Source organism: Brassica napus, chromosome C9 (assembly GCF_020379485.1).
Source record: "Brassica napus cultivar Da-Ae chromosome C9, Da-Ae, whole genome shotgun sequence".
Classification (NCBI taxonomy): Eukaryota; Viridiplantae; Streptophyta; class Magnoliopsida; order Brassicales; family Brassicaceae; genus Brassica; species Brassica napus.
This window is the reverse complement of record NC_063452.1, coordinates 6,291,362-6,422,197: the sequence shown is the minus strand read 5'-3', so window position 1 is coordinate 6,422,197 and position 130,836 is coordinate 6,291,362. Positions and strand designations below refer to the sequence as shown.

General features: G+C 38.5%; 22 protein-coding genes and 2 pseudogenes across 26 annotated transcripts; 12 read left to right on the top strand and 12 right to left on the bottom strand.

Annotated features, from left to right (window-relative positions):
* Positions 1-2,571: 2,571 nt before the first annotated feature.
* Positions 2,572-4,097, bottom strand: LOC106413984 (zinc finger protein AZF1-like). Its single transcript, XM_048767861.1, has one exon. It carries the CDS (start codon positions 3,613-3,615, stop codon positions 2,920-2,922), a length of 696 nt encoding a protein of 231 aa, XP_048623818.1. The 5' UTR covers positions 3,616-4,097; the 3' UTR covers positions 2,572-2,919.
* Positions 4,098-5,415: 1,318 nt separating this feature from the next.
* On the top strand, positions 5,416-7,424 carry LOC106416103 (mitochondrial outer membrane protein porin 2-like). The gene is made up of 6 exons (XM_013856936.3): positions 5,416-5,660; positions 5,807-5,874; positions 6,239-6,349; positions 6,428-6,514; positions 6,608-6,816; positions 6,897-7,424. The coding sequence occupies exons 1-6, from the start codon at positions 5,612-5,614 to the stop codon at positions 7,201-7,203; spliced, it is 831 nt and encodes a 276-aa protein (XP_013712390.1). The 5' UTR covers positions 5,416-5,611; the 3' UTR covers positions 7,204-7,424.
* Positions 7,425-10,241: 2,817 nt separating this feature from the next.
* On the top strand, positions 10,242-12,151 carry LOC111209376 (meiosis-specific protein ASY2-like). Its single transcript, XM_022709233.2, has 3 exons — positions 10,242-10,904; positions 11,016-11,156; positions 11,237-12,151. Exons 1-3 carry the CDS (start codon positions 10,242-10,244, stop codon positions 12,149-12,151), a joined length of 1,719 nt encoding a protein of 572 aa, XP_022564954.2.
* A 2,149-nt stretch (positions 12,152-14,300) lies between these two features.
* LOC106413279 lies at positions 14,301-16,742 on the bottom strand. The gene is made up of 3 exons (XM_048767610.1): positions 15,931-16,742; positions 14,508-15,357; positions 14,301-14,426 (listed from the first exon to the last, which is right to left on the bottom strand). Exons 1-3 carry the CDS (start codon positions 16,740-16,742, stop codon positions 14,301-14,303), a joined length of 1,788 nt encoding a protein of 595 aa, XP_048623567.1.
* Positions 16,743-17,320: 578 nt separating this feature from the next.
* On the bottom strand, positions 17,321-18,863 carry LOC106413277. The gene is made up of 2 exons (XM_013854078.1): positions 18,043-18,863; positions 17,321-17,948 (listed from the first exon to the last, which is right to left on the bottom strand). Exons 1-2 carry the CDS (start codon positions 18,861-18,863, stop codon positions 17,321-17,323), a joined length of 1,449 nt encoding a protein of 482 aa, XP_013709532.1.
* A 704-nt stretch (positions 18,864-19,567) lies between these two features.
* On the top strand, positions 19,568-21,328 carry LOC106413276 (annotated as a pseudogene).
* A 215-nt stretch (positions 21,329-21,543) lies between these two features.
* LOC106413275 lies at positions 21,544-24,962 on the bottom strand (annotated as a pseudogene).
* Positions 24,963-26,652: 1,690 nt separating this feature from the next.
* Positions 26,653-27,952, top strand: LOC106415663 (ADP-ribosylation factor-like protein 8b). 2 transcript variants are annotated; one of them, XM_013856420.3, is made up of 4 exons: positions 26,653-27,016; positions 27,131-27,212; positions 27,293-27,609; positions 27,702-27,952. In XM_013856420.3, exons 1-4 carry the CDS (start codon positions 26,979-26,981, stop codon positions 27,817-27,819), a joined length of 555 nt encoding a protein of 184 aa, XP_013711874.1. In that variant the 5' UTR covers positions 26,653-26,978; the 3' UTR covers positions 27,820-27,952. The 2 variants fall into 2 exon arrangements, with proteins under 2 accessions (XP_013711874.1, XP_048623817.1); XM_048767860.1 differs by lacking the exon at positions 26,653-27,016 and having other exon boundaries at positions 27,149-27,219.
* Positions 27,953-28,011: 59 nt separating this feature from the next.
* On the bottom strand, positions 28,012-29,811 carry LOC106415662 (telomere repeat-binding factor 2-like). Its single transcript, XM_013856419.3, has 5 exons — positions 29,283-29,811; positions 29,032-29,198; positions 28,854-28,938; positions 28,708-28,791; positions 28,012-28,625 (listed from the first exon to the last, which is right to left on the bottom strand). The coding sequence occupies exons 1-5, from the start codon at positions 29,430-29,432 to the stop codon at positions 28,272-28,274; spliced, it is 840 nt and encodes a 279-aa protein (XP_013711873.1). The 5' UTR covers positions 29,433-29,811; the 3' UTR covers positions 28,012-28,271.
* Positions 29,812-29,912: 101 nt separating this feature from the next.
* Positions 29,913-31,134, top strand: LOC106415664 (NADH dehydrogenase [ubiquinone] iron-sulfur protein 4, mitochondrial). Its single transcript, XM_013856421.3, has 5 exons — positions 29,913-30,170; positions 30,237-30,325; positions 30,435-30,564; positions 30,643-30,672; positions 30,871-31,134. Exons 1-5 carry the CDS (start codon positions 30,015-30,017, stop codon positions 30,925-30,927), a joined length of 462 nt encoding a protein of 153 aa, XP_013711875.1. The 5' UTR covers positions 29,913-30,014; the 3' UTR covers positions 30,928-31,134.
* A 588-nt stretch (positions 31,135-31,722) lies between these two features.
* On the bottom strand, positions 31,723-32,975 carry LOC106413751. Its single transcript, XM_013854495.3, has 3 exons — positions 32,534-32,975; positions 32,251-32,426; positions 31,723-31,971 (listed from the first exon to the last, which is right to left on the bottom strand). The coding sequence occupies exons 1-3, from the start codon at positions 32,784-32,786 to the stop codon at positions 31,852-31,854; spliced, it is 549 nt and encodes a 182-aa protein (XP_013709949.1). The 5' UTR covers positions 32,787-32,975; the 3' UTR covers positions 31,723-31,851.
* Positions 32,976-37,503: 4,528 nt separating this feature from the next.
* LOC106412186 (U-box domain-containing protein 31) lies at positions 37,504-39,388 on the top strand. Of its 2 annotated transcripts, XM_048767857.1 has the most exons (2): positions 37,528-39,046; positions 39,152-39,388. In XM_048767857.1, exons 1-2 carry the CDS (start codon positions 37,741-37,743, stop codon positions 39,238-39,240), a joined length of 1,395 nt encoding a protein of 464 aa, XP_048623814.1. In that variant the 5' UTR covers positions 37,528-37,740; the 3' UTR covers positions 39,241-39,388. The 2 variants fall into 2 exon arrangements, with proteins under 2 accessions (XP_048623815.1, XP_048623814.1); XM_048767858.1 differs by lacking the exon at positions 39,152-39,388 and having other exon boundaries at positions 37,504-39,087.
* Positions 39,389-42,184: 2,796 nt separating this feature from the next.
* Positions 42,185-45,741, bottom strand: LOC106413274 (glutathione S-transferase T3-like). The gene is made up of 2 exons (XM_048767859.1): positions 42,798-45,741; positions 42,185-42,717 (listed from the first exon to the last, which is right to left on the bottom strand). Exon 1 carries the CDS (start codon positions 44,152-44,154, stop codon positions 43,249-43,251), a length of 906 nt encoding a protein of 301 aa, XP_048623816.1. The 5' UTR covers positions 44,155-45,741; the 3' UTR covers positions 42,185-42,717; positions 42,798-43,248.
* A 1,972-nt stretch (positions 45,742-47,713) lies between these two features.
* Positions 47,714-48,619, top strand: LOC106413273. The gene is made up of 2 exons (XM_048767609.1): positions 47,714-48,384; positions 48,565-48,619. The coding sequence occupies exons 1-2, from the start codon at positions 47,714-47,716 to the stop codon at positions 48,617-48,619; spliced, it is 726 nt and encodes a 241-aa protein (XP_048623566.1).
* Positions 48,620-53,211: 4,592 nt separating this feature from the next.
* On the top strand, positions 53,212-54,905 carry LOC106411654 (thioredoxin-like protein AAED1, chloroplastic). Its single transcript, XM_013852454.3, has 7 exons — positions 53,212-53,577; positions 53,673-53,719; positions 53,802-53,916; positions 54,168-54,212; positions 54,308-54,367; positions 54,453-54,548; positions 54,653-54,905. The coding sequence occupies exons 1-7, from the start codon at positions 53,266-53,268 to the stop codon at positions 54,776-54,778; spliced, it is 801 nt and encodes a 266-aa protein (XP_013707908.1). The 5' UTR covers positions 53,212-53,265; the 3' UTR covers positions 54,779-54,905.
* Positions 54,906-61,864: 6,959 nt separating this feature from the next.
* Positions 61,865-63,318, top strand: LOC106412287 (receptor-like protein 57). The gene has a single exon (XM_013853203.3). It carries the CDS (start codon positions 62,191-62,193, stop codon positions 63,022-63,024), a length of 834 nt encoding a protein of 277 aa, XP_013708657.1. The 5' UTR covers positions 61,865-62,190; the 3' UTR covers positions 63,025-63,318.
* Positions 63,319-63,680: 362 nt separating this feature from the next.
* On the top strand, positions 63,681-65,596 carry LOC106416112 (probable pectin methylesterase CGR3). Of its 2 annotated transcripts, none has more exons than XM_013856945.3 (7): positions 63,681-63,901; positions 64,226-64,370; positions 64,455-64,494; positions 64,596-64,634; positions 64,716-65,090; positions 65,163-65,218; positions 65,287-65,596. In XM_013856945.3, the coding sequence occupies exons 2-7, from the start codon at positions 64,248-64,250 to the stop codon at positions 65,437-65,439; spliced, it is 786 nt and encodes a 261-aa protein (XP_013712399.1). In that variant the 5' UTR covers positions 63,681-63,901; positions 64,226-64,247; the 3' UTR covers positions 65,440-65,596. The 2 variants fall into 2 exon arrangements, with proteins under 2 accessions (XP_013712399.1, XP_048623813.1); XM_048767856.1 differs by having other exon boundaries at positions 63,814-63,884; positions 64,223-64,370.
* A 4,183-nt stretch (positions 65,597-69,779) lies between these two features.
* Positions 69,780-72,277, top strand: LOC106414306 (1-aminocyclopropane-1-carboxylate synthase 5-like). The gene is made up of 3 exons (XM_013854986.3): positions 69,780-70,433; positions 70,520-70,680; positions 70,783-72,277. Exons 1-3 carry the CDS (start codon positions 70,155-70,157, stop codon positions 71,753-71,755), a joined length of 1,413 nt encoding a protein of 470 aa, XP_013710440.1. The 5' UTR covers positions 69,780-70,154; the 3' UTR covers positions 71,756-72,277.
* Positions 72,278-87,300: 15,023 nt separating this feature from the next.
* LOC106413853 (transcription factor RAX3-like) lies at positions 87,301-89,202 on the bottom strand. The gene is made up of 3 exons (XM_013854592.3): positions 88,752-89,202; positions 88,425-88,554; positions 87,301-88,335 (listed from the first exon to the last, which is right to left on the bottom strand). The coding sequence occupies exons 1-3, from the start codon at positions 88,885-88,887 to the stop codon at positions 87,513-87,515; spliced, it is 1,089 nt and encodes a 362-aa protein (XP_013710046.1). The 5' UTR covers positions 88,888-89,202; the 3' UTR covers positions 87,301-87,512.
* A 2,680-nt stretch (positions 89,203-91,882) lies between these two features.
* Positions 91,883-92,902, top strand: LOC106413272 (cyclin-dependent kinase 11A-like). The gene has a single exon (XM_013854075.2). The coding sequence runs from the start codon at positions 91,883-91,885 to the stop codon at positions 92,900-92,902; it is 1,020 nt and encodes a 339-aa protein (XP_013709529.2).
* Positions 92,903-103,528: 10,626 nt separating this feature from the next.
* LOC106413271 (protein CROWDED NUCLEI 4) lies at positions 103,529-108,015 on the bottom strand. Its single transcript, XM_048767855.1, has 9 exons — positions 107,631-108,015; positions 107,049-107,258; positions 106,706-106,959; positions 106,358-106,628; positions 106,183-106,266; positions 104,408-106,089; positions 104,100-104,328; positions 103,844-104,004; positions 103,529-103,755 (listed from the first exon to the last, which is right to left on the bottom strand). Exons 1-8 carry the CDS (start codon positions 107,835-107,837, stop codon positions 103,915-103,917), a joined length of 3,027 nt encoding a protein of 1,008 aa, XP_048623812.1. The 5' UTR covers positions 107,838-108,015; the 3' UTR covers positions 103,529-103,755; positions 103,844-103,914.
* Positions 108,016-109,015: 1,000 nt separating this feature from the next.
* Positions 109,016-110,764, bottom strand: LOC106415290 (cysteine desulfurase, mitochondrial). The gene has a single exon (XM_013855947.3). The coding sequence runs from the start codon at positions 110,654-110,656 to the stop codon at positions 109,286-109,288; it is 1,371 nt and encodes a 456-aa protein (XP_013711401.1). The 5' UTR covers positions 110,657-110,764; the 3' UTR covers positions 109,016-109,285.
* Positions 110,765-111,475: 711 nt separating this feature from the next.
* LOC106414996 (LRR receptor-like serine/threonine-protein kinase HSL2) lies at positions 111,476-114,934 on the bottom strand. Its single transcript, XM_013855586.3, has 2 exons — positions 112,139-114,934; positions 111,476-112,056 (listed from the first exon to the last, which is right to left on the bottom strand). Exons 1-2 carry the CDS (start codon positions 114,723-114,725, stop codon positions 111,677-111,679), a joined length of 2,967 nt encoding a protein of 988 aa, XP_013711040.1. The 5' UTR covers positions 114,726-114,934; the 3' UTR covers positions 111,476-111,676.
* Positions 114,935-125,110: 10,176 nt separating this feature from the next.
* Positions 125,111-127,157, bottom strand: LOC106415790 (auxin-responsive protein IAA9). 2 transcript variants are annotated; one of them, XM_013856575.3, is made up of 6 exons: positions 126,936-127,157; positions 126,121-126,610; positions 125,801-126,027; positions 125,571-125,712; positions 125,436-125,497; positions 125,111-125,338 (listed from the first exon to the last, which is right to left on the bottom strand). In XM_013856575.3, exons 2-6 carry the CDS (start codon positions 126,579-126,581, stop codon positions 125,295-125,297), a joined length of 936 nt encoding a protein of 311 aa, XP_013712029.1. In that variant the 5' UTR covers positions 126,582-126,610; positions 126,936-127,157; the 3' UTR covers positions 125,111-125,294. The 2 variants fall into 2 exon arrangements, with proteins under 2 accessions (XP_013712029.1, XP_013712030.1); XM_013856576.3 differs by having other exon boundaries at positions 125,111-125,332.
* Positions 127,158-130,836: the final 3,679 nt, after the last annotated feature.

Below are 130,836 nucleotides of genomic sequence, written 5' to 3'. Positions count from 1 at the left end.
GTTAATATCGTTTAATCCTGATCTATGTCTTGTAGTATAACACGAATTAATAAGTAAACCAAGATAGCATAGTTATGAGAAAGCACATGGGAGAGGCAGATTCTCAAAGACAAACAAGATCGCATGCATGCATATTTGCTGATTCACCTCCGTGTGTGGGTAACATGTTCGAATCATTACGGTCAAAGCTCTTGTAATTATCAATTTTACTACCCTATAACAACTTTGCTTTATTTTATTTCTCCTCATGATTAAGCATATATTAAACTTTTCGCACAATATTACTCTCAATCATCTGATCGAGTCACATGTTAGGATCGAACGAAATATGTATGCATATCTCCTTTTCAATTGTGGGCTATTCACGCAGGCTGCATTCACGTAAAGTCCCAATAAACAATCATACGGGCCTCTTAAGCAGGACTATTTCAACCTTAAATGGGTTTATAATTGAATACTCAGGTGGGTGGAAGACCCTTTTCGTGAACAATATGACGACCCACAAAGTTTGCTAATTTACCATCTTGTACAAGTAATTTTTTTTTGACCCGGGATACTCGGCAAACTGAGGTTATGAATGGGGTTTGCGGGGCGGGACGGAATTGATACAGTACAAGTGCGATTTTCAAAATGTCACCAATCAGCAATTACAAAACTAAAAAGGCGGTTTTGTTTAAATACCGCACTCAGCAAAAAAATCTTTTTGTTTGTTCTATCACGTAAAATAACGCACTTGTTTTATAGCATCTTCGATTTTGGTGTGGTTGAAGTGCGTTTTTAACTGTAGCACTTACGTACTATCATCATTCAATTAATAATATTCACCTGTTACATGAAAACCTTACGTACTAATTGAAGTATTTTAATATATATTTGTTACAAAAATAATTGGCCAACCAAAATTTTAAAATAATATTTCATGTTTTCATGAAAAATGTCATTTGAAGATTTTTCAATTTGTCTGCGGTTTTGTAAGTTTTATAATATATATACATTTGTGTAACTATTTTAATATATATTAAAATATATTAAAAATATATACATTTTTCATTTACACATCTGTTTAGCTATTTTAATATATATATATGCTACAAAAATAATTGGTTATCCAAACACATTAGAAATAATAGTACCTAGTTATATTTCTAAAATTCTAAAATTTTATCCTAAACCCAAAACTATACCCCAAAAACCTGAATCTGAAAAAAAAAAAATACATGTAATACCAGAAATACACCATACACTCAAATATACCTACTATATATTATGAGTTTTGCGTATTTTGGGTATCCGGTCGGATCGGGTCTTGGGTCTACCCAAACTTGAACCGAGATTCACGGATCCAAAAAAATTATATCCAATAGGTAGTTTAGTCTAGGTCCAGACCCGGATCCAAACTTGTATTTTTGGGTTGGTTCTGGTTCGAGTAAAATGCCAAAGCCTACTAAAATTTAGAATATAGATTATAAACACAGATGAAAATAATTTTTTAATATATATATCAAAATTTGTTTGAGATGAATTTTGTTATTTAAAATTTTCTAAATAATAAATAAAATTTAATATACATAACACTACATAAACAATTTTAATTTTAATTATATTAAATATATTGATATATATCTATTTTACATTATTTAAATTTTTCTTAACTGTTTAATTCCGCACTTTAGATTTTCACCAATCAACACAATTCTGCACCGCTAATTTTATCAAAACCGCACTTATCCCGCAAAACGCACGAACCGCAGTTGAACCGTCCCGCACCCAAATTCCGCCCCGCTTATTTTACCAAATCCGCGGTCACCATTCGGACCCTGAGACTCAACGGAATAATCTCCGAAGACCTGTCTACCAGCCAGTGGCAGAGGCAGCATTTTGTTTTACTAGGGTCAGTCTAACAATAACTAAATTTTACAAGGGTCAAATAGATTAAATGTTCAAGATTTTATTATATTTTAAATGAAAAATACTAGGAATTTTTTTTTAGAATTATCCATGTGGGTCATGTGACCCCCCTGGTTACAAAGTACCTCCGCCACTGCTACCGGCGCCAGACATATTTGGTTGCTCCCGAAGAGAGTTAGATACTCATGTCATCGTTTTGTGTCACATATGGGTAATCTTGGTCACAGATATGGGTAATCTTGTATAGTTCTGCTGAATATAGTTTTTCGTCTATTGAATTTTTAATATACATATATATTGTTTATTATTTATAATTTGGATTTGAAAAACTTAATTATTAGAACTCAAATACACTAATGTTGGTTAGGTCTGTTATAAAACATATTTTCGGGTTTATCTGTGGACTGAATTTTGGTTATTGTTACCAAACTAGTGAGGATTTTACATGTTCGATAAAACCAAAATCAAGTCACAGACTGTTCCACATCTTGAATTTATAAGTGATATAGAAACATTGCAAATATTTGACCCAAAAAAAAAAACATTGCAAATCTTATTAAAAAATATGAAATTGTGACAGGTATTTATTGTGAAAACAGATCACTTGGAGCTGTGAGTAACAGAATTTAAATGGCTTTCCTTTGCTTGCGGAATCAAATGAAGTATAGTTTACGAAAAATAAATAAATAAAAATTCAGTATTACAGAACAGTCCACTAAATAAATAACGTGTACGATCCAATCATCCATCTCTCTATTATTTTCTAAAGAAAAATATTGAAGTATCCCAATTGTTTCCTCTATCTATAAACAAATCCAACAAGGAATAAATATTTCTCTTTAAAAATAATAATAATGCAACTGAAAGTCTGCAATTGTGCAAGTCCACTCCAATCATTTTCATTACAGAGTCAGTCAAGCTGAAGCAGCTGGTAAGAAACGGCCGGCCCTTAAGTCTTGCGTCCACTATCCCCATTCTTGAAAGTTGACTTTTTCTCAACCGGAGTCAACGTTAAGAAATCACCACCGTGACTTGATCAGCCGGTAAATTTAAGTCAAATCCACGGTGGCCGCCTATAGCGCTTTGTTCCGAAGATCTTTCATCGTCTACATCGCTGACGTCACTACCACCGATGACTTCAACGCTGTTGCTGCTACTGCCGTTACCGTTATTGCCACCGTCATAGTGACATCGTTTGTGTCCACCTAAGGCTTGACCAGACGAAAACGACTTGAAACATATAGAACATGTATGAGTCTTTCCGCTCTGACTTACACCGTTACCGTTAATAACAATGGAACCGCCGTTACTGTTACCGTGAGTCTTATTAGACGGCTCTTGGGCACTGGGACCGTTATTAGTGTTTACCGGTTTCCGGTGACTGGTCTTGTGTCCACCTAAGGCTTGGTAAGAGGAAAAAGACTTTCCACAGACCGTGCACTTGTAACCACGGTGATCCGACGACGGGAGAGACGGCGGAGGAGGAGATTTTACGGTGGAGCCACGAGCAAGCATGAGGAGACAAAGAGCTAGATACTCTTCTTCGGAAGGAGTCTTTTCTTGATTGTGATCAAAACGTTGACGTTTGGTACGTTTTCTTTTAGCCCACTGCTCCAGATTCTCCGGCTCCATTTCTTCGCGATACCGGAGAAAAGGCCGAGCGGCGGCGGTGGCGGAAGTAGGAGAGTTGAGAGTCTCAAGAGCCATATATATATGGTTATGAGTTATGAGATGTGACTTGAGATATCTAAAGGAGAAGAGGAAAGAGTGAAGTGTGTGATGTCTTGTGAGCACGTCTTGTGTTTGTGTCTTGTGTATGTTTCCAGAGCTGGTTTGATTTATATATATTTTTGTTAGAAATCTTTAGAATTTGGGGATTGAGAGTGGGAACGTGGGCTATGAGTGATCAAGTGGTGCTGCTCTTGCTTTCTTCAATCCATTAAATTCCTTTATTTTATCTTCTAGTATAATATAATTGTTCATTTTGGAATATTAATGCCAAGTCCATGCATTGTTTTTAGTTAGAAATCGCCAAACTTATTGGGAAATTTCTTAGAATAGTATTGTAGTAAAAGATTACTATTCAGCAATGTATGTATAATGACCCTTTAGAGTGACCAGACTAGTTGTCATATACTCATAACCAATAACCATCGATCCTTTAAATCGTATAATGTAAAAATATAATCAGAAATGAAATTAGGAAGACAATAGTATTTTTTTTTTGAAAAAGGGCTTTAGGAAGACAATTGTTCTTTATATGGTGTGCCATATCTTCGGAGTTGTATTTTTAGAAAAAAAAATAAAAGATGAAGCTTTTGCCACTCGGAGTATAATCTCTTTTTTACGTTTTGTGAAATGTGGTGGCATTTGCCGTTGCTTATCTGGTATGTTCTCTGATTAGTTAAAGACGTCTAGATTCTTCTGGAGGCCAACGTGGCGTAATAGTAATGGTTGGATTTTTTGGCTGGATAGTTAAAGTCGGTAACGCGACTTTAGGCTCAGACTACACGACGATGACAGTTCTTTGCACCAACATCAACACTATCTATGTTTTGTTGATCCTAAACTTCTATTGGTTACAACTTTCTTATAGCTTTTTTTCTTATATATATATTTTTTTACGAATAATACTAACACACTCATCTTAACATTTTACCAAAAAAAAAAAAATACTAACACGCTCGATATTCTCAAGAGGTGCATCATGCTTCACGCATGTATATTAGGGATTAACTTATATGAGTTATTATCGAGTGTGTGTGAAATTTGTCCACTAGGCAGTATAAATTGGGCTTCGTTGACGATAATAAAAAGAAAATGGAGTACTGGCTCTTAGTCTTCGTCTTGTTGCATTATAAAGTAGGGTCATCGTTGCTAATAAGAGCTTTGTCTACTTAGTCAACTCAACTGCCAAAACCACTTCAACCAATCTAAAAGCTGTCGTTTTTTTGAAGAGTATTGAGGAATTTTCTATGCGTTTATTCTGGAATGTAAATAAAATAGTCTTTTGGATACTCGTATAGATAACAATTATAAAAAGAGAAGTTAAGTTAGTGATCAATCGGTAAGACCTGCCTGAAACAACAAACCCCATCAGCAATGACAAGGCAGAAAGAAGTATAACTTTCATTAATTGACTATAAAATACACACGAAGCAATCAGAATCAGAGTGGCGCAGCGGAAGCGTGGTGGGCCCATAACCCACAGGTCCCAGGATCGAAACCTGGCTCTGATATTATATTTTATTATACGTAAAATAAGTTGGTGGGCCGAGTGATCTTGGGGCTAAAGCGCAACAGGTGTTGTTACTTTGATGGGGACTTATGATAATCACATCGGTATTACAAGAAGCCCTTAGTTTCATTATCATAGTTAAAAGCCCAATAGACACTAGGCCGAAGTTTGCTAAACAAATGAAAATAACATAAAAGGAAATAAATTGTCATCGAACCCAAGGGTCGCGACGTGAAAACACAAGCGATTAAAATCCCACAAGGCGTTCTTCTTTTTCCCTTCGCAACGTGAAAGGTTGTGAGTGGGTTGTCACAAAAGAAAGCCACAGGCTGTTATTTTTACAGTAAAGAATATTAGTTTATTTATTTCGTGAAAGTCGTATTGCCCTCTCTCTCTCTCTCTCTATCTTCACCGCTTCTCCTCCAAATCTCTTCGCCGATCTCTCTTTGCATCTCCGATCAAACCATGAGCAAAGGTCCAGGTCTATTCGCTGATATCGGCAAGAAAGCCAAAGGTAACCTCATCTTGTGAATCCTCCTCTATCAATCTCGTCTCATCGCGCGAATATGATGCCTGCCTGTTCATTGAGTCATAGCGCTGGTGTTTCGGAATTGATTTAACCTGCGTTTAAGCTGATTCCGTTGTTGATTTTGTGTTTAGATCTGTTGACGAGAGACTACAACACCGATCAGAAATTCAGCATCTCCACATACACTGCCTCCGGCGTGGTACGTATCGTATCGTATACTATTCTCAGATTCTCGTTCGTTTTTCGATTTCGATGCATGGTTGTGTATATCGATTGCATTGATCTCCATTTTGCCGTTGTTCCGATCGATCTTATCCGCTTGTGAAAACCAATTTCATTAGTTCTGGATTAGATTTTGTTTGTATACAAATGTTATATACCCTGAAGGATTCTACTGTGTGATTCCATTGTACAGTATTATCCTCTTAGATGTGAGTTAATTGAGCTAATAGCATTTTTGTTGCTTTGACATTTCTGATTTTTGGAAACTTATCTACCAGCTTAACTCCTCCATGAATGGATTAGCCTTTATGTTCTTTAATTGTCTCTGCGTTGTTGTTTAGTCCCTTACGTCGACTGCTCTGAAGAAAGGAGGAGTGCATGCTGCTGACGTTACCTCCCAATACAAGTACAAGAATGCCGTCTTCGATTTCAAAATCGACACTGATTCTACTGTAAGTGTGTCATCTTAAACCAAACTCATCCGTTAGCAACGTGTTTTTTCACTCCTAATTTGGTTTTTGCTGTGGCAGATTTTGACAACAGTCACATTCACCGAGATTCTCCCATCGACCAAAGCCATTGCCTCCTTCAAAGTCCCTGACAACAGCTCTGGCAAGGTTAAAAAGTCATTAACCTTTTTTTTTTTTTTGTATGGTAGTTGTTAGTGGTTTTGAGCTTAACTTGATTCATCTTTTGAATTCCGTTAACAGCTCGAGGTTCAATACTTCCACGACCACGCAACTGTTACCGCTGCTGCAGCTTTGAAGCAGAACCCGTTGATCGACATAACAGCCACTCTAGGCACACCAGTCATCTCATTTGGTGCTGAAGCTGGATACGACACATCCTCCAAAACTTTCACCAAGTACAACGCCGGAATCAGTGTGACCAAACCAGATGCATGTGCTTCCATAATACTGTAAGAAAAAACTCAAAATCTCAGATAAAACTTGATCACTAGCTTTGTCCTGTGTGTGGTTATGATCTGAACTTCTACAGGGGAGACAAAGGAGACTCGATCAAAGCATCTTACCTTCATCACCTTGACGAATCTAAGAGAAGCGCAGCAGTTGGTGAGGTTTACAGGAAGTTCTCTACTAATGAAAACACGATAACGGTTGGTGGGTTATACGCGATTGATCACACGACTACAGTGAAAGCTAAGCTCAACAACAATGGCAAACTCGGTGCTCTGCTTCAGCACGAGGTTGTTCCCAAATCACTAGTGACTGTTTCCAGTGAGATCGACACTAAGGCGTTAGACAAGCATCCAAGGTTTGGTCTTTCTCTTGTTCTCAAACCTTGAAGAAGTCTCCGAACCTTTTGTCGTATTCTCTCTCATTTGTTGGAATTCTACGGCAGAGGACCCCCGAGAGTTTTCGTTTTACTATTTGAAATAAATAGGTCCGCAGTGAAAATTGACGGATAATTCTTTTTTTTTTGGGATATGTTTGGTTTTGTTATTTTTCACTAAGCAATTCTTGGTACATTTCTTTTTTTACTGAAGCAGATGTCATTATCTCATCATCCTCACATATCATTATATCAAATTTGAAATCATTTTTTTCTGAAATTGAATCTACAATTCTACTGTTGACAAAAAGAAAAAGAATATACAAGTCTACTTTCTTTTTTTTTCTTGGGTTTCATTTGTCTGCATCTACAATAGTATAAAAATAGAAGATCCATTTATATATTTAATGTAACGCATAAATCCATACTTAATTATACTCGTTTGTTTGATATCAATTGATAGCGCCTATTATCCCTTAACCAATAAAACATAAACTCGCCAAACACACATTTGGACAATCTCTAAATATTGGATTAGGTGAATAATCCGACAAAGCCAATTATGTCGTAACGTGCCAGTCACGCTCCAAAGGGCATGCGTCGTTAACACTCGCGCTCACCATGGTTTCTGTTTCATCGGAAAACGGTAATAAAGAAAATGTGAGTTTAACAGAAACGTCTTATTTATGGTCGGAGAAAACGTTCAGTCGGTTACAAGAGAAATGAAGAGAATGTGACAGAGAGGAAGCCGGTGGCTCGATGAGCTACCGGAAAAGTACAGCTAACGGTGAGATGAAGCAAAGGTGAAAACCCTAATCTAGCCGCCAAGTGTTAGTCAAATGATTTCGGATCCTTCTCTCGTTGTCTCCCCTTTCTCTTATATAGTCGTCCTGATGTTTCGTCCTTGACCTAATTTACGCCATCTTGGTGGGCCTCCTCTGCTGGGCCGAAAAGCCCGTAGGCGTCCGAGCAGTCGCTGAGCCAAATATACTTCAGTCGACGATGATCGACTAAAAGTACTCAAGAGTCAAGCCGAGAGACCTGACTCTTGAGCCGACCGATCGAGCCGTCGCTCTACCTAGTCCGGGCCAGGCCTTTCTATTCCTCGGGCCTTGTGGGATGGTCAAATCCATCCTCTACAGTAAGTCCCCCCCAGTCCATTAGTGAGCGAAGTGTTTCCTGGCTCGTGATGGATTCTAAGGTTTGAAGGTTTGAGGGAATAGAAGGCTTGTCGGAAGGTTGGAGCGGTTGGTCGATGAGTCGCACAGCGTCGTTCTCTCGGAGGCGAGCGTTAGAGGCTTTATCGCTCCTTTTGGTCGTTATGTCGCAGGGAAGATTCTGGAATATTTCCGCTTGAAGCCGGTTAGTCGCGGATATTCAGGTCCCGACTGACATGTCTAGATTAACCGTTGGTTTATTCTGATTTTAAGATGACTGACGTCTGATTTAGACGAGAGACTGAACCGTCGCGAGGGCCCGCTGGACATTTGGGAGAGTTACGAGGCCCGAACGGGCCCGTTTGAATTTAATGATGACGCCTCGAATTTTCCCCCTTCTCTTCCTTTCATAACATGTTGAGAAGCGGAATCGTCGCGAGGGTCCGCTGAGTTTTTAGGGTGGATTTCGAGGCCCGTTTAGGCCCATATAGACCTAATGATAGCGCCTCGAGTTCCCCCCCCCCTCTTTTCCTTATAAATACGCAGATCCCCTCTCATTTCTTCAAGTTTACTCCGCGATCAAAGGTACTTTCTCTCTCCTTCTTTTATCTCTCTAAGTGTTATAGCCTTTATTCGACGCGTTCTTCGCCGCCTTGTTCTACCATGTCGTCAGCTCAGAGGTTATCGAGGCAGCAAAAGGGGAAATCAGTTGCGGCGGCATCGGCTCCGGCAAGGAGTCCTGACGGAGGTTGTATCGGGGATCTCGAAACGACCCATCATGAGGCGATGATGGACACGGTTAATTTGTCTCGCTCCCAGAGGCTTTTGGTCGCAGATGCTACGCGGCTTGCGAGAGAAGGGAGTGAGAACGTCGCCGTGAGGGATGCGACGGAGTGTGCGAGAGACGGACAGAGCGGGGCGGTGCCCGTTGACTCGGTTACTTTGGGATTTCGCCCAATGGAAGGCGATCCTCCTGAAGACGACGATTCTGAAGCTGAATTGTTCCCGACGACCTTCTATCCCGATGGAATTTTCGAGGAGCTTCCACAACTCCATCCTGACTCACTACGCTCTGCTTTCGTGGCTGGTCAAGATTGGGATGGTGTGGACGAGACTAAGTCGACCCTGGGGAGCGTGAAGAAGGTTCTTCGGGCCAAGAACGCTACAGGCGTAACCTTCCTTATCCCTACGAAGGAGCAGAGGCCTTGGTCTCCTCCAATCGGATATCAGACGGTGTACGAGTCCTACTTCCAGGACGACACTCGCTGTTGGTTCCCTATCCCGCGACTGATCACTGCGTACGCTAAGCGGCGATATCTCGCGATTAGTCAGTTATTGAACGGCTTGCTGCGACTAGCCGTCACTCTATCAGTTCTAGCGGAGTAGATTGACATGCCGATGAGCGTCAGGTCGTTCGAGGAGATGACCTCGATAACCGACATGAAGGACGGAACCTACTCGGTGAAGATGTGACCAAACTGCAATGTGTGCGCCGGTCATCCAAACAAAACGCAGAATTGGCAGCGTTCTTATTTCTTCCTCAAGTTTGATGACTCAGCTTTCGAGGAGCCTCCTCGAGAGGACTATCGGGTTCTATGGAACCGTTCTTGTAGTAGAATATCTTGTCGCGAGCTACGTCTGACTTTGTCGATCTTAACGAAACTTTCTTTTTGTTGTGCTCGCAGTTGTCCATCCTACATCTTCAGTCTATCCCGAGGATTTCCTGAAGAGCGTTTGAGCCGTCGCTTTGCTTTGAATCTACCATTGGTCCGAGATTACAGTCGAGAGGATTTGCGAGCTTAAGGACCAGATCGCTCGAAGTGCGTCATCTCGCCGTTTCTGGTTATTCTTTCGATCGCAAAGTTTATTTGTCGCGTCCTGACCTTTCTGCCTTATGTTTTCAGGAGAGTGGAGCTCTGATCTTCCGACTGTTCTTCCTATTCGCACCAAGCGACTAGACATCTTCCCGAAGGACATCCAGAAGCAAGTTTCTGAAACAAAGAGGATGGGAACTCTTCCTGATTTGAGCGCGATATTAGCCGCCCAGCTGGGACTGACCAGCGGGGAAGGACCCTCGACGGCGGTTCCTCGCACTGGTGAGGTTCCCCCTTCTGGTGCTAGAAACGCGGGGAAGGGTAAAAAAAGGAAGAGGGGCGGCTCGAGAGTCGAGGGGAGCGCCGAGGAGGCGAGCGACGTTCCTCCTTCTGACGAGCCCCAGAAGAAGAAGAAGAAGAAGAAGAAGAAGAAGAGGACAAAGAAGCCCGTTGACGAGCAGTCGGAGAATCCCGAAGAACCGACTGAGATTGAGGGGGGTGATGTTCAAGAAGAAGAACTTCAACCCGAAGAGGAGGCTTCTGAGGCTGAAATCTCGGGAGAACGGAACGATGAGGAGGAAGTTGGTGAAGGGGAGGAAGCTGAAACTTCTCTTAATGCCGCATGTCCGGACGGTTCTGAAGAAGACAGCGGAGAGTCGCCGCTTTTGATCAGGAGGCGTAACGATGAGGTTGGCGACGAGGAGCGATCTCCTATTCTGGCGTCTTCTCGCGAGGGAACTCTGGTTCCCATTGGAGAAGGGGCCGCTTAGATCGGTACTTCTTCTCGCGGCTCCGCCATCTTAAGGAGGGTGCCCGGAGTCAACTTTCCAGACAAGGTTTTGTTTCACTACGAGGGACCGGCCCCTCTAGTGTACGTTCCCGAGAAGTGCGGAGAGTTCCTTCGCCAACTAAGGGGGAGGGTGAAACATTTGCCCGCTGTGAAGGACCTCATCTTCGGGAGTGAATATGAGGAAGCTGCGAGGGCCAAGCTGCTGGTAAACGGCTCGGTCTCTTCTCTTTTTTTTGTTTCGTTCCTTAACTTTTTCTTACAATTTTCATCTCCTCGTCTGTTAAGGGGGATAGCGCGACGAACGTCGTGATTGATAAGCACGACACTGCCGTGAAGGGAGCTTTGGGCAAACTCGAGCTGGCTAAGAAGGAGCACGCGGAGAGAGAGGAAGCTTCTGCTCGCCAGCTGAATGCATCGAGGGCTGACGTCGAGAGGCTTAACGGGATGGTTATTCGCATTATTGCTCGAAGAGACGAGCTCAAAGCCGAGTTGGAGGCATCCCGAAAAGTCGTCCGTGAGCTTGAGCGGAAGAACGCCGAGCTTGAGAGCGAGATGGTTTCGCTCGCTGCGTCTCATGAAAGAGAGATGAGGCGCCTTAGAGATTCCAGAATCCTGGAAGTGACGAGGGAAAGAGGAAGAGTTGAGGCCGAGTTGGCCGCAAAAGCTAATCGTCGCTTCGCTAAGATTCGTTCCCGAGAAGAGCGACGAGGTCCCTACGAGGAGGCCCGGTTGCTTCATAGCCAAGCCTTCGGAACCAGGAAATGCCTTGAGGCCTTAAAGAGGGCTGGGAGCGATATCTCGCAAGCCACTATCGAGATATTCGCCGAGCAAGAAAAGAAATACGAGCAGGAAGCCGAGAAGCTCAAGGTGGGCGAGATACCCGAGGGAGATCTCACACTTTCTCCTCTTGTATTAGACTCTCAGTTTGTGGATGCTCGAATCTTGGCGAGTCTCGATCCGTACGGGTCCAACGCCGGCTTGATCGATCCGGAGACTGCAGCGAGTCTTCACGTTCCGCCTACTCATCCGACTGAAGAGCGACGTGAAGACCCGACGCCTCTTCTTGAAGGTCCTTTGGCTGATCCAGAGATCGTCCCGAGATCAGACGAAGTGCATGTTTCTCCGGCTGCTCGTGAGTCGAGCGTCAGGGCTTCGGAGCTCTCCGCCCTCAACGATCGTGAAAGCGACTGGGAGGACTAGCTTCTCTTGTATGTTGTTTCTTTTTAGTCCCGGAGGACTTGTGTTGTTGCTTTTTTAGACTTTTGCCTTTTGAGGTTTCTACATTGTTGTTTTTCTTCTGTTATTTCCAACTCTTCGAATCGTATTAACTGTTTATCTTTTATTGTACTTGTCTATCAAATGCATGAGTTCTCGAGATTCGAAGTGACTGTTTGTTTAGTATAAACGTTATTCGAGATACCAAATCGTTGTAGTGTTAAGCTCGTCTTGACTTTGTCTCGGTCGATCTCTTTGCCTCGCGATCGTTCGTCATTTGAGTTTCGTTGTTAATTATGAGTTCTCGACGTTGACGGTTCCAAATCGATCCTAACGTAATTTTCAAGCGTTCGGTGGACCAGACCTTACTTAGTAAATTACAGGGTGAGTTGGAGTCATTGTCTCGGCCGTGTTGGTTTAAATCGCAACACGGTCGACTCCCGTGAATACGTGTCAGATCAGGACATATCCAACGTGGGATGCGAGTACCGATACGCTTGTTTGAGAAGCTGGGGCGTGCTCGTGTAGGCATCGGTTAAGTGATCGCCTGCTTCGGAGATCGATTCCTCGGGGAGGAGGTTTTTTTTTTTCGGCTGGACCCCGTTTTCTTTTGGGCTGCCTACGTATCCCTTTGTGGGAATCAAGCCATTCGTAGTTCTTAGATTGTGAGTAAAAGTGGCATTTGAGGCGCATTTACTCGGTTTTTTTTTGTTGAGCGAGAAAACGTGACCGTTGATCGTTCTTTCGCCGTTTTTTTTTTTTTTAAAGTGAGTAAAAGTGGCCTTAGGGGCGCATTTACTCGGTAAGGCGTTCGTCTTGACTATGGATGGAAGAGGCGGAGATTTTTGGAGTTCCAAGCTCTCGGTACTGCTTCGCCTGTTGAAGTCTCGAGGCGGTATACTCCTAGTTTGATGACTTCGACTATCTTGTATGGTCCTTCCCAGTTGGCTCCAAGCTTGCCGGCTTTCCACTCCTTAGTATTTTCGAAGACCTTTCTTAAGTCAAGATTACCCATTTCGAGGGGGCGCGATTTGACGTTTTTGTTGTAGTAGCTCTCGATTTGATGTTGGTAATTCTGGATACGGAGTAGTGCTTGGTCGCGCTTTTCCTCGATGTCGTCAAGCAGCATGTCGCGGTTGAGTTCGACGTTTTGTGGCATTCGCGATCAGCGCAAACTCGTCACATTCACTTCTGCGGGAGCCATTGCCTCAACGCCGTAGGCCATCGAGAAGGGTGTAGCCTTCGTCGCTCCGCGAGGAGCTGTTCTGTGGGACAACAGGACACCGTCTAGTTCATCTGCCCAGCAACCTTTCTTTAAGTCGAGTCGTTTCTTCAGACCGTCGATGATGGTCTTGTTCGTCGACTCGGCTTGGCCGTTACTTTGTGGGTTTCTCTGGGTCGACATGTTGACTCGAATTCGCCATCTGTCGCAAAATACCTTGAAATGATGCGAGATGAATTGTGAACCATTGTCTGTAATGATCTCGTATGGGAGCCCATGTCGGTAGATTATGTTCTTCCAGACGAAGTTTTGCACCTCCTTGTCGGTGATGCTGGCATAGGCTTAGGCTTCAATCCACTTGGTGAAGTAATCTGTAAGGACCAGGATGAACTTCTTTTGGCGAGATGCCGGCATCGGACCGATGATGTCCATTCCCCATCGCATGAATGGGTATGGAGCAGTTAGGGTATGAAGGAACTCCGTTGGGCTGTGTATGGTGGAAGCGTGACGCTGGCATTTGTCGCACTTGCGCACGTATGTCTCGCAGTCGGCGTTCATGGTTGGCCAGTAGAATCCGTGATTCTTTACTTTTAATGCGAGAGCTCGTCCCCCCGAGTGATTGCCTGCTGCTCCTTCATGTGTTTCGGCCATGACTAGTCTCGTTTCTTCGCCGGAGATAAATTTGAGTAGCACCTTCGTCGCGGTCCATCGGTGTAGTTTCCCATCCAAGACGACGTAGTGTGCGCTACATCGCTTCAGTCGCCGTGCGTCCCATTTCTCGGTGGGCAATAAACCTTCAGCGAGGTAATCGATGAGTTCTTTGCGCCAATCTGTTGGCTGATCATCTTGCGAAGGAGGTTCAGCTTCGTCGATGTCCATCGCTTCGCTAATCGCTGCTGCAATCGCAGTCTGCTACGCCTTCGTGTCGATGCTCGGTTTCTCGATTTTATGGATTGGGATTGTCCTCTTGACTTGATCGTGTAGCTTGCTTCCTAGAGCAGCGAGGGCGTCGGCACAGACATTTTCTCCGCGAGGAACCTTCGTGAGTTCGAAGAACTCGAAGTCTCGCGTGAGGTCTTGGACGAGTTTGAGGTAGGCATCCATCCTTTCGTTGCGAACGTCGTAATCGCCGAGGTACTGGCTTACGACAAGTTGAGAGTCGCAATAAGCGCTGATTCTTTTGGCTTTCACTGCCTTGGCGAGACGGAGCCCTGCGATGAGGGATTCGTACTCAGCTTCGTTGTTTGACGCAGCAAAACCAAAACTGAATGACTGCCGGATGAGTTCTCCTGTTGGTGATTGCAGTTGCACTCCTGCTCCCGACCCTTTACTCGTGGATGAACCGTCGACGTGAAGGATCCAGTTTACACTTGGTAGGATGAGGTCTTGCTCCAGCTCTGGTGTTAACTCGATCAAGAAGTCGGCAAGGACCTGTGACTTTGCTGCTGTGCGATTTTTGTACACGATGTCATGTTCGCTCAGCTCCATCGCCCATTTAGTCAACCGCCCTGACTGGTTAGTATTCTGCAGAACCGTTCGGAGTGGTTGGTTGGACAGTACTTCAATCGTGTGCGATTGAAAGTAGGGTCGCAGTTTCCTGGCCGAGGTGACGACAGCTAAGGCCATCTTTTTGAGTGTTGGGTATCCCGTCTCCGGCTCGGTCATTCTTTTACTTGTGTAAAAGATTGGTTTATGTTCTCCCCGATCTTCTCGAATGAGCACGCTGCTGACGGCGGAGGATGTGACGGCTATGTAGAGAGACAATGTGTCGCCGGCTTCTGGCTTCGATAGTACTGGAGGGGTTGTGAGGTAATGCTTGAGTTGATTGAACGCCTCCTCGCACTTTTCGTCCCAGACGAACCTCTTATTGCCCCTTAGTAGCTCGTAGAAGGGAAGACACTTATCGGTTGATCGCGAGATGAACCTGTTGAGAGCTGCTATGCGTCCGGTTAGTCGTTGTACTTCGCGGCTGTTTTTTTAGCTTGGAAGGTCGAGGATCGCCGAGATCTGCTTGGGGTTAGCCTCGATTCCTCGTTGAGTGACAATGTAGCCGAGGAATTCTCCCAAAGTGACACCGAAGGTACACTTGGCCGGGTTGAGCTTCATCCCGTAGTCGTTCAAGATCTTGAAGCAGTCGCATAAGTTGTTTAGGTGATCGTCGGCCTTGAGTGATTTGACAAACATATCGTCGATGTACACTTCCATGGTGTTGCCAAGCTGATCAGCGAACATTCGGTTGACGATTCGCTGATAAGTCGCGCCGGCGTTCTTTAGCCCGAAGGGCATCACCTTGTAGTAGTAGGTCCCTCTATCGGTGATGAATGTTGTCTTCTCGCGATCGTTGGGATGCATCAAGATCTGGTTGTATCCCGAGAAAGCGTCCATGAAGGTTAGGAGTTCGTTACCAGCAGTTGATTCGACGAGACGATCGATATGAGGGAGTGGGTAACTGTCCTTTGGGCACGCCTTGTTGAGGTCCGTGAAGTCGACGCATATGCGCCATTTGTCGTTTTTCTTTTTGACGACAACCGGGTTAGCCAACCATACGGGGTATCGGACTTCGGTAATGAAACCCGCGTCGAGGAGCCTGTCGACTTCTTCGTTTACGGCTTTAGATCGTTCTGGACCGAGTTTTCGTCGCTTCTGTCGGATGGGTTTGAACGTCGGGTCGACGTGCAGTTCATGGGAGGTAACTGCGGGGTCGATCCCCTTCATGTCGGAAGTTTTCCAGGCGAACGTCGAGGCGTTGTCTTTGATGAAAGAGATGATCCTTGAACATATGACGTCGGATAGGTAGACGCCAAGTCGGATGATTTTCGTCGGGTCGGACTCATCGATTGTGACTTCGCGAACTTCCTCCATTTGGGGGTATATCTTGTGGAGTGGTTTACTGACGGAGTTGACAAGGGAAGCCTGTTGCTTCATCTTTACAGTTGCGATCAGTAGTTCTCTCGCAGCTTGTTGATCTCCCCGAATCGTCTGTGTTTTGCCGTCTTTTCTGGGAAACATGACGCATTGATGATAAGTCGAAGGAACGGCTTTCATGGAATGCAGCCATGGTGTTCCGAGTATGGCATTATAAGGTGCTTTGGCACGGATGACGGAGAACTTGACGGTGCGGGTTATACCACCTGCGTATACTGGAAGACGAATTGTCCCGATCATTTGCTCCGAGGCTCCGTTGAAGCCGGTGAGCGTGTGAGAGGAAAGCTTCATATCCCTTAAATCAACTCCCATTTTGTCGAGTGTGTCGCGAAAGATGAGGTCGACTGAGCTGCCGGTATCAATAAGGACTTTTGCGACTAGGCATTCACCGATGTCAAGGTCGACGAGGAGAGGATCGTTATGTGGCATGTGGACGCCCTTGGTGTCTAGTGCCAAAAAAGTGATCTGGTGATCATTTTCGACTGGAGAAGGCCACTTTTTAGAGGTGGTTGCTTGACTTTTGTAATCTTTGACAGCTCAAACCGAGTCACCGCAAGGTGGTGATCCGCCCATTATGACGCTAATGTGCGGGGCTTGGGTAGCTCGCAATGATTCGAGTTGCTTCCTCAGATCGTCTGTTGTGTTCTCGAATTTAGGAATTTTTGCAGGCTGTTTCTTTTTTGATTCGAGACGTCGTCGCAGATCGGATCCTTTCAAACGGTTTAGTTGGATTCGCAGGTCGTCGGCCTTCGAATTGAGCTGGTCACGAAGGTCGCCAATTTGACCGACTCTCCGGGCGTTGCACTTTGAGATGGTCGCACGGAGGTCGGCGGTTCCTGTGCTTTCGTTCGTGGTGCTCATTTGCTTCAATAGAATGTGCATGTCTTTATCTGTTGTCGAAGGAGCGAGGGGCTGCTTATCCTTGCTGTCCAATTTATCGCGCAGATCTGGTTGCACTGTCAGGACGTCATCATCAGAGGAGTCACAAGGGCGAGAGAGTATGACTTCTACTCGTCGCCGGCGACGCAGGTGTTCGTCTTCTGACGAATCATTGGCGGGGCCGACGTTGTTGACAGGAGTGCGCTCAGGGCTTGCTCTTTCCTCGCTCGGGCCGTGTTCTTTTGAGACTTATGTGCCTTCTTCTCCTTGTTCTTACTCCAGCTTTTGGTGTTTTTCGGTGTCGTAGGAGACGTGGGCATTTGGATTGTCCCATTAGTGATCCCGTCGAAAAACTGCCCGATGAGGACCTTGCATTCCTTCGTATCATGGGAATCCCTTTTGTGGTAGAGGCACCATTTTTTTGGCTCCTCGGAGTTTGAACTCGCTGGTTCGGATGAGCTTGACTGCTTTGGAGCGGAGTCTCGATCCCAGTGGTTCCAGCCTTTCTCTCGCGTGATGGCTGCTGATTTTGGAGATTCCTCATCACCGACCGAGCTAAAGTAGCCTCGCTTCTGAGTGGTGTTTCCACCGGAGGAGTGCTGGCGGGGCTCGGGTTGGGTGTTGTTTGTTCGGGCGGGTCGTAGTTTCACTGCTGCTTCTTTTACGAATTTTGCTCTTGTGTCTTCTTCCATGCGGATAAAGTTGCGAGCGAGCGATGGCGTCGGAGATGGATTTTGTCGGGTATCGGTAGAGATCCTGACGGAATGTGGAGTCGACGTGCAAAGTGTTCATCAAAGATTCGACGGCGATATGGTCAGGAATATCAATCTTTGAGACAATAGCTTTGAACTTCTCCATGAAGTCGCGGAGGCTTTGGCCGCTGACGTGAGTGAGGTTCCACAAATCTGACACGGTCGCTTCCTTGTTGGTGAACATGATATAATTCTTAAGGGAAGCCGTTGAGAGGTCGTGGAAACAGTCGACGGAGTTTTCTCTAAGGCCGGTGAACCAAGTAAGGGCCGGTCCTTCTAGGGTTTCGACGAAGAGTTTGCAGAAGCCGGCGTCTTTGTCTTCGTCGGTCAGGTTTACGCATCGCATCGCTATGCTGAAAGACGTGACGTGAGTAGAAAGGTCAGAGAGACCTTTGAATGTTGGATGACGGAGTTTCTCCATCTTCTGGAGCCGCACGCCGGTAACCTTTTGCGTGAAGGGGGTACGAAGAGATTCCGCGAGTACATGCTCGATTTGGGGCGCGGATGTCGTCACCTGGTGGATCTTCAAATTGATGTCGAGGACCGACTGTTTCAACGCGGCTAGTTCGCTTGCGGTGTGCACGTTGATGTCGTTACCGGCGCTTTGGTTATTGTTGTCCCACGTAGGTGCTACGTTGGTGGTTCGTTCTGTGGCGAACAGGTGTCGACGATATTGCGCCGTTGAAGCTTTGGCGTTTGCAGCGATAGGAGCAAAGATTTTTGATATCGCCGTGATTTGGTCAACTGCTGCCTTCTGCGCCGCTTCTTGTAGGGCGAGGCGTGCCAGGATGGTTTCCATAGACGCAGGAGGGGGGAGTGGAGTTACTGGTGTAGGCGTAGGTGTTACCTCTGGAGTCGGCGTCACCTCGAGAGCTTCGCGCTCCTCGCCTGACGAAGAACTGTCGTTGCTAACGACCATAGTTATGACGTTACTTTGCTAGTGGCCCCACGGTGGGCGCCAACTGTTTGATCGGAAAACGATAATAAAGAAGATGTGGGTTTAACAGAGACGTCTTATTTATGGTCGGAGAAAACGTTCAGTCGGTTACAAGAGAAATGAAGAGAATGCGACAGAGAGGAAGCCGGTGGCTCGATGAGCTACCGGAAAAGTACAGCTAACGGCGAGATGAAGCAAAGGTGAAAACCCTAATCTAGCCGCCAAGTGTTAGTCAAATGATTTCGGATCCTTCTCTCGTTGTCTCCCCTTTCCCTTATATAGTCGTCCTGATGTTTCGTCCTTGACCTAATTTACGCCATCTTGGTGGGCTTCCTCTGATGGGCCGAAAAGCCCGTAGGCGTCCGAACAGCCGCTGAGCCGAATATACTTCAGTCGAGATGATCGACTAAAAGTACTCAAGAGTCAAGCCGAGAGACCTGACTCTTGAGCCGACCGATCGAGCCGTCGCTCTACCTAGTCCGGACCAGGCCTTTCTATTCTTCGGGCCTTGTGGGATGGTCAAATCCATCCTCTACAGATTCCACGAGCCATTAAACAAAACATCGATTTATATAGTTTATACGCTGGAGAGAAACATGCTTCAGAGTCACCACCATTGAGCATGTTCAGTTAAATCTTTGAATTCTCGAACTTTCATTGCTTCTCGAGAGTGTTTGCTTTACTTTTTTGAGATATGGATATTGCGGCGGTGACGAGGTGTGTGAGAAGGTGCTATGTTTCGCCTGCGTTCGGAGATTCTGAATCGCTCCGGTCATCTGAGGGGCAGAATCTGAGAATAACGTTGCATGATTCCCGGAGCTCGGAGCACGTCGTTAGTGGAGGTTTGAAGTTTGGCGGGCATAGTCAACGGCGAATAAGCTCCTTCCGTCCGATCATGGCGACAGATGAGTCGAGTTCATCACGGTCCTCTGATTATGCCGGTAATAATCATAAAGTTCAGATATGTTTCATCTGTTATTTGGTTTGACTTAACCGCAGAACGTTACAAAAGTCTTAGCATCGATGAACATATCACTAATATGGGACTAATATTAGATTACCTTATAACTAGGTGAAACGCAGCAAATCGATGGAACGCAAAAGAACATCGTCTGGCATGCTTGTCCCATCACTAAACCCGACAGACAAGAACTGATTAAGCAAAAGGGTTTTGTCATCTGGATTACTGGCTTAAGTGGTTCAGGTTTGCTCGCTTCTTAAGTGTGACTGATCTCTCTCTTAAGTGTAGCTTGACATTATAAAGAAAAACAAGGACATTTCTGACGGAATTTGTAGGATTTTGGAAAAGCTTCGGTGTTTCCCTACAAATTTTCGACGTATTTTTTTTTCCTTGAAAGATAAATATGAAGAAACGTATTTGTCGGAAATTCGTAGGAAAAGCCATTTTCGACGACTTTCCGATGGATAGAAATTGTTTTATTTTCTTATAGTGTGAGGTGTCTTCTTGAATTCTTTACATTTTTGTTGTCAGGGAAAAGTAGTCTGGCGTGTGCTCTTAGCCGAGCTTTGTACAATCTTGGAAAGCTCTCATATATCCTTGATGGTGACAATGTTCGACATGGTTTAAACAGCGATCTTAGTTTCAAAGCAGAAGATCGAGCTGAAAACGTTAGAAGAGTTGGTGAAGTTGCTAAGTTGTTTGCAGACGCCATGAATAATATGTATTGCTAGTCTCATATCTCCTTACCGGAAGGAACGAGCTGCTTGTCGTGCATTGTTACCAGAAGGAGATTTTATTGAGGTTTTGCAATAATTCATAGCGCAGAGTCAACAGCATGGACACTTAACCCTATATGTTTAACGTCTTCCTTTATTTTGGTTCTTTTGTTAGGTATTCATGGATGTGCCACTCCATGTTTGTGAAGCTAGAGACCCAAAGGGCTTATACAAGCGTGCACGCGCTGGCGAAATCGAAGGTAGCATCTGCATCTTTTTCAACTTAACCTAGCTTGTTTGATCTTCTAAATTGAGCTATACCTTCATGAAAATCATTTCTCCTTCAGGTTTCACAGGAATAGACGATCCATATGAACCACCTTTGAATTGCGAGGTTTGTATACATATATGTACTCTAGTCATGATCATATACTATTTATTCTTGTTCTCCTGAATCATTGGCCTACTAAGTTTTGCAGATTGTGATACAAAACAACAAAGACAAGGGTTTTTCTTCTTCTTCTTCTTCTTCATCTTTACCTGAAATGGCAGATATTGTTGTCTCCTACCTAGACCAAAATGGATACCTCAAGCCGTCATAGAAACACTCCTCAAAGTCACATAATGATTGATATTTATTTACATATCTTGTAATCTGCTCAAAAGTATTCTCTCATGTCATGTATAATCAATCATCAACCTGTATTTTAATTGTTTGAATGCGATGGTAAAATCATTATTTTAACATGTCTCAACCGTTGGAATGTGACCAATAAGTATCACGTTACCAATTTGATCCAAAAAAAGAAAGAATCACGTTAACAATAAGGTAGATCATGCATGCCATTTACTGTCTCTAGCAATTCTACTTGCAACATACTTTAACCATTAATAAAACCACTCGAGAGTTTCCACTAATTAATTAATCAGTGCCATTGGTTCTCCACCTTTCTTCTCTTGCGTTAATTGTTTTTAGATTCAACTAGACAAAATTAAACTTCTCTCGTCTTCAATGGAAACAAATGAAAAAACGTATGACAAATACTTGTTGAGTCACACTTATTACATGCAAATTTGATACATTTTGTGTCCTACTTACAATTCTTTAAATACTATTAAAAAAAAATTAGTAAATACAAAACAGAATCAATGCATATACACACTCACCAATCACCACTCTATATATTCACTTGTCGTGTTTCTCCAGAAGAAGTTGGATAAATCGAAAACCAAGCAAAACTCTTTCCCTTCTCTTGGAAAGCTTTAGCGAGGAAGAGCAACACCATAACCTTCATGACAAGAGAGAGAGCAAGCATCGATGCCCAAAGCCGATACATGGAAGCCCTAAGGGGTTTACACTGGTTAGAGACGATGCTCGATAACGTGTCTTTCACGTAAAGGCATTGTGTTAGGTTTTGAAGAGAAGGCAATATGTCTAGCATCCCTTGAGCTGAGTCGCTGTAAGCATAGACTCTTAGGTAAGCTGCTTCCGGGATGAACTTCCCAGTAATTCTGCAGGTTTCCGGTGGAACTTTGTCGTGGCATGTGAATCTCGAAAGAACCTAAGAACACAAAGGATATTTTGTTCACTTGTGTCTTACAAAGATAAATCTAACCAAACAGTCTCACATCGGAAGTTGAAATGAATACCAAGTAATATATAAACAAATATGGTTCAATCAATTTATCGTCAATTGGTTTGGTTTTATGTTGTAATCCTATATCTAACTAAATATGATATTAGAGTCCGATAATATATCGATCTGACCCAAAACCTGATCTATTATCAGATACTTCTAAATAAATGAATTTAAAGGACTTACCTTTGGGAACTCGCCTATTGGAATGGCTCCATTGGAACATACAAGAATATCACCCTTTTCAGGAACAAATTAAAACAAGAAAGAAAAACATAAATAATATATTTTTTTTTCAAAACTTAACAAGAAAAATGTTTAGTCGAACTTGATTGCTTACATAACGAATCCAGGATGCCAATGAAGCAAGATAGGAGCTGAGATAGTAAAAAAAAAAAAAAAAAAAATCATTATAACCCTAAATCATTGGGCACATAAAAGATGATCAAGTTGTCATAACTTTTAGTGAGTCGACTTAAATGATCTTACCAAAGGCCAGAAGCAGAACAAACAAGTTAGTTGATGCAATCATAAGATGAGTTACATACCTGAGAAACAAAAGAGCAGAACAATGTTGGACTTTGAAACGGAGAAGATCAAAAACAAAAACGAGAAGGAGCTATAACGTTACGATATGTTGATGGCGAGATCAATGGTGGGACTGTTAGTGTGAACAAAGCTTTGAATAAGCAGAGATCCTTTTCTGAGTCGATGGCTAGTGACATTAAGCAGCTGAGTCGTTTTCTGATCGTACGGACGCAACAAGTACTGTATTCTCGTTAGCGATGTTATCACTGTACGTATGTTTCTATCAACATCTTCTCCTGCTTTGTCTGTTGTCTCTTTCATCCCCTCTGTTCTGTTCTTCGAGCTCTGGTTCGCTGCTATAACTATCCCTGACGCTGCCCTATTTACATTTTTTCTTCATTTATTATTGATATTGTAAACTAAAAGCACATCCAACGTTTAGTAAAGTAAACATGCATGTGCATAAAAAGCTTACATGGAGAGAAACATAAAGAGGAGGAGAAGTAAAAAGAGAGGAAGATAGTAACGGTCCAGATATGGGCATCGCGTGGAAGAAACGCGTCTTCTTTTGTCGGAGAAAGCTAGGTATAGTCCGAAACAGACGCCGGCAATAAGCAACACTCCGGCGACGGAGTAACCGTGTATTCCGGTAAATGCCGTAGCCTGATATAAATTATATTAACATTATGTTAATATTAGTTAATTATGCTATTATAAACTATGATAAACATTGGTTTATTAACATAAATTCATGTTGCTTTTAATTATAGAGCGCTTTTAATTATAGAGCGACAAAAAAAATTATTAACATGTTAATTCTCGTGTCGACCTAAATGTTAGTCACAAAATGGGAAGAGAGACTCACTGCCCATGCAGTAATGTTTGTCTCTAACGTCGAAACTTCCGTTGTAATACGTAAAGCTGTTAAGAGGATCACGTCTCTTAAACCTCTCATGATCTCCACCGTTTGATAAACTGGAAACTGCTAAAATCGGAGAAATCAAGGCCGTTAAAAGGAGCTGAGACAGAACTCCGATGTTTCTTGGTTTTGTCATGGTGGAGAAGTTGATGATCGAAAATCATGTTACTTATATTTTTATTTATTATTGTTATGTTTTTCTTGTTCGTGTGTTTTGGCTTACTTAGTAAGGTAAGGATAGCTTGTGGCTAGATTGTTCTTAAAAGTTTTGTTTCTTTTTGTTTGTTAAATTGAAGAAAGGAGAGTGATTATAGAGTAACGTATCTGGGGGCATTTTCTGTGGGTTTTTTATTTGACTCTTTCTTTTTTTCTATTGTTTTCTCTTTTGCTAAAAAGGTAAAAAGATCAAACTATACATGATACTAAAGTATGTAGGTAAGTAATATATATAACCAGACTCCTGGTTTGCGACCTGGTGTATATGAGCTCGGCCCAAAATGTGTAGTACAAAGATTCCACATCCATCTCATATGAAAGTGTTTTTGAGATTCTCATTCACATAACACTTGTTTTTGGTCGTTTTACTAATTTGAATCTTGGATAATGTATAGAAAATATCACATTGGTGTTGTCGTGTGTTTGTAGACTACTACAGACTCTTAGCAAGACATTTGTTTCAGTGGATGATGAACCAGGTCGAGACAGTTCTCTCACAAAAATACAGTTTGAATTTGAGAATTTTCCTGACTACATAATAGTTTCAGTGGTTTACTTGGGGTTTTAATAGTTTACAATTTGTAAATAAAATTCAGAAACCCAATCAGAATCCATCTAGGCCCTCTAGACGTGACGTATTCTTCTTGTATACCCATGTTCAAAAACTCTAGGCGCCCGGCTAATCGCTAATTGGTTCTTATCCGCCATGATTTTATCCTATTCGTACCAAAAAATGGTCACACTGTTAGTAGGCCCAATAAATTGCTTAACTGGCCCATTTACTGATTGGTCGGCCTATTATTTGGTTAATCGGTCCAACTCAAAAAAATTGTAAACTATGAAGTACTTCACTAAGTCTCAACCACGAAGGAAACTATATATAGATCACAATTTCACATCTTTTCCCTTCACTAACCGATGTGAGACTTTTGTACAGCTTCATTAAATAATCGAAAATAAATAAAATACAGGGTTGATTGGCGTCAGTACAAGGGTCCCGACCACTTAGAAATGTCGAATTATTTGTTCAATTACGCATATATTAATATATATACACATATAAATATAATAAAAGTACAAAATCTATGTCTCAATTAATCTCCGTTTAATCCCTGATTTTTTGGTAAATCGCTAGGCTCGGGTTGTCGTTTGACTAGCGCACTGTAGTTCCGAACATGGATTACTGTTAGACCCTCTTCTAAAACTCGGTCGAGTTGGCGAGTCAACGTCCAGAAAATAGCTGAATGGTTGAGTACCGTGGCGAATTAGTGTAATTCGGCCAAAAAAATCAGAGTTCCTAAAAAGTCTTACAATTTCAGTCATTTTAACCCATAAAACGACTAATCTACGTAAGATTCATGAAGTTTACTTGAAAACAACAAGAAAAAACAAAGAAATCAATCTAAAACTCGTAAAAATTGGAAGAACCGTCGAGTTTTTGTTGCAGAAACTAATGAAGATCTAATGAAGAAGATGCTAAGGTAAATGAAAAATTTACCTCTCATTTAACTTATTTAAAAAAAATACAAAAATACCATCACTCTTATTCGAATTAGGTAGATAAAACATACCTTTAGTGCTACACCAAGTGAGCTTCGAGGGAATTGTTACCAATACGCCATATATAACCGAAAATAAATCGCCGATTAATCCTTGCAAAATCTTCGATTTTCTCATTTGGTGCTAGGTCCACGTACGAGGAACGCCTTGCGAGTTTACGAACAGGGCTATTAGACCTATAAAGGCAGGATTATCGCAGGTTTTCTAAAGGGTTTTTAGAGAAAAAGTATTGCGTGAACCCCATAAAAACATAAGAATCGGTCACAGAAAGCACAAAATAAGGATCGACTTTTGTCTGTTTCTTGCACTGTTCGCAGGTCCCACCGACACGTGGCGGTGCGCGATTGGTGTGCTTTTTAATTTTTTTTTTTAATCAGATAAAAAAAGAAAAAAGTTTAAGAAATCCTTAATGGGTTTCCGGGATAATCACGGTTAGGCCTGGGCATTTTGGGTATCGGTTCGGTTTGGTTCGGGTATTTCGGGTTTCGGGTAGTTCGGGTAGGGGCTAGAGGATCCATTTAGTACTTGACCTATTTTCGGTCTGGTTCGGTTCGGATAGTTTCGGGTTCGGTTCGGTTCGGATAGTAAATGTAGGAACCGGAAAATATCCGGAAAAAGTTTGGTTCTCATTTGGATCCGGTTAGGGTTCGGATAGTTCGGGTAGTTCGGATAATTTGGATAAAATATTGGTTATTTAAGGTAAAATATCAAATAATTAAGATGATTTAGATAAAAAAATTGGATATTAATGATTACTTTGGATATTTCGGATAAAACTATCCGGATAGTTTTAGATACTTTCAGGTAGTTTGGAGACTTTATAATAATTTAGTTATCCTCAACTATTTTCAAATACTTTTAATAGAATTTTAAATTAAAAATATATATTTAGTGATGTTATATGTATATATAATTAATATTTTTATATATTCGGATACCCGTTCGGTTCTCGGTTCGATTCCGGTTCGGTTCGGTTATTTCAGATATAAAAATATAGGAACCGTTCGAGTATTTGAGGATATTGGTCCAGTTCCGGTTTCGGGTATTTCGGTTTGGTTCCGGTTTGGTTCTTCGGTTCCGGTTATTTTGCTCAGGCCTAATCACGGTAACCCACATAACAAAACCCATCTAAATTACGAGCTGAAACGGCGCTTGGATCGTGATTAATACGCGCCGCCTTAGCGTGACCTGCACATTCTTAACGATCCAAAATTATTCTTTCCCGAACTTCTCTCTGTCCCATCGAATCTTTATTCTCATTGGCTAATAAACAGCTCCATGAATTTCGCTCAGCTGCTCCCTAAATCACATCTGGACCGTTAATCTGACAGACCTACACAGATTTAACGGTTCAGATTTCGTGACTTAATTTTAATTCGCCGGCTACTCGTTGCTGCTGTGTGTCGATTTTGACAGAAACAACCAAAATCTAGAAGAGAGAGAGAGAGAGAGAGAGAGAGAGAAGCTTCCATAGAGAGATCCGTGGAGGAGAATTTCTAGCAGACCACCGATCTGTTGTCTTTGTCGGAAACTTTCGAGTTGTCTGAATCATAAAAAAAAATGGGTTTGTGGGATGCTTTTCTCAATTGGCTTCGCAGGTTAGTAGTTCCTATTCGAATTCCTAAGGTTTACAATTGGGTTGGATCTAAATGGTTGATTAGTTAGATGAAAGACAAAACTGAATAGAGTTTGTTTGTTGAACGATGTTGCAGCCTCTTCTTCAAGCACGAGATGGAGCTTTCATTGATTGGTCTTCAAAACGCAGGAAAGACCTCACTTGTTAACGTTGTCGCTGTAATAAGTCCGTACCCTTTCCTTTCTATATATAGTTTTGTCTTTCACCTCCCTATTGATATGCTCTTTCCTCTGTTCAGACCGGTGGATACAGTGAAGACATGATTCCTACGGTTGGTTTCAACATGAGGAAAGTGACAAAAGGGAGCGTCACCATCAAACTTTGGGATCTCGGTGGTCAACCTCGGTTCCGCAGCATGTGGGAACGCTACTGCCGTTCTGTTTCCGCCATTGTCTATGTAGTTGATGCTGCTGATCCTGACAACCTTAGCGTCTCGAAAAGCGAGCTCCATGATTTGTTGAGCAAGACGTCTCTTAATGGTATCCCTCTTCTTGTCCTTGGTAACAAAATCGACAAGCCTGGAGCTCTGTCTAAAGATGACTTAACCGAGGAGATGTAAGTCTTTTTTTAAAACCTGAAAACGCAACTTGGCCTTTATAGCTTCTAGATTCTGATATGATGTTTTTTCTCTTCATTGTTTTGCATAGGGAGCTCAAGTCGCTTACGGATAGAGAAGTCTGTTGCTTCATGATATCTTGCAAGAACTCTACCAACATTGACCAAGTCATTGATTGGCTTGTTAAGCACTCCAAGTCAGCTAGCTAAACAGAACCCTTTGATCTTTTCTCAGTCTTCCTGTGGAAAAAAAAAAAACACAAGATTTGTCTTTGTTTTGCTGTTCTCTGTATATTAGATTTTGATTGCTTTTCTTCCTCTTATTCAGAGCCGTATTTTATCAGTTTTATGAGTTAATTACATAATGTGAAAGAATTAAAACAGAAAATACGCAGATCAATCTACAAACAGAAAAATAAAGACTCAGTTTTTTACAGAATCTCAAGAGTTATGAACATATATACATATGATCAAACTGCGGATTTACTACTGACCAAAAAGAGAGAGTACACATAGGTATTGAAAGCTTTTGAGTTCTCTGCAGGTGATGAGATAATCACATGATTTAAACTTTTGAAATAAGAAACCATTAATGGTTTGACTATATATATATAAGGGCTTGCTCTGCTAAAGAGCTTTCCCGTAATGGTTGCTTTTATGTTTTACCAAGTATGATTACTGATCCTGAACTTCAAAGCTTTCACGGCTGCCTTTGCATATATTTGAGCAGCTTCAGCTTCGGCTTCTGCTTTGTCTGCTTCTTTCGCTGCTTCTTCAGCCTCTGTGATTGCAAACTCTGCCTCTGCAACTGCCCTGGCAGCGGTTTCTGCAGCTTCTTGCGCTGTCATGCCTTTTATCATGAATAACTCTCCGTCTGCTCTGGACTTGGTGAGAATGTTGGCGCCGTTCTCCTTGGGTCTTGGTGAGTTGTTGTTTCCTTCTAAACAGAGTTGAGGAGACTTGTGTCTTGCTCCTGCGCTAGTGAAATTAGTAGAGAACCTGTACTTGTGCTTTATCTGAAAGTGAGAGAACAAGAGCAAGTTAGCACTTGAAAATGCTGAGAGAGTGTAATGAAAGTGTTTGTATTCATGTGTTTACCTTGACTAATGGTCCATTTGATGATAGATGCTTTAATCTTACAGCCACGTGTCTTTTCATATTCGGCGGAGTCTTGAAATTCTCCTGAAATTTTACAGTAATGATGCCAGCAAACACTAAAAGAAAACATTAGATTCACAATATACCTCTACATAGATAAAGATGGATGTCCTGTCAGAACCGCGTGGCTCCTTCAGGTTGGTAATTGCCTCCAAGATGATCTTGTCCAAACTACAAGAACAAACAAATAGCTCAAGATCTAATGTTTATCAACTTTGAACAAAGCAGTAAAAATATTTTATGTGGGGATCATGAAGCAAAAACCTTGTAATTGATTTCTTTGAAGCATGAGTTCGTGGCGATGTCAGAGCTCTAGTGTTGTTATCATCATCATGTTTAGGAGGAGGAGGAGGGAGAGCCCTTTTAAGAGCGAGTTTAGCCTTCTTCCGTGAACCCCACAACGCAGTCACACTTATGTTTCTCCACTTGTCCTGTTACACGCTATTGAAATATCAAAGAGACTAATCCGCCAATCACAAAACTCAAAACAAAAGCAGAGAACTCTTTAGTAGTACCTTGAGATCGACATTAGAGCGAGACTTGAGAACTGAGCTGAAGTGAGGATCGGAGAGAATAGTACGCCACTTGCCAGTGCCATGCTTAAGAACACCAGCTTTAAGGGCTGCTTCTTCCTCCGGTGTCCACTTCTGCTTTGGCGCACCCATTTGAACAACTTGTCAAGAAACTTTGAAAAGTTTTAAACTTTTTTTTTTTTTTTTTTTTTTCTGCAAAGAGATGAAAACACCATCAAATAAACAACATCTAAGCCATTGTTCTTATCTACAAAGATGCAAGCTTTTCAAAAAAATTTAAAAAAAAACATTCCTCATCGAGTGTATCAAATCAACGAGTGGATTCTAGCGATTTCTACACCAAAAAAAGAGAGGATCAAATCCAAAATAAAATGCGAATTGAGGAAGAAGAAGCATGCCAGACAGATCAAACGGAAGCAAAGGAGAGTTTTTGTTTGGAGAAGAAAGGTTATTCTTCGAGGAGAAGATGTGTCATATGGATCAAATGTGATTTCGCTTAATAAACGACCGAAAATTTAGATAGGTGGGTTGGGGGGGGGGGGTTAGTTTAGATATCAGAAAATCAAACTGGGAGTATTAGAGAGTTTTATATAATACTGAGGACTGAAATGAAAATTCCCCTTCCCCTTCACCGTTTTTCATTAAAAAAAAAAAAAAAGAGAAAATCGCAAAGCTCTTGGGGGAGTTTCTAGATTTCTCCATTTGTGTGACACGATGGCGCTTCGTGCAACTCAATCGACTGCTCGTATGGCGGCGACGCTGCGTCGCGTAGCTAGGCCTTTCTCAACGGACGCGGTGGTGGAGTCGGATTACAAGCGTGGGGAGATCGGTAAGGTCTCGGGAATCCCAGAGGAGCATCTTTCCCGCAAGGTAAAAAGCATTCCGAATTTATTTTTTTGTTGGAGAAATTGAGATAGATCGGGTGATCTTTGGCAGGTGATAATATACTCACCAGCTCGAACTGCGACCCAGCAAGGATCTGGCAAACTTGGCAAATGGAAGATCGACTTCGTCTCCACCTTAAAGTCTCTTCCTTCCTTCAATCTCTTTTAGTTTTGTTTTGTAGTTAACTTTAAAAAAAAAAGAATATTCTGTTAATGTTATGCCCTCTTTTGTTAATGATATGTTTGTTAGGTGGGAGAATCCGTTGATGGGATGGACCTCTACAGGTGACCCTTATGCCAACGTTGGTGACTCCGCTCTTTCTTTTGATTCTGAGGATGCTGCCAAGTCCTTTGCTGACCGTCATGGCTGGGATTATACTGTATGTTTCTTTCCTTCTTTCTTATAACTAGTTACCCTCTCACCTTTTTTTCCATATTTTTATGAGTTCTCATGCCAGGTCAAGAAGCCCAAAACGCCACTGCTGAAGGTTAGTGTATCTATCTCTTTTTTTTTTTAGCTAATTCCACTGGATGTTGATTTGTTTTTTTTTTTTTTTAACTCATCATCATCATAATATGAAGATACATGTTACTTTCTCTCTCTCTCTCTCTCTCTGTTTCATTCTTCAGTTTGAAGTTTTCACCTAACCTTATGATGGTTGTTCTCATCTAACCATAAACTGCAGCCTAAGTCTTACTCGGACAACTTCAAGTGGAAAGGCAATCCTCAGCCTGAGAAGTGATCTTCTTCTTCCTTCATTTCTGGAGAGAAACCTCTTTTGATAAATAAATAAATAAAAGCTCTCGTGGTTTACTTCTTATTTTAGCATCTCTGAGCTTTTTCTCTGAACTTTATTATCCATGGTTGGATTCGTTTTGTATGTTTTTCTTACCATAACAATAATATGATATGAAATGATGGTGATAAAATAATAAACGCTCTTCTGATATTTCATCAAGCTTTCTGGTCATTTACTAGTCTACTTCTCAATAATTATCATGAGGATGATAAACACTCTTATCATGATGTTTCATCAAACTGTGATGTATATGTAAACAGGGCACAACAATATTTTGGATTAAAAAATAATAAAGATAAAGAGATGGGATCGAGAACACACCATCCTTCGAGCATACCGGCTTAGGTGGGTTATTAAAGAAACTGAAAATGATTGAGCCGTTAATTACGTTACGTCTGCTTAACTAAGCCAAATGGAATTATGTATCAGTCATTGGCTTATTAACTTCATAGATATGATGATTGACGAAAGAGGCCGACCAAATGAATTGCCAAACATATTTTAAAGAAAGAAACTACCTTTGCAAATGAAGCAATTGCCATCCAATAATCACCGTTTGTTTTAAACCGCTTAAGCATCAGCATTTGGTTAGTTGGCCGGTGGTTTACGTCTAACTTCTTAATATGAAACCTTATGATTGCATGCATCGAAAACTTTATGATATTACGTAAAAACTTAATGATAAATCTCGTTCGAGAATAACTCTTAAAAGATCTCAAATATTTAAAACGTTCAAGATGTTGAAAATATTTATTGAGACTGGATCTTCAATAAAGCATCTATGATAAATAACATCGCTTTACACATTAACTTTCAATGTTGTCGGATAGTGCTTTAAAAATATCTATGCTTTTTTGAAGAGTTCTCTCATGAGGATCCAAACTCCGGAATGCTATGCAAACCTGGCCTCCACCCACCACCACCTCTTCCTCTTCCTCCTCCGTGACTCGTCCTCATAACACCGTCTCCATCGACTTCTCCGTTAACCTATAACAGACGGTCGAGTTAAATCAAGCATCCGTAGGGACAAGAATAGTTTAACATGTCTTTAGACCAAATCTATGCATGTGAAAGATGTGCATTGGCATATATGGTCAAGTGACCCCTTAAAAGTCTTACAAAAATATTGTATGATCCAAACTAAAACATTTAATTAAAACCTACTTCAAATATTCTACATGACCCTATAGATTTTTTTTTAACAACTACTGAGCCAGTCATTAAAAAATTATAATGATCAAGGTAGAGCATTGACATGTGACTTACATTAGCCCCATCTTTTTTTTGATCCGGATCCATATTCGGATTCGGGTTGACCCGACCCATCTCCTGATCAGTCTTCTTTCTAGGTTTCTTCTTCTTCTTTAACTCAAGCCCTCCTCCTTCTTTCAATAGCTTCCCAAGCTTTACACATTTCTTCGTCGCAAACTCGTTCAAAACCTCTGCATATATATATATATTCATGAACACTTTTAATAAAAGATTTAATTATATGAAACACGAAGGACAAAAACAGAGAGATCAAATGTGTGTATGTATGTATGTATACCTTCGAAGCTGACGAGACGGTAAACATGTCCGATGAGTAAAGTGTCGTCAGGACGAAGGAGCTTGAGCTGCTTCAACGGCGATCCTTTCTCGTTCTTTAACGTCGGTGACGTCACCACCACCGCTACGTAATGACCAGGGTTGGATCTCATGACGTCGCTTGCTTTCACCGACCAGTAAATCCTCTCCACCTTATTCTCCGCCGGGTGATGGATCAATACCGTCGCTGCCTCCGCCGCTTGACAATTCCCCATTTCTTGATATCTTACGCAATATCTCTTGTTGGGTTATTGTCTGAAAGTGAAGTATATAAAGAAGAGACGAGCGTTATGTTGTGTTTTACTAATAAATAGTGACGTCCGATTTTTTTGTCCTTTGGAATTGTCAGATTTGACAAAGAGGAAGAATATAAAAGAAAACAGAGATAAGTTTGAAAATTAAAGACATGTCGACAGAGGTTAAGCAAAGAGATTATTAAATAAAGAGGTTGGAGGATGGTAGAAATATTTATTATATCTTGAATTCTAATGATGATGACAGATTAACTTATTTTGTAGTATGAGAGATTAATAATTGTTATAAGGATCTTGCATATCGTAACGAGTGAATTGATTGCTTAATTCTCTTGAATTATTAAGCTGACCAGAGTTTATGACATTATGGTATAGTATAATTTAAAACTAAAATTATTTGTAAATTTAATAACGAACCATGTTTTTAGCTTTTGCAAATGATATTCTACAGTTTTATTTAATAGAGTCCATATTTTGTGGTTTGATAATTAATCTGAAATGTTTATTGAATATTCATGTGAACATTAGAAACTTAAATGTTATGAAACATTCACGTAATCATAGCATTTGAGTTTTGATTGACGATGGCCCTGTTCGGCAACGGAACGCTGCGTCAGCGACCAGCTTTTAAAATACGCCCTAATTTTACGCTTCTTGAAGCTTAAGTTTGTGGCGGATATGTCGCAGCGACACCCGCGTTTGATTACAACACTATTCCGATGATCGCTGGTTTTTTCAGCGATACAATCAACACCGGAAACTCCTAATAAATTAACCGCAGCGACACCTTTTCAGTTTTGCGTTCTATTATTTGCCGTCATTAACGTTCAATTTCAGTCGCTCGCCGCTGACGCAGCGACACCTTAAAGAACAGGGCCGATGTGGTACAACGCGGTCAATGTCATCGAACGAAATGATAAGAAGCTGGTCACTACTTTTAACTTAACTAGTATTTAACTGTTCATTTTTAACCGTAATGCTATGTTAAGTTGTTAAAAATAGAGATAGTCAACTCTATGTGTATTTATGAGATGATTTGGACTTTTCACGTATACTTAAAGAACTTTCACTAATCCCTAAGTAAAACCGAATTTTGGAAATAAATGTATAGTAAATGCTGTTCCAGATTCTACAAAGGAAGCGTGTTGATTTGGAGTTAAGGTGAGACAGCGAGACAGAGGTATGATGTAGTATACTATAGCATCCATGATGAGTCAAATCATATAGTTTTGTGACCGTTGGATTCACATAGTTTTCGTTATAGAGCGTCGGATTAAGAAACCATGCATCTATCTGCTATCATAATAGCAGTACCAAAAAGACACTGCAAGTCTTCGAGAGCACCATCACTGCAGGTGCATAATGGAGTGCTCGTTGGTGGAGCCCACCATAAAAGAAGAAAATGAAACGCTAGATTTGGCGTCGATAGTTAAACTATTTCACTAACACTTTACCGCCTGCGATTTGTTCGTTTTTAACTTTTTTTTTTTTTAATCAAAAAAAACCAAAAAACCAAAAAAAAATAAAAATTAAGCATCCCACATGGGGTGCTGGGGTTAATGGTACTCTTACTTTCGATAGATTCGTTACAGTTTTTCGTTTGTAGAGACAACGAGTTGTTTTTTAAACAACATATTCATCATCTACATTTGATGCGCTTACTTTACTATTGAGTATCAGTACGATCTAAGTAAAAAAATTTAACGTTCACATATGTATTTGAAACAAAAATCTAACTCTTACAATCCACATCAAAGTAAAAACATCTACATGATTCAATGCAATCACTTGTAAGTTACAAAACGGATCCATATCTTATAGTCCACTACGAGTTACAACTTGTGAAAACCAAACATAAAATGGTTCCTTAGTTTTGCATAGCATCAACATGTTCGTCTCCATCAGCAGTTTCATCACTTTGACTCGGTACTTCGCTGAACATATACTGAACCTGATACTCCACAAGGTACTGCATCGATCTTCTGACATCCAAGAACCAAGAACAATCTATTAACTCTCTGTGTATCCCCAACCTCCGCGACTTTCCCTTTCCGTTTCTGGCAAGACAAAGCAACCGCGGTTATATGATGAGTCAGCAAATAAGGCTAACTATGGAAGACTCATCTCCACAAGAAATTCAAAGTAAAGTTCAACGGCTAAGTTTTGAGACTTAGTCTTCTCTTTTTATTTATGTTTTATGCAAATAATTAGATCACTACTTCACTTCCTATTTGATAGGAACAAGTAACGTGAATCATTTTCCCATCATTATCTTTTCCATTATGCATTTGCTTCCATGTTTGTAGGAACGCGTAGTTCCAATTTGTTTTCTATATAAATCAAAAAGCCAAAAAGAAAAGGCAGAGAAATTTGCCTGAAAGTTACTTGTGTTCTAAGTTTTGTGATCAACAATTATAACCTTTAATAGAGGTTTATCATTATAAGATGAATCGCATACCTCTGCAGAGAAGTATCGCGTCCAATCAAAGTCAAAAGCTGTTTCGCTTCTTCGTTCATCTCAACGTCTTCTTCTCCGCAACGTATCTCTAATATCTTCCTTATGTCCTCATCCGTGTAAGGTTGAGTTGTGAAGATGAGAAGACGGTCAAGGAGATCGATGGGGATCCCGTGAGGCGATTTCTGGTTCGTTCCGCGGATTTTTGTGACTCGGATCGGTGACATTTCGTTGTCTTAATCTTGGTTCCAACAGCTATATAGGGTTGTCCTGACTACGCATTGAGCTAAAAGAAATGTATAAAGCATCACACTAAGAAAACGTGTAAAGCAAGGAAGCAACATCTCACCAAATCAACTAAACTCACAGTCATGTTATATACCTGCTGTTGATAACATCAATCTCGTGAAGCGTCACACAATGCACAACCTCTTTCCTCTTCTGCAGCTCACCATCAGGGCACTGAACAAACTTAGTCTTTGCACCCATGGTATCATAATCATAATCCGTAGACCTAGAAAACGATTTTGAAGTCCGGGAAGATCGTTTTCTTCGGTGATAACCCAGTTTGTCACGGCTCAATCTTCTACCATGCACTCATGGGCTGTGAACCAAACCCATCCTCTCATTTATATTGTTTAGGCTTTTTCCTTTTGTATTCTGGCCTGGTCCGGGACCCAATGTGACAATGTCTATAATTCTCTATATATTTCAAAATTATTAGTTGATGTTTAAAGTTGTTATATAGTACTTATTAATAAATTATTTATTTTATTTATTTTACCTCTTTTTGTATGAAAATAGCACTAAATAAAATTTAACGGATAAAAGATTATAATATAAAACTTAATGGGTCAAATATACCCAATAATATTAAATTTTATCATAAATTTTGAAAATATATATTAAATTGAAACAAAAACAAAACTTCAAACACCATTTAAAACGAAACAGAGGTAATATGTTGTTAAACTATGTGCTATATTCATCCAAAAAGTATTTAGAATAACCAACCCTACACAGCCTGTGCTTATGGTTATTAATCATGTGTGTTAACATCACGATCAGTCTCAAATTCACATGGATTAGTCTTTATTGCAAACACGTCAAAACATATCACAATCAATCTGAAATTCACATGGATTAGTCTTTATTGCAAAAACGTCAAATCGAATGAAATCTCTTGCTGGTCCTCTTTAAGTTTACTAGTTTGACTAGAAAACTTATTTAAAGAAATAAAACATCAACAACATTGGCATCTTTCATTGATTGTATAGTTGTGCTTTTGTTTTTTTTGGTATATATGAGAAATAAACTGAAATCGAGACCGTGTTATGTTACTCATTCGGTTTCCATAGTATTTATATATAAATACATACAAAATACTTGATTTGAATTTTATTATTTAAAATTTTGTTTGAACAGCAAGCACTTGCATTTCTGGCACAGGGCTGAACTCCAACAAAAACAGCACATGGGCTCAGATCTATGCTGACACTCCCATCAATTTTCGCTTATTAAAACTATCTTCATTTAGTAATTTCTTTAATCAAAAAACATTCAAACAGCAGTAATTTATTAAACATAATCTCGATGAAAGGACACTTGGAAGGGTATAAGTGGCGACAGACCAGTCAATGGCAAAATACAGAGACGGAGACACGATCGAGGCGTGGAGTCAAAGCAAACACTCTGTCTTTTGGTCAAAATGTCTAGCTGGAGCTTTTGCATGTCGTGGGCCCCACATCCATAGTTCTTTATTTCATTTTCTTTTCGTGCTTAAATAGTCAGCATATTTTTCTACCTTTTTCAGTAATAATTCCTCTCTCCCTTTACAAATACTATCGATAAAGGCTAATGATTTGTGTTAAACTGATTTCACAATACAAAAAGACTCGAGTGAAATTAGGCATTGTAATTATCGTTGCACGTGTTTTAACCAGTAGGCGTTATTCTCCCTCGTGGGTAAGTAAGTGTAGACTGGTAGTAGCAGCTTTTTTGACTTACGTGCGAATTTTTTTACTGCTCACGTCATTCTAGTTTTACCCTAAATTTTTCATAAATCAACGAGACCACATTAATTACTTCAACTAATTTGAATAAATTTGTTTATCTTGTTAAATCCATAGATAAAAACTTGAGCTTTTGCACGTGTGGTGCACATGAGCCTGTGTATTTTTTTTTAGTTTAAAGAAAAGAAAAGAAAAAGATTTCAACCCGAATCTTTAAGACAGAGAAAACGAAAGTCTTTGGTCCAAACCAAAAGAAAAGCTTTCCCTTTTTTTTTTGTCTATATACTTTAATAATAGTAATTTTTTTGTTTTCTCACGAAACACCAGACCAGATCCATTCTTATCCATCTTCTTCTTCTTCGTGAGTTTCTTCAGCTCTGTCTCCTCTTCAATTCCTCCCAACTCCACTTCCCTTTCAGAGCTCTCACTCTCAATCAACTCATCGAAAATGCCAATGTTTCAGCCGTTCAAAGGCGGTGGCTTCGACGGCCACGTCATAGATCTACACACGGCGGTCAAAGACGGCGTCCTCGGCGGCGGAGATGGCGGAGAAGTCAAAACCGCGGCGGTGGAGAACGAACTAGATCTCAAAACGATGATTACAAACCTTGAATTACCAGAAACACCCTCGGTCTTCATCTGCCCCATCTCTCTAGAGCCGATGCAAGATCCAGTCACGCTCTGCACCGGTCAGACCTACGAGAGGTCCAACATCCTCAAATGGCTTAGCCTAGGACACCGCACTTGCCCCACCACGATGCAAGAGCTCTGGGACGACGCCGTCACGCCGAACAAGACGCTTCACCAGCTGATCCACGCTTGGTTCTCGCAAAAGTATGTAATGATGAAGAAACGGTCGGAGGATGTTCAGGGGCGAGTGATCGAGATCGTTGGGGCGTTGAGGAAGGCGAAAGGGAAAGAGAAAGTTCACGCTTTGAGCGAGCTTAAGGGAGTTGTGATGGCCCACGAGATCGCTAAGAAGAGTGTTGTTGACGAAGGTGGAGTCTTTGTCATCTCTTCTCTTTTGACTCCTTTTACTTCCCACGCCGTTGGATCAGAAGCTGTGGCGATTTTGGTTAATTTAGAGCTTGATGCTGTTTCGAAAGCGGGGCTGATGCAGCCCGCTAGGGTCTCGTTGATGGTTGACATGTTGAACGATGGTTCGATCGAGACGAAAATCAACTGCGCGAGGCTGATCGGGAGGTTGGTCGAGGAGAGAGGGTTTAGAGCAGAGCTTGTTTCTAGTCACAGTTTGCTCGTCGGGTTAATGAGATTGGTTAAAGATAGACGGCGAAGAAGCGGTGTCTCGCCAGCTTTGGCGCTGCTCAAATCGATTTCGGTTCATAAACAAGTTAGAAGCTTGATGGTTAGTGTCGAAGCAGTTCCTCAGTTAGTTGACGTGTTGCCTTGTTTAGGACCAGATTGTTTGGAATCAGCTCTTTATGTTTTGGACTCATTGTCTTCGGATAACGAAGGAGTAACGGCGTTGAAAGATTCTGTTAACACGATTCCCAATACGGTTAGGTTGCTGATGAGAGTATCTGAGACGTGCACGGCCTACTCGGTTTCGATTCTTTGGTCGGTTTGCAGATTAGCTTCTCGAGAGTGTTCGTCTCTTGCGGTTGAACTTGGTTTGGCTGCTAAACTACTGCTTGTGATACAAAGTGGATGTGATCCAGCTTTGAAGCAACGTTCAGCTGAGTTGTTGAAGCTTTGTAGTTTGCATTATTCGGATACAATGTTTATTTCTAAATGTAAGCTTGCACCAACGATTCAATAATGGTTTTTTTTTTTTTTTGACAAATCTTTGGGTATTTTAAGAAATATATCAGATTAAATTCGTATTTGTATATCATCAGGGGAAGAGAGAGAGAAGAAAAGTAGATCCATCTTCGGGTCCGGTGATCGGCCGGCGCGTGAGCGTGCGTGCTGTCACCGGAGCCCCTAAAGCCACCTTTAAAAGTCTTCGATCTTCGCTTTGTCGTCGTCCCCTCCCTCCTCCGCCTTGCCTGAGCTCTGGAATAAGGTCGTCCATGGCGGTTCTGGTTCTGGTGTAAAGGCGCGGTCGTGGCGAGGAAGGCGCGGTGAAGCGCTTTCTGCGGTTTTTTGGTTTTGTCTCCGGGAGGCGGAGGCTCTGTCAGCTCCGTCGGCGCCGGTTCAGGTCCCCACGAGGTGGAGGCTACGTTTAGCTCCGCCGTCGTCGGTCTAGATTCCGGGGGGTGAAGGTGCTCCATGCCTTGCCTCGCCGTCGGTTAGTTCCCTTGTTTAATCTTTTAGGGTTTAGTCGGTTTCTTTCCTTTTAGTGTTGTCGAGGTTGGTGGGTTTGGATTGGTGGTGACGACGTCGGAGGACGATCGAAGCTCGACTAAGTTAACGGTGACGGTTCCCGCAAAGTCTTCCTCTCGGTGATTGCGACGAATGGTGACGGATGAGATCTCGATTCGTCGATTGATACTCTCCGAATTTGGGCTCACTTCTGTCGAAGACGGTTGGCGGTGGTGATGATGTGGAGTCAGTGAGCTCCGGTGGATCCGGGTGAACCGACGGTTGGTTCCCGGTGTTGATTCGAAGCGAGGGCGACGTCGATGCCGCAGCGTGTGTCCGCACGGCGGCGAAGCCTCGTGGGCGTTAGAGTTTCTAGTTGGTGGGCTTAAGGCCCTGAAGTTTAATGTTTTTTTTTGCCCAGGTTTTATGGGCTTTTGTATGTTTTATTGAAGGTTTTTAGACCTATTAATCCAAATCCTATTGACGGAAAAAAAAAAATCGTATTTGTACATTGGAATGGAGGGGAATTAAAAAATTTTTCTTAACATGCCTTAGAGCATCATTATAGGTGGGACTTGTTTTAGGGTCCTTCACTAATTTTTATTATTATTTTTGGCTTAAGGACTAAAGTAAGGGATTTGGCTAAATTAGTTGATTATTGGTGGGACTTATGTTGTCCCTTAGTTAATTTAATTTATTATTTTAATTAATAATTAATGACATATATAAAAAAGAATTTTTAAATAAAACATATAAAAGAAAAATGTAATATTAAAATTGAAAACATAAAAAAATTACATTTTTGAAAGAAAATACAAACATCATAATAAAGAAAATAGAAAACATAAGAAAATGACATTTTTGAAAGAAAATACAAATTATATATTATTTGTATGATGTCCAAATTTAGTCCATATATTTTCAATCAAATCATTTTTCAAATGTTGATGGACTTGTCTATTCCGAACGCTCGTTCGACGTTCAAGTGTACTCCCGACAGTTGAAGGCATATTGACGGAAATTGTTTCCACATCTCCTTCTTCAAATTCATCAACGTTCTCATCCCTTCTTGATGATCGTTCATCTTCGACAATCATATTATGGAGTATGATACATGCTCTCATAATATTTCCTATTTTTTCTTTATCCCAAATATTAGATGGATTTCTAACAACGGCAAACCTAGCTTGTAGGACTCCGAATGCACGCTCGACATCTTTTCGCACAGCTTCTTGGGTTTGAGCAAATAATGAATGCTTCTGACCTTGTGGTAGTCGGATAGATTGAATAAAAGTAGCCCATTTCGGATAAATACCGTCCGTGAGATAATATGCCAAATTGTATGGATTACCATTAACATGGAAGTTAACTTGTGGCGCTATTCCGTTAATAATGTCATCAAAAACGGGTGATCGATCGAGAATATTAAGATCGTTCATAGTACCTGGAGCTCCAAAAAACGCGTGCCAAATCCAGAGGTCATATGAAGCTACCGCCTCCAAGACAATCGTTGGTTTATCGGTTCCTCGTGAATACATTCCTTTCCAAGCCGTGGGGCAATTCTTCCACTCCCAATGCATACAGTCGATGCTTCCAATCATCCCTGGAAACCCACGTTGTTCTCCAATATATAGTAGTCTTTGCAGATCCTCCGGTGTGGGACGTCTTAGGTATTCATCGCCAAACAAGTCGATTATTCCCGCGGCGAAATTGTGCAAACTTCTTCGAGCTGTTGTTTCTCCAATTCTGACATACTCGTCAACTGTGTCAGACCCACCACCATACGCCAATTGACGAATTGCTGCGGTACATTTTTGCAGCGGAGTTAGACTCGACCGTCCGGTTGCATCTACTCTGGGTTGAAAATACTCAACTTCTGTAGACAGACGATGCACAATACGCAAGAATAATGCCTTGTTCATTCGAAACCGTCGCCGGAATATATTGTGCGGGTATGTTGGAGTCTCGCTAAAATAATCATTCCAGAGCTTCCGATGGCCTTCCTCCCGGTGTCTCTCGATAAAAACTCGTGTTTTTCGCTCTTTTGGTTGTGGATTGAAATCAATATATTCTTCACATAAATCTTCAAATATGTCATCTAATTCATCATCACTATCTTTGTGGTAATGATAATGTGAAGAAGAAGCCATAGAAAATTTTAACAAAAGATAAAAAAGTGTTTAAAAATATAGAGAAGATGAGAGAAGAAGTCTCAATACTTATATGATAAAGAAGAAGTCACTACCAATCCTCCCGTGAATGAATAATGATATTAACTCTTTAGTACATCTTGTGACTTATTGGTAGAAAGCAAAATAAACATGTGACTTATCAACTCACTTATTGGTACAAAGAATCTCAACTTGTGACTTATGGTTATAAATGAAATAAACATGTGTTACAAATAACTACCAGAGCAAGCCTGGTCCAACGCTTCTTGCACCGACCTCTCTGACACTGCATCAACAGCGCTTGTACCCTCGTCAAGAAGCATGATCTCTGCTCTCCTCACGAATGCACGTGCGATAGCTATCCTCTGTTTCTGTCCTTCTGAGAGTTGAACACCTCTCTCTCCTACATATGTTTTGTAACCGTCGGGTAGTGTGAGGATATGAACTTGTGGGCGTTGGCTAGTGTCGCAGCTTGTATGATCTCTGCCTCGGTGGCACATTCGTGTCCGTATCGTGGTTCTGAATAAGCACGGTTCTTGAGGTACTAAACATATGTTATTGCACCCTATGTTTTACACATATCATTTTATTGCACCCTATGTTGGCGCATTTTTGAAATAACATTGAATCTATATAAAAAATACTAGTAAGTTTTTTTCAGTATCACCCAAACCATGCCGGTTAAAATTATCCAAACATAACCACCAAGCCTATTACAACAACAAGAACAACTATGCCTATTATAAAACACTCAAACCCATAACTAAAAGAAGATTTCTCCTTAGCCATATCACCCACAATCTTCTCTAGGTTTCGTATCTTCTGCTCTGTGTCATAGTCACTCAAAAGGGTTAGGCTTTCTACCTTTTCACCTAGCTGAAGCACGTGGATATCTCTAGCTCTCATCTCCTCCATCAGCGCCTCATCCCACCATTTGTAGACATGGCATTCGCCGTCGTCTTTGTTCGCACAAGTGAAAAATCTTCTGCCTGTTTCACACACAAGCAAAAGCAGCTAAACACATACACAAACTAGCACATAAGCAAGTAAATTAATAACAACCACATACCTTGATCTTGCCTGATGTTAGACGTTGCAAGCAGTGGCGTAGCACCACAATAGCAAACCTGCGGAAAACCAAACTCAACCTCCGGTTGCGGAGGGTAGTGAACCTGTTGAGTACGTTCCAAGCTTAACTCAGCTTGGTCACAACGTATGAGATCATCCGTCTCGCTGTAGTCACTGTCCTCATTGTTTCCAAATAAATCCTCCTCTTCTGATGGTTGCGTATAGCTGTAATGTCCCATTTTAACTTAACCTGCATACATTGTCGACATTTAAATTACATACACATATTTAGAGCGAAGACATTTAAAGAAAATGATTCATTAATAAAAACTCATTTAAGGAAACCGGACTACATGGACCTAACAAGAACATAGAACATACATCAAACAAGAACATAGAGCATACTAAAAATATCATACATAAAGAGACATCTTCTTCTTGATTTTTTTTTTTCAGAATAACTCGGCTAGGAGCTTATTCTTCACAACTACTTCCGCCTCAGTCAATGGTTCAGTACGAGTAAGGAGAGTGTCTAGTATTGCTAGCCTCGACAGTCTCTCCTTCCTCACCAAATTGTCCTTCTTCATTTCCCAAACGGTCGCAATCTCAGCCACAGTGGTCCCTTTACCCGTGTTTCTTTTAGCCTTAGCAGCCTTGACACCTTCGGGCCTGCTCTCAACATCAACGAAGCCTTCGTTGGTAGATGTTTGGGAATTTACCTCCACATTCTTCCTCTTCGAAATGCCACCAGTCGTGGGTGTGTTGAGGCTGAGCCACTTCTGTTCAAACCTCAACACACACCAAGCGTGTTCAAGTGTGAACTTGTGCTCTTGATCAGAGAAGAAAATGTCATGTGCCTTCTTCAGAACGTCAGTGTCACTCTCACCACTTCTCATTTCTCGCTCTGCTGCCGAGTATGCGGCACAGAACTTGTTAACATCTTCATTAATTCTGTGCCACCTCTTCTTGCAACAACCGTGCTCTCTCCCACCATCCTCTCTTCCATGGGGACTTCCTGCATAATAAGCAGCAACCCGTTTCCAGAAGGCCCCCGACCTCTGCTCATTTGCAACAATCGCATCCTTCGAAGTGTTAAGCCACGCACTGATCAACACCTCGTCATCTGCTGGATTCCATTTGCGCCTTACACCACGGGCAGCTGGTGTCTGTACTGGTGGCTCTAATGGTGCATCTTGAGATTGTTGTGAGCTGAAAGCCGGAAAAGGCTGTGATTCTCCGAAGTTAACACTAGAATGAAAACTTTCATAAGGAAAGTTTTCATGGAACACGCTACCTTGTTGACTGTGAAGTAGTCCTACGTAGCTAGAGGACTTGCTAGGAAGATTGTTTGGATCCATAACAGTAACAAAATATAAGAGATTTCTTGGAAAAAGACTAATGAGATGATAGAAGATAGAAAAGAGAAGAGATTTAAATAGGAGGAAGTGAAGACTACAAAGTACATCACCGCCTTAATGGCCAACTCCGAACAAGAAATGTCTAATCCCAACTTAATACACAACTAAAAAGCTATCAACTTTCTTTTAAAACATCAGTGGCTTAAATGTCTAACAGAAGACAGAGAAACAATCAGTTCACTGCATTACTATTGCAAGATTTTAATAAACATTACTCTATAAACTATGGAAAATGCAAAGTCTCATGAAAAAGCTAATCAAGACAAATGGCATGAGATATTTAAATCTTTACGGATCAAACTCTAAATTATTAGTCTATACGAATCAAATCTATACAAATGACATGAGCTTATTTTCACGGGTTCGAATTTGCAGACAAATCAAACTCTAAACCACTTAAACAATTGATCTCAAACCATAGAAATCTATACGAAACAATCATACATTTGTTCATAGAAATCTATACTAAAGCTCCAAACTTAGAAATTTGAACAACCATACAATCAACATGAAACAATCACACAAGCTACAACGAAACAATCATACAATCGAACCATAGAAAGCTGCGGATATCTATACGAACTATCATAAATTGCCGAACCCTAGCAACTATACAATTGTTCTCAAACCAATGAATCTATATCTTTTTCCCATCGAATCTAACAAACACTCGGATAAATACCATTTTATTCTTCGAATTTCTAGAAAACCCTAAAAAAATTTCCAAAATCAGATCGGACTTGAAAAACATACCTTGTTAAGATTGGGACGATTCTCAATGGTTTTGGGGAGGATTGCTTCTCGTCGTTTTGGAACGGAAGCGAACCGATGTGGATTGAGCTTTGGAGAAGGATCGAGGGATCAAACGACGCCGGAAGCTGCGACCTCGCCAGCGAAGATAATACCGATCTCCAACTCCAGTGAAAGAGAGAAGACGCAGGGTTGCCTTTCGATTTGAAGAGATGGATTTGGAGATCAAGGCTTCGCCGTCGCCATCGCAATCGCCTTCGAGCTTTCGAATTTTTTTTTTAATTTTGGATTTTGGATTCCTCGAGGAGAAGAACACGCGAACAACACAGATGGAATCGGCCACTCCCGTGCTGCCACGTCGTCGACGGGACGAGCCCGAACAGCCCTTACTTAAGGCCCGTCCCACTCTCTTTTAATTTTTTTTTCATTTATATTCAACCCATTAATACGTATGGGACGGACCTAAGGACCCCCGATACCGATGCTCTTAGTCCTTGGTTTCTTTTATTGTGTGGATGATGAATGATTGAAAAGAAAGGGATGATTTGACAAGTGAATCGTTTTCTTTTAACTGTTAACTGTTTGTTTGTCCAATAATACACGTTTATCCTGTTACTTGCGGCTGAAGATGAACAATTCTCCATGCTCATTGCAACAAGTGATGTCACTGATGTGAGAGCTCTTGTCTCGAAATAAAATCTGAACGGTTACCAATCTTGGAAAAGGTATTTGCAAACACACAAAAATGGCTTACGGGGATCAAGGGATACGATTATTCCAACACTACGATTATTCCAACACTAGTGTTGTCTACTGTTTATTGGATTATGTTATATTGGATTAACAAAATATGCAATGTGAACTAGTGATAATTGTTGTAATTTTTTTTGGTAATTAAATCCGTTCGTTAAGATTACCGAGAAAATCTGTGGTGAGTCAAAGTTCTTATTAATTGTTTATTCAAAATGCTCTTTTATATTGCTTCTTCCGTTTCAATTTAGTTGTCGTTTTAGGTTCATGTACACAGATTAAGAAAACATTTAATTTTGTAAATTTTCAAAATAAAAAAATTATTACCCATATAACTAACCATATTTCAACCAATAGAAAAATAAACAGGAAAATCTTATTAATAAATTTTGCATTGAAATCATAAAACAACACTTATTTTGAAACAATTTTTTTTTTCTACAACGATCTTTAAACTGAAACGGAGGGAATAATAGATAAGGGATTGATCTCCGGGGAAATGTTCTGTGACCATTTGAAAGATGTGAAAAAGAGCTACATTAGATTTGGGTGTTATGAACAATGTGGATTGCTAGTAACCAAATAGCCAAACCGTGGCCCATGGAGAAAGAGTGGCCGACTTTAGTCTTAGGATAGTTTCCATATATCTCTTCATGTTTATCTTTAAGAGGTTTTCCTTTTTCCTTTAGGATAATGATTTGTACACTTTCCTTTTATCTGATTCTTGTAACCCCTATATAAGGGAACACTTTGGTTGAGTAATAAACATACGATTTCCCCTATTGTTCACAACACGTTATCAGCACGATAGCCTCTGAACCCTGAGACCAAAATCGAAACCTAAAAGCCTAAACCGGCGACCCAAAACATAAACCCTAATCCTAATCTTGTTCTTAGTTCATCCAAGAACTCAGGAGATCCATCTTGAATCCCAAAGCTTCTCAGATCACGTTTCAGATCAGAAGGACCGCAATCCAGCTCGCGATCGAACCCGAAGTCCGCGACCGACCCGAGACGATCCGATCCCCGAACAGCTCGCAGCCGAGACACCTCCAGCCCGCGATCGACTCCATCCGTGACCCGATAGGAGGCAGCAAGCGTCTGATCATCTCAGCTCGAAGTTTCATCCATTCTCAGGTGGTCCGGTTCTAAATCCCCTACGAAACAAAGGTATAAACACAATCTGAGAACCTAGAACAATAAGAACCCTAATTCCATCATTATGGAAACAATGTCTTGATGAAACCCTAAAAGAAACCCTAAGATTAAAATCCTCAATCTCCTAAACTAGAAACATAAATCGATTCAAATTAGAACATGATTGTATGTTGATTGATTAAATCTGAAACATGGCAAACCCTAATCAAGGAATCGAAAACCCTAAACCCTAAAAGAAACTAGTGTCCGATTTTAAGATTGATCTTGATTGTTTTGATTTCTGATTTGATTTGAGGTTTATGAATGATTAGATTGCTTGAATTAAATACAAATACTTAAGGCCTTGAAACCTTAAACATAAGTTGATAGAATTTAAAGATTGAAAACCCTAGGGATCATAAGAATGTTTAAATCGTTTTGCATAAATCCGAACATGATATTGCATTCACAATTGGTTAAAACAAGATCGGCCAGCATATAGATCACACGAGCTTAGGTTGATTGCATTAGTAAACCTGCAGGGCCGTGTGGCTCATGATTGATAGCACCATGGTCGAATAGTATTGTTTGAACATCATAAATGCATAAGACGTGTTGTGGCCGAGCTTGCTTATATCCTGCGGCCACGTGATCACATTATGAATCTAAAATCTTGCATGATAATGTGAATCAGATGTCGAAAATAGCAAACAGAGACTACGCAGCCCTTAATCTCTCCGGAGACAATTACTTGCAGTGGGCGCTGGATACAAGGATTAGTCTAAAGTCCAAGGGACTCGGTGATACTATCATCGAGGACAACAATGAGAATGAAAAGAATAGATACAAGGCCATAAGCTTTATGCGCCATCATCTCATTGAAGGTCTTAAGGATCAGTACATGACGATTGAGAATCCATTGGATCTTTGGAATGCTTTAAAGCACAGATATGATCACCAAAAGATGATGTTGCTTCCAAAGGCAAGGCACGACTGGATGCATCTCAGATTCATGGACTATAAGTCGGTGGATGAGTATAACTCAGCCTTGTTCAAGATAGTATCCATACTAAGGCTTTGTGGTGAAGAAGTGTCCGATGTGATGATGCTTGAAAACACCTATACGACTTTTAATCAGTCGAATTCTGTGTTGCAACAGCAATATAGAACAAAAGATTTTGCCACATATACTGATCTGATCTCATGTCTACTCTTGGCCGAAGCAAACAATGAGCTTCTTATGAAGAATAGTGGAGCTAGACCGGCCGGGACAGCACCATTACCCGAAGCCCATGAGGTTGAAAAGAAAGATCCCAAAGAGACCTACTACACCCAAGACAACAGGAAACCATACGGTCATGGCCGTGGTGGGTACAGGGGACGTAGGCGTGACAATCATAACGGTCGAGACAACTACTCAACCGGCCGAAAAGAAAACCACAATAACCGTGGTCGTGGTTCCAATTACGGTCGGGGCCGAGGGAGATATGGCCGTGGACGAGGTGGCATATCCAAACCATCTTACACGTCCAAGTCATTGTGTCACAGATGCGGGATGGACAACCATTGGGCCAAGAACTGCAGAACTCCGAAACACTTGTGCGAACTCTATCAAGAGAGTCTCAAGAACAAGAATCCGGAGGCAAACATGATCCAAGAAAACGGTCATGATGACAAAGGATATGGATATGATGCTGACAATGAATCCGACAGGGACAACAAAGATGACCAAATGGATTTTGAGACATCCGACTGTCTAAAGGACTAGTTTTTCGAATCACATTGTCTTATTGCTTTATGTCTCTGATTTGGTGTTTTTATTTTATGAAATGACATTTATAATAAGAGTTTTAAAGATTTAATAAAGTCTCTAAAGTTTAGAAAGTTTTATTTATAGAAATGAATGATGAGATGAGTATACTTGTGGTGGATAGTGGCACAAGTCATACAATCCTTAGAGACAAAAGGTACTTTATGAATCTCACAATGCAAAGTGCAAAGGTACAAACCATTGCGGGGGAGGCCAGCCTGATTGAAGGTCACGGCCAGGCCTATGTGATGATGCCCAAGGGCACTCACCTAGAGATCAAAACCGCCTTGTATTCCCCAAGCTCTAGAAGAAGCTTATTGAGTTTCAAGGATATAAGATTGAATGGTTTCCACCTTGAAACATGGGAAGAAGGAAACAAAGAATTCCTTAACATAACTCTGATCTCCAAAGGCAATAAAAAGATCCTAGAAACTATGCCCACAATGTCTACTGGTCTATACTATGCAAGGATCAGTATGGTCGAGGCAAATGCCTCCGAGCTATTCACTTTATGGCATAACCGGCTTGGCCATCCCGGAACAGGAATGATGCGAAAATTGATGATGAATTCGCAAGGGCACACGTTCAAAGGAGTGATCCCACGAAATCTCACATGTGCAGCATGTGCACAAGGGAAACTCATAACTAGGCCATCACCAGCCAAGGTTAATAAAGAAACCTTAAACTTTCTGGAAAGGATCCAAGGAGATATATGTGGACCAATACACCCACCTTGTGGGACGTTTAGATACTTCATGGTCCTCATTGATGCATCGAACAGATGGTCGCATGCATGTCTACTATCCACTCGGAACCTAGCCTTTGCACGGCTGCTTGCTCAGATGATAAGGCTGAGAGCACATTTTCCAGATTTTCCTCTTAAGACTATACGTCTAGACAATGCTGGTGAATTCACGTCCCAGGCATTTAATGAATATTGTATTTCCATGGGAGTAAAAGTAGAACACTCTGTGGCACATGTCCATACACAGAACGGCTTGGCCGAATCCTTCATTAAACGTATCCAGCTGATTGCCCGTCCATTACTTATGAAGTCTCAACTTCCGGTATCAGCATGGGGACATGCAGTTTTACATGCAACGGAACTGATTCGCATCAGGCCGTCTAGTGAGCATAGATATTCACCATCCCAATTACTTACGGGTCATGAGCCAGACGTGTCCCACATCAAAACATTTGGATGTGCCGTCTACGTTCCAATTGCTCCACCACAGAGAACTAAGATGGGACAGCAGAGGAAGATGGGAATATACGTAGGATATGAATCCCCAAGTATTATAAAATATCTTGAGCCAACAACCGGTGATTTGTTTAAAGCCAGATACGTAGACTCACAGTTTGATGAGTCCACATATCCGTCCTTAGGGGGAGATAACAGTCGGTTGATAACAAAAGAGTTAGAATGGTTTAGACCATCAACATCTTGGCAAGATCCTCGGACTAAAGATTGTGATTTAGAAGTCCAAAAGATAATACATCTTCAAGAGCTAGCTAATAGACTGCCAGATACATTTGCTGACCCAAATAGAGTGACAATATCACATATCCCGGCTTGTAATGCACCTATAAGATTAGACGTCCAAGATGGACAATGTCAAGTGGCTACAGAGTCTAAGCAACGTCTAAAACGTGGCAGACCAATTGGTTCCAAAGACAAACAGCCTCGGAAATCCAAGAAAGGTGCTGGATCCGAGAGCATCAAGGAAACCGTCCAGGACATAGATGGATCGGTCGAGCCGACCATGACGGTTGAGACGAGTGTACCGACCACACCCGATGATCCGACCGTCCCTCAAAGTGAGGTCCGGGACACTGGACTTCATGGGACACAAGAGCCGGACAACCAAGAGATCTCTATAGACCATGTAATGTCTGGAAAACAATGGAACAGAAAAGATATCAACGTTGATGATTTATTTGCATACAAGGTAGCACTTGAGATCATGGATAAAGATGAGGATCTAGAACCCACGTCCATACAAGAATGCATGCTAAGATCAGATTGGATCAAATGGAAACAAGCTATAAACGTGGAGTTAGAATCATTGAGAAAGAGAGGCGTTTTTGGCCCTATAATCTTGACACCTAGAGATGTCAAACCAGTGGGATACAAATGGGTCTTTGTAAGGAAGAGAAATGAGAAAGGAGAAGTAGTGAGATACAAAGCACGGCTTGTAGCACAAGGATTCTCACAAAGACCAGGAATAGACTATGAGGAAACTTATTCCCCTGTGGTGGATGCGACTACATTGAGATATCTAATCAGTCTGCCCGTGAAAGAAAACATTGATTTGCGCCTAATGGATGTAGTAACTGCATACCTATACGGACCACTGGATAATGAAATACATATGAGAGTTTCAGAGGGTATTGAGCTCAAAGATAAGAAAGGTTCTCGAGAACAACATTGCATTAAGCTGAATAAAGCCTTATATGGCTTAAAGCAATCAGGTCGAATGTGGTACAACCGATTATCCGAGTACCTAACCAAAGAGGGTTATAAGAATGATCCAATAAGTCCATGTATATTCATAAAGAAATTCGACAGCAAGGGCTATGTTATAATGTCTGTTTATGTGGACGACCTGAATATAATAGGAACCTCTGGAGAGATTTCCCAAACGGTTGAGTGTCTAAAGAAAGAATTCGAAATGAAAGACTTAGGGAAAACTAAGTTCTGTTTGGGATTACAGTTTGAGTATAAAGAAAATGGCATCCTTGTGCATCAAGAAACTTATACAGAAAAGATACTCAAGCAATTCAATATGGACCAGGCACACCCCTTGCCGTGTCCTATGGTCGTGAGGTCATTAGACCTGGAAAAGGATCCATTCGGACCTAAGAAACCGGACGAGGAAGCACTCGGATCGGAAGTGCTTTACTTAAGTGGCATTGGGGCCTTAATGTATTTAGCTAGTCATACTAGACCGGACATAAGCTTTGCCGTGAGCTTACTATCTATATTTGGTTCATGTCCGACCTTAAGGCATTGGAACGGAGTGAAACATCTGTTCAGGTATCTGCAAGGAACAAAAGATCTCGGTTTGTTCTACACCAACCGGCCAGGAGAGAACTTGGTCGGATATGCATATGCTGGGTACTTATCTGACCCACACCAGGCTAGATCTCAAACAGGATATGTGTTTACACAAAGTGGAGCCGCAATATGCTGGCGTTCAACAAAGCAATCCTTAGTTGCTACATCATCTAATCACGCCGAGATCATAGCCATGTATGAGGCAAGCCGTGAGCTTGTTTGGTTGAGGAACATGACCGGCCATGTCTTAAAAGAGGGTGGTCTGGCCGTGGGACAAGAGAAGGAGGAGCCAATGATCATCTACGAGGACAATGCAGCGTGCATTGCTCAGCTCAAGGAAGGATACATCAAAGGAGACAGGACAAAACACATCCTGTCCAAGTTCTTTTTCACCCACGACTTGCAGATGGCAAAGGAGGTTCAAGTAGTTCAAGTCCGATCCAGCGACAACTCAGCCGACCTTTTCACCAAGTCTCTGCCAACCTCAACATTCAGGAAGCTGGTTTATCAGATAGGTATGCGCCGGCTGAAGGATCTTCAGTGATGCCTTCATCAGGGGGAGTGTCATGCGTTGTACTCTTTTTCCTGTCTACGGTTTCCATTTTTCCCACCTTGGGTTTTTGGTTTTCCTAGAGAGGTTTTAACGAGGCAACATCGTGCATGATACGAGCCCATATGGTTCTAGCATCCAAGGGGGAGTGTTATGAACAATGTGGATTGCTAGTAACCAAATAGCCAAACCGTGGCCCATGGAGAGAGAGTGGCCGACTTTAGTCTTAGGATAGTTTCTATTTATCTCTTCATGTTTATCTTTAAGAGGTTTTCCTTTTTCCTTTAGGATAATGATTTGTACACTTTCCTTTTATCTGATTCTTGTAACCCCTATATAAGGGAACACTTTGGTTGAGTAATAAAGATACGATTTCCCCTATTGTTCACAACATTTTGTACATTTTCAAAATAAAAAATTATTACCCATATAACTAACCATATTTCAACCAATAGAAAAATAAACAGGAAAATCTTATTAATAAATTTTGCATTGAAATCATAAAACAACACTTGTTTTGAAACAAAATTTTTTTTCTACAACGATCTTTAAACTGAAACGGAGGGAATAATAGATAAGGGATTGATCTCCGGGGAAATGTTCTGTGACCATTTGAAAGATGTGAAAAAGAGCTGCATTAGATTTGGGTGTAATTGTAACAACTAATGTGAAGAAAATAGCTATATGAGATTTGGGTGTAAGTGTAACAACTAACAACTAACAACTAACAAAAAATCATATGTTTTAACTCTTTTTTTCATCAATCATGGTATATCTCTTTTAATGGGCCTTAGTTGAACTAAACATAAACCGAATGAATAACCGAGTTAGATCGATGATGAACTCATGAAGTAAGTTGGACCAATACAAATGGGCTTTAAATGGGCTCATTACTTACTCGGTCCTTTCTTCGCCACGTGTGTACTTTTTCTATCTCATGTCTTCCTTTTTGTTCCCATCGCAAAACTGCTTTAATCAGGTTTCTTGTCTGAAACAATGGCGATTCTCTCTGTACGAACTCCAAGTTCCATTCAGCTTCTTCGTTCCTCTGTTTCTCCCATCTGCTCTAAACCTTTGTTTCGATCATTATCCAACTTTTCATCTTCCATTGTTTCTGCTCCTTTCGCCAGGTTAAAATCCAATTCCCCGATCTCTAGACCTCGTGTTGTTCTCGCGAGAGCTTCCACGGGAGTCGCTGACCCCGTCGCTGATTACAGAGAAGATATCGGCGAGATCCTCGGGGATGTCTCAATCTTTACTGCTTCAGGCCAGCCAGTGAAGTTCAGCAATCTCTTGGATCAGAACGATGTATGTATCTTTGCTAATTACTTGTTATCCAAGAAAACGAATCTGAGACATGCATATAACGAGTTCTTGTGATTTTCTTTTTTTTGAATACGCAGGGAGTTTCTGCTGTTGTGCTTTTGAGGCATTTCGGATGCGTTTGCTGGTAAATTAGATTTGAATACGTTTTAAAAGAACGCTTGCAAAATCTTTCTCATGAATTTAATTTTTTTGTGTATATATGAAAGTTGGGAGCTTGCTACTGCATTGAGAGAGGCGAAACCCCGGTTTGATGCGGCTGGTGTTAAACTGGTTGCTGTTGGTGTTGGAACTCCTGACAAGGCTCGTATACTTGCAACTCGGGTAATCTTTTATTCTGCCTGATTTCTTGGAATGCATACACTGTCGCAGTACCCTATGGTTACTTTTTCTTTGGATGTATGTTATGCGTATATTCATAAGATTGATAAAAAGAGGTAGAGCTTAGTGGTTGGTTACAGAACAATCCTAATTAACGTTTGTGGCATTGCATTATGCTTGTGTTCAGTTCACCATCACAACTCATTATTAGTCAACTGAGGTAATCTTAACAGTATTTGTTTTCATTGTTTTAGTTACCTTTTCCAATGGAATGTCTTTACGCGGATCCTGAGCGCAAGGTAACGCAAATAAGAAAATTTACAAAGCTGTCTTGGTTTTATATGATGATCTTTTTGTGTTGAAATGGTATTTTTGTTCTTTCTTAATTATGCAGGCATATGATGTTCTTGGTTTATACTACGGTTTAGGCCGCACTTTCTTCAATCCAGCTAGTGTACGAACCGCCTCAACATTTTTATGTTTGGTTGTATATTAGTATTTTACCTTTGAATATCTTAGCAACTTTGTTGGATATGCAGAAAAAAATCTTCTCACGATTTGACGAGATACGAGAAGCTGCAAAGAACTACACAATAAAAGCCACTCCTGAAGACAGAAGCAGTGTGTTGCAACAGGTTTGTTTCTTACTGCTTCGCAAGACAAGTTTTTTAACAGATAAAGCATGTCTGCTTTGTTTACCTTTTTTGTTTGATCATTTTCTCCGTTTTCTTCTTCTCAGGGAGGTACGTTTGTTTTCAAAGGCAATAAGCTATTGTATGGTCGAAAAGACGAAGGTACCGGAGATCATCCATCTCTAGATGATGTCCTCAATGTCTGCTGCCAAAGCAAAGCCACCGTTGCTTGAACATTGTACCAAAGTCTCTCTGGTTTGGTTTAATGGTTAAATTATTGTGTAATTATAGATTATATGTCTTTTTAAGATAATCCCCTATATATTATTTGTGAAATATTACAACTTTTTTTTGTAGCCACATGTCATCGCTAAGATGATTCTTAGAATTATTAGAGAAATATGTTGGTTCATCTAATTATATAATAAGCTTTTTATTAAACTAACCATAAATTCATTATTAATGTCATTTATATTTCCTTAAATAAAGATTACGGAATTTCCTAATGTGGTTAAAGTATATATGACAATTAATGATTTTGAATAATAAAGATCTGATAAAAAAATTATGTATCTTCTATCAAATTTGTTTAATTTTAAACTATTAAAATAATTTAAGAAAATCACAATAACCATATTATAAAAATTTAGATTTTTCTGTATATATATGTTATATTTTAAATTTTTAAAAATGACTATAAATTACTAAAACTGTTAAAAGTTTCACACTCAAATTTTACGATCCATGGTTTAAATTTTTCTTATGACAAAATACAAATGATTACATTCATATAAATAAAAGTCTAATTTAATTAATCATTAAAATTTAAAATATATATGTATATATATCACTCTAAATTAAACTATAAACCATATTGAATAAATAAATATTTTAATTTCAAAATTTACTTTGAATAATTTTTTTTGATAAAAGTTTTGAACTAACATTGATAATTTTTTTTTAAATTATAAATTACTAAAATTATTAATCCCACAATGAAAATTTTGTTATCAATAATTTAAAGTTTTTTGCTATTAAAGATACACATGATCAAAAACACATATGAGTAGACATTAATATTAAAAATATACTATGTATGTTAATATCATTTAAATTTAATTACATATGCTACCAAATTTTTTAAAAAATTGTTTGGATTAATAAAATTGATTTATACGTTTGCACCAATTTAATTATATATGTAATAGTTACTGATTTTTAATTATTCAATATATATTTATTATTTCATAATATGTAAGAACATATAATACATAAAATAATTTTTATATATAATGTTTATTCTGTGCAAGGCGCGGATCTTGATCTAGTAAATTAGATATAGTATCAACAATATAGATTGAACCACACAAGTCTCTTTTAGTGTAAAGAAAGATAAGACGAGAGTTTGGTATCTTATTGGAATAATTTGTTTGTCTTTTTCAGTAGTGCGTTTGTATTTATTTGAACTCTGCGTTACAGGTGAGTGAACTGTTAGCATCACATGTTAATATATTCAATCCTGACCAACAAAAATAAAACATATACTTCAACTAATCGACATTATTTTGATGATTGGTATAGAGATATCAATCTTCGTTCTAATAAGAACCCCCACATGATATAAATATACTTCACTAAAAAATCTCATATTTAATTATTCATATAGGAAAAGACAGAGAGGCTTGTCGAATTATACTTTTTGACGCTCCGATTAAAATAATACCGTAGTTAATACCCTACGTCTCATAACACAGTCAAACAAATACAATTAAATTGCGAAATGCGGTGTGACATGACTAAGCATGAAACCTTGGTCTATATCCTATAACGTTTTTAAATGCTTAAAACGATGAAAACACACATTTTTGAAAGTGACTAACGTGTATAAAATAATCGTTCTTAAATTAATTTAAAAAATTAACAAATAGAACCTTTACTTACAAATATATCAAACACTCTAATTCACAAACAAACCATTTAAATCTCATACTTTTCTGTAAACACAAACATATATATATATATTATAATTTTTTTTTTTTTTGTCACCGAGGTATATAAAAAATTGTTAATCAAACGTATGTTAATAACAATTTAAAAGTTGACTAAACACATAGCTAAATTGGAGTTTTATTCATTTTGGATGCAAGTAAAAGAGTTAAATAATTTGTTTTGGTTTTTTTTTAGTAAGTTTATTCATGTATTGTTTACTGTTATGAACCGTTTAATTGAATGCCATAATCAAAGGCGGTTTAGACTTTTCATTTTTTTCGTGGTTTTCATTTTCTTTGTATGATTATGATTTACTTTTCTTTATTGGTTTAGGATTTGTAATCTTTTCATTCATCTATGACGGTCTATACCTCTTGTAATTCCCTATATATAAATGGTACATTATGTTATGAATAAGAATAACTAATTCTCTTTTTCTCTCTTTATTTACAACACGTTATCAGCACGAAACTCTAATCATCTGAGGAAAAAGTCTAGCCGTGTAAACAAAGATTTTATAAGAAACCCTAATCAAGCCGTTTCGTACACCATCTATGTCTCGTACGCCATCAATGTTTTACGTGACCATCTCAGGTTCTATATCAAGATAAGAGGATATATTATATTTATGGTGTCATGTTTTACATGTCTAATTATTCATCGTAATTTTGCTATTACGTCTAGTTTTATTTGTTTCACATCGTTCATTGCATGCTCGACTAATCTCCAAAAGTAACATACAGTCCTACTTAGAGATTATTGACTTGGTCAAAATCTCTCATCATTTTTGCCGACCGTGGTCTCTGATGTGGCTTCCGTTTTCAGTTTTGAAACTCTCCAACGTAATCTTCATTCCAATCGAGATAAGTAATTATTATGTGGTATTGGTATGAATGTGTAATAAATATTATAATATTTTATATATATGTATATTGGTAAATATAGAAAGTTCAATCGTTTGGACGTACCTTATACATATATATATATTTTAATGTACTAACAATTGTGCTATATATGCCCTATGGTCATAAGCAAAATTTCAAATGAATTAAGATTAACAGATGAGACATATTGAAGATAATACTTGAGGAGTGCGAACAATATCTCATCTCCCATATTCGCTGCAGTTCTCTAAGATAAGTGTTTTGTTTTTATGCTTTAAAAACAAGGTTAACTAAAACTTGATTAAGTAAAATAACTTGTATGAAAGGTGGTACAAGTGATATGAAATTTAATCACTAAATTGATTGATTGGTTAAACCTTGTTAAATAGCATGAAAGTAATAATCTAGTCCATAGAGTATTATCTATTTTTTGGTATAATAAGATACTTGTGATTATACATATTTTTATATAAATTGAGATAATTTATTATTATTACTAATATATATGTGAGAGTTTTAAGTTTAAGACTTGACCTTAAGAGAATCATAAGTTTTGGAAAACAAATCCAAAGAGGTATGATCACCTGAATGTGATAACCTAAAGCTCATTATGTATTTTGCATCTAAAGATTACAAGACCTTGACTCTGTAAATATAATTCAACTACTTTGGATGTTCAGTTCAAAGTAAAATTTGTCGGAAAATATTTAATGATGCAAAGATGAGAATACATATTCAAACAAGTAATGTTGTCCAACAGACAAAAGAGATTAAAGAAGTTTATACTTGTATCTTGTCTCCTTGAGACTTAGAAAAACAATGAGCTATTAATATAATGTCAAGATCCAAAGAGTTTCTTTTTAAAACTCATACTCTCACTTGAAGTTGAGAAAATAAAGATGGTAATAAAAATAAATTATATGATTTAACCATCTAAAGATGAAAGAAAATTATTATGAGTACAATGTCTTGTAGTATCAAGATTATTGGAAGCTCTAGAAGAGCAGATACATGTATGCCTATGGGAACAAAACTTATACTTTCCTAAGTCTCAAAGATCAAAAGGATCTAAGATATAACACATGACCTTAAGTTGGGTATGTTGTTGATTTTCAGTTGAGATTCTATTCAAGATTGACAAAAATGTAGTGTTATCATCTCGAGGGGAAGAATTAGAGAATCTCACATCCCTAGTAAGTGGAACATCCAGAAGTATGTTCATACTGAAAATAGACTTGAGGAGTCATTTATAAAAGAAAACCAATGGATTTTACATCTAACAATGTTGAGACAATAAGTAAAGGGAAATGTTGAATACTTTCAATCACAAGTATTACCCAAGGAACTATTGTATTGTACTACACAATGATTAGAAAATGGAGATAAATGTAATAGTAAACCAGAAGTTTACTGAACGTGTAATGTTTGCAAGCCGGTTATGCCATCCCGGTTTATTAATAATGCGAAAGATAACATATAGACATTCATTGAAGAACCAGAAAATTCTTACGAATGATCTTCTATATGCTGCTTGCTTATAAGGTAATATAAGAATACGGTTTTCACCAATAAAAAGATTTGGAGTCTATTTATACAAGGAGATGTTGTGGGCTTGATCACCCACTGGTGGACTGATCATCCACCATATGTTTATAATTAATGCATCGACAAGAAGGTCACATGTATCCTTGTCATTGATCTGCAGCCTAATGTTTGCGAGACTAATTGGTAATACTGGTGAATTCACAAGCCTTTGATGATTAGTTTATGCATGTGAGGATACATGATGAACATATTGTATCTAATGTTTATACGTAAGATGCAGCAGCATTGATTCGCATAATGCCAAAGAGTAATTAAGAACTCTCCCCATCAAATTGGTTTTGGGTCAGAAACCAAAGATCCCCATCTAGAAAATTTGGATAAGTTGTAGTTGCTCCACCACATCAATAAAAGATGGGACCTCAAAAGAGGTTATGAATATGTTGGATATAATCTCTACTGATGATAAAATCTAGAAGATTTTACAAGATTTATTTAAAGACTCAAAGTTAGTCTATCCAACATTAGGGGAATAAAATAATCAGCTGGAAAATTAACGTGTTGAAATGAATTATCATTGATCCTCGGACTAAAGAGCGCGAATAGAAGTCCAAAATGAATCTATAGAGATAATTTTATTGCAAAAATTAACATATAAGTTGCCAGACTCGTTAACTGACCCTAAGAAAGTGATTAAGTCACAAGTACCAGCTGTAAATGCTCCAGCTAATATAAATGTCCCAGAAGGACAATTTCAAACTGCTAATGAGTCTAAAGATCAACTGAAGCGTGATAGACCTATCGGTTCCAAATATAATAATCCTCGAAAAAAGGAGCATGAATGAGAATGACAGAATCGATGAATAAATATTAAGAATCTCAAGAAGAGATAGAAACATGACATGAAAGAAATTCAGGTACCTGAGCATAAAGAAATCTCAAATAGATATGTCATGTCTTGAACAATATGGAACCGATATCAAATCAACGTCGTTAAATATTTATGCAATGTAGCAGTTGATGAGAATGAGGATCATAAACCATCTATTGATAAGTGTACACAATATGATAAATGACCGAAAATGAAAAGAATCAATAGATGCAGATCTCTTGGAAATAGAGAGTATTTGGACAAGTAGTCCATACACTTGAAGGTGTAAAACCAGTGGCATATAAATGGATCTTATGTGAAAGAATCAATGAAATGATGAAAAAAAATTGTGAGGTGCAAAAGAGTAGTTGCACAAAATTTCTCACAAAGACCTGAAATTGTTATAAGAAACACATCATCATGTGGTGGACGCATCAACTTTCAAGTTTCTATAGTCTGGCAAGAATTGAAAGCCACTGGAAAATGACAATGATGTCAATGATTCAAAATAATATAAACTGCAAGAAGCAGTAAACTCCTAAGAATTTGGATTGCTAAAAGCAGTAAATACTAGTTCTCGAGAACATTACCGCGATAGTATTTTGAGTATATAAAGGAAATAATTCTTACTCATGAAGTGCCATAAAATTGGAAAATTTACAGATCTCTTTCATGATTGAAAGATGTGACTTTGTATGATAAGATGAATGGTCATACTATTTAATTTTATAAGAAGAGGGTGAATAACTCGTATGTACAATATACATGTTTAGAAGATTGTCTATAAAAAGGAAATTTGGACATGGATTCCAAATAGACCAATATATGATCTTGTGTGAAAGTAATGTTATGGGCAAGAGTCCAATGGTCTAAGAGATTATCTCACAATCAAACAAGTTTATTCTCTTAGAATATGCTTATAGCAATTCCTAAAAGGATTATATATGTGATGAGAATACATCTCCCTAAGATGATGCTTCCAGGGGGAGAAATATGATGATGTTTCGTAGTTGTACTTTTTTTCCTTATCATGGTTTTTGTCCCATTGGATTTTCCATGTTAAGGTTTTAACGAGGCAACAAAGAACACTTAATGATAGATACCTAAAGAGGAGCGTTATCACTTAAGTGATAAAGATATCAATCTTCTAATGTATTTTTGAGACTGAGAAGAGAATGATCAAAGATCAGTCATACTTTAAAAGGAATCAAGGTATGAACACATTCCATTCGCGGGACAGAAACGAAGGTCAAATGTTTGCGAATCAAAAAAGACCTTCTAGATGGAATTAAAATATGGACTTGGCGTCCAGAGAAAGATCTTTGAGTCTACTTTCATCTCCAATTTGAATCAAGTCATTCCAGATGATATAACTTGAGATATGACTGTTTTTGTGAGACATGACAAGCTGTCTCAGAAACCCAATTTTGACCGATATCCCAAATATTGCTAGATATTCCCATCTTCCAAGATCTAGACGCGTGCCTGAAGTTATACATGAATGTTAGCTTCGATTTCCAAGTGTTTCAAAGTCATTTGGTCCTACGGTCATCAAGATATTCAAGTTTCAGTGATGAGTGTCAAATCTGCCGGCGAGGTCCAAGTGCTAAAAGTTCGTTCAAGTGACAATCCAACCGACCTATTCACTAAGTCACTTCCGACCTATACATTCAAGAAGCTTACGCATCAGATTGGGATGCGTCGACTGAAAGACTTTAAGTGAGGTACAAATCAGGGGGAGTAATACGTGTTGTACTCTTTTTCCTTAACCATGATTTTATCCTTTTGGGTTTTACTGGTAAGGTTTTAATGAACCAACATCCAAAGCGTATTACGAGCTCTTAATGATTATAACATTCAAGGAGGAGTGTTATGAACCGTTTAAGTGAATGCTCTGAACAAAGACGGTTTAGACTTTTATTTTTCTCATGGTTTTCATTTTTTTTGTATGATTAGGATTTTCTTTTCCTTATTGGTTTAGGATTTGTAATCTTTTCATTTATCTATGACGGTCTATACCTCTTGTATATAATGACACATTATGTTATGAATAATAACAACTAATTTCATCTTTCTCTTTATTTACAACATTTACTACATTTTCCTTAATTTATTCCTAATAAATGGAGAATACGCACATGTATAATCCCTATAGTGCGCACGGCCCGAAGCTCTTCTAACGTACGCATTAATACCCGGCCGAAAGACGATCACTACTCTCACAAGCACAAAATATTTTCCCAGCGATACGTTTTCAGTCTCCTCTCTGCTTACTTTTATTCGTTTTTCTTTAATTCATTTCTGATTAAACACTAACGCGAAAATCTTCATCCTTTTCAACCTATTTGAAAAAAATCCAATGCCGGCGAATCACCACCGGTTTAGTTACCGGTTAATCTTACTCTTCCTCCTGACTTTCGAAACAGCGCGGCGTTCAGCTTCCGGTGACCCAAACGACGAGGCGTGCCTCGCGAATCTCCATCAAAGCTTAGAAGATCCGGCGAACAATCTCCACAACTGGACCAAACCCTTCTTCTCCAACCCATGCCCCGGCTTCGACTCCTATCTCCACGGCGTCACCTGCAACAACGGCAGAGTCTACAAACTCTCCCTAACAAACCTCTCCCTCCGCGGCTCCATCTCCCCGCTCCTCTCCAACTGCACGAACCTCCAGTCGCTAGATCTATCCTCCAACCAGATCTCCGGCGAGATCCCGCCGGCGATTCAGTCCTTATCCAACCTCGCGGTTCTCAACCTCTCCTCCAACCGCCTCTCCGGCGAAATCTCGCCTCAGCTCGCCCGGTGCTCGTTCCTCAACGTCATCGATCTCCACGGTAACGGACTCTCCGGCGTGATCCCGCAGCAGCTGGGAACCCTCGCGAGGCTGTCGGCGTTCGACGTGTCCGACAACGAGCTGTCAGGTCAGATCCCGGCGAATCTGGGGACGCGTAACGGAAACTCGCCGAGGTTCAATTCGAGCTCGTTCGCCGGGAACAAGAAGCTGTATGGGTACCCGTTGGGGGAGATGAAGAGCAAGGGGCTGTCGGTGATGGCGATCGTTGGGATTGGGCTTGGGAGTGGAGTCGCGAGCTTGGTGGTTAGCTTCACGGGGGTGTGTATATGGTTGAAGGTCACGGAGAAGAAGATGGAGGAAGAAGAAGGGAAGATTAGTCACTCCATGCCTGATTACTAATCATCTTATTAATTGTGGTTTAACCACATATTTTAATTAAAAAAATCTTTTAATTAACAAAGAAAACGAAAGATACAAAATAGGGAATTTATAATGCGAATTTAATGCTCTAATCTTGTTCATCTTTTGGAATTTCTCCTTGTATTAGTTAACTTATCCTAAAAGAAATGTGATTTGTAATTAACAAAAAAGGCAAGACTGGTTTTTATGGGATACGGAGTATATGTTGTCTTACACTTGTACTCTATTATGACATGAAACTTTGATTTGTAAACTGTAATTGGCGAGGGATTGGGTCGGGACCATTACAGGACACTTGACATGTACTGTGCTTTGTTGGATGTATGCTGGTGGATAGTCCAGTCAAAGAACCGCCCGACATCAATACGTCATCCAGTGATCATCGAAAGGCAAAAATAGAATTCTATCTGGAACGTTAGAAGTTTGAACTCTACAAAAGAATATAAGTTGGCGGGCCTGCTCTGCTCTTAGTAAAACGAAACCTTTCGGAAAACCATTATCAAAAAAATCTTATGCATGCAGTAGCACAGATTAAAGCCCACACAGTATCTGGCAAAGGCCCAACAAACTTGCACAACTTGCAAGTGTCGGCAGAAACGGCAAGAAGTCTATAATTGTTAGTTAAATGCGCAGAACAGAAACGACCGCGTATTAAGAGTAAGCACTCTCGCTTCCTTTTTCTCTTTTATTATATGACGTGATGCTACTTGACAATAACACTGTGTGATATAGGAAGCTCTCCGCTAGTAAATTATCATCTTTCTAGCTAAAAGGCTTCCACACACGAACGAACGAACATTCTCGGATCTGAGATCTTTGGATCCCAACATCGTCGATTCGAAATCGCCAATTCAAGGTATGTTAGTTATACATTTCCTTCATTGATTGGTTTTGGATTCAATTGTTAGTTAGTTTGGCGTCTCTAATAGATTATTCATGTATAACATTTTATATTATCACAGTGGATTAATTGCTATTATTATTGTTGAAATGGTACAACGAAAAAGCTGGTAATTTGCATTCCAGATTGGGGATTATAATTTTTTTTTGTCATGGATCTGTATTTTAAAATTGATTCCATATTGATTGTTGTATAGAGCTAAACGAGTGGCGTTTATCTTTGTGGTTCTATTGACTAATTATTGGTTTGTGTATTTATTTATCTTGTTATGATTTGAAGGACTAAAGAAAAGCTTTGAGTCATGTCAAGAAGGCAAGTAGGTTCGACGAGGCGTGTGGGAGATAGTGGAAGCTTCCCTTTTGTAGGAGCTTTGCACTCAAAGTCACGCTCATCTCCTCTCTTATCTATTTGCCTTGTTCTCGTGGTGTGAATCCTCATCCCCTGCTTCCTTGTAAGTGATTCTTGTTTCATATGATACAAAGTGTAATCCTTTCTCTTTTATTAACAGGGAGCATGCCTTCTCATTGGTTATGCTTTCAGTGGTCCAGGTTTTGTTTTCTCTTTCTCTTCAGCCCCTTTTACGTTTTTGCTTGTGATTGCTTACCACTTGAAATCCCCCCTAATTGCAGAATCATGTATATATTAACAGGTATGTTTAAAAGTATCAGAGAAGTCAGCAAGATCACAGGTACTTCTTCTCTCTCATTTGACAATATACATGTGGCATTAACTGTCGAATGGATTTGTCTTAACACAACTTTTTCTACAGGTGACTATTCTTGCACATCGGAAGTTCAGAGAGCCATTCCTCTTCTCAAGATTGCGTACGGAGATAGCATGCGGAAAGTCTTGCACGTGGGTCCTGAGACATGCTCTGTGGTTTCCACTCTGTTGAAGGAGGAAGAGACTGAAGCATGGGGTGTTGAGCCGTACGATGTAGAGGATGCAGACTCTCACTGCAAAAGTCTTTTGCATAAAGGCCTTGTGCGTGTTGCTGACATCAAGTTCCCTCTCCCTTACCGGTCAAAGTCGTTTTCTCTTGTCATCGTCTCGGATGCTCTGGACTACCTCTCACCCAAGTATTTGAACAAGACCGTTCCTGAACTTGCACGTGTTGCTTCAGATGGTCTCCTTCTCTTTGCAGGTAACTAAAAACACAGGCTTTCAGAAAGTATCCAAAGAGATGTGTATCCATTCTAACTTTCATCAATTATAGGTAATCCTGGTAAGCAAAAGGCTAAAGTTGCAGAGTTGTCGAAGTTTGGACGACCAGTAAGTTCCATGTTCTTCTCATGAATGATAGTTTGGGTGAACTTGATGCAATTTGGCGGTTTTTGCAGGCTAAAATGCGTAGCTCGTCGTGGTGGAACCGTTTCTTCTCACAGACGAATCTAGAGGAAAACGAAGCAGCGAGCAAGAAATTCGAAAAAGCAGCTTCCAAGATTTCATACACACCAGCTTGTCAAGTCTTCCACCTCAAACCATTACATTAGAACATTATTGTTATTACTGGTCTTGAAAAAGCATCAGACCAGATATGTCTCCTCTATGTTATATGCCTTATTCCCTCTATAGAAAGAAACACAAAGTTCCACAGAGTTGTAACAGTCTCAACAATTTAATAAGTTAGCCTGCATTTGTTTCATTTAAGCTATGACATTATCAGATAATCAAGTTTATCAAAATCAATTATGAATATTATTTTGTTTTTGACAAAAAAAGAATATTATTATGTTGAGATCATTATATATATCAGTAATTGATACACTCACGTAGACAGTAGGGGATGCTAAGATTAGAGGCTAGATACAGCTCTACAAATCAAGAAGATGCCTGCCTGGTTTCCTCTCTCTATTTGATTTGGCTATACAAACCAGGCCCAATATTAAAATCCATAAGTTACTAGATTATTTGATATGTATGATGTATGAGCAGCGTAAGAATGACCCACCCACGTTTCATTAGGCATTCTCATACGAAGATACACATCAGGTTGGGGTTTATCTGTTGACTTGAGCCTAAACACAGCCTGGACATTTCAGGGCCGGCCTGAACTACACATGCTAACCTTATGATATATATAGCTGCTAAATGAATCATATTCCATTTGTATCCAATCTTTATTAGGTTACAAAAGTTGAACTATCTGTCCAAAAATATACTAATGAACAAAAATACAGCATGGGATAAAAACATGGAAAACGAGAGGGGAGGGACAAACACAGACTGGTATAAAGACATAAACATAAGTTGACCTTACTGTTTGTTAACTTGGTATCCAATGCAGGTGGGAGTTGTATTTTATCAAAGTTTTTATCTGAATTATTATTGGCTTTGATATGATCATACATATATATATATATCACATTTGTATAGAGGATAGACAAAACTTTTATAAAACATGTAAAAAGCAACCACTATTCATGTTCCATGAATTTTTTTATAACTCTTGGGGCGGTGTATTCAACTAAGAGTTTCAAGTGATTTGTATTAAAATAACAAATCCGCTGTTATTCAAACGTGGATTTTAAAAAACACGTAAAAATCCAATGTTATTGAACTTGTCATTTCATAAAACACTCTGAAATCCACTGTTATTGAACAAAATTTAAGTTGGAGATTTTAGAGTACTTTAATTGTTTATAGAATGTTTAAGCGGAGTCCTTTGGTTATAAAAATAAAAATCCAAATGTCACTGTTTTAGATGAGATTCTAGAGTTTTTTTAACAAAAAAATCACACCAAATTCTCTAATTCAATCATCTACAAACTCATTAGAATTCAAATTACTTCAAATTTCAGATTCAATACACCCCCCTTGCACCCAACTCCTCAACTCTAAACCCTAATACCTAAACCCCAAACTCTAAATTTTAAACCCTAAACTCCACACCTTAACTCTAAACCATAATGTCTAGATTAATTAATCCTAGAGATATAAGTGTATATTTACTTCTTTGATAAAACATTTAAGTCTATTTTGGTTATTTTTATTTTTAAGATCTATATTTGTGACAAAAATTTTTTTAGGTCAATACTGGAAAATTTCTCACGAAAAAATGCATAATACATATCAGGTTCTAAAGAGTGTTTAATGGGACCCATTTTTACAAATTTTGGAACATGAATAGTGTTTTTTTTGTCGTCGTCTACCCATCCACTTGATCCAGTTTAGATGGATAGACGAAAAAAAAACAAAAAAAAAACAAAAATGGAAAAACAAAGATCACGATGGTTGTCACAAAATGTTTTTGTTTGATTAAAGGATTTGGGGTGGGTAGGGTCTTATAACCTACACTTTTCACATGCATTCTTAAACCCTATTTCTACTGCATCTCCATGTGCTTCCCCTCACGTCTCTACCCCCTCCTCTATGATTTTATAAAAACATATTTAGTAACAATAAAAATGTATATTTTTCAAAAAAACAATAAAAATGTATACATCGTTTGTTTTCTAATATCTTTAGCTATATATGACCAAATTTTAAAATATTTCCATATACTTACGGCTCAGACATATCCAATTTTTTTTAGAAATAGTATCGTTTGTATTTATTAAAATAGCGTAGTAGGATTTGTTCAACAATAATTTGTTGTACTTGTTTTGATTAAAATATGAGTTTCATTAAAAGCAATTCTTGAGAATATGCTATCTTGGTATAAAGTAATGGTACCAAACTACAGTTGCTATTTGGATCCTTTTTATATTTATCTATTTCCTTTCTTCGAATAACTCATAAGATAGGGGATAAAATAACTCTACTTTTTATGATAAAAAAAATACAAATGTGGTGTTCTATCTTGATCCTTCAAAATACAGAATCTAAAATTGTTCTGTGGTATTAATTATGTGATTGCATTTATGAATTGATATGATATCTTTTGGTTGTTTCAGAAAAGGCAATCAAGATGATGAATACCGAAATATATGGCTTCATCTTCATCGGTATGATGATTTCACATGCTATATATTGAGTATTTTCAATGAGTCGTTTTGCATTTTATCATTATTAAGGGCTGTTATTTGAGGACCCATTTTGGTCGCACCAATTAAATCAATTTGAGCTTTATAAAATCTTGAAAAATAATCTGAGAAAATCACAACGTCTAATTAATTATTTTAAAAACCAAAATGGGGTGTGAAATAATATCAGTTTTCTGACGTCAACTTTTGTTATTTTAGAGAAAAAGTTATACTACTAGACTATTACCTACCAAATAATATTCCAGTTAAGTTGGTTGGTAGTTGGAGGTCAAACTTAAATCGGAAAACGTCGCCTAAAAATCTGGGGGGCATAAGCAACAACTTATAAACCAACGGCTACCACCACTGGCTTTGATTTTGTCCACTTGATTTTGCTGATTAATATAACTCAACTGGATTGATTAAATATTAAGTAAGTTATTAATCATTAATCTATGTCCGGGTAAATAGATAACTCTTTTATTATCCCATGTTTAAATGAAATCATTCAAAATATATGATAAAAAATTTCCATCTATTTTTGTTCTTCATATTTTAAAATTTTATATATTCAGAATGAAAATAGTTTCATAAATATTATATACATCTATATGCAGATATATTCATCATTCAAGTTAGTAGAACTTTTATTCTGTAATAGTCGTCTTATTTTCCCATGATTATCATCTGGAATCATCAAATTCATTGATTATCAAAGTATGCGAATATAATTGGCTCAACATGTACATAAAACTCCATGATTTTACTCCAACTGGGAATCATATTTATGATGAAACGTCATCATTTTTTTTGACAACATAAAACGTCATGATTTATTCTGTACCTCTATTGAAATTGAGATCGATGTACATTATAATTTATTACATATATTGATTATTGTTAGTCTCTTGGCGATATTACCACATGGTAAGTAAAAACTTAAATTTGCATGAAAATGTTCCCATTGAATATGTTGTCGTAAATGAGTGGAGAAAGAGACGAACAAAAAAATTAATGGCGGACCAACACATGGGACTACTAGAGTTTAGGGAGCATATACCACCTTTCGTATAAATAAAAGTATAAATGTATACATACGTATACAAGATCAATTTAGTGAGCCAATACAATTTCTTAAGCGATTTGATGTCGGTATGGCATTACATTGGATCCCCACTTGTCTCTCTTCGTTTTTCTTTGTTCTTGAATTTCATTTTGCTTGTTTTCCAGTTTTGCGTTTACCATTCTAATCTTATTTTATTAAATATTATATAAGTCTAAGTTACAGTTTCTGATAAGATAATTTCGTATAATGTCACAGCTTTTGTATAAATAGTGATTTCTAATTGCCATGTTTAGTCTCTAAAGGGATATGGTCATAACAAGGGACGGTCCGGCGGTGACGGAAACGCGTAAAGGCTAATCATTTAACGACACTAAAATACCATTATTTAATAAGTCCACAACGATATTTTTCCTTTCTTATCCCGATTAATTTATAAAATTGTTATTTAATATACTCAAATCCTAGGAAACGAACAAATAAGCTCAAAATTTGGTCAATTTGTATGTATACAGAATTGGAAGCTTTTGAAAGCATACAATACTAGATTAAACTTTTTCTTTCAAAAAAAAAAAATACTAAGATTTATTGATGTATGTGTGAATGCAATAATAAATGGAAGTTCAATGATGGATAACACAACACATAGTATAAAGCGCTATTTGCAATGTATTCAATAATTATTCTCAGCAAATAATAGCTGACTGATTATTAGCGACGTATTAAAATACAATAAAAAAAGGTTGCTTCACATGTCTTAAGAACATCATTAACGCAAGGTTTCTTACCAGATGGTTCTTAGCAGAATATAAGAACCCGACTCTTAACTTTTAACTGAAAATACTAAGAGTCGGCTCTTAAATAAGAGATTTAAGAGCCGACTCTTAACTTTTTCAGTTAAAAATTAAGAGTCAGGTTCTTATATTCTGCTAAGAACCTTGTATTAAGAACCATGCGTTAATGATGCTATTGCAACATTTACTAAAACTACGTAAAAAGTCTCACGGTTTGTGATTCTGTTGTCATCTATATATATCTCTTAACATACCCATTGCTTCTCAAAACATATCTCACTCTTACCCTTCTTAAACCCTAAGTTCAAAATCTATTATTCTCTCTACACTCTCTTCTGACATTATTTCTCTCTTCGACCAAAATCTTGCGACCTAAAATCAGAAAAATGAAACAGCTTTCGACAAAAGTGACAAGCAATGGTCATGGACAAGACTCATCCTACTTCTTGGGATGGGAAGAGTACGAGAAGAATCCTTACGATGAGATGAAGAACCCTAATGGGATGATCCAGATGGGTCTTGCTGAAAATCAGCTATGTTTTGATCTCATCGAGTCATGGCTAGCTAAGAACCAGGACGCAGCTAGTCTCAAGAGGAACGGTCAGTCCATTTTCAGAGAGCTTGCTCTCTTTCAAGACTATCACGGCATGCCTGAATTCAAAAAAGTAAGCTTCATTTGTTTTAACCTAATACTTGTATAACAAGTAATAAATCATTTTCTCAATTCTCGTGAACATATTTATTTTTATAGGCCATGGCTGAGTTCATGGAAGAGATAAGAGGAAACAGAGTCACTTTCGATCCCAAAAAGATTGTGTTAGCCGCTGGTTCGACCTCTGCGAACGAGACTCTCATGTTCTGTCTCGCTGAGCCTGGTGATGCTTTCCTTTTGCCTACTCCTTACTATCCTGGGTAAGTTACAATTATAATAACCCTAGTCTCACTTTACTTGGATCCCAAGCAAACTCATGAAAACTCGCTGCTTACGTTTTGGTTTTTTAATGAATATTACAGATTTGATAGAGATCTTAAATGGAGAACCGGAGCTGAGATTGTACCAATCCACTGCTCAAGCTCCAATGGCTTTCAGATCACTGAATCAGCTCTACAACAAGCTTACCAACAAGCCCTTAAACTTGATCTCAAAGTCAAAGGAGTTCTTGTCACGAACCCATCTAACCCACTAGGCACTGCGTTGACCAGACGTGAGCTCAATCTTCTCGTTGACTTCATCACTTCCAAGAACATTCATCTCATCAGCGACGAGATCTACTCAGGCACTATGTTCGGGTTTGAACAGTTCATAAGCGTAATGGACGTCTTGCAAGACAAGAAACTCGGAAACACCGAGGTTTCTAAAAGAGTCCACATCGTTTATAGCCTTTCCAAAGATCTAGGGCTTCCTGGTTTCCGCGTGGGAGCTATCTACTCCAACGATGAAATGATCGTTTCCGCTGCGACGAAAATGTCGAGTTTCGGTCTTGTCTCTTCTCAGACTCAGTACCTTCTCTCTGCATTGCTCTCGGACAAGAAGTTCACAAGCCAATACCTCGAGGAGAACCAGAAACGGCTCAGGTCAAGACAGAAACGCCTAGTGTCTGGTCTTGAGTCATCGGGGATTACTTCCCTGAGAAGCAACGCGGGTTTGTTCTGTTGGGTCGACATGAGACACCTCTTGGACACGAACACATTCGAAGCAGAGCTTGACCTCTGGAAAAAGATTGTTTACAACGTGAAACTAAACATCTCGCCCGGTTCGTCTTGTCACTGCACTGAACCGGGTTGGTTTAGGGTTTGTTTCGCTAATATGAGCGAGGATACACTCGATTTGGCCTTGAAGAGGCTCAAAACGTTCGTGGAGTCTACAGACTGTGGACGGATGATATCAAGAAAAAGCCATGAGAGGCTCAAGAGCTTGAGGAAGAAGACAGTCTCTAACTGGGTTTTCCGGGTTTCATGGTCAGACCGTGTACCTGATGAGCGATGAAACTATTCATCTCCCTGAGTTTGAGACGACAAAAGAAAAAAACTTCAAGGTTGTTTTCTTCTTCTTTATTTACTTCATTTTTTTTTATATTTTGGAAGTATTTTTATTTCCAAGGTATCTATAATATCATTATATATGTGTAATTTTCATAAATGTTTGGGGTGAGTTTTAATGCATTTTTTCGGGTGTAACCTTGTTGCTCTAAGTGTTGTTTTCTTTTTTGAAACTTTACTATAAGTGTTGTGATACGTGTCTAAAATGCACTCAGTCCGAATGTGGACTTGCAGTGGCTATATATATTATTTCCTGTTGTAATTTTAATAAAATGTTTGCGAGTATTGTGTAATTCACTCTACTTAATATATATTATATTTGAATTTGTAAATATATATGTGTTTCTCCATCGTGAAGAAAAAATGTGTTTCCTTAATTTGGGTTAATTTCTGAATCGGTTGACATGCAATCAATCACCTTTGGCTATAAGTCTATGATGATCGTTAACGTTAGTTAAGGACGTTAGTAGGCGTATATCAAGGAGGCATATAATTTAGAACGTTAGTTAGCTGATTAATACAGCTTATATTGCAAATTTGCAATGGCGGAAATTGGTTAACCGAGGAAGCAAATTAGGAAAGTCAAAGGAGACGTCTTTTATGTAAATCGAGGAAGAGAGCATGATCTCTTTGTTCAAAATGTTCCATGAAGCCAAATTGATAAATGAATTAAACAAATTGACAAATAAATCTTCAGTGATATAGCAGCTGTCAAGATGATTGATGAACAATCGATTTTTACTCCATTTAAAACATATATTTGGATCGTTTTACAACTGTATACAATGACGACTCTTACGAAAGCGATGCTAACAAATACCATGGGTCCAGTGATTACAAATTTACAATGATTAGAGATTTGAACATTACAACACAGTTCCAATCATAGCTACTGAAATCAATAATTTCGCAAACTAAAAGGCTCCAATCATTAAAGAGAAAAGCATTATAACCATTTTATTTATTTTCTGTAATTTATTTCCGAGGGATAAAGCAGGATAAAGTGTCATATAATAGCCTAATCATTATATAAGATACCGGTCAAAGGTTATGATGCTAAAAGCCTTTTTTTTTACATCGAAAGCTCCATATATTATTAAGAAACTTCAAGGTGGGGTGGCTGCTAGAGCCATCTATTCTGAAAGTTGAGAGTTTACACGGGAAAACAAGAAACCTCGAGATCGAGCACCTTTTGCAAGATGATCAGCTCGGACGTTCTGTGAACAGGGAATAAAAAAAATAGAACAAAAGGTGAACATAGAACGAATAAGACGGAATTCATCGAATTCAGCCAACAATGATGCCATTTGTCTTCGTCGTCTTCTTCAAGGAGATTGACAAGCTGCAGGCAGTCAGTCTCGAAGGTCACAGAGCTATAGTCTAGCTGAATAGAGGATCACATGGCCCACAACAGAGTTTGGAACTCCACATGTAGGAGGGTTAGGACTTGGTTACTAGCGAATGAACCATAAGTCGTCATCCCATCCTCGGTCGTCAGGACCATTCCTCCACTGAAACGCGTATCGTCTTTGTGCCAGGAGGCGTCTGTAAAGCATACCGGGCCGGTTCTTGGTGTAGTAGGAGGAGGTTCGCGTCAGGCACCTCCATCATCTTCCTCATCGGGCTTGTCTATTATTTGAGCAATGCGCCAGCTCTCCGCCTCGGACTTGGCCAGTTGGATCGTCTCTAGTGGGGTGGTATCTTTGCCATTAAAAGCTTTATCATTACGGGCTTTCCAGATGTACCAAATCACCCACGGGACTGGAGCTAGGAGATTGTCGGGGATCCCACGCTCCCTTGCTCGCCATAGAACATAGTCTAGATTACTGTATATTGAGTTACACGGAAACGATCCCGGAGCGTGCGGTATGTCTGCCAAGGCCCAAGCTTGGACGGAGGGCGGGCATTCAAAGAGGCAGTGGTTTGTTGTTTCTTCATCCGCTCCACATCTCGGGCAGGTCCTGTCGTTGCCGCAATGTCTATTGGAGAGTGCGTTGCAAACCAGTACACAATCGGTTATGGCCTGCCAGATAAAGTATTGGATCTTCTTGGTAGTCTTTAGTTTCCAAGCACGAGCTTAAAGGGATGTGATGCTAGGTTCCAAGACTTGAGCTGGCTCCGAGGTTTCCGCTGTTGTCATAGCTAGTTCATAACCAGATTTTACAGAGTAAATACCTGATTTGGTGAGATTCCAGCAATAGATTGATGCTCTGGGAGTTCGCGTCGGTCTGAGACTCTTAATGAGGGGAATGTCACTAGGGCGTACGAGTTCCCGTAAGCGATCAAGCTTCCAAGTTTTCGAAACAGGGTCTAAAGGTCTGCGATTTTAAGCGATGGGTTGAAGGAAGGGCCGCAGGGTATGGCTGGTCGTGCCGGAGTTGTTGGGAGCCAAGGGTCTGCCCAAACGAGGGTATTATGTCCCGTTCCTATAGATTTGCGTATGCCGCTTTTGAGCAGGGGTTGAACCGCCATAAGGCTTTTCCACACGTAGGAGGGAGTACTCGCTTTGTTGGCTTCTAACGGGTTCGAGAGACGGTAGTATCTACCTTTGAGGACTCGTGTCAAGAGAGAGTTTGGGTATTGTAAGAGCCTCCAAAGTTGCTTCGCAAGTAATGCGAGATTGAAGTTTTTAAGATCTTGGAAACCTAATCCTCCACCCTCTTTTGGAGCGCAAATCTTTTTCCATGCAACCCAATGGAGCCCACGGTTGTTATTCTTGGTACTCCACCAGAACCGAGATATTGCGCTTGTGAGTTTACGGATAATCTCCTGCGGCAGTAGGAAACATGACATTACATACGTGGGTAGAGCTTGTGCCACAGACTTAATCAGAACTTCTTTGCCGCCTCTAGACTGGAGTTTCGCTAATAGAATATAGATAGAAATAGAATACTGTATATTTATTTCAGTAGCTATGAAATAGAATATATACATATCAAACAACTAATTTTTTTTTTTGCGAAACTAAAAGGCTAGACCAAAAAAAAAAAAAAAAGTTGTTTGGTATGAAATAGAATATATACATACCAAACAACTATTTTTTTTTTTTTGAAAATGCCATGAGCCTTGTTGGTACTACGAACACAAGGAACTATATAAAATACAACTTTGCAAACCGAAACTTATTTAACTTGAGCATAATATGCGGCCACACAGGCCATAACGGCAAATGATCCTTACATGTGATGAGCATTAATCTGGTGGTTGAGTCCCCAAAGACCTGTCTGAAATAATTAATAATTCGATTAAAAATTGTACTAATAAAGATATGTATGTATTTTGAGAAATAAGAGATTGAGAATTTGGTTGGATTTGAGAATCCGTGATTGAGTATTGTACTTGAAAGTCTTAATTGCATATGACCGACCATAACTATACAAACTGAGATTTGTGTAGTCGTTGTACCAGAAAATTTTCGTCGTTTATCATGGTCGTTAGTATTACTTCCAAATATATTAAGCGACATATGGAATGATAATTATGATATTTTAAGAAAAAAAATCGGTACGTCAACTTATTTATATATTAATCATATAGAATTTGTTTGATATATATCCTTATGATATTAAAAATTGAGAAATTCCATAAGATAGATCTTTTAAAGTTTTTGTCTCAATGAAAAAAATGACCAAAATAAGTTTTAGTTTAGAATTAATTAATTTAGACTTAGGGTTTAGAATTAAGAAGTGAAGTTTTGGGGATAAGGTTTCAAATTAAAACAAGAACAAAAAATAAATATTAAAATTTTTAAAGAGAAAAAGACAAAAATATCAAGTTTATGTTCCCAAACTAGCACTCAAGGTCAAAAGTCACAAAAATAGCACTTAATGTTTTATCAAAAGTCACAAACTTAGGGTTTAGAGTTAAAGGGTGGGGTTTAGGATTTAGGGTTTAGGGTTTAGGGTTTAGAGTTTAGGGTTTAGGGTTTAGATTTTAGGGTTTAGGGTTTAGGGTTTAGAGTTTAGGGTTTATGGTTTAGGGTTTAGGATTTAGGGTTTAGGGTTTAGAGTTTAGGGTTTAGGGTTTAGAGTTGAGAAATGAGGTTTTGGGGATAAGATTTCAAATTTTGAAAAATAAAAAAATTAAAATTTTCAAAGGATAAACTTAGAAATGTGCTATTTTGGTCATTTTAGTTTTTGAGTGCTATTTTTGTGATATAAACTTAGAAATGTTATATTCTGGAGATTTGTTCATTTTTAAAATAAAAAAAAAGATATTTGGGTCATTTTTTGTTCTTGAAGACTATTTTTGTAATTTAAGGAGTATCCGAGAGAATTGCCCTATTAAATTTTGCTATTTATTTAAGTTGTGTGAATGTCAGTTCCAAGCGTAGTGTAAACCTAAGGGAATTTCAAGTTACATTGCTAAGTACGTATAAACAGGCCCGACCCAGTATACTTTATTGCCTAAAGCAAAAATTATTTTGGCTCCCCTCTTCTATCGAACCAGGCACCATTAACTCAATCAAGTTCTCAGGCAACCACTAGGATACATGAGACTTTTGAACATTTTTATGCCCATAGATATTTAATCTAATTTGGCACCTAAAGCTGGTGCTTCTTCAGCTTTAGGCCGGTATAAAAGCCAATGATATGTCATGAAACTTAGTAATTATGGAATTTAATTAGTAAAGAATCATAGTCAATATGTACTTTTTTTTTCTTTTCAAAAAAAAAAAGTAGAAGACTATATAACATGTCAAGTTTGAACCAAGCTTTGAGTCACGTGGGCTTCACGAGTAAGCCATATCACATGCCATAACACATAAACATATAACATCTTCTCCATAGACATATACAATGATCAGATTCATATACATAACAAACATGAATTGTGAAATTTGGTTTTTCTCCATCATTGACTCCAACCAATAGGACAAATTAATCACTTGGATAATTACATAAACTAAACGCATGGCCCGTTTGATGTCCTTCATATATGCATGAGGGGCCATCTACGCATGGCTTTGTTACTTACATGACACACCCTGTGCTGCTGTGCATCAGTACACACTTTTTTAGAGGACAAACATGACGCCTACATAGTATAAAATACCGGAATCAAAATGCTAATATGGCATGAGGGTCACGTTAGCTTTTTCTCGTACTTGATGCATAGCTTATGAGTCGGGAAGTCACTTAACCTTTTCTTATAGACGAGCATATTTCCACTTTTTATTATATTTAATTACCGTAGAACTTTAACCAATGTTGTGCTTTGTGTATACATCCACTTAATATGTGTGCAATTACGAAGATTCATCGCACATCTGTTACTTAGAAAACAAGAATCAAATCACACAGAGATTTGTTTCTTTGGCTTAGATGCACCGGCATGAATTATAATATAGAGTCGTCGGATTAATGCTCATGGAGTCTATCAATGTTCATCCTCTTCTTCCCACCTTTTTAAAACATTGTTTACTCTCAAATTAATCTCTTTGTTTAATTGACTTTTATTATTTGACTTTTTTGATTTTTTCTCCAAAGAAGAAATTTAATGGCTCTTCCTCCCTTCAAACCTAAGTAATTTAGTGACATATGATGCTTAATCCTCAAATTTAAACTCACCACTTGAGTATTTGCTTTAACTTCTGCTCTTCTGGTCAAGTAACTAATGGGCTTTTATGAGCCTTAACGAAACATATTGATCATATCTAATAATGTACCATATGTTTTTCATTTATACGGGCTTTCATGGGCTTTACTAGCGTTTTAAAACGAAAGAAGTTTAATTCGAAGGTCATTTGCGGGATGTTTTGATCTGGATTTTACTAATAATAAATAAATAATAGTAAATATATTATGAAAATAATTAGTGGAAAATGTTATGAAATAACTTATAATTTATAGTATCGAAAAATTTAAATAAGAGTAGAATTTAATATCCGTAGGAAGCAAATAACACTAGTATAAGGGAGAGAGTTTATTATAAGGAAGAAGAAGAAGATGTAATGGTTCTTTGATGAATTACTCTTGTTCTTGTTTATGGTGTACAAAAGAGTGAGATGAGTGATGGTATTTATAGTGAACAACAATACATAAAATAACAAAGATAGTGCTTAATTTGGTAAATGAGTGGGTGATCATAGTGTTTGATGAGTAGATGATCATAGTGCTTGATTTGGTAAAGGAGTGGATGATCATAGTGCTTGAGTTTGGTAAAGAAGTGGATGATCATTTCAATGCTTAATTTATAACACTCCCCCTTGATCATCCATCTTGTATTACGTGGTGCCTCGTTAAAAACCTAGTCATGGAAAACCCAATGGAAAAAACCGTAGTAAAAGTAAAAAGAGTACAACTACGTAAGCTCCCCCTCGAATGAGTAGTCATAGAACCTTTAAAACAATGATAGATTTTCATCTCTCAAATTGTAACATTCTCTTTGGTTGTCTATCTTTTGTATGTTCTTTGTTGCCTCGTTAAAACCTTGTCATGGAAAAACCCAATGGGAAAAAAAAAACCATGATAAGGAAAAAGAGTATAACCACACTTACTATCATATTTCTTTCTCTGGAAATAATATCTTCAGGATATGCATTCCAATCAACTCTCTTCAGAGAATTAAGCTTAAGAGAATAAACTCTATTCATTTCTATTATGATATCTAGGGCCTTTAGACTTCTTGTCCATAATTCTCTTTTGACTTAGACAATAGTTTATTGGTCTATTTGGATTTCAAACCAAATTTCTTACATATAATTGTATAGAAATTCGTCTCGTACATACGAATTATTCATTTGTAACTATAGAAGTTACTATTATGATTTTCTTTCTTTTCATATGAAATTACATCTTTCAGTAATGAAAAAGATTAATAATTTTCTTAAATAACACTCTTACGTATGGTATTTCAGGACCAAACATATACGAGCGTCTTAAATAAAATACTTTAAGGATCTTTATGATAACATCTTAGTTTTAGATCTCCAGTTTAGAATACATAAAACAATATAGTATTGTCAAGAGTTTTCTTCCAAAATATAATTTTTCTATAACTCTTCAGGAGTTTTGATTATATTCAAATCATGATTCTATTGATTTATAATCTCTTGATAAATACAAATGGATACATTTGTTAACCTTATAATATTTCATATATCCCATAAAATAGTTTGTTTCAATTCGATCGAATATGCAGAGTTCCCGGGAACATGATTTTGATATCATCAATCCTTCATGGATTATACTTTCAGGGATTAACATTTTTCAAGTGGATTGTTTCATTCAAGTTCTTCCTTTATTACCAGACTATAAGGAATTTAAAACTAGTTGCATCTACCACATGAAATTATGTCTCTTCACAATTAATTTCATATTGATCATTCTTTGTGTGCAACGGTTCATTTACATCTCACTTGTTTTACACCTTTTAGTGTATGGACTACTGGTCCAAATACTTCTCTATTTCACAAGAAGTTTATATCTTTGTCTATTGCATCTTTCTGATTTGGCCAATCATTTCTTTGTGTACACTTTTCAATAGACTTTCTTTCATGATCCTCTTTCTCATTTATTATATCAACTGCTACTTTGCATGTATAATATCATCGACGTCAATTTTCTTATCGGTTCCATTTTGTTTCATACATGACATAACTTATTGAGATCTCTTCATTTGTCTCAGGTACCTGAATTTTCGTCAGTCATGTTTAATTTCTCTTCTGGAGATCATACAAAACTATATTGCCTCGTTTTGACCATTATCAATATATGCTCCTTTTTCATTTACGAGGATTTATCTTTGGAACCAATCTGTCTACCACGCTGCAGGCGTGACTAGCAGTTTGATATTGTTCTTGTAGAACATTTATTCTTATTGGAGCATTTACAGCTGGTATATGTGACTTGATCACTATATTTATATGGGTCGTGTCTGGCAACTGCTTTAGTAAGTTTTGAAATGAATTATCTTTTGGACTTCTATTTCACATTGTGTTTAGCCCGAGGATCAATGATAATTCATTTCAACTTATTTTCTTTTCCAGCTGTTTATTTTCTCCCCCTTATGTTGGAAGTACTAACTCACTTTTAGAATTCATGTATAGCCTTACTTATATTTTTCGGGGATGGCTCTGGATTCTTAAGTGTCAATAGAGATTTATATCCAACATATATTTCCAACCTCATTTGAAAACACATCTTCATTTGAAGCTCTGTGGCGGAGCAACATCCAACATTCTTAGATGAAAATGATTGGTTTCTGATTCTATACCAATGATGGGGAGAACTAGTGAATATTTATTGGCTTGATGCGAACCATTGTTGCTCAAAATGTTTAGCACTTATCTCAGTGAATGTGCTATAGTCGTTAAAGACTTTAAGAAGTGAATTCACCAATATTATAAAAATGCATAGTGGGTGATCAGTCCACTAACATCTTCGTTATTTATGCCAATATCTTATTTTGGCTGGTGAAAACCATATTACCCTTTTATCTTATGGGTAAGCAACATATGTCAAATCATTCGGAAGAATCTTCTGGTTCTTATATGACTATGCATATGACCTTTAAGTATATATTCGCATTATTAATGAACCAAAATGGTCTAACTGATTCATGCCAAATGTAAACTTCTAGTTTACTATACATTTATCTTCATTATACTAATCTTTGTGTAGTACAATATATAAGAGGCTGTAGATATTTTCTCTAAAATACTTATACTGCTTTGAGAATTATTTCTGATTGAAATGTATATATCATTTCGTTTGCTTATTGTCTCAACATAAGTGTCTCAAAATCTTACGGATTTACTTTGAGAAAAATTCATTAATCTTAGTTTTAGTGTAAACATAATCTTCTGGATGTTTGACTTATCATAAAAAGTGAGATTCTTTAACTCTTCCCCTCGAGAGTATAATACTACAGGTTTATCAATCTCGAATGTATCTCATTTTCTTAATCAACAACATATCCTACATGGGTTATGTATTTTTCGTAGATCCTTTTAACTTTTGATACTTATAAAAATACAATACCTTAAGAACTTTAAATTGCATTCTTAAGAACTTTAAATTAAATTTTTATGTGCAGTAATACTATGTATACTTCTGGAGCATCATATATATCCTCTTTTTAAGCATTCTATAAGTTTTACTACCTTGTATTGTACACACAATAAATTTTCTTTCATCTTCAGATGAATTCATAATTTCTTTTCTTTATTACCATGTTTATTTTCTCAACTTTAAGTGAGAGTATGAGTTCTATAAAGAAACTCTTTGGACCTTGACCTCATTTATGCTCACGTCTAAAACCACAATTTATGAGTTTTTAAATGTCATATTCTCTTCAGGAGAATGAATCATAATCAACTAGACGTGATTTATCAATAGATATTTTTTCAATATATATGCATCATAAAACAATTTCTTGAAGAAATTTTACTTTTAAACTTAACATCCAACATAGTTGGCTTTATTTACCGACTTCAGGTCTTGTAATCTTTAAATGCAAAATACAAAATGAGCTTTAGGTAATCACTTCAGGTGATAATACCTTTTTTATATATATTATCTTCCAAAACTTATGGATCTTTTAGAGTCAAGCTTTAAACTTAAAATCCTCAATATAAATGGTAATAAAATCAAAATATTTCAAATATATATAAATATGTATTAACAAAGGTGTCTTATTATATCAGAAAATAAATAAAACTTTCATAGTAATTATTATATAGACTATATTATTACTCTCATGCTTTTTAACAAAGTTTAACCTATCAATCAATTTAATGAACAAATTTATATCACTGCCAACTTCATGCAAATTGATTTATCTAATCAAGTTTGTTAAACTTGTATATAAAGCATAAAAATACTTATCTTATAAACAGAAGTATATCGGCGATGAAAGTTTCAGCTGTTCACGTTTCTGAATTGGCTGATAACTTGTACATATCTTTCCGAGAGAATACACAATCCTGAAAACTTTAAATTTTTGCTCATATAAACATGGCCATTACATTAGTAAATATCAACATATAATCCAAATTCTTTTATGATATTAGACCAAAGACTAATCGACAACAAAACTAACCGATTACAAATAATTTATTTTATGATGTTAGACCATGAATCATAAAGTATGTTTCCTTAATACCATTAAATCATGAAGCATATTAAAGTATAATAAGCAAAATTTAATTCATAAAATAACTATTATTCTTACATATAGACAAGCGTTGATATATATATATATATATATATATATATATATATCATCGTCTAAAATGACTATATATATATATATATATATTATTATTTTTTTAGAATTTCGCAATTTTAAAATGAATCATTTATTATGAACTTCATAATTTAAAAACCGTTTACATTAATCATACAAGAAATTACAAGGAGAAGCGATGTAAATAAAATTAAACCGATATTCATCTTAAATTCACTCGGAGTAAATTCTCCAACGAATAAACCATAAATAGAAACACAAATAAAAATGGCACATAAAAACAAAAGTGCGCGAATCATCTTTCTTGAAATGAAAAATTTTGGATGATGAAATGGAGTGAAAATGAGTTGTATTTATAGATGAAAATTACTGTTCATGACCGTTGGAGAAAGGGGAAATTTTTGAAAAATTTTCTTTGTGACCGTTGGGGTTAAATCGAGTGCACCAAAAATTAGTCTGAAAATATCGTATTAAACGGTCAATCAAATCTATAAAATTTCATAAAAGTGAAAAATTATGACAATGAAATATTTATGTTATATGACAACAAATCATGCGACGGCTCAGCCGATCAATGCAGAATAATAAATAAATTATACGGCGGCTCGGCCGACCAATTAATAATAAACAGAATATAAGGCGGCTCAGCCGACCAATAAATAATAAACAGGATATAAGACGGCTTGGCCGACCAATAAATAATAAACAGGATATAAGGCGGCTCGGCCGACCAATAAATAATAAACAGAATATAAGGCGGCTCGGCCGACCAATAAATAAATTAAATTACTAGTAAATAATATAGGCGGTATTCCGGCCATTATAACATGATATAAATAATAGTAGAGGCGGTATACCGACCATTATAACAGGGTATAAATTATACAAATAAATTTTACCGAATCGCAGAGTGATCGTGCTGATAACGTGTTATGAAATAACTTATAATTTATAGTATCGAAAAATTTAAATAAGAGTAGAATTTAATACCCGTAGGAAGCAAATAACACTAGTATAAGGGAGAGAGTTTATTATAAGGAAGAAGAAGAAGATGTAATGGTTCTTTGATGAATTACTCTTGTTCTTGTTTATGGTGTACAAAAGAGTGAGATGAGTGATTGTATTTATAGTGAACAACAATACATAAAATAACAAAGATAGTGCTTAATTTGGTAAATGAGTGGGTGATCATAGTGTTTGATGAGTAGATGATCATAGTGCTTGATTTGGTAAATGAGTGGATGATCATAGTGCTTGAGTTTGGTAAAGAAGTGGATGATCATTTCAATGCTTAATTTATAACAGAAAATATTTTATCAGTTTATTTAAAGTAGCGGAAATTTCCCCGTATCCCTTTCCTCCATAAGTAGATAACAAGAAATAGCCAAATCTCGTCTGCGTGATGGAAACAATATATTAATTAATTCAAATGTATTTTTTATATAATAAAACTTTTTTAAAAATAATAAAAAATTATATCAAAATTCAAGATTTTTTCTTATCTATCTATAAATAAATACCACTCTCATTTCATTTGGATACAACAATATATTAATTAATTAAAAACTAAAAGTACGTAGAAAACAATCAGAGGAAACCAAGCGCTCGTAGCTTGGTGGTAAAGGAGGTACAGCTGTACTGCCCGCCACCCGGATTCGAGCCTTGTCCACAACGGATTTAACATCCCTTCCGTTGGGGCGCTGGACCCCTTTCGGGGGATAGTTGAGAATGTGACTGTCCAGATACCAGAGTTATAAAAAAAAAAAAAATCAGAGGAGGCTACATCATCCCCACAAAAAACGTTACACTATTTTATGTAAATATAAACAAAATTCCTAACTTTTATATGGACAGAAAACAGAAACACAAAGTTGAAAAGATGATAATTATTATAAAAAGGCAAAAAAAAATTAGTGAGTGTCAGCATCAGCTGCATTATATAAATTTATAAATTGTCAAGTACGTTGGTTCCTTTTTGACAATGGTCCAACTTTAGTGGCTAAACAAAGAAAATAAAATTATAAAAATATACAACAGGTCGTCGTGGGGCGAATTGTCGCAAGGCTAATCAAGGTTTCATATGGTGTTGTTTTACTTATCGTCGAGAGGTTTGACAGAATGTACCATTAATCAATTGATTAAATTAATCATAAGGGAGTCCGTATATTCATGCATCTATGGTGTCTCTAGTTCTTTTTTTCTTTTGAACAGCAGTGTCTCTAGTTCTTATAGCGTTTTGCTCCTTGAACTATTCTCAAAGATAATTATTCCATTTTCCTTCTTTTCGTGTATTGCTTTATCTAGACCCAAGAAGCGTATAAATATATTATTAATGTTTATATGATTATATCCAAATATAATTATATATATGCATAGTTTAAATAAAATCCATTTATCGCTTCAGTTATTCTTTTAAAAAGAAGAAGAGAATAGTTGGAGTGTTTAGTTAAATGTATATTATCAAAAGAGAATAACACTAAAAATGTTATATGGCTAACCTAAGTATAGCATACAGGTACATGGGCGTCTCGGATTATTTACGGACCCTGTTTAAAAAAAATATTAATTATATACTTAACGATGTGATGGAGTAGTTAAAAAAAAATATAGCTTTATTCATATATATTTGACGTTTTTTTGAAATTATAAACTTTAAATCTAGTATATATCTAAAAATTTAAAGTTTTATATCATAACTTATATATTTATTTACAAAAATTCTTAATTTTTCTTTTATTTTTTACTCGGACCCTTTGCACATGCTGTTAGACGGCTATGAGTGCTTACATACATAATCTTCATCACTATCTCTAGAGTTCCTGCCTAGGGTACGATTATTTAATTTAATTACTTTTTCGTAGTTGTGTATCATAATTTGGGATTTAATTTATGTATTAATTAGAAGCGGATAATTCCATATGATTTGTCGTTTTTCTGTTTGTAGAGAATGTTTGGAACATACCAAATGACTTGTCTTTCAGAGACTAGCTAGTTTTTCAACTATTCTTTGAGAGCATATATACTTCTGTTGTCCTTAAGTGTATGTATGTACAAAACTGAAATCAACAAAAAATTCCACTCTCTTAATTATTAAATATTGACGTATAGTTATCAGTCAAGCACGGCGCAATAAACCATAGAAATGTCATTTTCTATAGCTAGAGGTTTTAAGTGCAGCTGACTGTTAGATATTGTTAGGTTAACTGATCGTCATATCATTAGTTTCACTCAAAAATGATTTTTTTTTAGGTTTGAATGGGCAAAGATATGTGCAAAACTCAAACAGAGATGAGGTAATTTTAAGTGACATCATTTGATTCTGTGATCTTTGAGACCAAACTGTCTAGAGAGGGTTTCGAAGCTGTGCGTACACTTTCGTTGAATTGGTAAGACAACTCTTCTTCATTTTGCTAGGTATTTGTTTATTTATCTATTTATTTATTCATTCATTTATTAATACAACGGGGTGTTGAAACTTGTTTTCACCGGTTGAAACAAGGTGTTGATAAATTAAGTTAATCTACGTAGTTTCAATATGTGTTACAAAGTTTCAACAGTTGAAAAAAAATATTTGTGGGCCGATGCTGCCACATGTCGCATTGTAAGTGCACTGATGGATTGTACAAATCGCTTTTGATTTTTATCATCACACAATAATTCAAATGTATTTTTTATATAATAAATTTTTTTTTTAAATAATAAAAATTTTATCAAAATTCAAGATTTTTTCTTATCTATAAATAAATACCACTCTCATTTCATTTGGATACAGAAAAATGTCATTTTTTTTATAATCAACTATTTTAGTTTTTTAACCTTTTTTGTTGATAAAACTTTTATTAATATTGATTTGGTATTATTTAAAAATAAGCTTATTATAATAATTTTAAATAAATATTATTAAAATTTATTTTATTTTAGTTTTAAAATTAATTATCAATATGTAATTGGTATGTTATAAAAAACAAAAATATGAATTAAAAATTGTGGGATAGAGTGTAGAATTTAAAAAAAAAAAACCATTGTAAAAGTTTAGAGTGAAGTGGATGTTAAATAAATGATGTGGAAGATACAGAAGATGATGCGGAATGTAAAAAGAGGAAAATGAAGATGTTGAAAATGGAGAGTGTGTTGAAACCATCGTACATGGTCTAAAAGTAAAAGAAGAACCATTTCATACATATGTACTTTTAATTATAGTTTAACACAAATGTTGTTTTTTTAAAGCAAAGACATTAATGGTTGCAAGTAGTTGCAGGTACATTTTACATTACAAAATGGGGAGATCTGAGCTAGCACAAGCCGCATTACATTAGGGGAAAGGATATTTTATATTAATTTATTAGACAATTAAAATACTAACTATGAAAGCAAAATAAATGACAGCTAACACATATAGTGCATACACACGCTTATGTATTCGAGTGTTTGTCGGAGTATCTCTGATCAGACAAAGCCATATTCAACCATGCATGTACGCTACAAACTATTTGTATAATTTACACCAAAAAAAAACTATTTGTATAAATACGCATGCATTTATATGTGCACTACCACAAAAAGTTACACAAATTACTGAAAAACATAGGTTACTTAATTTCTGACCAGATCATAGCATGAGGTAGCTGTAATTAGCCAAATGATAAAACATCTAGTGGTGAATTTCTGAGGAATGAGTTATACAATATAGATTTTCTTTATTTCTTTTATATAAATTTGTATGATTCGTAGCTCCTTCACAATATTTTAAATTTACCTCAGTAGTATTATTGAAAGCATCCAACGTCATTCATGACTTAACTTATATACAAATAAAAAAGTGGTTGGTTATACATGACCTTATTTGGTAAAATTTGACTGTCCAAAATGTATTAACTGTTATAAATGACATGTATTAAAATTTATGCATATACGTATACGTTATATATATACAGGCTCTTGTGGAGTTGAATAGAAAACATGGCAGAAAATCATCCTTGGATTCTCCATAGGCACCTTACATTACACTGTTTAGTATATAAAAGAACTATATATGTTGTAAAGATAATCAATGGCACTGAAGTACATTAAAATGTATATATGAACTTTAATTTTATTAAGATATTGAAGAACTATGTAGTCCTATAATGTGTAATTGGTGATCGATGATGGTGCGTCTAAAAGACAGTCCTCTTTTAGGCTCTGAGATTCATAGCTGTTTCCTTCTTTTATGTGTCAGAGGTAGTGTTATTTGCAAAGATTATAAAATATCTAAGCACAATTAGGGGAAAAGAAGAAGCTAAAAGGTAGAATCTCTTTCAAAATTATAAGATCATTAACCATAAAGAAAAACTCAAAATATTAATATATAATGTTCGTAAAGCTAATTAAGTTGAAACTAAAATAAACAAATCTCTGCATGAACATTAATCTTAGTCCATATAATTAATCGGGCGACCCCTATTGATACATATTTATACAAAATGAAACCTCTTTATATAAAAGTTAAATATTTATTAAAAAAATACACATAATTAATTTGGCCCATTGAAGTAACTTGCATCTTCGGAATTAACAAGAGAGGTTATGTCCTCCCAACTTATTGTGCTTTGATCTGCCGATGTGCTCGTCGTTCCTCCTGCCGGAGCCGCTCCAGCACCGGCTAATGATGAGTAGAATCTTGTGTCCTCGTTGGTCTCAAGATTCCCTATGTTGTTTAAGAACATATCACTGCTTGCTTCTGTCTGAAGATTACTACTCCCAAACCATTGAAGAATCTCTTGCTGCTGATGTTCATTTTGATCACCACTTGTGTTTGGTAATGGAGAATTTGTGCTGCTACTCATGATAGCAAAATCCCCTTCTCCTCCTCCTCCTGATCCTAAGTAGTAATCAGGATCTAACAAGAGCTGGGAGACGGAGACATCAAAAGGGTTTGTGATAGAATTTTGATGCTGAGGATGATCAGGGTTTGTTTTCTCCGGTTCTTCTTCAATCTTGACCATGTTATTGAAAGTGATAAGTGGCTTTTGTTCTAGGTTACAAGAGGGTGACGTTTGGTAGTAGTTACAACTTGTTGGTTCCATCATCACAAGAGGTACTTGATGATGAGGAAGCTGTTGTAGTAATGGCCATGGTGATGATCCAAACATGTTTTTCAGATAAAGATCCGTACTACCATTGATGTGGTCATGTCCTTGTTGTTGTCTCTTCATCATCACCATCTCTTGCTTCATCCGAGCTTCTTGGAACTCTGTCCTTTGTTTGTTTAGAAGCTTCTTCTTTAGCCTCGTGTTCCAATAGTTCTTGATATCGTTGTCCGTTCTTCCCGGCAGTTGTGCAGCAATTATAGACCACCTTAAAGAAATTCATTGAACACATATTCAAGACCAGAGTCATAATTTGATAATACTCACCATTTGATATACAATATAAGTATATAGTACCTGCTACCAATAGTAACATAAAGGTTACAAATGATGGTGTCTTCCTCCTCAGAGAAGCCACCATGTTTGATGTTTGGTCTCAAATAGTTGAGCCACCTTAGTCTGCAACTCTTCCCACATCTCCTTAGACCTAAACCATGTATACATACATAGACAATTATATATCAATAAGCACATATATACAGAAAATATGTGTTATTGTCTCAAATTATTTGAAAACTTACTGTTAATATTTGAATCTCTAGTTACAATAAGACTATACAAAACGTCTCAAATCATTTGAAAATTTAGTGCGAATTTTAAATAAAAATAGTTTTAAGTATATACCAATCTTCTGAGGCAAAGCGATCCAGTTGCCTCCTGTACCACTATTCTCGATGTAATCTTTGAGTTTGGCATCTTCCTCAGGAGACCAAGGCCCTTTCTTCACGTTGGCTTTGTCACAACACGGTGCCCTTCCCATCGTATTGATTCTTGACTCTTGATCTTATTCTTATTGTATCTCTTTCTCTCTTTCTCAATTATGTTGATGTTGAAGAGGACGAGGATGATGGTGTGTGATTGTGCGTGTGTGAGGTTATATATACATAAATTGAAGTGTGTGTAATGGAGAAAAGTATATGTGAATGTAGAAAATGAAAAGGAGAGAGAGTATATAATAGCTGGAGCCTGGAGGCCGAGATTGTCCTTCATGTGATTGAAGATGTCAAAAAAGTAAGGGATTAAAATAACAATGAATCAAAAAGTGACTTTATGGATTGAAATTTTCATGATATATATATTGTGAGATGATATTGTTAGAATTTATAGGTGGCACAGAAGGGGGAGACTAATGTTTTTCTCCTTTGTCTGTGCTCATATATCAGAATCTAGAGATTCAATATCAATACTAATTTAAAAAGAAAATGTTTATTTTTGCTATAATGTTTTTAATCATAACCCCCATAAACTGATATGGTTTTCTAAGAACATAACTAATGGGGTTCTTAACGAAATATAATAAACTGTCTCTTAACTTTTAACTAAAAAATTTTTAAGAACCGGTTCTTAGTTTTTTTAGTTAAAAGTTAAGAGACGGTTTCTTATATTTCGCTAAGAATCCACCCTAAGAACCCCATTAATCATGCTCTAGCCGCCCGGGGCGCCCGTCACCCTTTCACTCTTTTTATCGTCCTTTCTATTCTTGATTTTTATTAGGATGCGCCCATTTCACGTCAAACATGCTTCTCAATTCCATTATGGATGATCATTTAAAACAAAAATCAATTCAATAAACGTGAACAAATTCTAAGTTGAAAACAAGATGGACATGTATATAAGAACATGATTATTGAAAGGTTCTTACGATGAAGTTCTTAGCGGAATATAAGAACCCGTCTCTTAACTTTTAACTAAAAAAAGCTAAAAACCAGTTCTTAAAACTCTTATTTAAGAACCGGTTCTTAGCCTTTTTAGTTGAAAGCTAAGAGACGGGTTCTTATATTCCGTTAAGAAATCCACTCTAAGAACCCCCAATAATCATGCTCTAATATTTTGTAATATGATTGCATGAGCTGCATCTAATTCTAAGTTTATATTTACTTTTGACTTTTGAAAACAAACATATATATGTTATATATATTAGACTCGGAAATGTATACTATATAGGCTAGAGTCTTTTTTTTTTTGAACAACCATAGGCTAGAGTTTAATGTTGAAAAGTAGTCGCTATGTTATCATTTTCTATTTGCAGTCAATTATCTTTTTAATTTCCGTCATTTTATATCTCTAGTAAATGTATACGTATGTATGATTTATTGTATGATATTACACCCTATAGGTTTCATCATGATTCAATTCTTATATCGCGAGTAGAGGATTGCTTTTTATATCATTTAGTTTTTGATCATATCTGATACGCCGTTTAGGATCGTGTGATTAACTAACACAGTTTGTTTACCACCAAAAAAACTAACACAGTATAACATAAATAGTAAATGGCATTCAAAGATTGGAAATACTTCAAATTCATCTATATACTGTGGAACGAAATACGAAGTAACTAAAAAATAATAATATGCATAACAGTCGGAAGTGTATATATGTAGTTATTACGTAAGATTTTACTAAAGCTTGAAACCCCACTTGCGTGGCATCTTACGAAAAAGAAAGAAAGACCGATTATTTGTACTTTCGTTGCATGTGATAGACTTGGTCATCAACAATAATAAAGCAATTCAATATTCTTCAAAATTTTGAGCCAATAAGTGATTGGATTAGACATGTATGTATTACGTACACATGTACATATAGTACAAAGGAGTGTATTATATGTTGTAGAATGTAGACAGATACTTCGAATGTTTGGTGATAGGAATGTGTTATACAACTAGAAAATTTATAATTCATTTTATATACACAATCTCATATTGAGCAATAACTCACTGATAAATATATTAGTATGAGAACAATTGATGTTTTGTGTACTATCTAATCGAAGTCTTATTTAATGTACCACTAGATTCTTACCCGCGTTGTACGCTGGTTATATTTTTTATTTTAAATTATTTGAATTTTTAAGTTCCTTTTGTATAATCAAATAAATTATTATTTTGATTATTTTATTAAAAATATTTAAATTTCGTGATAAATAATATATTAAACATTTCATTTTATTTTGATTATATTTTAAGTTTTGATTTTCTATTTTCTATTTGTAACTATATACTGAAATATATTTCAAAATGTTAAATAAATTAATTTTGAAGATATGAAGAGTAGACTAATACACATTGGTTTGCCTTTCCCACCACCTGGTTTTCCACCGTTATCTATCTGGCTTCCGCTGCACCTGCCTTGTTTTCCACCGCCCTGAAACCGAAATTCAAAAACTTTCGATTTCTACAGTCTTCAACCGATACAACAGACCCCTGATGGAACCAGTCATGGTTCCCAACTAGATCTGTATGAAATTCCCTACCCTGCCGCTGGGGTTTACTGTCAGAGTACAGTCTGGTTCTCTTCCAACTACCTTCCACTAAGGTTCTTCTTCGAACGCATCCCCAAGCTCTCGCTGCTACAAGTCTACTGTCGAAGTACAGTCCCTCTCGCCACAATACCTTTTCACTAAGGATCCTTATCAGTTTACTCTTCACATACAACGATGGCTCGACGTTTCTCTCATATGGAAAAGGAAAAGTGGCTCTCATCCTCCCCTCGACAAGAGAAGAAAGCCCCGATTAAGATCCCGACCATTAATCGAGCAAATCTCATTGATGAACACAAGTTTACCCTCATAGGGAGAGTTACTAACCCTGCAATCCAGAAGACCAGAGCCCTTGTGGACTTCTTTCTCCAACATTGGCAAGTTGTAGGCTCCTTTACGGGCAGAGACCTTGGACCCCTACTGTTCCAGTTCACCTTCGAGTCGGAACAAGAATACAAGCCATTCTATCCCAAGCACCTTACCACTTTAAAAGATGGATGTTCATCCTCCAACGTTGGGAGCCCATTGCTCTGACCAGTTCCCAGCCTTCATCCCCTTTTGGATAACCATTCATGGCATTCCCCTCCACTACTGGACTAAGGAGGCTCCAGAAGCCATTGGCGAAGGTCTAGGACTGGTTGAAGCTACTGATGTGGTAAAAGGAAGGGTTAGGGTCCATATTAATGGCCTCAAACCCCTTGAAAAGTTCCTTGATATTAGCCTAGAGGGTGAAACTAAACAAGTTGAGCTCGAATATGAGAAGCTTGACAAGCACTGCTTCTCATGTCTCTCTCTGTCTCATGAAGTCAAAGACTGCCCCTCAAGGACTACCAACCGAAATACTTCAGACCAGAACTTGGGAATCTCCCAAAGACGTACGTTGGAACGTATCGAAGAAAACAGAAGGAGAGCTGATAATCGCAAACAAGCAAGGTTCACACCCTACGAGGATTCGAGGAATCATAGGAGAACTGATCACTCTCAGGGCAACCAAGGCTATTATAACGAGCGCCCTGAGAATCGCAATCATCACTACGATGGTCGCAGAGAGCACCTACCTGACAGATCACTCTCGAATAGATCATTCTCTGCAAACGAAATTAGAGAAAGAGACATAACAAGATCCAGAGAGCCTACTGATACACTACCACCCATTAGAGAGACCTCGGATGTCTCTCTCAGATCCCGTGGAATGCGCTCAGCAAATCCTCCAGTTAAGAATGTTTGGCGCCATGTCTCAGGAGATCGGGAGAATGGACGACACTCTAACTCGGTCCAATCTCAAGTGTCTCACACACCATCTCCCCTCCCACCACGTGAGCGGATTACTTCACCTAACATCACGCCACAGGGCACGCCCCGACCCGCTGGTGAAAATTCTGCAACTCCATCTGCAAGACGCTCAGCTCTCGAGCGATTGTCTGATGGAGACACTAATGCCTCAACGGGAGAAAGACGCTCAGCGTTGGCTCGCATCTCCACTCCCCCCCACCAGGGTCCCTCTACTACATAATGGAGTTGAAAATTCAGAGTCTGGAAGGTTACAGGAGGTTGACATCCAATACCTGGAAGAAATGTTTCCTTACCAGACCCCGAAAGCTCCCTCAATACCTTCAAGCTCAAGACTACCTCCAAGCGGTGAAAGAGTGGATGCTGGGATGCTGGAAAGATCCCCAATACGTACTCTAAGTGAGGATCGAGCTCATGTCTCACTTTGACTTGGCCCTCTCCCACCCTATGTGTCCCCTCCGTCTACGCGAATGACGCTGAGAGGAACTGGGAAGAAGAAAATCGCAAAAACCCCAACTAAGAAGAGGACGATCCGCAGCCCGGTTCAAGGCATCAGTCTCAACAAACGTCGAGTAACTAAGGCACAGAGCTCCCCAAAGCGTAAACTGATACTCGATTCCAAAGCTAAAGGAAAGGGAAAAGCGTCATCGCAACCAGCAGCTGTCTTAATCCCCGCTATAACAAAGAAGAAGGTGGATTTTCGGACAGCTCCAGACTCTCTTCCTTAGCGAGTGTGAGCTGGAACTGTCAGGGTATAAGGAATCCACTGACAGTTTGCAGGCTCCGGGAGATACGATCTAAACTCTCCCCCGACATCATGTTCCTTATGGAGAGAAAGAACCAAGATGAAGTTGTCCTCAACACTTATAGAAGCTCAGCGTACTCCAATCATTTTACAGTCCCTCCCGATGGGCTCAGTGGAGGCCTCGCCCTCTCTTGGAAATCAAGTGTTCATCTCGATGTGTTGTACTCTTCACCCAACATTATCGACACTTGTATCACAAATCATAATAAAACCTTCTTTGTCTCGCATGTCTATGGAGCCCCCCGCAAAGAGGAAGGAATGGCTTTCTGGAACAAACTTTCAGAACTGGGCGCTCAACGACAAGAGGCTTGGCTGATCACAGGGGACTTCAACGACCTATTAAATAATTCAGAAAAGATTGGCGGGCCCTTGCGATGGAAAGGCTCCTTCCTAGCCTTTCGGAGCTTCGTTACCCAGCATGGTATTTGGGATCTCCAACACTCCGGTAACTCGCTTTCGTGGCAAGGCACGCGCTACAGTCATTTCATTCAATCCAGGCTTGACCGGGCTATGGCAAACTTGGCCTGGAATGAAATGTTCCCTATGGGTAGATGTGAATACCACCGGTTTGAGAGTTCTGATCATAGGCCGGTGGTAACTCTATTTGACACTAATCTCCTGAAGAAGAAAGGGGTCTTCCGTTTTGACAGGAGACTCCGGGAGAAGCCCGAGATCAGAAACCTGGTCGCGGAAGCTTGGCAGAATCAACCTTTCAACTCTTTCTTGGCTAAGATAGGGCGCGTCAGGCAAAAGATTGTGGAATGGACGAAGCTTCAAAATCTGAACAGCAAAGCGCTTATCCAAACCACACTAGTGGAGCTTGAAGATGCTCTCTCGGCCAGCCTCCCGACCAAAACCTCATCTCTTCGCTGCAACAAACTTTGATTAAGGCGTTTGAAGAGGAAGAGCAGTTCTGGCGGCAACGCAGCCGCATTCAATGGCTAAACAGCGGAGATAGAAATTTAAGTTTCTTCCATGCGGTGACCCGAGGGAGGAGAGTTCAAAATAAATTCTATGTTATTGAGAATGAGAATGGTTTCGCTGTGTTTGATGAACCGCAGATTGTCCAGACCATTACTAAATTCTATCAGGACATTATCTCTTCCATGTCTTGGGGTGACCTGCGTGTAGTTCAGAAAGCTCTTTCACCAAAGGTAACCACAGAAATGAATCGGACCCTTATAGCTTCTCCAACTGACGACGAGATTAAGACTGCAGTGTTCTCGATTAAGGTGGACAAAGCTCCAGGTCCGGATGGTTTTTCCGCGGGTTTTAATCAGTCCTTCTGGGACATCATTGGACATGATGTATCGAACGATATCCTCTCATTCTTCTCCTCAAGAGAGCTAGACCGCAGGCAGAATGAGACACATGTCCGCCTCATCCCAAAGATAGACGGACCGAAACGAGTGGCCGACTATAGACCTATCGCTCTTTGCACCACTCATTATAAGATGATCGCAAAGATCCTCACCAAACATCTTCAAACGCTTCTGGATCAGCTTATCTCGCGACATCAGTCGGCCTTTATCCCCGGAAGGGCCATAGCCGACAACGTCCTTATCACTCACGAGATCCTTTATTATCTTCGAACTTCGACGACCCGACAATGGTGTTCAATGGCGGTTAAGACTGATATGAGTAAAGCCTATGACCGGATTGAATGGGATTTTGTTCGCGAGGTGTTGACAATATTTGGCTTTCACAGTATGTGGATCTCTTGGATTATGGAGTGTGTCTCCACCGTTTCCTACACGTTCCTGATCAACGGAGCACATCAAGGAGGCGTGTTGCCATCTCGCGGGTTACGGCAAGAAGACCTGTTGTCCCCGTACCTCTTTATCCTTTGCACGGAAGTCTTATCGGGCCTATGTAACCAGGCTCAAGACCGGGGTACTTTAGCGGGGATCAAGGTGGCTAGCGGATCTCCGGCGATAAACCATCTCTTGTTCGCCGATGATACGATGTTTTTCTGTAGATCGGACAGAGATAGTTGTACTGAACTGATGTCCATCTTTAACCGTTATTAAGCTGCCTCCGGGCAATGTATTAACCGGACCAAGTCTGCAATTACTTTCTCCTCTAAAACGCTCCCGGCCACCAAAGAAAATGTGAAAAATGCCCTTGAGATTGCGAATGAAGGTGGCATCGGAAAGTATATTGGCTTACCAGAGCACTTTGGTAGGAAAAAACAGGATATCTTCTCAATGATAGTTGACTGGATCCGGCAAAGGGCCCATAGTTGGAGCTCCAAACTTCTCTCAGGGGCTGGAAAATTGGTCTTGCTAAAGTCTGTCCTAGTTGCGATGCCGTCGTATGCGATGTCCTGCTTTAAGCTTCCACAGTCCCTCTGTAAGCAGATACAATCAGTCTTGACTCGGTTTTGGTGGGACCTAAAACCGGAGATAAGACGACTTTGTTGGGTATCATGGGAGAAGCTCACGATGCCGAAGAATGCTGGTGGACTTGGTTTTCGCGATATTGAACACTTAAACGATGCTCTCCTAGCAAAGCTCGCTTGGCGCTTACTCAAGCATCCTGATTCGCTATTTGGCTAGATCCTATTGGGAAAGTATTGCCGACAGAACGATCTCCTCTCATGCTCTTCCTCGGGAGCCATGTCACACGGTTGGAGAGGAATTCTAGCTGGCCGAGAAGTAATTAAGAGGGGATTAGGCTGGGCAGTGGGCACAGGAAAGGACATCAATGTGTGGAGTGAAAATTGGCTCTCAACGGGCGAAGTATCACGTCCCATCGGACCAAATTTCCAAGATCAAGATCTGACGGTGCAAGACCTCATTCTTCCCTCAACGGGAGAGTGGAATGTTAGCGCCATAAGAGCCCACCTACCTCAGTATGAGGATACAATCCGACTGTTACAGCCTAGTGCCTTTGAGATGCAAGACACCTTGGTGTGGCTGCCTGAGAAATCGGGATCATATACCACAAAGTCGGGTTATGCGTTGGCAAAACTACAGGGTACTTGTCAAGAAACAGAAGAGGTTTTACACCACTTTAACTGGAAAACGTGTGTCTGGAGCATAGCAACATCTCCTAAGCTAAAGCTCTTTCTGTGGAAACTATCACACAAAGCCTTATCGGTGGGTGACGCTCTGGTACGAAGAGGCATTAATGTCAATGGGGAGTGTAAGCGGTGTGGAGGAAGAGAAAGTGAAATCCATGTGTTTTTTCATTGCCCTTTTGCTGCAAAAGTGTGGGATCTCTTGCCCGCTCTTCAAAAGCCCCTCAGTTCCACTGCAACAATCCCATAACTTCTTGAAAGCAGCAAGCGTATTATCAATCTACCTCCCTCGGGTGTCTCGCAACCGTTATACCCCTGGGTATTATGGAACCTATGGACTAGCAGAAACCAGCTCCTGTTCAAAGACAAGACCTATACGGAGCTGGAGGTCCTCAACAAAGCTATCCGAGATGCACGAGAATGGAGTTGGGCTCAACCCCACAACACGTTAAAAGCTACGACTAAACTAGCCCCCCCCCCCCCCCACCGATGATATGCAACGATCCCTCTATCTTACTCTGTTTTACAGATGGTGCTTGGGATGCAGGCTCGAAGAAGTGCGGGATGGGGTGGACTTTCAAAGACAAGGCGGGATTGCTTCTGGCGCAAGGTTCTGATGCAAGGGGCTATGTCAAATCCGTCCTAATGGCAAAAGCTCTAACACTGAAGACTGCGATCTCGGCTGCAATCCATTTAGGCTTCCTCAACCTGAGGTGCCTTTCAGACTCTAGTAGTCTCATCTCTCTGCTCACTACAGATTCCTCTGTCACTGAACTCCAAGGGATCCTCCACGACATCCGCATGTTGAGTTGTTCCCTTTTATCTATTTCTTTTGCTTTTACGCCTCGAGCTTCAAACGTATGTGCGGACGGTTTAGCCAAATCAGCCATATGTTTGTTTGTAAACTCTCCTCCTCTAATGGAGTAACTTTGTTTATTTTGAATTATGAATGAATGAATGTTTGACCAAAAAAAAAAAAAAGACTAATACACATTAGAAAAATTTAATATAGCGCATATTATGTTCTAACTTCTAACACAAATTTCAAATTAGAAATCATAATTTAAAAGTAATATTTAATATTTAAAATTTAAAAACAGTATTATAAAATTTATGTAATGCAATTTTAATGTACATTTTATTTTTTTTAATAAAACTTGTCACTGAGACGATTTTGTAGATTTTTATTTAAAATTTACAAACTAAATATATATATATATATATTACAATTACATAGTGAATAATGTATCTTGTGATATTGTTTTATTAAGATTTGAATTCTGAAAGACAAATTGAAATGTCTAATAAGGAAAATAACACATGTAAATGTGTAAACACTTAGAAATGTTAAAACTATATATTTTTATTAAATTATATAAATTTTTAGTATTGATTAAATAGTTGGACCAGGTGTATTAAAATCTATTGAATTATATAACTCAACGTCTAAAAAATTTTGACATATAAAAATATATTGAGTTAAATGTTTTATTTTGGACCATATAATAAAAATGGAGTAAAATGGAATTATAACAAATGAACACATTTGCAAAGCTTTATTGGCTCATTTCTCAAAACAATAGATCACGTGAAACATATCAAATCACTATAGTGATTGGTATTTTATTTGGTTAGAGTTTGTTAGGGATAATAATTTTGATCTGTGAATTATGGTTACGTTTGTTAGAATCATTTTGAAGTATAGTTTTGATAAATAATCAAACTGAAGAGTAAAATTTAAGAATATACTTTTTAAAACTGGAGTTATATTGTATAAACAAATAATTGAGAATGTTATAATTATTTCTAAGGAATTATGAATATTTTCAAACTTAAATAACAACTTTTTAAATAGATAAAAAATAGGATTCTAAATTAATAGAGTAGATGATACGTTTTGTTGTATCAATTTAAAAGAGAAAGTCTTTTCACATATTTTTTTTTAATACTTAACGTATTTTTTAGTCATTAATTGAGCTAAATATTCCTGGATAATAAAAAATCCAAATTGTCCATAGTATATCAAAATATTCAAGATAATTTTTCAAATACGTCAATCAAGTTGTCCAGAAAATATCACCAATCATAGGATCACATTGGGTGGATGATGAATCACTTGTTATTTTATATATGTATTATCTTTCTGAAAAGGATATGAGTTAGTGATATGTACCAAAAGAGATGAAATGAAAGGTAGAGATGATGAATTCTGTGAGTGAATTCCGTTATGGTTGGTGAACAAAATTTTACCAACCTTGGAATTTTTTTACCACTAAAATTCTGGTTCATATATGATATAATCTATCCATCCCCTAACAAAAAAATATTTTCTGTAATATAAAAGGGATTCTAAGATGACAAGTTTTCAAACTCACGGTGAGATTTAATAATGACTTGATAGATGGGTCTGTTTAATTCATTTAATGCAGTCACCTAATAATCATGCAGAGAAAATTAGAAAAATGAGACACTTTCAACTTTTATTTGTCACAATAGAACTTCTGATATTTTGAGCAATTCTAGATAATTTTTACTTTTCTTTTATGGAAAAAATAGTATACTGAATTTTAAAAATGTTTAAAAATATGAAAATTATTAGAAACATAATTACGACAATATATATATTTAAAAGTTTTTTTTTTAAAAGTGGAATCATATTTTATTTTATCTTCTAGCTACAGTTAGAATACTCATTTTGATCATCTAATTAGTCTAGAAATCGGATACTAAGTTTTATACATAGATATATCTTGGGTATACAACATAAACTAGCATTTCTTATATATTCTAACCAAGCTATATTTCGAAACGTTATAATCAAGAGAGATGCTTTCAGTATACCTACAGCTTGATAACGACATATAGCCACAACGAAGTGATATACCTTATATATATTATGTGCCATAACATGTTCTACCTTTTACCTTATGTGGCGCTTAAGGAAGAATATGTTTCACATCTACTCTATTGTGTTCTGAGTTACCTACGATATATATTCTACGTGAAATCCGAAAAATATGGAAGTTTCCATATTCGGTTAAAGATGTTTCTTAAATCTAAACTAAATCTTCCCTAAATATCTCATAGAATATTTTCTCCCACGTTTTTCTCCTTCTCCCACGATCTTTTCTCTTCGTTGTTTGTGTTTCTCTCTTCTTCATCAACATAATCATCTCTTTTCTCTATCAATACAACATGGTTCAAATCTATGTTAAATCTGGTGAACCTGCAGTTGTATCTCTATCATCGAGGGACATACACATAAGTGAATTTTGTGACACTATTCATTTCAGTGTGTAAACATTGTTTAGATCATCAATGCGTTGTTGATGTAGTATAAGAGCATTGAGAAGAGAGAAGGAGTTTTTGGCGAGAAGGACAAACTCGAAACTGACGCCTAAGGAGAGAGAGGAGTTGTACATGAAGTGGGACGTACCACTGTAAGGGAAACAGAGGAAGCTACAGTTCGTGAACAAGCTATGGACTGATCCTTACGACTCAAGGCACGTGCAGAGATAGTTGCCAAGCTTGTTGGGTTCTGTGAAAGTGGTAACATCTCTAAAGAGATGTTTGAGCCCAACTTTGCCATGCCTTCAGATAAGAATTGGAACAATGTTTGGGACAACATCTATAATCTTCTTCATCTATGAAGATTTTTTTTTTTTTTGGTAAAAAAGTAGACAACACATAAGAGTACTCCTAGTTATATCATTATGGTTGTGTTTGTAGTACTAGATTTCTTGTCAAATTTGAGACTATAACGATCATATTACCATGTATGATCCTAGCGCCAGTACCACGTCCTCTTGACAGTGGCTACAACAAACCTCAGTTTTAGAATTGATTTTGATAAGTCAAGGACATTGTACCCCCATTGCTGGAGACGCTCAGCTAAGTGATTCTACTTGTAATGAAGTTTTCTTCCACTGTCGCACATAAAAAAAGTTGAACTTTAACCAGATTAATATTCGGCAATATGAAGGTACACAACAAAACTGAATCAATCTCTGCAACCTGAAACTTTTGTGTGCAACGACAAGCCCTTATTTTATGAGGAACATTGTAATATTGGAGCATGAGTGTAACCAAATCTATGATAAATATTGACAACAACTGAACAATATTGAATCAAACAGCAAGCTTAAGTTTCTTCTATGTTGTTGGAAAATGTAATTCTAGTTTTCCTCCCTCTCCTTGTGCTCAGGTGATGAACTGTATAAGAAACAACTAAACAATACGCAGCAATGGCATCTGTTAGATATATTGTTGGTTTACGTATGCCTGTCGAAGAAACTCTCTATGAGTACAGAGAAAGTTGCAAAGCCAGCGAAGCCTATACATGCAGCTTTTGGCCCACCTGAAACAAAATCAAATTCATCAAAATCCCCAGAGACGCAACATATAATGAGAGCAAACAAAAACCTCTTGAAAGAGAGCATGTGAAATGTCAAAGGAACAAAAGCAACTACGAGACTCCAGTTTGAGAATCAAAGATTATTACCTACTGTTAAGAAACTTGAGATTTTGAGGAATTTGATGGAAGAACACTTCGATTTGGAATTGGCCCGTCCGACGAAACTAGTTGAGGAAGAAGACTTTGATTTCATTGTTTCTTCGGTGAGATAGAAGAGAAAGATGACGAAAACGAGGTTAGATACTAGGACAGATGAAGAGCTCGGCGGATAAGACAAGGGCAGATGAAGAACCCTAAATCGCCATGGGAGAAGCTTCTACGCGGAGAAGACAAGGTAAAAAAAAAAGAATTAGGGTATCGATATCTTAACCCGTGTCCCTCTTTTGTTCTCTCATTTTTTTTCTTTTGTTTTTAACTTTTTAACTATTTTAACTATTAAATCTATTACGAAAATTATTAGAGAATTATTACTTATAATTATAATTCAACTTAATTGATTAATTTAAGGACATTATGGTATTTACAGGAATTAAAATTCTATTTTCTAAAAAAAATATTGCAGAAATCTTAAGTGGACAAATTCAAGTTTAAAGTGTCCATTTTTTCTAATTTTTCCTAAAATTTAACCTAACGACGCCTGTCCCGTGGACTCGAAATTAAATTTAATCAAAGATTAGATAGGGATGTAAATATGCAATCTAACAGTTTTTGTTTTGAAAAACTTGTAAACTAAAAATTATAACTTGATAGTTGATGGAAAATTATTGATTACACTGGTTTTCCACGGCAGCTGAGATTAAGGAACAAGAAACCCCACTACCTTATAAAGTGGCGTCACAATCTATGGACCTTCTTGTATAAACGTATATTGTTAAGATTTTTTTTTTCTCTTTCTCTTAGTTTCTTATGTTAAATAAATATTGTCAATTTGGGTGTATTGTTTATTACTATAATTTAATGTTTTTTTTCAAAAACAAGTTAAATACGATTGAATATATTATATACTTGCTTAACATCGTGATTAGCCTATAAATAATATGCAACTTGAAAACAAATAACCATTGGAGTTGTAAATTTTTATTGGTTCATTTGCAAGTTTAAATGAGGCTTCTAGAGGAAACAAAAAGGTTGAGTTGACTTGTCGATGGTTAAAGGGTTAAAAGTCAAAACACTTTGAAAAATGTAAAGTCCTCAAATTATTGAGGTATTATTCACCGTGTTTATCATATGCTTTTGTGAATAAAATATATATCGTGATTGGATAAAGTTATCATTATTCTAAAGATTTAAAAGTGTGTTTAACTTCTATGATCTAAGTTTCTTTTGTTACACTAATATAAAAATAATTCGATAGTACTACATAAAACATGTTACTATATCGTAATCATGAGATAATCATGACATCCCTTTTGCATGAGTTCGACGTCTCCTCTTGTCCTAGAAGCTTAATGAGTTTTTTTTTGAAAAAGCTTAATGAGTTTTTTTTTTTCCGTCAAAGTTTATTTAATAAAGGCCCAAGGCCCATCACGATTACAAAGCCCACATCTAATACGGCTCACTAAAAACCACTAAAAAACCGCAAGCCCAAGAAAAAGCTTAATGAGTTTATATAAGATCTTCCTCAAGAATATAGCACTTAAAAATTACACTCCAAATAAATTTCATAAAGAAAACATATCACAACTGGATTATTTGGATTGACTTCAGGCATTAGGGATTTGAACCAGGATAGGAGGGAAATGTGTCTGTCAACGGACAAAAACAGTGCGGTTTAGATTATGTTTTTGGGTAAGCTAAATAGTGATTAATATATAATTAAAATAAATAGACGTCAAGTTGGAAACAAATAATTAAGCTGTCACTCATTAAACTTAAAACCCCACAAATCAATGCCGATTTTTTCACCCATTTCACACGCAATTTGTTTCCAAATCTCCACCATAGCTTTCTGATGTTTAGCCACATTATTGTTCATACATTTTATAGACAAAACCATCCAAAAAAAACAATAAAAGAGATCTAGTTTATTATTGCACTATATAGTCTAAGAAGATTCAAGTTAAAAAAGACTAAACCTAATACATCTTCTTTGTTTGGGTTTAGCTCAATTGAACTGTTCGGACTTGGAAGTATTACTTACAAAACCCAAAGGTAAACCTTTTATAAAATATTCCCTCCGTTTCATATTAAGTGTCGTCGTAGAGAAATTTTTTCGTTACAAAATAAGTGTCGTTTTCGACTTTCAATGCAAAATTTATGAATTTTATTTAACAATTTATTTTTCTATTGATTGAAATATGGTTAGGTGTATAAATAATTGTGTTTTTATATAGGAAATATATAAAATTAATTATTTTCTGTGCACAAACCCAAACTGACATTTAAAATGAAACAGATGGAGAATATTTCTCCTTTCGCCATTCAATTAACTGCTAATTTATTTGTTGGGTATTTGTATGCCCATAAAATTCTGGGCTACGATAGAAAGAAACCCTATCATTTGGGCCGGGCCAGCCCACTTTTGTAGCTGGATATAGCGAATGTGAAAGGCAGAGTAGAGACGTGCTGAGATGAGCTAAAAAGACATCTTAAACACAAGACCAGCAAATAAAACCCCTAAACTGAATTCAACCGTCTTGAAACCAACAAATGATGTTCTCAGACACACAATGCAGCACAAGAGAAACCAACAAATCATACTCTCTTCTTCCTACCTACTTAACATACCACAACACTCTACTCACTTGGAATCTCAGAGTTTTAAAAACCAATCAAATCCATTTACATACTCAAATCTTTATCTAAAAACAAACCCAAAAGGATCCATGAGAGTTCCTGCATCAACAAACGAGAACTCTTGTTAGCGAATTTGATGAGCTTTATCTCAAGTGTGGGGGTTTGCTTGGTGAAGTCTGAGATGTACCTTATATGCATATATCTCCTGTCGCAGCTTTCTTCTTCCTAAAACTGTTATCAATTATTCCTCAACCTGACTCATGTTACAATGCCACCATCCTCAGAATCCTTCTCCTCTCTGTTATCAGACTCAACTTCCTTCTGAGTCACTGTTTCTGGCACGTTGGTCTATAGCATAAGACGAGAGAGTATTCATTCGTTATGAAGTTTTCTGAAAATGTAATGAGAAACATTTTGCTTTCAAAAGGGTGTGTGAAACCTACCTGATTGCAATCACTATCTTGTTTCCTCTCCTCTACCATCTTTGCTCCTGCGTCAGAAGGATTTTCTGAGCAATCAATGTTTGTCACTTTGTTGATTACCTCTGTCTCACACGTTACTTTTGTGATCTTCACGGTTTCACTAATGACTACCGTACCACTTGGTGTCTCGGTTTGGCTTGGTGGCAGTTCATGTTTGTCCTCAGGAACATTTCGAGGGCTTGAGATTACACTGAGAGAACAATGATTAAGGCTTTAATAATAAGAAATAAAAATGAATAAAAGTTGTTAATTGAGCAATCCGATTCTACCTCTCGGGATCAGCTTCAGGAGATTTTTGGGTAACATCATGTTTCCTCTTTTTGTTACTGCTTGGCCCAGTAGAGTCATTTCCAGATGCGTTACCTCTTCTTTTCCTTCCGGCTTCAAGTCTTTCAACTGCAATGGACATCCCCTCGGTGTAAGCCTTCGATGAATCTAGCTTCATCTTTTCTGAAGGCAATCCTCTCTCTTCTTCATGATGATGCATTGGAGGTGATTTCTCTGGAGACTCTGGAGAAGTCTTGAATATCCGATTAGTGTATCGTTTAATCCATGAAAGTGGAGCTGCGGATGAAGGGCTTGCGCCGTTTTGTCTTTCCATAGAAGAGTTGTTATAGCCATCTTCGCTATTACTCACAGTGCTGACTCCATTTTGCAACTCCACCTTCTGCTTCAGAGCAGAAACCTTTTCCCAGCTACGCTCCAAATTGGAGAGCTGCATTTTAGCCATGGACATATCATCTAACGCAACTTTCAGATTCTCCAACTTCTTCAGTTCTTCAATCTCATGTCGGATCTCTTCTCTTTCAGATCGAAGCATATGCCTTTGCTTCTCTAGTTTTTCTCTTTGAACCTTTAGCTCTTCAACCGAATCCTTCAGCTCAGCCCACTCTCTCTCCCTCCTCTCACGGTCCAGTTTGATCTCCAGCCTCTCGACATCCAACCTCTTTAGTTCCACTTGGACTTGTTCTAACTCTTTCTTCGCTGATTCCTTGAGGGACTGTATACGTTCCTCTTCCAACTTCTTCTCTTGCTCAAAAGCCTTTTCTCTCTCCCTCGAAGCATTCTCCAACTCTTCTCGTTTGTTCTCAATGCAATACTCCAGCTCTCGTTTCTGCGACTCAATACCCAACAAGAAGTCAGCACGTTCGCGCTGTATCTTGCTAAGCCACTCTGAATGCTCCTCCACCATTTTATTCATGAACTCTTCACGCTCTCGGTTAAGCGCCTCCACATCGTTTTTGTGCTGATTCCTCAACGCATCCCTTTCCTCCCTGATGTTATCACGCTCGTCCTTGAGATACATTGAGAAAGCCTCCCTTTGACGAGTTATGTACTCAGCTTCTTTTCTCAACTCTTCCCTTTTCACATCAATGTGTTCCCACTCAGCTTCGAACTTAGCTTTCTCCACCTTCAATCTATCAGCTTCGACCAGCAGTTCATGCTTTTGACCTCTCAAATCATCTAACTCCTCCTTGAGGTTCAACTCCAGAATGGATAATTCACTTGTCTCGCTCTTCAATGCTTCAAGCTTTTCTGTTGCGGAGTCAACGCGTTTTCTCTTGTCTTCTAGTGATATCAAAGACTGCTGTAGATCTAAGTCTAATTTTCTAAGCCGGTCCTTCTCATCCTCCAGCAGAGCTGTCTTACGGTTGATATCTTCCTCTAAAGCATTCAAATGCTTCTCTTTCTCGTTAAGATTATAAGACCTCTCCGTTATGTCCTTTTCTTTCTCTGCCAATGCCCTTGACTGAACTTCCAAGTCATGTTCCTTTTCACCAACAAGGTCTTCCCTCTGCCTGATATCAACCTCTCTTAGTTCCCAAGCCCGTCTCTTGCTCTCGATTTCATCTTCCACCGCTTTGTACCTGCTTTCCAACTCAGCTTCCACATCGGATTTTCTTTTCCTCAGGATAACCTCTTGATTTGCTAAGACCTTCTGAATCAGCTCCTGTGTATTGATAGTTTAAAAGCATTTTAACTCTTGCAAACTAAAGTATGAATGATAACTACAAAGTTCGTTAGAATGAACAAGTAAACTCACAGATTCTTTGGTGGCAATTTTTTCTTCAGCAACAAGCAGCTCTTGCTCTTTCTTAAGTAGTGAAGATTCCCTTTCAGAGACAGCCTGTTATTGCAAGGGAACAAAACATAATGCTATAAGTTCTTTGGTTGACGTGTTGAGCAGCAGTAGAAACAAAAGATATGTGTATACAAACCTCTTCTCTTCTAGCAAGCGAAGCCAGCTCGATCTCCAAATTGGATTTTCTGTCCTCAAAGGCTCTACGTTCCTCCTCAAATGTACTCTTTGCAGACTCTAACCCCTTCTGAAGTTCAGCTAGTTCTTGGGATTTACCAAAAATGTGATCTTCTCGCTGGTTTAGGGAAGCTTGTGCATCCAATAATCTTTCATGCTCTTGCTGCAAGCTCTTTCGCCTCTCACTTAGAGTCTGTCGCTCAATAACGATCTCGCTCTCTCTTGTTTCAGACCTAAACCATAGAACGAATGAAAACAGTTTAATACCACAAATGCCTTATAGTCCAGTTAACAGAGACAGAAGACTTACTCAGACTTGAAAGATGCAAGACGGCGAGCAAGATCATCTTCACGGCTCTCAACTTCCTTCAATTTTCTCTCAGCAATCCGGTGATACCGGTTAGCTTCAGCCTGTAGAGCCTCAGCTGCGCGCATTTTTGCTTCAGCATCTGCAAATTTCTTGAGAGCATCCTCAATCATACTGTGACCTTCAGACAGTTTACTCTCAGCGGAAACTTTCGTCTCGGCACACTCTGCACGAATCTCATGCACAGTCTTCTCCAGCTGAGGACAAACAGAAGAAAACAAAATCAATTAAAAAAATTGAAAAAAACCCTTTTTTGCCAGCTCTCAAAAGTTAAGGAAGGACTTACACTAGAGATACACTCTTTAGCAACCCCGACATCTTTCTTCAAACTCTCTTCTCGTTTCTTGGCTTCAGCCAAGGCGGAGACATAGGCAGACAGATCGCGCCGATGTGCAAGGTCGGCTTCATCAACAGAGGACTTAACCTCCTCATACTTGGACAGCAAATCGTCTTTCTCCATGATTAGAAGACCCATGTTGTGTTGGTAATCATACACCTAACATCCAAAATTACGATCAACATAAATAAAAACAATCTAAAAAAGAATCAAAGCTGAAAAGAGAAACAAAAATCGAGACTTTAAAGACTTCCAAAAAGCAAAGCAATAATAACTCTCCATCAAAACCAATTCCATACAATAAATGTTCAACAAAACGAACGGTATGGAACAGTTGCTCTCCTTACTTACTTAGCCGGGAAAAATCAAATTCATATCAACTCAAAATTGAACTATTAGGCACAAGCTTCTAACAGCCTTTAATTTCTAGCCCAAAAACACTCGCTAAAGCCTTAAACACTGTGTAATTCTACAAGAGATTTTCATCGGAGAAAGAAAATTAGGGAAGAATCGAAAGAAAAAAAAGCGAACCTCGGATTCGAGCTTGGCGATGTAAGCGATTAAGGCGGCTTTATCCCTCTTTTTGATCGACTGTTCATCGAATCCAGCTTCCTTGAGACGCTTCCACATGATTTCTTCGCTGATAGGGCTTTTCAAAACCCTAGACCCAGGCGTAATCGCTAATCTGGTAGTAGCCGGTGTTCTCGGGACTCGCTCCGAGCTAGAAGACGTCGCCATCGCGGTAACTAATCGAACCGCCAAAAGTTTTCACCGATCTACGATCAGAATCGCGACTGTAGTCTCTTCTCTCTCTCTATATATCTGAAGAAGAAGATACTCGGTCGCAGTGTAGTCTAGTCTCTCTCTCTTTCTTTTTTTTTTTTTAGGTCAAAATGGTTTTATATTCAACTAGTCCAAAAAGTATCAGCGAAAGTAGTAGCGTTTTAATTTAAAGGCTTTCACGTATTCGTTTTAAGCGGCTAAATCCAATTTTTTTCAATATTATTATGTAGTTTAAAATAGGTGATTAAATATGGTAATTAAGATTATTCGACTCTTTACAAGACTGTATATATAAATTAAAATTTAGATTTTCTTAATTCACTCTAATCCTTTGAAAGTTTCATACTATGCTGTCTTTCACTTAGAAGATGAGTATAATGTATTTGTAAGTTAAAATATTGAGAGAATGATTTTTGAAATTAAAATACTGAGAGAATGATTCTTGAAGATCTCTCTCTTTTAGTAACTTGACAGATGTGTTTTGGTGTATAGCCAACCCATATATCTTGTTTGCCAGTATTACAACTTTTAACCCAAAATAAGAATTATTTACAAACACCTTTCTTGAATCTTCTACGATTTATGATAATACTGACAGTTTACATGGATTTATTCAAACCAGTGCACTAAACTACTTATTTATATATATTTTTTCTATTATGGATTTGTTCTCTCTTATTTGTTCAGATTCTCAAGAGCTCAAGCTGTTAATTCTTTTGCAATGGATCATCTAAGGGAGGGCAGGGGTGATGCCATGGGCTCACGTTGAAGAGCTCGAACAAGAACAGTTTGCTCCTTAAGAGACCAGGCGTGGGATCCTCTGTAATCTCTCTTTCCTCTAGTCCCAAAGGGTCGAGCTTGGCCTTCATGTGACCATTAACCTGGTAAGCTCTGACAAGCAACAACAAACGCATGCTTTCTTGAATGGTTTGCCCCGAGATTCCAGGCGATGTATCAGCTTGGTCCACGAATTTTTTAAACAAGTTATCCCACGACTCATCAACAATGTTGGGATTGCTCTTTGTAGCTCCTCTAGATACACGCTGCTTGTTCCATCTAAGTAACTATCAGTAAAGCTTAGAGAGTGGAACAGGTGCAGCAGAGTCTGCCTTTGATTTGAGAAGTGCAGAGTATACACTTTAACACGAATAAGATATTAATAAATGGACCGTTACATTAACGTTTTCGCCTTACTTATTCTGCAAGTCCAACATAGAAACTTAGAGTTTAGTTCGTGCTCTGGTTATTACAAAACCATATAACGACACTCTCTCACTTGTAATCTATCTAGAAAGCAAACATAGATAAATTACCAACATAACATAGTAACAACTCAGGATCAGATCACCCGGTACAACCGGAGACCCGAGCTTCCCTCTTGTACCGCACTGGTTTGAGCTGAATCAGTGCTGAGACCACTGTATGTTCTTGATATCAATACCGTCTTTAACCATCTCATAAAGCGGGCTCATCTCCCTCAACTTGTCAACTTGTTTAACCGTAAGCTCCACGGCTTTATCAATCTCTTCCTCCGTAGTAAACCTACCGATTCCAAACCTAATCGAAGTGTGAGCCATATCCTCATCCACACCCAAAGCTCTCAACACATAAGACGGCTCCAAACTCGCACTCGTGCAAGCACTTCCACTAGACACCGCAACTTCCTTCAAACCCATCAACAAACTCTCTCCTTCAACATAAGCAAACGACAGATTCAAATTCCCAGCATACCGACTCTCCAACGAACCGTTCACCACAACCCCATCGAGCTTCTCCCTAACCCCATTCAGCAACCTCTCCTGCAACCTCTTGATCCACTTCTCATCATACTCCATCTCCTTCATCGCCAACTCACAAGCAACCCCAAACCCAACAACCTGCTGCGTAGCCAACGTCCCGCTCCTAAGCCCCCTCTCTTGCCCTCCACCGTTCATCAACGGCTCGAGCCTCACCCTCGGCCTCCTTCTAACGTACATAGCACCAACACCTTTCGGTCCGTAGATCTTGTGCCCACTCATCGACATGAAACTAACGTTCCACTTCTCAACATCAACAGGTATCTTCCCTATAGCTTGAGCAGCATCGGTATGAAACGGGATCTTATGCTCCTTGCAAATCCTACCAATCTCCTCCATAGGTTGCACCACGCCAATCTCATTGTTCACAGCCATAACCGAAACTAAACCGGTATCCGGTCTAATAGAATCTCTCAGCATCTCTAAATCAACTAAACCGTCGGTTTTAACCGGCAAGTACGTTACCTCGAAGCCTTCCTGCTGCAAATGCCTGCACGAGTCGAGAACGCACTTGTGCTCAGTCTGCGTGGTGATCACGTGCCTCTTCTTGTCCTTGTAGAAGTGCATCACGCCCTTCACCACCGTGTTGTTCGCCTCCGTGGCGCCGGACAAGAACACGATCTCCTTCGGCGAGGCGCCGATGAGCTTCGCGACCTGGATTCGAGCCACCTCGACGGCGTTCTCCGCTTCCCAGCCGTAGAGATGCGTGCGCGAGTGCGGGTTCCCGTAGTCGTAGATGGAAGAGGCGTTCATCGCGTCGAAGACTCTGGGGTCGAGCGGGGTCGTCGACTGCATATCGAGGTAGAGAGGCCTGCCTGAGATTCGAACTCCTTTCATCACGATCGCGTGTTCGTCGCCTGCGTAGGATTCGGACGCCGTCGCGGCGGAGGTGGACAAGTGGTGGCCTCGGGAAACTGCGCCGCCGCGTGGTTTCGTTAGAGATCGGCGGATTGTGGAGAAGATAGCCTTAGACGCCATTTTTTTTTCCAATTGTTGCGTTGTTTCTCTTCTCTTCGATTTGCTTTTCTTATGCTTATCGGATGTGAAAGACGATAGCGTCACTGGCGGTTTCGTGACAGAGGCGACGTGGTCGTCTCTGGAGCCCTAAATTGAAAGAAGAAGGCTTGTGGATATCTAATGGGCCAGATGTTACTGCCCAATACCATATTCTTTGGCCCAAGAGTTTTTTTAGTTTGTAAAAGAAAAACATTTGTGTTTCCAACATTAATTTATATTTATTATTATTACATTCTAAACTGGACAACTGTAAAAATTCATGTTTAGCATTTTTATTTATGCTATCATGAACTCTACAACTGACATATGTCTTATGAAAATTTACATATTACAATTGTATATGTATATCTATTAACTGATTTATGAAGATCAATTGTCTAAAATTATATTTTTACTATAACCAAAAAAATGTTAAGTTCTTATTTAACTGGTGGTATAATGGGTAAATGAATCGTCTTTCTGAAATTTGAACTCAATTTTAACATGAATCTTTAATGAGATTATTAATTGGACTACAAAAGCTATCATATCTTTAGATTAACGTCAATAAAACTCTTGATTAATTTAAGATAAAACGAGCAAGAGTAGAAGGTACTAACAATTCAAACATCGGCATTTGTCTTCAATGTAAGTCTTGGAATAAACTTGAACATAGATCCCTCTTGAAGCAAAAACACTCTTGATGGTGATGCAAAATGCTTTTGGAGCATGAGTTACACCAACGCTGTTTATTCGAAGAGGATTGGTACATATATCTGCCTCGTATATTGGTTTATCGAGAACATCAACAATAATTGTCTTTTAGACTATTAAATTTAAAGTTTGCAAAATCTTATAGCTTAGTCCATGCTTCTTAATCTTTAAATTAACAAAAAAAAAGATAACTAGCTATTTAAGTTTTTAAAATTAGTTTTCCAGTAGCCCACCTATGATTAAGTAACAATCTTAGTATTAAAACCAGATGAAGAAACGAGCACCGTCTCACTCAAGTGGCTTCTTCTCTTTGAGCAGCTCTACTACTTTCCTCATGGTCGGCCTACTAATAGGAAACGAAGACGTGCAAAGTAATGCAATCTCGAGAACTCTCTCTACCTCTTCATATTCCCTCGTAGAAAGTTCCATCTTTGGATCCACAACCTTGCGAAGATCTCGAAAATTTCCAAGTGAATCTTGATTCATAGCTTTGTCTTCAGGTGATGGAGAAGAGTAAGACAAAGCTGACTCCATTGCAAACTTAACAATGTCTTTATTCTCCCCAAACGAAGAATCATTTGGCCTTTTACCCGTAATCAATTCGAGTAACACGACACCGAAACTATACACATCGCTCTTCTCATTCACTCTCGACGTATAACCATATTCTGCATGTGCAATCACAACAACAGAATAAAAAATAACAGTAAAAAATATTTGTTATTTCGGTTTAGCATTTAGAATTCGAACCTGGAGCAATGTAGCCGTAGGATCCAGCAACACAAGACATAGGAGAAACATCAAAGACACCATTATTGTCTTCTCTTTTCAACGGTTTAGCCAAACCGAAATCAGCAACACGTGGCTTCATCTCATGGTCCAACAATATATTATTGCTTTTGACGTCACGGTGAACAATCGCCGGAACAGAGTCATGATGTAGATAAGCAAGTCCTTGAGCTGCACCAAGCGCGATCGAAAACCTTGTCGTCCAATCCAGCGGAGAAACGGCGCGATGTTCTTTCTCTGAATGCAAAACGTCGCCCAAGCTGCCGTTTTCCATATGCTCGTACACTAGAAACCGAAACTCTTCGCCGCTGCAGCACATGAGAAGCTTCACTATGTTACCATGTCTGACCCGACCCAGAATCTCTACCTCGGATCTGAAAACGGATTCGGATTCGGGTTTATGACCCGGTCCACCCCAAAGTTTCTTCACCGCGAGCGTTTGGCCTGATTTGAGTGTCACTCTGTAAACCAAACCCGACCCGCCCGACCCGATTATGTTATCTTCTGTTAATTGCGGGTATATGTCTTCCTCTGTGAACCCGATCCGCTGGAAAATGGTTACTTTATCGGTCCGGTTCGGTTTTCTCTGGAATAACGGTTTGGTTTTGATAAAAAGCCAAACCAAAGCTCCGATTAGTGCAACGATGCAGACGACGGAGATAAAAAGGATAAACCGGGGCTCGGGTTTGGATCGGCAAGGTCGAATCGGATCCATATCCGGGGCGCAGAGATCCGGGTTACCCAAAAAACTCGGTAGAAAAATATCTTGTTGAAAACCAGAAGGGATCTTGCCGGAGAGTTTGTTATCGGAGACGTTGAACTGATTAAGCTTCAGCTTCAACAACTCCGCCGGAACCTCGCCGGTGAGTTGGTTGTTGGAGAGATCCAGATAGTTCAAAACCGGTAATTCCCCGAGCTCCGGTGGGATTCCGCCGCGGAGGCGGTTATCGGAGAGATTCAACTCGGTTAACTTGGCGCATGAACTCACCGAACTCGGGATCTCGCCGTCGAGCATGTTCTCCTGCATCTCCAATCTCTCCAGATTCTTCAATCTGTTAATGCAAGACGGGATAGATCCTGAGAAACGGTTACGGCTGAGATCGACGACCCTGAGTCCTCCGAGATCACAGATTCTCACCGGAATCGCACCGGAGAACTTGTTTCCGGAGATTTCGAGCTGAGAGAGCTGACGAGCTTTGGATATCGACGGAGGAATCGAACCTTGTAATCGGTTGTTGGATAGCTCGAGACGAGTAAGAGGAAGCTCCGAAAACCTAACCGGAACTTCGCCGGAGAGTTTGTTATCCGCCATTCTAATATAATTAAGCGAGTCGCACTCACCGTAAGTTTCCGGGATCTCGCCGCTTAACTGATTACTGAAACTAATTAGCTTTTCAAGTTTCTTCCCATAGCATAGATACGGCGGCAACTCACCGGAGAAATTATTCGTCGAGACGTCGAACTCAGTTAAACCGGAGAATTTACCGAAACTCCTAGGTAAACTCCCCGTGAAACTGTTGTTGAAGATCTTGAAATCAACGAGATTAGGATTCAAAGCAATGCCACGTGGCAATTCACCGGTGAAGAAGTTATCGTTGAGATGGAAAGAAACGAGCTGGAGAGCAGCGATCGTCTCAGGTAACTCACCGGAGAGACTATTCTGCGAAACGTCGAAATTCCTCATAGCCGTTAAGTTTCCGATACCCTCCGGCAATTTTCCCGATAGGTTATTCTCGAAAAGCACCAGCTGATAAATCGATTTTAGCTTTCCGATGCTCTCCGGCATCTCTCCGGAGAGACCGTTCTCAGCTAAGTCGAGATTCACTAGCGAGACTAGATTCCCGATCGAATCAGGAATCTCTCCGACGAAGTTCGAGTTCGTTAGCCGGAGGATACTCAGCTTCGCCAAGCTCCCGAACGCCGACGGGATCGGACCAGGCTCGAACTGAACGTACGCGAGCTCGAGACGAGTCAACTCGGTCAGGTTACCCAAAAACGCCGGAGCGATTCCGGCGAGCGAGTTGCCGTTGAGATTCAGAACTTGCAGAGATGTAAGCTTTCCGTAGCTCTCGGGAATCTCGCCGGAGAAAAAGTTGGATTCCAGTTCGAGAACGCGTAGGTTACGAAACTCCGGCGAAAACTCCGGTAAGTTCCCGGAGAAGCTGTTTTCTGTGAGGATCAGGACGTGGATTCGAGAGCATAGTGAGAGAGGAGATGAATCTATCGTACCGTTGAGATTGTTTTTAGAAAGAGTGATGTTGACGAGGGTACGTATACGGCACAACCCGTACGGGAACCCACCGGAGACTCCGTAGTCGGAGAGATCTATTGCCGTGACGGCGCCGTTTTTGGAGTCGCATGTGATTCCAGTCCAGTTACAGGGATTCCGGTTATCTCCGGTTATGACCCAATCATTTAACTTTCCATCTGGGTCAGAAAGTCTGCTGGTTTTGACTCGACTCAGTATCTCTGCGTCTCCGTTGGAAGAAACTTGGAGAACACATGAAAGAACAAGTAACAAGAAGAGAGAAGTAGTAACGGTGGTCATCGTTTTGGGGAAGAGAGTGTTAAGAATGTGAGAATCTGTTCATGAAATTTTCATTGGGTTTTTGATGGGGGTAGAAAGTTAAGTAACGTTTAAAGATTTGTAATCTTCTATTTAAAGATGAAGGGAATTAAAGGTTTACTAATGGCATTTGTTTTGTTTTCTCTCTTTTGTTTCACATGGGAAGTAGGGCCAAGTCTAGTGACAGTTTTTTTGTTGGGCTTTCAAGTGGCTGGAGTCCAAACATACGATGAAAAAGGAATCTATAAAACAATTTAAACAAAATTTGGTGGACCTAACATAAATTATGTATAGTAAAATGGACTAATGTAGAAAAATGATTTGATCATACGTTTACTACAAAACTGGTCTTTATTGGTCATCTGGATTTTATTGAAAATAAAACCGCAAATTTTACAAAATTTCCAAAAAGGTAAAGCCAGCGAAAACTATATATATGGAGATTAAGCCAATTTAAAAAAAAAACTAGTTTTTGTCGAAATTAAAACTCTATGGAAATGAAACAAATCTGCAACAAAAAACTGCTTATATATGTATATTTTGATGGAAAATGAATTATTGTCATTATTTAAGAGATACTATGATTATTAGCAACATAACGGCAAATTTGTGAAGAAAGAGAAGTGTGAGCAACGCATGAGCTCAAATGTCAAAATCTCCTTTTGGGTAACGGACAAGAGAAGTGGAGGGAAAGAATGTGAGAGTGAGTTTTAAATCTACTTTATGTATTTCTGTTTCCCGCAACAGAAACAGAAAGAATAGACATATGGAGTAAAACCGAAAGTATGTATTATGTATAAAAGCACGTAAGTTCTCACCAAGAACCTAAAAATAGATCAGACTGTAACGTGGACGTTAGCTAACTATAACCAATTGGTTTTAGTCGTTGCGAATTTTCAAAAGCAGAGTTGGATATTACTACTTGATATGAATGTTTTGGGCTTCTAGTGTTTGTTTTAATGCTCTTAGATTTGCGTTTACGTATCAACAAAAATTATACTTCATAAGAATAATGTTTACGTTTGGCATTTCCTTTTTTGTGTTCTGCAAAACCTTTCTTTGAGGTGCTTATAATACAATTATAAAATGGTCTCAATGACTTAAAACATTTGTGGTTTATTCAAATGAAAAAAAAAACCATTATATTAAGCCTACCTATATAATTTTAAAAGAAACTTAAAAACAAATAGCCCAGTAGCATTGACTTAGGGATGGTAAGTGTCTAATCCTTTGGTGGTCATCAATTGGGCGCAGTTAATGTCTAATCCTAGATAAATAATTTAACAGTGTAACGAGACTTCTTTGCAATTTTGCTCCATCTCTCTCAACTACTCGAGGAGAAACTAGAACCAGATTGACATAGGATTCCTCGGAATTTGAGGCTTCTTCTTAATTAGCATTCAATTATCATTTCAAAACTACCACCAACTCATCTAATTATTTTCGCTTTGGAATATGCAATCGCCGTGAAGACTCTTCTGTCTGAATCTAGTGTTCTGCGTTTCTCTTTCCCAAAAACAAATTTAAAATTTATCACTGGTCATTACAAGAAGTACACTCACTATCCACAAGAAAGAAACAAACAATATTACCAATAGATGGTGCATTATTTAAGGATAAAATTTTTATTATCATATACTGGATTCTGTTGCATGAGCAAGAGTAAATTTTGTTAGGAAAAAAGGTTGTGGTGCGAATTTTAAAAATTTGAAGAGAACATAATAACCGTAGTTGTTGAAAAGAACATAATATTTTAAAAAACATAACTTTAGATGTGTTGTCGATACGTATGTGATTCCTTGCTCTCTCTTTCTCTCACTCTAGTGTTTGATTCACTCGTTTGTTTGCGATAAAGAAAACAAGATGAACACACAAGATTATAGAGTTCCCCGAATCACCCTGGATACTTCTCTCTTCAGGATTCTCCTCCTGGAATTTACTATGAGCTTATCGGATCTGATCGTTTCTGTTACAAGAGATCATCACCTCTCAACAACCTGAAAGTGACCTAATATTAGCTCGTGTCACTCAGCTTTTCAGCTCGCGAGCGTTCTGCTTAATGGGCTTCATCCATTATTACACCGGCCCATTATGCATAAGTCTTTATCAATCCGTATTTCGGCCTAGCCCAAAGGACTGCTCCCGCCTTTGCTCTTCTTGAGACTCAAGCAACGAACCACATTATCCCACAAACTCCACCTTGGTTCGTGCTTACTCTCAACACTGTGTATCAACTCCTGATATACATGTAGTCAATTCTGAATCCTGGCACTCACAAGTTCTCTTTCTTGAACCTGTTTAATCCCACAGCTTTCTTGATTACAAGCCCCTGCTGCACCCGGGTAACATGATCAACTCTATCACCTTGATCACTCCTGCATCGTCTCATGTTCAATCACCCGAGACGATACTTCAGCTCGATGTGCTCAAGCTTTCAAGACCTTTAGGATCTTGATATGTTCTCTGAACTTTTCTCCTGGAAGCGTTTTCGTCAACACATCTGCAGCATTCTTAGACGTGTGAACCTTCAACACTCTGACTTGATCATCAGCCACTACTTCGCGTATGAAATTATACTTCACCTTCATATGTTTAGTTCGTTCATGGAACATGTGATTCTTCGACAGGTAAATCGCACTCTGTGAGTCGCAATGTATTTCCGCAGCTTCCTGATCAAACCCCAAATCTTCACAGATGCCTTTCAACCAAACTGCTTCTCTGCTTGCCTCTGAAAGTGAGATGTATTATGCTTCTGTAGTCGACAATGCCACTACCCTCTGAAGACAGGACCTCCAGCTGACTGTGTTACCGCCTACAAAGAAGACAAACCCTGAAATTGACCTGCTTTTGTCTTGATCTGCTGCATAATCTGAGTCGCAAAATCCTCGAACCAAGAAATCTGAACCCTTTGTAAACGTAAGACCGTACACTGCTGCTCCTCTGATATACCTCATAATCCATTTTACTGCTGACCAGTGTTCCTTTCCAGGCCTACCCATATACATGCTTACCAATCCAACTGCATACGCCAAATCTGGTCTCGACCCTACCATCGCATACATGATGCTACCAACAGCACTCACATACGGAACATCCTCCATTTCTGTACGTTGCTCCTCTGTTTCCTTCTTTGTTAAGGCCTTGAGTCTAAACTGTGATCCAATAGGAGTTTGAACTTCCCTAGACTCCTCCATGTTGAAGGTCTTCAGAACCTTTACAAGATATCGTTCCTGTGATAGAACTAGACTTCCTGCCTCACGGTCCCTGAAGATATCCATTCCCAATATACGTCTGGCAGATCCCAAATCCTTCATATCAAACTCAGCTTTTAACAAATCCTTCAACCTGTTGATTTCAGCTCTGCTCTTGGATGCTATGAGCATATCGTCTACGTACAAAAGCAGAAATACTCTTATCTCCAAGACATTTCCTTTTGTGTAGACGCACGGGTCGTACTGGCTCCTCACATACTTCTCCCTGATCACGAATTCATCAAATCGATGGTTCCACTCCCGTGGAGATTGCTTCAATCCATATAAGGATTTTCTCAATAGGCAGACTTTATCCTCATGGCCCTTCTTAACAAACCCCTCGGGTTGATCCATGTTGATTCTCTCCTGAAGCACCCCATGCAAAAATGCAGTCTTCACATCCATTTGATCTAACTCCATATCAAAGTTAACCACAGCTGAGAGAAAGATCATTGAAACGTGCTTCACTACTGGCGCGAAGATTTCATTATAGTCTATGCCTTCTATTTGAGCAAACCCCTTTGCTACAAGGCGTGACTTATATCTTGGTTCCTCCACTCCAGGGATGCCTGGTTTCAATTTATACAACCACTTGCACCCTATAACTTTCTGATTCTTCGGTCGCTCCGTCAAGTCCCACGTGTGATTTTCCTCCAGAGATATCATCTCTTCTCCCATTGAACCATTCCAAATATCCCAACCCTTGCTCTATCTTGCTTCTGCAAAGGATCTTGGTTCTTCTTGTTCAATGTCTTCTGCACTTGCCAGTGCATAAGCCACCAAGTCTGCGTCCTCATATTTCGAAGGTGGCTTTATTTGTCTCCTAACCCGATCTCTGGCAAGAATGTAATCGTTTAGATCACCCTGTTGACTGCGATCATCCTCTGCCTCTTCATCTGAGCTGCTAGATGATTCACACTTAACTTCCCCTGTTTCCAACTTTGCTCCACCTTGAACGGAACTCTCCGGTGAAGCCTCAACTTGATCCTCTTTAAAGGTGACCTTCTTCATTACCTTTAATGACTTCTGCACCTCGAGTTCTTGAACTTTCAATTCTTCGAAGTCCTTGTGCTTGTAAAGGTGATCTTCATGGAATATCACATCCTTACTAGTTATCACTTTTTCTTCATTCAGTAGCCATACTCTGAAACCTTTTGTCCCCTCCGCATACCCCAAGAAGATTTCCTTGGTAGCTCTCGGACAAATCTTGTCTGCCACTGTGTGTACATATGCCACACACCCAAACCTTTTCAAATGATCATATCTAGGATCTGACCCTGTCCAAATCGCCTCTGGAACTTCAAACCCAATTGCAGATGCCGGTGATCTATTTATGACGTATACCGCTGTTGAAGCTGCCTCTGCCCGGAACTCTGCATCCAATCCTGTCTCAACCAACATGCTTCTAACTTTATCTATTATAGTTTGGTTCATATGCTCCAACACCCCGTTCTGTTGTGGGGTGTACGGGCAAGTCTTATGCCTCTTGATGCCTGATTCTTTGCACACCTTATCAAACAAGTGATTGCAGAACTCTGACCCGTTGTCGGTACACAAGCACTTGAGTCTCTTCCCTGTTTGATTTTCCACTAACGCCTTCCACTCTACAAACTTCTGGAACGCCTCATCTTTTGTCCGAAGGAAGAATATCCAGACCTTTCGAGAGAAGTCATCTATAAAGGTCAGGAAATACTTGCTTCCTGATAGGCTGGGAGTCACGTTTGGTGAGCCCCAGAGATCCGAATGGACGTAGTCTAAGATCCCCTTTGTGTTGTGCATTGCCTTTAGGAACCTCTGCTTGCGAGATTTCCCCATTGTATAGGCTTCGCAGAACCCAAGCGTGTTGATGTCTCCTTTCTTCAGGTAGCCTCTTTTGACTAATGCATCCATTGAGGACTGACTCATATGTGCCAATCGGGAGTGCCACTGACTTGTTCTATCTATCACGTTACATGAAGCCTCTACTTTCACTTCTCTGACCGACCCTTGTAGAAAGTACAGCCCCTAATCGTATTTACCTGTCAGTAACCTCTGATTTCCTTTGTAGAATACCACCTCAAACGCCTCTCCATTGTACTTGCAGCTTGCCTGTTCCAACTGCCCATATGAGATCAGGTTCCTTCACATTTCTGGCATGTACTTGACTTGACTCAGAGTCACTATCGATCCATCTGGACTGTCAATAGTGATTGTTCCCATGCCTTTGACCATGCAGTAAGAGTTGTTACCCATCATCACCTTATTTCCTTCCATCTCCACAAAGTCTGATAGCACCTCTCTCCTCGGAGTGATATGAAAAGTGCAGCCAGAGTCCATCACCCAGTCGTTTCTGGTTGACTGAAGACTAGCAGTTAAGGCAACTGTGTCTGGTAGCCTCATTGCCACGTTTGCAGATGTGGACGCCTTGCTGCTATCTTGCTGTTTTCTTTGTGAGCAGTCACGCTTCCAGTGATATTCGTCACCACAAATCCAACAAGCTCTTATACTCGTCTTCGGCCTTGACTTTGATCTGGACCTATCGTAGTCTCTGCTCCTTCCCCAGTTGTTACGATTTTGATAACTATTCTTATCTGGCCTTCCCCTTGATTCAACATACAGGCCCTCTGTACCCTGTCTAGACTTGCTCAACGAGCCCTTCTGTGTCAGCTCAGCTTCTTTGGCATAGGCTGATGACACCATTTCATTTACTGTCAGTGTTTCTTTGCCTGTCCCGTACTTCAAGGTATGAACCAGAGGTTCATAAGATGATGGGAGGCTCGTCAATAGTTGTATGGCTTGATCTTCGTCGCTCACCACAATCTTCAAACTAGCCAGATCAGCTATCAGCTTCAAGAACGTGTCTAAGTTCTCTTCTATAGACTTTCGTTCCTCCATCTTGAAGCTAGCAAAGCTCTGCTTCAAGTAAATCCTTTTAGGTAAGGATTTAGTCTGGTAGTCTTGTTCCAGAGCCTTCCATATTCCCAGTGTTGTAGGGTCGTGCATTATCTTCCTCAAGATAGTGTCACTTAGGCATGTGCTCAGCAGATTTTTTACTCTCACGTCTTTCTCTGCTGCCTTTGGATCAACCTTAGCCTCTGTTACCTCTGTACCATCTTCGCTCTTAGTATCAATTGTAGTTGAAGACTCTTCAATCAACACAGAGGCAATACCTTGTATCTCCAACTGCCCCAGCAACTTATACTTCCATAAACTGAAGTCGCCTTTGCCGTCAAACTTTTCCATCACGAATCTCCCAGGTGTTGGATCCATGTCGCTCGTATCTTACTCTGTTTGAGACCTGCAGATAACAATCATATACACGAGGAATCAGTAGTTATCTAGTTCAACCACGGATCAACAACCTTTAAGAATCGATTTCTTGTTCACAGTTAGAGTTATTATCCTAATGCGTAGATACAGAATGAGTGTTCAGAGTTCCTCCCCTTAACGACTCGAGACTTGTTAAGATCTATCACTTGAACTCTTGAATCGATCTGATCTTTCTCGGTACCGTCGCGATCGTTGTTCTCGAACGATTCTTTCCAAGATCTAGATGATCTTCTTTCGGTGAATGCCTCGTCCGCTTCCCGAGCCTTGAAACGCCTTAGTATCCACCGTCGCTCCGTTAACCAGTGCTCTGATACCACTTGTTGCCGATACGTATGCGATTCCTTGCTCTCTCTCTCACTCTCGTGTTTGATTCACTCGTTTGTTTGCGATAAAGAAAACAAGATGAACACACAAGATTATAGAGTTCCCCGAATCACCCTGGGTACTTCTCTCTTCAGGATTCTCCTCCTGGAATTCACTATGAACTTATCGGATTTGATCGTTTCTGTTACAAAAGATCATCACCTCTCAACAACCTGAGAGTGACCTAATATTAGCTCGCGTCACTCAGCTGTTCAGCTCGCGAGCGTTCTGCTTAATGGGCTTCATCCATTATTACACCGACCCATTATGCATAAGTCTTTATCGATCCGTATTTCGGCCCAGCCCAAAGGACTGTTCCCGCCTTTGCTCTTCTTGAGACTCAAGCAACGAACCACATTATCCGACAAGATGGTTGTTGAACTGCTTGCTCCCGTCTCCTTTCTCACCTTCTTATCCACCCACCACACTCTCCTTCCACTTGTGTGTTGTGTCGCTTTTTATGCAAGTTAAATTATTTTACGAGAAAAGATGCGTGTCTTCTCTCTAACAAGTAACAACGCTACTCGGTATAATAAGTAAGTATATTACTAATTAAGAATTTAATTATTATCACAAACAAATGAACCAAAAAAAACTCTATTCTTTACCCAAGAAGAAAATATAATAACTTTAAAATAATAGCCGAACAGAATACCTTTCTCATTTGTGGAACACTCCCATCACATTCCCAAGACTGACAGGATGACACAGAAGACTAAGGTTGTTTTCACTATTTTACTTTCTCGTTTTATTGGGCTTCGTCTTTGAAAATTATAGCCCAATAGTTATCTAGTGATATTTCTCTCAGGGGCCCAGTCCAAGTGGTTCTTTCCTAGTAAACACAAAACATCAACGCTACACTTCCAAAAACCTTCAATGTTAAAACAAAAACACCTTTCTATAGTATACAGAGATACTTCCTTTTTTCTGATAGATTACTTCTTACTAGAAGCATCAACTTTATTCGGCCCAGCATGTTGTTTCTCTTCTTTTTGCATGCAGATATTATAGTTTAGATATTAATTTGTCTCAATTTGTCTCAATTACTAGAGCCAGGCCTACCTAACACTTTATACTTATAAACCACTAGTGTTACTCGTAGCACGGACATTTGATTTCTAACAAAACAAAATTTATTTTGAGATTTCAAAAAATAAATGTTTGAAAACAACAATCCAACATGAACACAAATTGCATGTAAATTAGTGAACTCTTTTTAAAAACAAAATAAAATATTACAAATGAAAACAAATTGAGGAAAAGATCTCCTCAACAACTACGGTTAAAATACCAATGTCTTAAGTCTTTTTCTTTATTTTTTTATATATGTTTTTGTTTTCTTTCTATCAATTCTTTTATATTTCATTTTCAATGTTATACTTGCGTGGAGTTTTTTTATGAGAACCTACAATTTTGGTAACATTATTTAAAGGGAAATACTTAAAGATCAAAATGACCAAAATGTTTCATTAAAGTAGTAAATATATACTTATACCCTTAGGTTTAACTAATCCAAACCTTAGAGTGTAGAGTTAAGGGGTGGAGATTTGGGATTGAGATTTAAAATTTTATAAAATAAAAAAGAAATATTAAAAATTTTAAAATAAAATTTTTTAAAATAGTTTCAAAAAGTATTTTCGAATTAAAAAAGAAAATTTGAAGAAAAAAAATAAAAAAAATTATAAGAAAGTTCGAATTTGAAAACATATAATCTAAAACTAATTATTTTTTAAAATTTTTTAATTTTTTTAATTTTTTTATATATCTAGGGTATTAGAGTTTTTTTAACTATTAAATGAAACATTTTAGTCATTTTCCTCTTTGTGGTATATTTTTGTGATCAAAACTTGAAAATAGTATATTTAGGAGAATTGTCTTTATTTAAAAATATATATATATATATATATATATATATGTTGATCTGAGTGTAAACAAATATTATATTACCATATTTCTGTAAAACTATAAACACACAAATAAAAAAGGAAAATCAACATGAACAGATTAGGTCTTGAAACATGAATCTTTCTCGTTTCCCTACCATCGGAGTTTCTTAAACCCGTTTGTTGCCTTCTATCACCACATTTTCATCTCTTATTTTCTTGTGGTGCTTCTAATGTTACTTAGGGGCCTTGTATTTGTGCTTCCATTGGAGCTCTCTTACTGTTGCTCCCTAAATTATCACCATCACAAGAAATAAAACATATTATAACCAGTCGATAATTGATTCAGTCCTTTTTGAAATATTGTTCACCTATTTTGTTTAGATTACCTTTTTTTTTATCATGCGGTGTGTAGCTTTTGCCAATATGTAAAACAGCAAAAGAAAATAAAAAGGTTATAAGAAAATTAGAAGAAAAAAGATTCATGAAAAAAATTTAAATAAACAATTATGATTTTAGCATGAAGAGTTTGCAGTGCGCTTGCCTTGCCATATTTGTTCAGTCGTCATAGCAATATGTGTTCTTCTTTTTCTCAGTTCAAAAAGAATTTATTTTGAAGACCATTTTTTGTACCACCTTTTGGCCAGATACTATGTTGTTCTGAATCCAAAATATTAGTCTCGACAGTGGAGAGGATCAATGGAGCATTTGCAAAGAACTTAATTAAAAATTTATCTGCAAATAGAAATGAACTTAAATTTATGGCATTGTGAGTTAATGAGAAAAATTATGGTTTCAGATATGGTGAGATCATGGATGTAGTGGAACAAATATTAGAGTTTTTTTATATAAATATAAATAAAAAATACTTTGAAATCAGTTAACAAATATAACTGTTTTAGTTTGCGGATCATCATCTTTTTTTTTTACATTGAAATCATTTATTATGAGAAAAATAGGAAGTGGGGTTTTAAATATTTTGACTGGGAAATGAAAAAAAATCATCTTTTTGTAGTATTTTGATCGCCGAGAAAATTGAGATGAAAAAAGATTAAATATTTTTTTTTCTAAGTCGAACGCTTTAGTATACAGAAGATTTGTTATTTTCTTATCTTCCAATGTGAGACGTTTTAACTCTCTTTTTTAACATTTTGTCTTCTAGCTCCATATGGCATTTGTTATTTTTTTTCTTTTTCTTATTTGGTATCTTATCAGAAGAAATATGTATGCCTTTATGGGTCTATATGGGGGTTTTGGCAAGTACTTGAGATTCATATTTGTTTTCTAAGTGGATTATGTTTGTATGTTTGTTTGCAGAGTATTTATGAATAGTGTGGACTGGTCTAATGAAGGGAGTGAAGATGATAGAGGTTGACGAAGAAGAGAAACAGGAAGCCAAAGCAGACAACCCTTGTGTTTGAGGGCATTATTTCTTCTACAGTATCAATACAAAACGAATACCCGTTCCAAAGGAAAGAAGGCAGCGAAAAGCAACCGGACTCTAGAAGCAGAAACAACAACCAGTTACTGGTCGGTTCGAACAAACCAAACAGCCACAACATCAAAATAGATCATTTTCAATTCTTCTTCATTTCATTACAAACGTAGTCTTTTTATGTTTTCTTCATAATCTCAGAAACTAAAAAGATGTTTTGAAAATTTAAAAACACCACCAAAAGGGATAATCTCAATTGCACATATTTTGTATAGTTAGAAAGCTTTTTTGTCATTTTCCCCCCAGTCTTTTAAGCTCTCATCTTCGATTTCTCCATTGCTCTCGGAGCTGCAGCTGCAAAGATCACAACATCGAATACAATTAAAACATTTCAGAATCACACATAACCAAACTCATAAGACTGTTTTTTCCTGCCGTTTGTGAAACTTACCTAACCCAATGGCATCAGGGCCTTTCATTATCTTCAGCTTCTTGCACACATCAATAAACATCCTGTACATTAAGATCAGATATTAATATCTTTCAATCATATGTTAGAATCTGACAAGAGTAAGAGGAAACTAACTCCCATGGAACATCTCCAACAAGCATCCAGTCACCATCCTTGTCCTCATAGGTGAGTACATAGTCTTTTCCATTCAGAAGATCCTTGAGTTTGGTCTCACTAAGCATATCCTTCCCTGCAGCTCCATTAGATCCACATTGACCTACCATCAAATCAACCAAGATTGAAAGAGGCTTTCTAACAATGAGGCTTGCAATAACACATCATTAGCAATCACAGAAACATCTCACCGAGAGTGAAGGTTGTGAACATTTTCTCCAAGGCTGAAGAAAGCTCCCCGTAGTTAGTGTAGCTCCTCAGGTCAACTTTCCTCAGATAAGGAGCACCATCCATACTGACCTTCACGAAGAGGGCCGCGGAACCTGGCTTCCCATCAACTTCATCACTGTTCTTACAAGTGGTGGCCAGTGTGTTCTTCCTGTAGGATCTCACTGGAGGCCAACCAACAATCTGTGCCCTGTAAATGTTAACAAAACAAAAAAAAAACCCATCAGCTGATGAAAGATATCAAACTCAAAGCAAATGATCCTACTACAAATCCAATCATTACTTGGCTGCAGGAGGGCTAGAGCTATTGTTCAAAGTGCCCAGCTGTCCTTTGGGTATGTTTTGTGTCACTTCCTTATTTACTTCAGGAAACATCCAGTTTTTCTCAGTATACATCGTATCAGAAAACCCTCTTTTATTCCCTGGGCCAATGTTCTTGTGTGAAGACGAGAAAATCTCATCTTTGGTAGGAAGCAAAGGAAAGAAGGGCTTCTCATCAAGCTCTGTCTCTCTAGCAGGAGACTGTGATCCAGGTAGACCAAGAGTCAGCTCCGTAGCCTTGAGGCTGATAGTGGCTTTGTCATCTTCAACATTGCGGGAGAGAGTTGAGCTCTCAACAGAGGAGGAATCAGAGAGACCAAAGTAGTTATGCACCTTGAGTCCTCCTCCTTTAGAGATGCAGTTGCTAGTTGGTGATGAACTAGCTACAGAGACATTGCTCTGTAGCTCCTCTTCTGATAACATTTGGAAGAAACTTAGTTTGTTTTCTTCAACTGCCAAAAAAAAAAAAAAATCAGCCACGTCATCAAGAAGACAATAAACTTACCACAAAAGATATAAAAACTCCCGAATCTCATAGTATCAAATTAGATTGCGTTTTAAGCTAGACACGTGGCAACAAGTAGTTTGTTGAAAGTCAACTCACGAAGTCAGTTACGTTCTTCTTCTAAGCTGATCTTAGATTTCACCTTCTACGAATCTATAACAGTTACTAGTAGAGTCTATGTGTGACAAGCTATAACAGTAACTACCAACACAATAACATCAACGAAACGAAGCTCGATTTCCAGATTCTGAAACATCTAAGAAATGATTTACCTCAAAGGGAAAACGAAGCTCACGAAGAAGATGACGATCGATCAGAGTCAGGTACTAGTAGAGAAGACGAACAGCGACGAGAGAGAGAGAGAGGTGTGTGTCAAGGTCCTTCCATTAAAGCACAAAAGCTTTATTATTATCATTCATCCACCCAGAAAAACTCGAAGCAGACATGAAAAATTAATTATTTAATTTAAAAGGAAGTGGCATAATTGTAAATAAGTGGAGAAAGTTGAGTATTTCTGTTTACGGTCTGGATTCTGATCCGACGGTTTAGATTTAATCTATACGAGAAATCTAGATCGTTTGATCTGAGGTAATGTGTGTGAACCGTTCACTTTCTGGCTCCACCGGAAAGGGGATGGTTGTCTGCAAATATTAAATACCTATCATGTCCTCTGTCTGTTATGACTAATATACCCTTTCTGTGAGGATTAAGAAATGAAGATCGAAGGGTAGAGTGGTAATTACACGGTGAGGAAAAGAGGAGTGAGAGGGGACAGGAAAGCAGCATTTCAAGTCGGTTTGCCGGGTGCTGAACGGGACATCTAACCTCCACTTTCTTCTCTCTCCCTCTACTTTAATCCAAATTAACTTTCTTGATCCTTTTGATTATCTTTCATTCTTTTTCATTATGATTAATTTAATTCTTCTCTACCTTCCTAATTTCTTTAACTTTAATTATAGCACTTCCTTACCCTCCTTTATTTTTTACTTGTATTGGCCCAACTAGATGGGGCCCAATAGACAAAATGTTAGTCACCCAAACTTGAAATATTTCATTTTGCGTTTTGTGTTTTCTTAACCTTTTATTCCTTTTTAGTTTTTTTTAGTGAATAGTGATCATGAAGAAACTGGTCACAAACCAGGCAGGAGAGAGCTCTCACTGCTTAATATACATATTTGATAATCAAATTTTAGCTAAAGCAGTGAGAGTCGGACGAATCCCCATGATGAAAATAATATATATCGACTAGAATAGGTCATGGACTCTATCTAATCTTCAATATTTAATTTTAAAAAACTATCAAAATTCTACATAAATTTAGAAGTCTCTTGCAACATTTATACTCTTTGACAGACGACCCCGCAAATATCGGAGATCCAAAGTACGCTAAATTTTTCTATTGAGTACTAAAGTCAATCATCTTTCTTATTTACTAACGGTTTTGTTGTTATTATATACTCTTTCGTCCATATTACTTCGATATTTGAATTTCTAAGGAGTTATAGTATTTGAAGTATTCTTATCTTAATACGAAATTATAAAAAATGAGAAATCTCTAAAATTACTTTTTTTTTTAAACATTTTTTTTAACTTTTCTCTATTACTAACAAGGTATAGAACAATGATTTACTAGACGGATTGCTGAGAATACTCTAGCATTTCACTATCTTGTTATCATATTTATTCTATTTTTCATTATCTACCGTTATAGGATTTGATGGGTTTTTTTTTGTCAACTAAGATTTGATGGTTAATGTAAACTATAGTACTATGATGTTTGCAAATAAATAATTTTGTTGTAGTTACCGACGGATTTTAAAGTAGATAAATGTGAAAAGGAAGGTAATGGATTGGGGAAGAGAGCATAATAATAACAGGTGGTAAAACACGCATGGGAAGCAAAAGATCTGGCCATTGGATTTGAATAGCAGGAGGCATGTATCCATCCATCATGAGTTTCTTTGACTGTCTCTAATCATCACTCTTCCGTACCACTCATATTTATCTTATTTACCCGTTTAACTTTATTTTCTTTTACGAAAGATGCCAATTAAAAGACCATAAACATCTTAATTGACGACTCCTCGGTTCCTCTCTCTCTCTTATCTCTCTCAAATTTTTGAGAGAGAGAGTCGAAACCTGAGTCTCGCCGGTGGATTCCGGCGGTCCGATTCTTGTTGATCGAGAATCTGTTATGGCATAGGTGGATCCTATATCACCTTTCGCTGGCTTATGTCTCCAACGGCAGTTCTTTCTATTGGAAAGCCGTTGGCTTTTGACTCCGGCGACACATCAGAAACTTCGGTGTAATCGTCGGCTCTTGGTTCCGCCTCTACCTTCCCGTCTGCTGTAGATGGCGGCTTCTTTCCGGGTTTTTTCCAGATTCAGTTGTTCTTCGCTTCTTGTTTCTCTTTAATCCAATCGTTCTCCGCTTTCCACAATCGATTGACGGTTCCTCTCCTTGGTCAATGATGTTGCATCTTCGGACTTCCATCTATCTTCAAAGATGTCTGTCACTACATGCAGGAAAATTGATTGTTTAGTTGCGGTTGTGTTCGATTGGTTCTTCTATTTTGAAGCGAAGTTTTTGTGTCCCGATCCTTTGGTGTTTTCGGTGGCTCTGGTGTTAAGGTTTGCTCTCGACTTGGGTCGATTGGAGGCTCACCTATTTCTGGTGCTGGCGACAAAGGTTTCGGTTTGGCTTGTCAATTGCTAGAGTTATCTCGACGGTTTCTTCTCGTTGACGTCCTGTTTCCGGTGTGTCTGGTGGATCGACGGCGAGTTGTTCCGGCGATGACTCTCCAGTCGTGGAGTCGGTGGATATGAGTCAACACGTGTCTCCCAGTTTCTCCGTGTTCAACACGTGTGTCGTGTTATCGACTCGTGTTGTCGACTCTTTAAGACTTTTTTGAGTCTGGGCCTCTTGGGCCTCTTTAATTTATTTCATTGTTTTATTTTGGTTGGGCTTCCCGGGCCTTTTCTGTATTTTATATGTCTTTGGGTTTGGCTCGTTGTTATTAATAATATACCAGGGAAAAAGAAAAAAAGACCATAAACATCTCAAAATAAAATATCCAAATGTTTATGCACGAAGTGAATGTAAAAAGACCTTAGGCACTATCAAAAAGTATGAAAAATAGAGGAAGTAGATCATTTATTTCCTTACAATCGTCCATAAGAGCTCTACAAATTAAATAGTGATTAGTAAAAATTCACAATAACAATACCGATAAATATTACAAAAATGAAAAAGTAAACATTACATCAGATTAGCAGTGTGAGTACGAATAGAAAGGTATGAATCTCTCTCTTAATTTTCCTCTAACCTCTCTCTAAATCTAGAACTCTCGGAAACAGTCTTCGCGTTCGGTGTCCGGCGGCGGTTCTGTCGTCGGTCACCACTGACTTTTGTTTTTGTTGTACATATTCGACCTATGAGTCGATCTACTCTTCCGTGTGCGGATAAATAAAGCTTCGATCGACTATGGTTTCGGGTTTGCCGATTTTGCTTTCGCTTGGCGACTTTTTGTATCAATCTCATTCGAGAAGCTCTTCAAGTTTGTTTCTTTTATCTCGATGAGATTGAAATCAGCCTTCCACTTGGTCCTCAATTAAAGCCCGTTGGTGAGTTGAGAAGACTCTTTTGTTTTGCCGCCACCACTTGCATCCCTCTCTATGAGAATCAGTCTTCCTTATAAGAAAGCCAGTTATGGCGTCGAGGATAGCGTCTCTGATTGGGAGTTGATGTAGTTTGATGGATTGCTTCAGCCATCTGTGAAGTCGATTAAGGAGAGTTGGCGTTCTACGGTCCAACAAATGATCGATATTTCGTTATGGCTTATGCGTCCTTTGTTTTGGAATTCCGGTGAAATAAGGGTAGTCCGATCAAGTAACCGAGGTTTAGCTGGAAGGCAATATGGTATAAGCTAATGGAATGGCAACAGAGAAGCGAAGAGATTGGAGGTGAATTTGCTGGAGTCACGGTGGAGAAGCCGTCTCGACGGCCGTGCTTGTTGTCTCGTTGTTGAAGAACACGTAGTGATTACGTGATATCATTGAAGGCTCCACAGTTGACACGCGTTTCACTCTGCTTCCAATTATATTTATTAAATATGTAATTTTTCTGTGACTCTGTTGTTTTCTTATCTATTGCTTGTACTTCTTTAAAAAAAG

Bases quoted from the DNA above. Each gene is read 5' to 3' on its own strand.
- LOC106414996 (XM_013855586.3), bottom strand. From the start codon at position 114,725: ATGACCACCGTTACTACTTCTCTCTTCTTGTTACTTGTTCTTTCATGT. The intron at 112,057-112,138 runs GTTCGAATTCTA...TTGCACATGCAG, and splicing joins CTACGGCTACATTGCTCCAG to AATATGGTTATACGTCGAGA.
- LOC106412186 (XM_048767857.1), top strand. From the start codon at position 37,741: ATGCCAATGTTTCAGCCGTTCAAAGGCGGTGGCTTCGACGGCCACGTC. The intron at 39,047-39,151 runs GTAAGCTTGCAC...GTATATCATCAG, and splicing joins TACAATGTTTATTTCTAAAT to GGGAAGAGAGAGAGAAGAAA.
- LOC106413751 (XM_013854495.3), bottom strand. From the start codon at position 32,786: ATGGGGAATTGTCAAGCGGCGGAGGCAGCGACGGTATTGATCCATCAC. The intron at 32,427-32,533 runs GTATACATACAT...ATATATATGCAG, and splicing joins CCGTCTCGTCAGCTTCGAAG to AGGTTTTGAACGAGTTTGCG. The intron at 31,972-32,250 runs GTAAGTCACATG...CGTCTGTTATAG, and splicing joins AAAAAAAAGATGGGGCTAAT to GTTAACGGAGAAGTCGATGG.
- LOC106415790 (XM_013856575.3), bottom strand. From the start codon at position 126,581: ATGTTATCAGAAGAGGAGCTACAGAGCAATGTCTCTGTAGCTAGTTCA. The intron at 126,028-126,120 runs GTAATGATTGGA...TAACATTTACAG, and splicing joins TCTAGCCCTCCTGCAGCCAA to GGCACAGATTGTTGGTTGGC. The intron at 125,498-125,570 runs GTTAGTTTCCTC...CTTAATGTACAG, and splicing joins GTTGGAGATGTTCCATGGGA to GATGTTTATTGATGTGTGCA.
- LOC106416112 (XM_013856945.3), top strand. From the start codon at position 64,248: ATGTCAAGAAGGCAAGTAGGTTCGACGAGGCGTGTGGGAGATAGTGGA. The intron at 64,635-64,715 runs GTACTTCTTCTC...CTTTTTCTACAG, and splicing joins AGAAGTCAGCAAGATCACAG to GTGACTATTCTTGCACATCG. The intron at 65,219-65,286 runs GTAAGTTCCATG...CGGTTTTTGCAG, and splicing joins TGTCGAAGTTTGGACGACCA to GCTAAAATGCGTAGCTCGTC.
- LOC106414306 (XM_013854986.3), top strand. From the start codon at position 70,155: ATGAAACAGCTTTCGACAAAAGTGACAAGCAATGGTCATGGACAAGAC. The intron at 70,434-70,519 runs GTAAGCTTCATT...TTATTTTTATAG, and splicing joins GCATGCCTGAATTCAAAAAA to GCCATGGCTGAGTTCATGGA. The intron at 70,681-70,782 runs GTAAGTTACAAT...TGAATATTACAG, and splicing joins CCTACTCCTTACTATCCTGG to ATTTGATAGAGATCTTAAAT.
- LOC106413277 (XM_013854078.1), bottom strand. From the start codon at position 18,863: ATGGTCGTTAGCAACGACAGTTCTTCGTCAGGCGAGGAGCGCGAAGCT. The intron at 17,949-18,042 runs GTTCAAAGCTAT...ACATTCCGTCAG, and splicing joins CTCCGCGACTTCATGGAGAA to GATCTCTACCGATACCCGAC.
- LOC106413984 (XM_048767861.1), bottom strand. From the start codon at position 3,615: ATGGCTCTTGAGACTCTCAACTCTCCTACTTCCGCCACCGCCGCCGCT.
- LOC106415664 (XM_013856421.3), top strand. From the start codon at position 30,015: ATGGCGCTTCGTGCAACTCAATCGACTGCTCGTATGGCGGCGACGCTG. The intron at 30,171-30,236 runs GTAAAAAGCATT...GATCTTTGGCAG, and splicing joins AGGAGCATCTTTCCCGCAAG to GTGATAATATACTCACCAGC. The intron at 30,673-30,870 runs GTTAGTGTATCT...CATAAACTGCAG, and splicing joins CCAAAACGCCACTGCTGAAG to CCTAAGTCTTACTCGGACAA.
- LOC106413271 (XM_048767855.1), bottom strand. From the start codon at position 107,837: ATGGCGACGTCTTCTAGCTCGGAGCGAGTCCCGAGAACACCGGCTACT. The intron at 107,259-107,630 runs GTTCGCTTTTTT...TTTGGATGTTAG, and splicing joins TCGCCAAGCTCGAATCCGAG to GTGTATGATTACCAACACAA. The intron at 106,090-106,182 runs GTGAGTTTACTT...ATCAATACACAG, and splicing joins AAATTGCCACCAAAGAATCT to GAGCTGATTCAGAAGGTCTT.
- LOC106415663 (XM_013856420.3), top strand. From the start codon at position 26,979: ATGGGTTTGTGGGATGCTTTTCTCAATTGGCTTCGCAG. The intron at 27,017-27,130 runs GTTAGTAGTTCC...ACGATGTTGCAG, and splicing joins TTTCTCAATTGGCTTCGCAG to CCTCTTCTTCAAGCACGAGA. The intron at 27,213-27,292 runs GTAATAAGTCCG...TCCTCTGTTCAG, and splicing joins CACTTGTTAACGTTGTCGCT to ACCGGTGGATACAGTGAAGA.
- LOC106415662 (XM_013856419.3), bottom strand. From the start codon at position 29,432: ATGGGTGCGCCAAAGCAGAAGTGGACACCGGAGGAAGAAGCAGCCCTT. The intron at 28,939-29,031 runs GTTTTTGCTTCA...TTGTTCTTGTAG, and splicing joins TCAAAGAAATCAATTACAAG to TTTGGACAAGATCATCTTGG. The intron at 28,792-28,853 runs GTATATTGTGAA...GTAAAATTTCAG, and splicing joins CCATCTTTATCTATGTAGAG to GAGAATTTCAAGACTCCGCC.
- LOC106415290 (XM_013855947.3), bottom strand. From the start codon at position 110,656: ATGGCGTCTAAGGCTATCTTCTCCACAATCCGCCGATCTCTAACGAAA.
- LOC106413272 (XM_013854075.2), top strand. From the start codon at position 91,883: ATGGATGTTCATCCTCCAACGTTGGGAGCCCATTGCTCTGACCAGTTC.
- LOC106413853 (XM_013854592.3), bottom strand. From the start codon at position 88,887: ATGGGAAGGGCACCGTGTTGTGACAAAGCCAACGTGAAGAAAGGGCCT. The intron at 88,555-88,751 runs GTATATACTTAA...TACATGGTTTAG, and splicing joins CGCTTTGCCTCAGAAGATTG to GTCTAAGGAGATGTGGGAAG. The intron at 88,336-88,424 runs GTACTATATACT...AATTTCTTTAAG, and splicing joins TATGTTACTATTGGTAGCAG to GTGGTCTATAATTGCTGCAC.
- LOC106413273 (XM_048767609.1), top strand. From the start codon at position 47,714: ATGCGCCATCATCTCATTGAAGGTCTTAAGGATCAGTACATGACGATT. The intron at 48,385-48,564 runs GTCATTGTGTCA...TGAATCCGACAG, and splicing joins AAACCATCTTACACGTCCAA to GGACAACAAAGATGACCAAA.
- LOC111209376 (XM_022709233.2), top strand. From the start codon at position 10,242: ATGTTTTCAGGAGAGTGGAGCTCTGATCTTCCGACTGTTCTTCCTATT. The intron at 10,905-11,015 runs GTTCCCATTGGA...TTTCACTACGAG, and splicing joins CTTCTCGCGAGGGAACTCTG to GGACCGGCCCCTCTAGTGTA. The intron at 11,157-11,236 runs GTAAACGGCTCG...TCGTCTGTTAAG, and splicing joins CTGCGAGGGCCAAGCTGCTG to GGGGATAGCGCGACGAACGT.
- LOC106413279 (XM_048767610.1), bottom strand. From the start codon at position 16,742: ATGCCACATAACGATCCTCTCCTCGTCGACCTTGACATCGGTGAATGC. The intron at 15,358-15,930 runs GTTGGCTAACCC...CTAAAAAAACAG, and splicing joins GAAGTCCGATACCCCGTATG to CCGCGAAGTACAACGACTAA. The intron at 14,427-14,507 runs GTTCGCAACGAA...GAACTCACGAAG, and splicing joins AGTACCTCGGCGATTACGAC to GTTCCTCGCGGAGAAAATGT.
- LOC106412287 (XM_013853203.3), top strand. From the start codon at position 62,191: ATGCCGGCGAATCACCACCGGTTTAGTTACCGGTTAATCTTACTCTTC.
- LOC106411654 (XM_013852454.3), top strand. From the start codon at position 53,266: ATGGCGATTCTCTCTGTACGAACTCCAAGTTCCATTCAGCTTCTTCGT. The intron at 53,578-53,672 runs GTATGTATCTTT...TTGAATACGCAG, and splicing joins ATCTCTTGGATCAGAACGAT to GGAGTTTCTGCTGTTGTGCT. The intron at 54,368-54,452 runs GTACGAACCGCC...TTGGATATGCAG, and splicing joins CTTTCTTCAATCCAGCTAGT to AAAAAAATCTTCTCACGATT.
- LOC106413274 (XM_048767859.1), bottom strand. From the start codon at position 44,154: ATGGATCCAAACAATCTTCCTAGCAAGTCCTCTAGCTACGTAGGACTA.
- LOC106416103 (XM_013856936.3), top strand. From the start codon at position 5,612: ATGAGCAAAGGTCCAGGTCTATTCGCTGATATCGGCAAGAAAGCCAAA. The intron at 5,875-6,238 runs GTACGTATCGTA...GTTGTTGTTTAG, and splicing joins CATACACTGCCTCCGGCGTG to TCCCTTACGTCGACTGCTCT. The intron at 6,350-6,427 runs GTAAGTGTGTCA...TTGCTGTGGCAG, and splicing joins AAATCGACACTGATTCTACT to ATTTTGACAACAGTCACATT.